The sequence below is a fragment of the Pelodiscus sinensis genome, chromosome 10 (assembly GCF_052426305.1).
Source record: "Pelodiscus sinensis isolate ZL-2025 chromosome 10, ASM5242630v1, whole genome shotgun sequence".
Taxonomy (NCBI): domain Eukaryota; kingdom Metazoa; phylum Chordata; order Testudines; family Trionychidae; genus Pelodiscus; species Pelodiscus sinensis.
In genome coordinates this window covers 6841735-6965457 of record NC_143061.1, presented here as the reverse complement: position 1 = coordinate 6965457, position 123723 = coordinate 6841735, and the positions used below count along the sequence as shown (strand labels likewise).

The 123723-nt window shown below is 46.9% G+C and overlaps 4 protein-coding genes and 1 long non-coding RNA gene across 13 annotated transcripts; 4 read left to right on the top strand and 1 right to left on the bottom strand.

Moving 5' to 3' along the window:
• The first annotated feature begins 3362 nt into the window (after positions 1 to 3362).
• Positions 3363 to 34049, top strand: RNPEPL1 (arginyl aminopeptidase like 1). Its single transcript, XM_006138520.3, is given in 12 exon segments — positions 3363 to 3558; positions 3561 to 4124; positions 14565 to 14705; positions 15278 to 15429; positions 17570 to 17686; positions 23732 to 23967; positions 25036 to 25149; positions 27260 to 27372; positions 28718 to 28826; positions 29870 to 30097; positions 30299 to 30441; positions 31209 to 34049. Coding segments are annotated over 12 exon segments (2277 nt in total). The 5' UTR covers positions 3363 to 3471; the 3' UTR covers positions 31482 to 34049.
• A 2799-nt stretch (positions 34050 to 36848) lies between these two features.
• CAPN10 (calpain 10) lies at positions 36849 to 62429 on the top strand. Of its 6 annotated transcripts, XM_075938133.2 has the most exons (15): positions 36849 to 36991; positions 38053 to 38129; positions 38218 to 38419; positions 40886 to 41017; positions 41652 to 41848; positions 44573 to 44790; positions 45360 to 45501; positions 48164 to 48330; positions 50954 to 51237; positions 53757 to 53959; positions 55647 to 55699; positions 55817 to 55902; positions 57500 to 57699; positions 59239 to 59284; positions 60995 to 61444. In XM_075938133.2, exons 3-15 carry the CDS (start codon positions 38276 to 38278, stop codon positions 61100 to 61102), a joined length of 1980 nt encoding a protein of 659 aa, XP_075794248.2. In that variant the 5' UTR covers positions 36849 to 36991; positions 38053 to 38129; positions 38218 to 38275; the 3' UTR covers positions 61103 to 61444. The 6 variants fall into 6 exon arrangements, with proteins under 6 accessions (XP_075794248.2, XP_006138506.3, XP_075794247.2 ...); XM_006138444.4 differs by lacking the exon at positions 60995 to 61444 and adding an exon at positions 61452 to 62429 and having other exon boundaries at positions 36851 to 36991; positions 55647 to 55902; XM_075938132.2 differs by lacking the exon at positions 60995 to 61444 and adding an exon at positions 61547 to 62429 and having other exon boundaries at positions 36851 to 36991; positions 55647 to 55902; positions 59239 to 59323.
• A 1376-nt stretch (positions 62430 to 63805) lies between these two features.
• Positions 63806 to 78561, bottom strand: LOC102451242 (cytochrome P450 2J2-like). Its single transcript, XM_089780723.1, has 9 exons — positions 78391 to 78561; positions 76344 to 76506; positions 75480 to 75629; positions 72565 to 72725; positions 70446 to 70622; positions 68811 to 68952; positions 67054 to 67241; positions 65827 to 65968; positions 63806 to 63984 (listed from the first exon to the last, which is right to left on the bottom strand). Exons 1-9 carry the CDS (start codon positions 78559 to 78561, stop codon positions 63806 to 63808), a joined length of 1473 nt encoding a protein of 490 aa, XP_089636849.1.
• Positions 68030 to 78420, top strand: LOC112543926 (uncharacterized). Its single transcript, XR_012906322.2, has 3 exons — positions 68030 to 74493; positions 75814 to 75989; positions 77235 to 78420. It is a non-coding gene; the product is annotated as an uncharacterized LOC112543926 (long non-coding RNA).
• An 11919-nt stretch (positions 78562 to 90480) lies between the features above and the next one.
• LOC102451003 (cytochrome P450 2J2-like) lies at positions 90481 to 120069 on the top strand. Of its 4 annotated transcripts, XM_075938135.2 has the most exons (11): positions 90481 to 90638; positions 93119 to 93246; positions 93434 to 95579; positions 104099 to 104261; positions 105506 to 105655; positions 109675 to 109835; positions 111401 to 111577; positions 112097 to 112238; positions 115461 to 115648; positions 118392 to 118533; positions 119830 to 120069. In XM_075938135.2, the coding sequence occupies exons 3-11, from the start codon at positions 95229 to 95231 to the stop codon at positions 120006 to 120008; spliced, it is 1653 nt and encodes a 550-aa protein (XP_075794250.2). In that variant the 5' UTR covers positions 90481 to 90638; positions 93119 to 93246; positions 93434 to 95228; the 3' UTR covers positions 120009 to 120069. The 4 variants fall into 4 exon arrangements, with proteins under 4 accessions (XP_075794250.2, XP_089636848.1, XP_075794252.2 ...); XM_089780722.1 differs by lacking the exons at positions 90481 to 90638; positions 93119 to 93246; positions 93434 to 95579 and adding an exon at positions 96652 to 97100; XM_075938137.2 differs by lacking the exons at positions 90481 to 90638; positions 93119 to 93246; positions 93434 to 95579 and adding an exon at positions 96654 to 96886.
• The last annotated feature ends 3654 nt before the right edge of the window (positions 120070 to 123723 follow it).

Below are 123723 nucleotides of genomic sequence, written 5' to 3'. Positions count from 1 at the left end.
TCAGGCAAACAGTCATGGTGTACCTGGTGGTCTGCAAGTTTGCAGCAGACTTCATTAGGCAACATTTAAGGACCAGTGTCCATACAGCATGGCTATTCACTGAGTAGCCACCCCTCACAATAGATGGGCGACACCTGCCACTGTCTCCCAGCCACGCACATTGAATCTACAAGTACAGAGCCAATACTATCACATATAAAAATCATACAGGTTTATGAGTAACATACACAGAACCAGCAAAGTCTGAGCTTTCAGTAGATACCTCCCGTGGCCCACTTTGCACAGATGTGGGTGCAACAATGATCTGCATATTCCAACTAAAATCCAATAATGCCACATCAGGGCTGGGCAGGGAAGGCTGTATGTGTGTGGGGAAGTTCAGGGCAGGGAACACTGGCTGTGGGGAGACTCAGGGCAGGGAAGGCTGTGGGAGGGGAGGAGCAGGGCAGGCTGTGTGTGTGTCTTTGGGGAGGGGGGAGGATCAGGGCAGGGAAGGCTGTGTAAGAGGGGAGGATCAGGACAGGGAAGGCTGTATGTGTGTGGGGGGGGGGGATCAGGGCAGGAGGCTGGGGGTGTGTGAGGGAGGTGCAGGAGTCAGGGCTGGAGGGTAGGAATGTATGTGGGGAAGGGATGTTAATGTGTATCTGTGAGCACAATTAACCAATAAGCCTAATTGGTTAACCCTCAGTTACATGCACCACCCCCACCGTTGCCTCTGTATCAGAGGCAGCGGAGCAGGGGCAGTCGGGAGTGGGGGTACTTGGGGAGCTGGCTCCTGTGAAACTGCCTGGCCCCCCCACACTGCTGCCTCCGAGAGATGCGGTGGGGGAGAGCCCATGCTCGCGGGGAGCCATCTTAAAAGCTGGCTCCCTGCATGCACCGGCAGCCGTGGAACCACCCCTGCGTATAAACTGCAACTGTTACATTCCGCTGTTATATATTTACACAAAACATGTTAACATCCTGTGGGAGGGAAGGGGTGTGGGAGTATGTGTGAGGAGGCTCAGGGCAGGAGAATAGGTGTGTGTGGGGGAGATGCAGGAGTCAAGGCAGGGAACTGGGGGGGGGCTAGGGCAGGACACTGGGGTGTGTGTGTTGGGGGGGGAGGGAAGGGGCTGGTGGCTGTCCCACTGCTCCTGTTCACTGCTATAAGGAAGCTGGGGGGGGAGTGGGGGAGGCACTTCTACCGCTCCTTCCCCCTGGCTTCTTCCCGTGGGCTGCAGGCACCAATGTGTGCCAGGGACTGCACATGCGCTGCCTGGCGGGAGGGGGCAGCAGGACAGGTGCAGACGCATCAGAAGCCCAGTTAGGAGCATGCCTGCAGGGCATGGGAGGAGGCAGGCCGCCAGAGCGCACCACAAGCTGTGCCACGCACCTCCACCTGCAGTGGAGTGCCCTAGCCCACTGCCTTACTGGCACCTAAGGCTGTGCGGCTGTTGTCTTCTTACACCAGGGAGAGGGGATCTCCCAGCAGTCCCATCTGCACAAAATGCAGGACAATGTAGCACTTTAAAGACTAACAAGATGGTTTATTAGATGATGAGCTTTCGTGGGCCAGACCCACTTCCTCAGATCAAAGTGGGTCTGGCCCATGAAAGCTCATCATCTAATAAACCATCTTGTTAGTCTTTAAAGTGCTACATTGTCCTGTATTTTGCTTCAGCTACCCCAGACTAACACGGCTACATCTCTATCACCATCTGCACAGGATGATAATACACCACCCAAAGAGGCGGGACCTAGGTCTACAGAAGAATTCTTCCATCAGCCTAACATGCCTACACTGGGGGTTAGGTCGGGATAGATACATCGCTCAGGGCTGTGGATTTTTCACATCCCTGAGTGACACAGCTAGGCCAACCTAAATTTTTAGTGCAGATCCGGGCTAAGAGTTTGAATTTTCTGTGTGGCATGAGGCTGAGGTAGATAATTGGGGAGGGAGAGCTAGGACATTGGGAGCTGAGCCATCAGTCGTTGGGGTAGCTGGGATGGAGAAATGGCTGGTAAGAAAAGGGGCAATTGGAAACGGGGGTGATAGCTGGGAGCCACAGATGGGGTTAGGACTGTCTGAGTTGGGGCAGCGGGGATGGTGACAGTTGGGCTATGTCTACACTTGCGGCTTCTTGCGCAAGTAATATGCAAATGAGGCTAAGCGTGGAATATCGCCGAGCCTCATTTGCATACCTAATGAGCCACCATTTTTTTCAGAAGAGGCTCTTGCACAAGAAGGAACGTCTACACTGCCCCTTCTTGCGCAAGAAAAACCCTCTTGCGCCATGCCGTTCTTCCTGAAAAGTAATAGGTGTAGACGGGGCAGTGTAGACGTTCCTTCTTGTGCAAGAGCCTCTTCTGGAAAAAAATGGTGGCTCATTAGGTATGCAAATGAGGCTCGGCGATATTCCACGCTTAGCCTCATTTGCATATTACTTGTGCGAGAAGCCGCGAGTGTAGACATAGCCTTGGAGTTTGGTTGTGGGGAGCTGTGGTCTGACTGGCAGTTGTTGTGAAGGACATTTTGAATGGGGTTTTGGGCAGATGAGGGGCCTGGGCAGCCCTCCTGGAGAAGGGAGCGATGTCTGTGCGGTGGGGGGAGGCCGGGTTCAGGCAGTCTCTGGAGAAAGGGGCTTCTGTGTCATGGGTGAACAGCAGGTCAGGGCCGTTCCCTGCAGGAGGGGCGTGTCTGTGTGGCAGGTGGACAGTGGGCCAGGGCTGCCCCCCAGAGCAGGGAGGTAGCTGAACCATGGGAGGGTGAGGAGCATGGGCTGCCCCTGTGGGAGGAAAGGTGACTGTGTGGTGGCTGGTCGCTGGGTCTGGGCTGCCTCCAGAGGAGGTGTCTGTGCCACGGCTGGAGGCTGGGTGTAGGAAGGGCCATCTATGGCAGGGGACGTGGGCAGGGGCTGCTCAGAGGAGGGAGCCTCTGTGCCACGGGTGCACCCAGGGAGGGGGTGTCTGTGTGGCCAGTGCACACTGGGGTGGCCTGACCCTGCAGGAGAGGGCATCTGTGCCGTGGGTGGGTGGGGGTGCAGGCTGCCCCTGGAAGAGCGAGGCGCCTGACATCCCTCCCCCAGCAGCCCAGCCCCTGACCGGGTTGCCAATTGGGGCTGGCCCCTTCCTGGAGGGGACGTGCTCCCCGATGCCCGGCTAACGCCAGCAGCCTCCAGGCCCACGCTGGAGGGTTGGCAACCCGGCCTGGCCACGCCGCCGGCAGGGGGCGCTGCCGCCCTCGCCTCCCCCGGCCCCGGGGCCACGCCCCCGTCCCGCGCGCCCCCTGGCGGCCGCCCGCGCCCTGCGGCGCCCCCTGGCGGGCCGCCGCCCGCCCCGCGCTGCCGGCCGGGTCCGGCGCTGCACCGGCTCCGAGCGGGGCCTGCGCGGGTCTCCTCCCCCGGGGCCCTGGGCCCGGGGCCTGCCTCCTCCCCCCCCCCCCGCCCATGGATTTCACAGAGCGGCCGCCGCCCCCGCCTCCTCCGCTCCATGGCGGCTCCGGCCGCGCCCGGCCTGTGCTGCTGCCGCAAGGGGCCCCCGCCCGGGCCCGAGCCGCCGCCCCCCCCGCCCGAGCCGCCCCCCCGGACGTGGCCTCGGCCGCCAGCGCGCCGCTCTTCCGCCTCCGCCACCTGCAGCTGGGGCTGGAGCTGCGGCCCGCGGCCCGCGCGCTGGCGGGCTGCCTGGTGCTGGAGCTGTGCGCCCTGCGGGCCCGGCCCCGCGCCCTGGTGCTGGACGCGCACCCGGCCCTGCGCGTCCTCTCGGCCGCCTACCGCCGCGCCGCGGGGCCCTGCGCCTTCGCCTTCCCGGGCCCGGAGCCCGCCAGCCCCCTGCTGCCCCGCGCCGCCGCCTCCGCCTCCTCCCTGTCCGCCCCGTCCACCGCCTCCACCCCGCTCTCCGCGCCCTCCACCCCGGAGCTGAGCCCTGGCCCCGAGCGCCTGCCTGAGCCTGAGCCCGACCTGCCGCCGCCTCCCTTCCCCACCTTCCCCGACCCGTCCGCAGCCTCCCACTCCTGCCCTCTCGTCTTCAGGGTAGACCCCTTCACTGACTACGGCTCCTCCCTCACCATCTCCCTGCCCGCTGCCCTGCAGCCTCACCAGCCCTTCCAGATCATCGTCCGCTACACCACCACGGACGGCCCAGCCGTAAGTAGCCGCCAGGCTGCGCCCCTTCTTCCAGGGGGGGCCTGGGTGCCCTGACTGGGAGCCTGGGTGGGAGGGACAGCCTTTGTGTCATCCCAGAGGTACAGGGACCAAGGCCTTGCTGCTCTTGCCAGGGTGCCCAGGTGGTGTGGCTTGAAATTGTCCTCTCTAGCCAGTGGTGCCTTGTCTTGTGGCTTTCTTTTGGGCTGCGGTCTGGGCCCAGCCCCAGTGGCCTTGTTGAGGCATTTGTTTCTGTGGATGGTAGCGGTGGGCGGTTTGATTACGTGGGAGTGACAGTGGATCTGGTTTCCCATTTTGGGGCTTGATGGCAATTCGCTGTCTTGTTATCTATGTGTTGTCATAAGTGTGGGTAGCTCTTGTGAACACACAATTCCAGTCTGAAGCACTGGCCCTCTAGGTTAGATGAGCCACAGGGAGAGATGACAGCAAACAAGTGGAGTGGCAGGAACGAGAGGGCATCTACCCTATGTGCTATCATGGCGGTACTTATTTTCCTAGTATCTCTTTTGAATTGTTACCTATAATTTGCTATCTGTTAAATTGGCACATATGTGTGTGAGAACTAGTACTTCACTGCTACCCCGTTAGCCTGCCATTTTTTCTGATTAGCAGATGGTCTGTGTGTAAACAGCAGCTTTTCCCTTCCTGCTCAGTTTGCTCCTTCTGGTTCAGCATTTGTGACATTTCTCTTCACTCCACAAGGACTTACCTCAGGATGTGACACTGAATAAACATCATCTAAGGCACCTCCTGGGATGGATGCAAAGGTGCTTTGCATCACCTGCACGGACGGAGCCACTTGCTCTTTCTATGACACCCCTGTTCATTGCCTCTCTGGGCATAAACAGCTCGGAGTTAAGCCCTTAACATAGCTGTTGGCAAGTAGTGTATGTTCAGACAGGTCTTCTTCACTAGAAGTGCTTTGCAGACATGGCCATATTGGTAGCCATACTGCCAAAGCATTTCTTCCTTATGGCTGGAATAACTGCATCTACACTACAGGCTTTTGCTGGCACATGTGTGTTGGACACACATAACCCCTCATGCCACCCCGACTGATGTAGCAATGCCAGCAAAAGCCTGTAATGTGGATCTGGCTGCTGTACGTTTCTTTTTTCTGCTTCGGTCAGAATGCCGCTGAGCAGGCCAGGTATCTGCTACGGGAACCTCTCCAGTCCGGCACTATCTGGTCTGGCAACATCTGTGATCTGGCATGATTTTAGTGAGCTGGATATCATGGGTGTGGCCAAGTTTCCCGTGGTCCCATAAAGTTTGTTTATAGCCACCAGTCCTGGCTTTCAGTGTTCTGTGCTGTTGTTTAGCTCTAATTTACCCTAAATGTCTTCTAAGATTCCAGCAAGCAGTGGAAGTGTTGGTAACGCTGCTAGACAATATTGACCTCCCGTGGTTCAGCAAATTCTCTTGTTCAGCACTGGTCAGGTCCCAAGGGCGCCAGACTAGAAAGGTTCAATCTGAGATAAGCCATGTGACAGTAGACTTGCCAAATGTTCACAAAAAATAGGCTTTATATACACAGTTGTTACATTTTGGTAAACAGTAGTGGGAAGCAGGAATTGTGGTGCTTGCATTAAGTACACAATTCAGGCATGAATAACAGGTGTACCAGTATTCTTTTGAGAAGACATTCTATAGGATATGTATGACTTTGGCAGTCTTTGATTGGGTTACAATACAGTTATGCTAAACAGGCTGGAGTAAAGAGAGATCTTTACAAATGTTGCTGCTCCTTTGGATTCCCATCTCTCTGTAACCACTTGGATGCTCAATTTTCTGTCAATACCCAGCTGATCTTGAAATACCAAGGAGTTAGGGAAATGAATGTATGTAAGCAACTACTGAACTTTATTAAATTAAGTTAAATTCAGCTCTCTTTATAGCTGAAAAGTTCATTATCTATTTTCTTTGTATTTGGCTATAATTTGAAGGAGTTTTGTTCACTTGGCTTCCATATGATCCTTTTCAAAATGTAATTGCATCTTATGAGGGTTTTGTGAGACTGACAAAGCTTTGATGATACTGTGCGAGGGACATGCTCTTTTTATCTGTGACCTACCTTTACCTATCTTAGCTTGTTTGTTGAATATAATGCTTTGTGTCTAGTTTGAGGGTCACAAAAGTAACAGGACTAGCACATCAAAAGCTTCAGAGGAGTAGCCGAGTTAGTCTGTAACTGGAAAAACTTAAAAAACAACGAATAGTCCAGCAGCACCTTAAAGGCTAACAAAACATGTAGATGGGCTTTTGTGGATATAACCCTCTTCTTCAGATGAATTGAGTTATTAAAGATCCAGTTCCAAAATAAATAGGGGAGGGAGGGAGGAGGGAGAAGGAAGGAAACAAGGGGGGAAAAAGTCAATTAGAGAAGGTGCAGATTGTTCTTAAGTACCCATTGTTTGGTTTTTTTAAGTCATTAGGATGTGGAAGTAGTGTGCTAGCCAGGTAATGTCTTTATTCATACCTGGACTAGCACATGTAATTGTTTGAATTGCAGAAAATTATTCAAACGAAAATCTAAGGGGGAAAAAACAGAAAAGTCCATTTATGGCAAAATAATTTAATAGACAACAGGTAGTCAGTCATACACCCTGCTGAAAAGAACAGATTTCCAGGTAGAAGTGGTTTACCAGAGTTTTCTGTCTTTCTCTATCTTAGGTACTTATCAGGTCCCCATTCACTGCTGTAGTACCTGAGCATGTTGCAGCCTGCACTGTCCGGTAGGACAGTGCTATTATCCCTAATGGACCAAAGGCCCAGAGAGCCTCAGTGACTTGCTCAGGTTCATGCAGGAAGCCTATGACAGAGTTGGATGTTGAACTTGGGTCTCACACTAGCACAGTAACCACGGGACCTTCCTTTCTGTATTCTTCTTTCTGGAGTGCTTCCCATCAAGTATCATCTTGATTTTAGAGCCTTTACCGGGTGTACGATAAAAACGTTTCTTGTTGACGTCCCCAGCTACTGGGTCAGGAATGATGGCCATCCTGGAAATGTCCCGAAAGAGTCACCTCTCTGCCTGATTTAGAGCATGTTGCAATGTTGCCACTTGAGAAGGTGGTTAAAATTCAGACTTCATAGAAATGATTCGAATTGCTGTGATTTCTGTCTCTATCAAGCCCAGATTGTCTGTTTGGCATTTCCCGCTGCTCACCATGCCATGAAATTGGTGACCCCCTAAGATAAGCATTCCCTTGAGATGTGTCATGTTGATATGATCAGATCGGTTTCATCCTGCCTGTGATGTTGCTTGATGTCTGATGGAATGGAATGTATTCAGCCAATTGCGCATTTGTGGTAGCAGAAGGTAGGGATGGGGATTCTCTCATGACAATGCCAGGCAATAGGGCATAAAAGTACCTAATCACACCATATTTCTAAAGCACTGTGAACACTGGCATCTAGGTCTTATCATGGATTATAACTCTGCAAACACATTCAGTGGTCTAAAATTATCCAGCTGCTTAAAAATGTGAGTGAACCATAGCAGTGAATTGCATATGCTATTTGCTACTTAGTGATGATTCCTTGTGTCCAAATGTGCTGATATTTCAAGTACAGTTCTGTCCTGAGAAGTCACAGTAAAAATTAACCCCACAACTCCATATCAATTTTTTTCAGCTTACAAGTAAGAAGGGAGTCTCACTAGCTGTCACCCCATGAACTGTATAACAATGTATATTCCGTCTTGGACGTTCTTATAGAGCTCCTTGCTGCAGCTTCTGTGTATTAAAAAGGTAAATTAGATCTACATGTGTGTTCTGGTAGCTGATTCCACAAGGCTGTTTTATCTTCGTGCTGGATTTTGCCGGCTGCATTGTTCCACAGGTGCACAATTGTCTTGTGTCGTGGATGGAGAAGTGGCCTCAGGCATAGCCGCATCCTGAGCCAAGAATGTTAGCATTAGACATGCACTGAAAATAAGGGGAGAACACAGAGTGCTTGGGTGATGTTCTCTTATTGTCTTATCCTGCTTACATGATCTGCCTTGTTCTGCATGAGCTTCTGCCTTTACCCTTGTAATAATCTACTGCAGAGATCACAAAGGCATGGATCCTTAATGGATCCTCATCAAGATCCTTAAGTCCCACCATCATGGGCCGTGTGTGAGGCGGCTTTATTCTTTTTCCTTGTGCTTTTCTCTTGCAGCCTTTTTGGTATCTTTCTGGTTGCGTGGGCTGATACTGTTGAACAAGAGCTATGAAGCCTGATGTCCTAAGGATGTTGTTGGCAGCAGAGCCTGTGGAGTATCCCTATGTCTTTGAGTTGTCTCACTCTTGCTATGCAAACTCAAAACCACATTTGTTTTCTGACTTGCACGTTGTGTTAAATACTTCGCTAGCCAAATTCTGCCTTCACATAACACCTGCTCAGCTCCATCATGTCTGAGATGCTGTCTGTTAACGTTGCTTCAGTGTTTGTGGCTTCAGAGCAATTGAATGATGGGGATGTGGTGCCATTTTTGACAATTGTTTTTAGTGAGTGCTGCACTTTAAGCATAAGTGACACTGTGTTCAAAGTAGGGATGTTAAATTTAATCAACTCATTGACTAGTTGATGGATTTTCCATTGACTACTCGATGAGTCAGTAAGCGGGGAGCCATAGCAGGGTTAGCTCCTGGCCCAGGAGTTAACCCTACTGTGGCTCTGCCTTTTAAATGTATTAAGAGCCTGCTGGCTCTTAATACATTTAAAAGGCTGGTGTGCAGATAGAGGCAGCAAGGGGGTGGGAAGCGACTAGTTGAGCGACTAGTTGACTATCCGATAAGCTTTTGCTTGTTTGATAGTTGACTAGTCGCTTACATGCCTAGTTCAGAGTCATTTATTTTCACTCTTTATAATTTGTCAGTATATTAGTAAATTCCTCACAAACTCTTTTCTCTTTGCAGGCTAAATAATTTTAGATTTTGAGACTTTGAGTGTTTTTGGGGGCAGGGACTATTTTCTGTGAGGCCCCCTAGAACATTTGTTGGTGATGTTATAAAATAATAAATTAATGTTTCTATCAGCAGGAGGGTAGCATGAGGGTGCAGGCAGGAGCCAGTGCTGGGGGGGAGCCAGCTTAAAAGGGGAAGTGCCCTTATCGCCTAGTCGATGCAAATTGCCACCTTCCTCTCACCCCCCCATGCTGCTGCCTTTATAGTAGAGAAGGCTGCTGCAAAGCAGCCTCTGTCTGTGGTGGCTCAGACTCGCCATGGACAGCGGCTGGTCCACACTGGCAACCCCTTTCTGTGGGAGGTCTGAGCTTAGGGTATCAGAGGCAGCAGCGCAGGGCAGCAGGCAGCTGGTCTACGTGGGGAGCAGGTTTTTAAACTGGCTCCCCCAGCAGACTGGCTCCCACCTGCCATGGGGTAGCAGGAGGCTCCCTGGGAGTGCACTGGTTTCTGGCTCCACCCCCGGGGGCTATTGAATAGTCGTGTAACCACTAAGATTTCATGCGGTTACACAACTATTCAATTACAAGATATTTAACATCCCTAGTTTCCAGTGGCTTGACTAATAATAAATACAGTATCAGCTGTAAAAACAAGTAGTCCTGTGGCACCTTAGAGACTAACAAAAATACATAGAGGTTTCAAAACTGTAGGAGGCACTGCTGTCAGCCTCGGGCACTCAGCGAATAGGTACAAACACTTATCTAGTTCAGTAAAATACGAAGCTTTGTGCTAGTTTCTTGTGATGTATCATCAGTGCCCCACTTCTTGTCTGGGCTAGGGATGAAAAATTTTGATTATTTGGATAATCGAATAATTGATGCAATTTGCATTCACTATTCGATTAGTTGATAAGGAAGCTTCCCCTTTTAAAGTCCCGAGGGCTGTTGCTAAATTTCAAAGGCGAAAACGCTGCGAGGAGCACGGGGCCAGTGTGGAACTCAAACGGTCCCCCACTGGCCATGTGTTCCCTGCGGCGTTTCAAAGCAGCTGTGCTGCATGGAGCCTAGGGTCAGCGCGGGAATCCCCTGCTGACCCTGGGCTCCACACTCCGCTGCCGCTTTGAAACGCTGTGTGAATACAGCTGGACTCCCAGCTGGCTGCAGGCTGCACATGGCACTTCAAACTGGCAGCGCCATGTGGAGCCTGGAGTCTGGCCCCAGGCTTCACGTGCCGCTGCCGCTTTGACCTCTCTTCCCGCCCCTTGCTGTCTCTTTCTGATAGAGGCAGCAAGCGGGGGGAAGCAACTAGCCGACTAGTCTTGTTCACATCCCTAGTCTGTGCATGTGCGGAGGGAGAGCCAGACTGCGGGAAACCATCTTTTTTTCAGTAGAGGGAATTGGGCAAAGCAGCCACTCTCTTGCTCCTGTAAGGGAGGGGAGGCTGGGTATTTCACATACATGGAAACATCTTGCAGGAGAAGCCATGGTTGGAGGTAAGGAAAGGTGCATTATGATGTGGCTTTGGGGAAGGGTGAGGTTTTTTCTATCTTGTGCAGGCGGCAGCACAAGGACATGGGTCTTTGTGGGGCTAATTAAGCTACCATTAACCTTGGTAATATCATGCAGCATAGAGGGATGTGATGGTTGGATAGAAGGGATATTTTTCTGAACAGGATTGGAGTGATCTGTGATAGGAGGATACATGCTGATTGTAAAATGATGTTGGTTTATGTAACTATATGAGGTGTCGCAAAGTTTATACTTTTTAACTATGTTGCAGCTAATATGTATGTAGCACTGAGTAATGTTGTAGCCTGTTCATGTTGCAGAATATTCAGATGGACCCCTGAAAAGGAAATAGGATTTTATAATTTGGTTGGTTTTACTTTGGCATGTGTTTGTGCAAATCTGAAGCTAAGAGGGTGCTATAAATTGGTTAGGGGTATTGAGTGAAGGACAAAGAGTTGTGTTGTAGTGAAAGTGGACTAGATCTTTTCACTGTTCTTCTGGGTTTTTTTTAAAGAGAATGTAATACAAGTTTTTGCGCATTAAGTGGACTCTACTGAAACACACATCTAGCTATATTTCTTTTTTAAGTTACTTTTAAAATTTGGGACATTCCTTTTTTAATGGAGCTGTTAGTTTAAATCATGTTGGTGCGGAAGGCCTATAAGAGAGGAATTCTGCTTCAGCAGAGCTTATGAGGTGCATCCAATCAGGGCTGCTTCCTTGCAGATCTTAGCAGTCCATCAGAGGGAGGTGTGTTTCGCTTGGGTAAGGAATGTGGGTATTGGAGAAGGGGAGTTTTTAATCTGTGTTGTAAGTTCTTTCCTTTACAACGTTTAAGAAAATGCTAAGAATTTTAACAAATTAAAATGCAAAGGCCCAGTTTCTTGTTCATCCTAATTCCTTGTACTCGCCCCCATACCTTCCCTGGTCAGTGCCCCCAGTCTAGGTCCCTACCTTGGGTACTATCCAGCACCTCTAGCAGCACAGCCTGGACTCAGTAACAGGTCTGTTTGCACAGTCTGAGTGGCCCAAAGAGATAGTGCTATCTCTTTATGTTCTGGTTGGAATGAATTGGGTTTGTCAGTATGACTCAGTAGTAGTATTCCTGAAGCTAATGTAAGGCAACAGAAGAGTCTCTCTTTGCATACAGTTCTTATCCTGCCTGTGTGCATTGGGGGTATTCCAGGTAAGACAGAGAAAAAACAGGTGCTGATTGGTTTTCTGGTTACTAAAGATCTCATTGCACATTCTGTTTTAAAAAAAAAAAGGCATTGTGTGGTGTCATTGGCCAACGTTTTTTACTTTCTGAATGCGATATGCACGCAGTGTATCACTGTTAGACCACTGTCCATTTCCCCCAGAGACAGCTGCATTTCAGTGGTGCTGCGGTTAGCAGGGCTGTTTTGGGAACCACTGATCATAGAAATGCAGGATTGGAAGCAACGTTGCCTCTAATTTTTTCCATCCATGAGTGGAATAAATTTAATGTGCACCACCAGTAGAAGTACATGCTGCTGGCAGTGGGCCCTCTGCTAATCAGCTGGGTGGCATTTGAATCACAGCAACCCAAGTGCTCAGGTTACGGGGAATACTGATTGCAAGGGATCTTGAAAGGGCATTTAGTCCATCCCCCTGTGTAGACCATTGCTGACAAGTGTTTGTTTAAGCTGCTCTTAAAAACCTGTATTGACAGGTATTCCACAGCATCCCTTGGTTCCAGTGCTTAACTATCCTTAGTGTTAGAAAGTTTTTCCTAATACCAGTGGCAGATATAAGGCAGGGTGAGCGGTGCGGCTGCCCCGGGCCCAGTGCTTCAATAGGCCCCACGCACGCGCTATTACCTGTCAGCTGTGGCCGTGGCACATGCGCAAAATTGTGCTGCCCTGAGCCCCGCGCTTCAATAGAGCCTGGGCCCTGCAAAACTCTCATCCGCCCCTGCCTAATATCTAACCTACATTTCTCTTGATGCAGATTAAGCCCATTACTAGTTGTCCTATATTCAGTGGGCTTGAAGAAGAATTGATCACTTTTCCCTTCATAACAGCCCTTAGCAGATTTGAAAACTCCAAACAGGCCCCCCTCAGTTGTCTTTTCTCAAGACTAAACATGCCCACGTTTTTTAACCCTTTCTCTTAGGTCAGGTTTTTGAAATCTTGTTATTTTTGTTGCTCTCCTCTGGTCTCTGTCCCATATGTCCACATTTTGCTGTAAGTGCACTGCCCCCAGCTGGTCACAGTATTCCAAGTGGGGCCTTGCTGTAGCCCAGTAGAGCAGAACAATGACTTGCTTCTCTATGTCAGACATGATATTTTTGGTAATCGACTCAAGAATATTCATTTGTTTGCAACTGTTGATTTGTATTCCATTTATGAGCTACTGTAACACTCAGAACCTTTTCTGCAATACTACTGCCTAGCCAGCTATTCTCAATTTATAGTTGTGCATTTTAGGGAAGTTACATTTAGATTAATTAACTAATCAATCGAATAGTCAATGGGATTTCCATCGACTATTCGATTAGTCTATAAGGGCGCCTCCGCTATTGAACTGTTGCAAGAGCCCTGCTGCACTCCCTGTGTGCCTCAGCCTTTGAAATGTACAAGAGCCCCAGTGGGCTCTTATACATTTCAAAAGGAAGCCTGGCAGAGAGCGCAGGACCAGCAGGGGACTCCCCTGCTAGCACTGTGCTCCCTGTGGTGCTTGAGCCTTTGAAATGTACAAGAGCCCCAGTGTCCCCAGTGGGTCTCTTGTACATTTCAAAAGCAGAATCACAGCAGAAGTGGCGCAAGTGGAGACTGCTGCCTCTATCAGAAAGAGGCAGCAAGGGGTGGGAAGAGGTAGAGGTACTTCAAAGCGGCAGTGCTGCTTGAAGCCTGGGGCCAGACCCCGGGCTCCACTCGGCGCTGCTGCTTTGAAACGCCGCATGCAGCCCGGGGCCAGCTGGGGTGTCCCCAGGCTGCATGCGGTGTTTCAAAGCATGGAGCCTGGGATCAGATGGGGACTCCCCTGATGATCCCATGGTGCACGTGGCGCTTTTGCTTTGAAACGCTGCAGGGAACCCGGCATCCGGCTGCATGCGGCTTTTCAAAGCGGCAGTGCCATCTGGAGTCCAGCATCAGCTGGAGTTCCCAGCTGATCTTGGGTTCCATGCAAAGCTTTTGTCTTTGAAGTGTAGGAAGAGCCCTATTCGATTAGTCAATTAGTTGCCAATTACCATCCTTACTCTCCCCAGCACTGGCTCCTGCTCTCTCCCCCTTCCCCCTCCGCCGCCTTGACTCTCTCTGATATCAGCAGCAAGGAGGGAAAGCGACTAGTCGCATCACTGGCTGACCAATCGCTTATATCCTTAGTGGGTGGTTCAAGCCCGTTGTGCCACAGGTGGGGGCTGCCTGGGCTAGGCTAGTCCAGGAGGCTGCTCCGGCTGGGCCTGCCACACTGCAACATGGATAGGGGCCTGCTCCCGCCAGGACTGCTGTGCTACAGGTGAGGGTCTGCTCCTTCCCCATGTCCAGCCACCAATTAACCGGTTGCCCATAAGCATCACTCAGTAAGGGTGATGCTTAGTGGGTAACCGATTAACCCTTACATCCCTAATTACTTACCACCCTATAATGATATTTACACTTTTGGAAGCCTGCATGACTGATCCGATAGGTTCTCACTTTTTTTTGAACATTGGCATTACATTTTACTCCAGGAGAGAGTTTTTGTAGGTTTGGGGGGCGGATTGCTCCCCAAGAAAATCCTTATTTCCAGTTATTGCAGGGCTTGAGCTGAGGAGGATTATGATTTGCTGGGCACTGCGCTGTGTAGAAAAATTACTCCATTTGGAGAGCGATGGCAAGTGTATGGTAGCTGGAAGGGACTTGGGAAATGGAAATACGCATTATCCCAGGCGTATAAATGAAGAATCGCTAAACTCCCTCGGATTCTTTCAGTATTATACCTTTTAATTCCTCCCTTCCCCTCCCCTGTTTCAGTTGTGTTCCTTTTGCTTACCTCTGCTCCCTCCGTTCCAACAGATCTGGTGGCTGGACCCAGACCTAACTTGTGGCAATACCAAGCCATTTGTCTTCACCCAGGGCCATTCAGTGTGTAATCGGTCCTTCTTCCCCTGCTTCGACACGCCGGCAGTGAAATGCACCTACTCAGCTACAGTCAAGGTAGGTAACTCCAGTGGCGTGAGCAGCCTTGGGCAGGAACAGCACAGTGCTCCCGTGAGCTGTCACTGGGATCTGGTAGGAGACACGAGACTTTGGGTTGTCCCCGAACAGAACCCGCATAGCCCTTCTGGAGCGAATCCCAAGCCTTGCACTCCCATAGCCGAGCTCCCCGGGACCATTCATTCTGCAGTGCACGTTCGGAAAGAGAATTAGATTGAGTGGTAGCTTCCAGCAAGGATGATTGGAGGGTAACGCTCTCCACCGGTGACGGGGAGGGCTCGGTTTTGAAAAAGCTGCACCAGGAATTGTGACCTTGTGGGTGGATGGAGCCTGTGGGCACTCCAGGAAGAGGAATAGCCGCGTGTGCGTTCTGCAGTTGGGTTAGTCAGGGTCACTTCCCATACTGCTCACCCAGATTTAATTCCCCCCCTCTCCCCCCACCTATCTGCCGTCATTCTGTCTTTCTCCCACCCATTGAATTACATCCTTCCAGGAAAAGTAAATTCTGCGAGTCTGGTCCCTTGGCCCCAGTCAGCTCAGCCGGCGTAAGCCGCTGTGTGTTGGTCTTTCAGGCCCCTGCAGGAATCCAGGTGCTGATGAGTGCCACCCAAAGTACCTATTCGGAGGAGGAGGGCGTATACCAGTTTTATATGGAATATCCGGTTCCTGCCTATCTCGTGGCTCTGGTGGCAGGGGACCTCATACCGGCAGACATTGGCCCCAGGTGAGATTAACAGCTGGCTGCTTCTGCTTTATGCGTTGTGTCCACGTGAAGCTGGGTTGGGCAGTCGTGTAGGTCAGAGTTAATGCCGCGAGGGGCTACCATGAGGGAGTGAGAGCTGTGACCCTTCAGCGAGCTGGAGGTCTACATGGGTGTAGAGACCCCACCGAGTTGGACTGCAGGAGCTGTATTTGGTGTGAGCTCGTAGGACTGTCTTTTTGTCCTGGGTTTACACAACACTTACACCAGAAGGGCCTGCTGGAGGAGGAGCAGCTCTGAGTGCTGCCCCCGTCGCTCCCGTTGGCTGGGAATCACAGTCAGTGGGAATGATGGGGGGCAGCGCCTACAGGGAGTGCTTCCTTGCAGCGTGCAGAGCTATGCAGAGACACCTGTGGGCCCCCAGGAGCTGTGCCAGGTAGATGCCCCAATCCCCTGTACTGTCCTGAACCCGCACCCTGCCCCGCTCCTGCACTACACCTCCTGCCCAGAATCCGCACCCCTACCCCGCTCCTGCACTGCACCTCCTGCCCAGAACCCGCACCTCTGCCCCGCTCCTGCACTGCACCTCCTGCCCAGAACCCGCAGCCTACCCCGCTCCTGCACTGCACCTCCTGCCCAGAAACCGCACCCCTGCCCCGCTCCTGCCCTGCACCTCCTGCCCAGAACCCGCACCCCTGCCCTGCTCCTGCACTGCACCTCCTGCCCAGAACCCGCACCCCTGCCCCGCTCCTGCACTGCACCTCCTGCCCAGAACCCGCACCCCTGCCCCGCTCCTGCACTGCACCTCCTGCCCAGAACCCGCACCCCTGCCCCGCTCCTGCACTGCACCTCCTGCCCAGAACCTGCACCCCTACCCGGCTCCTGCCCTGCACCTCCTGCCCAGAATCCGCACCCCTGCCCCGCTCCTGCACTGCACCTCCTGCCCAGAACCTGCACCCCTGCCCCGCTCCTGCCCTGCACCTCCTGCCCAGAACCCGCACCCCTGCCCCGCTCCTGCACTGCACTTCCTGCCCAGAACCCGCACCCCTGCCCCGCTCCTGCACTGCACCTCCTGCCCAGAATCCGCACCCCTACCTTGCTCCTGCACTGCACCTCCTGCCCAGAACCTGCACCCCTGCCCCGCTCCTGAACTCCCTTCCTTTCAGACCTCTCCTCCAACTCCTGCACCCTGCTTCTCACCCAGACCCTCACACCATCCTGCTCTTGCACCCTCCTTCCCTTCCAGACCCTGCACCCCAACCCCCATCCCTCTCCTGTACCCTCCCTCCCGCCCAGACCCCGCACCTCTTCTCCCAGCCTGCTCCCTGGCAGCACCTCCCGCACACTGAACCTCTCGTTTTTGGTCCCACCCCAGACCCTGGGGGACTCTACAAAATCTACTAGCCCCAGGCCAGCAGAAGAGTTCATTTGGCCCTGAAGGTCTGAGCCTTGGTGCTGCCTCCTCCTCCCCATCCTCCGTGGGGCTAGAGCTTGAGGGGAGGGGGTGTGTCTTTTTTTTTCCTGCTTCCCAGTTGGGGGGCCACATTGGTGAGGGGTTTTTTTCTCCTCACTTGGCAGCCACATCAATGAGCTTTTTTTCTTTGCTTTTCACTGGTGTGTGGCTCCCACCTGATTTTTCTGTGAGTTGGTGGCCCCCCACCCAAAAAAAGGTTCCCCACCCCTGACTTACGCCAAGGGGTCCGGGTCCAGCTGGGGGCTTGTAGGCACTGTGTCATGCATTAACATAGTATTAATTGGTATGGCTTTATTACTTGCCCTCATCAGATCTTCCAGGTTTCCTCCAATGATTACATCAACTTGGGTCTCAATAAATTGTGAGATCTTTGGGGCAGTGGCCTTCTTTTCCTGTGTGTAAAAACCCGTTTAGTTAACCGGTTAAACGGGGGCAAGCGGGAGGGCTGCAATGGACAGGCTGGAGTGCCCCCCTGCCTGCCGCGGACCCTGCTTGTTAACCAGGGAACCATTCACATCCCTAGTGCACGCAGTGCTTAGCACAGAAAGGCCCTGATCCTATCCCAAGACCCCTTCCTTCACTACTGGAATACAAATGTGACGAGGAAGCGTGGTGGAAAGAGGTTTTGTTCTGCCGGAGAGAGATTCCTTCTGTTTGAATGACGGGCTCCCATTTTCTGCCTTGTGACAGGAGCAGGGTGTGGGCAGAGCCTTGTCTGCTGCCAACAGCCATCAGCAAGCTGTCTGGCATGGTGGAGCGCTGGCTGAGTGCTGCAGAGAGCCTCTATGGCCCCTACATATGGGGAAGGTGAGTGCCATAGAATCCGTCTGGTTACCGACAGGAGAATGCAGGTGAAACACTGTGGAAGGGCACACGGTGATGGAGCTCTATCTGGCAGGCCTGATAGGCCTCTGAGGAATGTATGATGTGGAGTTAATAACTGACTGGAGAGTCTTGCTTCAGCTTTGGACCTGCTTTTGGCTGAGGTCAGTGCAGAGGCTCAGACGTTCTAGCTTGTTTTTCAGCTTAATTTTCCAAAAGGAAATGACTGGACCATCTGCTATCAACACGACATCTCTGTTCAGTTCACTTATAAAGCCCAGTGAAGCTCAGCTGGCTAGTCAGTCTTCAGCGAAAGCGTAAAGGATGCGGCACGGGGCAAAGCTCAGTGCCTTCCAGAAAGCTGCAGACTCTTTGGGCTAACTTGCCTGTGCCTAGCCCTAACCGGTTCTTCTAGCCGATATGCTGACTCAGTGCTCTTTTCTTTTGTGAGTAGTCTCCAATATCCTTGTTCACACCGCATGTCCCCAGGAAGCGTTGGAATTCCCAGCTGAGTGAGAAATGTTTCTGATGTCTACTAGGGAGGTAACCATGTAACCACTAAAATCTTAGCGTTACACACGCCTGGGAGCTCTGCGGTATATAGCGTAGCTTTGCTTTCCACTGCAGAACCTCGCGGGCTGTCAGGTCTGCCGGCTCCGCTTTTGTGGGGGAGGCTTTGCTGCCCAGAGGGGAGGTTATGGTATCGTGGTGAAGCTGCCTTCCCGGGAGTGTGGTCGGCTGGGACTGCCGGCCCCACTCCTGGGGAGCCACAGCATCTAACCTGGGCTGGGCCAGGCTCACCACAGACAGAGACTGTTCTGGCCAGCTGGAGCAGCCTCTGCCTGCAGTGGGCCCCACAGGGCTGGAACGGGCGGGCTCATGGTGTTGAGTGTTTGTAGGGTTGCCAGGTGCCCGGCATTTTCGCCTCCTGGCCAGGGAAAAATTCAGAGAATACCAGATATCTCAGGTGTCTGGTATTCTCTGAATTTTTTTTTACCTGACAGGAGGCGAAAATACCAGACTGTCCGGGTGAATACCGGACACCTGGCAACTCTAGTGGTATCTTCCCCTTTCTGCTGGGTCCTACACAGCTATGCAGCTCTGCTCTCATCCCCATCCACAGACACCACCCCTGCAGCTCCTATTGGCCACAGTGGTACTTGGGGCAGTGCACAGAGCCCTCTGGCTGCCTCTATGTATAGGAGCTGGAGTAGGGTCATGCTGCTGCTTCCGGGAGCCGCTCGGAGCAGGGCAAACCCCGCTCCTTAGCAGGTGCTTGAGAGTGGGAGTCAAACAGCTGATGGGCCAGATGCAGGCTGGAGTTTGCAGCCGGAACACTTCCCCCATTTCTTTCATTCCAGCCCTTTCCTTTTACTTTTGTATTACATCCTTGGGACAAGGTGGGTTTGAACCTCACCTAGCCAAGCACTTCGCTTGGCGCTCAGTCTTGCAAGGTGCAGAGAGCCTTTGGTGAGGTGCTAAACGCACTCGTCTCCTGTTGAAGTGAGAGTTGATGGCGCTCAGCACCATGCAAGGGAGGGCCCCACACCCTCTATCACCACTGGCTGGAGTTCAGTTTGGCTTTGATACTCTCGGATGAGTCTGTCGTATTTGAAGGAATTGCTTTTGTTCTTGGGTTAGCTATGTACACAGGGCTTCTGTATTTCTTTGTTAAGGAGAGGCAGGGGAAAGGTTTCCTACCCAGCAAAGCTAAATGCAGGGCTCTCTGGCTGATGCCCACTGGGCCTATGCTGATCAGTTGGTGGGGAGGTCAGTATTGCTGCAGTTTGACCTGGAATGCGTTGGCTAGAGGGCTTAAGTAGTGGGCTAGGAACATGGTCACCAACCTGTCAATTGCAACTGACTAGTTGATTGGGAGGGCTCGACCAGTTGATCGCAAGGTGTTTGGGTCCCTCCCATTTCTCCCCTCCCCCCCCCCAAGAAGCCCCACTACCTACCTCCAGCGACAACGGAGGTAGTGCCAGCTTCCTGCGGGGTGGAAGAAAGTCCAGAAGCTGCGTGCCACTTCCGGGGTTTCAGGAAGTGCCCTGACTGGTCCCCCTCCCCCAAACAGCCGGCGCGGTACCACAACCCAGGTCTGTGGCGCACTGGGGACTTGCTGCATGGGGGGGCAGGGGGTAGGAGTCCCCAGAGGAGGTGCGTGACAGAGCTTCCCTCCTCTGTGGGGGGGAGGGGGGAGGAGTCCCAGGAGGAGGCGCGTGCTGGGGCTTTCCTCCTCTGTGAGGTGGGGGAGGAGTCCTGGGAGGAGGCGTGTGCCAGGGCTTCACCCCTCGGTGGGGGGGTGGTAGGAGTCTCCAGAGGAGGCGTGCGCCAGGGCTTCCCTCCTCTGTGGGGGGCTAGGCGGGTAGGAGTCCTGAGGGGGGAGGCATGTGCTGGAGACTCCCTGTCACCACCAACACCCTGTCCCCGACCCCAGCCACAGAACCCTGCCCCCACTGGCACCCTGTCCCCTGCCCCAGCACCCACTAGCACCCTTCCCCAGCACCATGTCCCCTGCTCCCACCAGCACAGTTGGGGCCACATTAGTGAGGCTTGGGGGGAGGGGGGTTTGGAGGAGTTATTTTTTTGCATCTCACTTGTCGCCCCCAACTGACTTTTCTGTGGGTCAGTGACCCCGACTCAAAACAGGTTCCCTGCTCTTCTCAGAAATAAAGACAATGCTGAAACTTTTTGTGTTTGACATAGTATTTTATTTAAATATAAAGCCTGGCCAACAAACCCCCATCTGGCTGTAGCATCATAACACTCCTGCAACCCCCCTCCTTCCCCGACCCTAGATCTGAGCCTCACTGCTTACCCCTTTCTCCAGATCATTTATGAATAAGTTGAAAAGGATTGGTCCCTGGACTGACCCTTGGGAGACACCACTAGTTACCCCTCTCCAATCTGAAAATTTACCATTTATTCCTACCCTTTGTTTCCTGTCTTTTAACCAGTTCTCAATCCAAGAAAGGACCTTCCCTCTTATCCCATGGCTATGTAATTTACACAAGAGCCTTTGGTGAGGGACCTTGTCAAAGGCTTTCTGAAAATCCAAGTATACTATATCTACTGGATCCCCCTTGTCCGCATGTTTGTTAACCCCTTCAAAGAACTCTAATAGATTAGTAAGACAGGATTTCCCTTTACAGAAACCATGTTGACTTTTGTCCAACAAATTATGTTCCTCTACATGCCTCACAATTTTATTCTTTACTATTGTTTCGACTAATTTGCCCGGTACTGAAGTTAGACTTACCAGTTTGTAATTGCCAGGATCGCCTCTAGAGCCCTTTTTAAATATTGGTGTCACATTGGCTACCTTCCAGTCATTAGGTACGGAAGCCGATTTAAAGGATAGGTTACAAACCACAGATAATAGTTCAGCAATTTCTCATTTGAGTTCTTTTAGAACCCTTGGATGAATGCCATCCGGTCCCGGAGATTTGTTAACATTAAGTTTTTCTATTTGTTCCAAAACCTCCTCTTAATGACACTTCAATCCAGGACAGTTCCTCAAATTCATCACCCACAAAGGACGGTGCAGATTCGGGAATCTCCCCAACGTCCTCCGCCGTGAAGACTGAAGCAAAGAAATCATTTAGTTTCTCCGCAATGGCTTTATCATCCTTGATTGCTCCTTTTATAGTTCGATCATCTAGGGGACCCACAGGTTTTTTAGCATTCTTCCTGCTTCTAATGTACTTAAAAAACATTTTGTTATTTCTTTTTGAGTTTTTGGCTAGCTGTTCCTCAAAATCTTTTTTTGCTTTTCTTATTACATTTTTACACTTGATTTCACAGTGTTTATGTTCCTTTCTATTTCTCTCACTATGATGGGACTTCCACTTCTTAAAAGATGCCTTTTTGTCCCTCACTGCTTCTTTTACATGGTGGTTAAGCCATGGTGACTCTCTTTTAGGTCTCTTGCTATGTTTTCTAATTTGGAGTATACATTTAAGTTGGGCCTCTATTACGGCGTCTTTAAAAAGTTTCCGTGCAGCTTGCAGGGATTTGGCTCTAGTCATTGTGCCTTTTAATTTCCGTTTAACTAACCTCCTCATTTTTGTCTAATTCCCCTTTTTGAAATTAAATGCCAGAGTGCTGGACTGCTGAGGTGTTCTTCCCACCACAGGAATGGTGAATGTTATTATATTATGGTCACTATTCCCAAGCGGTCCTGTAACGGTTATCTCCTGGACCTGATCCTGTGCTCCACTCAGGACTAAATCGAGAATTGCCTCTCCCCTTGTGGGTTCCTGCACTAGCTGCTCCAAGAAGCAGTCATTTAAGCCATTGAGAGATTTTATCTCTGCTTCTCTTCCTGAGGTGACATGTACCCAGTCAATATGGGGGTAATTAAAATCCCCCATTATTATAGAGTTCTTTATTTTGGTAGCCTCTCTAATCTCCCTCAGCATTTCAATGTCAGTATCGCTGTCCTGGTCATGTGGTCGGTAATATATCCCTACTGCTAATTTCTTATTATTGGAGCATGGAATTACTATCCATATTGATTCTATTGAACATGTTGATTCATTTAATATTTTTATTTCATTTGATTCTACATTATCTTTCACATACAGTGCCGCTCCGCCACCACCCAGTGGGAGCGCGGTCTGCTCTGTAACCCGGGGTTCCCCTGCGCTGTAATGTGTGATTCCCACTGATTCACCCACATGTGTATTGGCCTGGACACCTAGTCCCAGCGTGAGCAGATAACAAGGCTCTTCCGAGGGAGAGGGAGAGGGAGAGGGAGAGGGAGACGGCCACCTGGCTGGGGGGGGCAGAGTCTGGGAGGGAGGCAGTTTCTGGCTGGGAAAGATGAAGGGAACAGACTAAGCTGAGAGTTGAGAGGGCGATGGATCCCCGCCTAACCCAAGGGGTCTGAGGCAGCCTGGCCCTGATGACTGTAACCACATCACATCTGTGCTGGGCTGTATCCTGGAGAAGCAATAAACCCCCTCTGTTCTACTGGCTGGTGGAGTCTGTTCTGGCTGCTATGGGGGTGTAGGATCGGGGGAACCCCGACATGCAGTTATAGGGTATGGCTAGACTTCAGGAGTTTTTCCGGGATTCCTGGAAAAACTCTACCGCATCTAGGGACATGTTGTTCTTCTGCTTTTTTTAGCGGAAGAGCAAACATGCTCTTTCGGTAACCCCTGTATTCCTCATTCTATGAGGAATAAGGGGGCTTCCAAAAGAAGGGGTTTTTCTGACATTTGACCCAGTCTAGACAGGCCAAATGTTGGAAAAACCTCTTCCTACAGAAGAATCGAAAAAAAAGTGGCAGTGTAGCTGTACCCGGGGGCTACGTCTACACTGGCCCCTCTTCCGGAAGGGGCATGTAAATTTCACGAGTCGTCGTAGGGAAATCCGCGGGGGATTTAAATATCCCCCGCGGCATTTAAATAAAAATGTCCGCCGCTTTTTTCCGGCTTTTAAAAAAGCCGGAAAAGAGCGTCTAGACTGGCCCCGATCCTCCGGAAAAAGTGCCCTTTTCCGGAGGGTCTTATTCCTACTTTGAAGGAAGTAGGAATAAGACCCTCCGGAAAAGGGCACTTTTTCCGGAGGATCGGGGCCAGTCTAGACGCTCTTTTCCGGCTTTTTTAAAAGCCGGAAAAAAGCGGCGGACATTTTTATTTAAATGCCGCGGGGGATATTTAAATCCCCCGCGGATTTCCCTACGACGACTCGTGAAATTTACATGCCCCTTCCGGAAGAGGGGCCAGTGTAGACGTAGCCTGAGAGTGTATAAGGGCTGGGGATAGCACGTGATGGAGAGGAGGAGAACAGAGAGGGCGGGGCTTCAAGGAAGAGGTGGGGTTTTGGGGGAAGGATGGGGAGGTAGATCTTGGCTTGTTCTTACATTTCAAAAGTGATCGTGAGTGTAAAAAGGTTAGAGACCACTGGGCTAGGGGGTGAAATGGGGAAAACCCAGTAGCCTTCAGATAAGCATTCCTTCAGCAAAGTTCTTGTGTAGTCTTGGATAAATTAATTCGGCTCCTGTCTCTTCTCTCTCCGTTCCAGATACGATATTGTTTTCCTTCCGCCATCCTTCCCCATTGTTGCCATGGAGAACCCATGCCTGACCTTCATCATCTCTTCCATTCTGGAGAGTGACGAGTTCCTCATCATCGACATCATTCATGAGGTTGCACACAGCTGGTTTGGCAATGCCGTCACCAATGCCACCTGGGAGGAGATGTGGCTGAGCGAGGGGCTGGCCACATATGCACAGCGCCGGATCACCACTGAGACCTGTGGTATAGTTGTAGCGATTGTTTTTGTTTGGCATGTGTAACCCACGCTGTTCTTCCCCCAGCTCGTGGGAAAAAGGTTGGTAGACGAAGAGGAAGGAGACACATGAAGATTTTCCTTTCAACCAGTTGGAGCTGAGAGCTGGGATTTCAGGGTTCTAATATAAAATATTAGAAGGCTTAGCTGGTGTGGGCTGGGGCTTGTCTGGGATGAGAGGTCATGCAGGCCACCTGCTGGCTTCTCTCTGAGGCCTGTGTAAACAATCCCATTCTTTTCAGTCTTGCTCAGCAGCCTTGCCAGGCTTCTCATCACTTTTGTTGTCCCCTTTTGCACTCCACCTCTATTGGGATGTTTTTGAGGCAGAGCTACCAGAATAGAACTCAGGAGAGGATGCCATCAATTTACACAAAGGAATCCATTATGTTTCATTGCATTTGTCAGTGTTGTTTGGATTCCATAGTATCCTTTTGTTCCCTTGTTTAACTGCCATTGTGCATTGACCACTCCACAGTGTTGCTCAGGTCTCTTTCCTGAGTGGTCACAATTACACTGGTGAAAGACAGCAAAAAATCAAGCACATCGAAATTGCTAATGAAGCTGGGATTTAAATATCCCGTGCCTCATTAGCATAAACATGGCTGCCGCTTTTTCTGAAACGGTGCTTTTTTTTAGGGGGGGAAAGGCAGTCTAGACGATATGTTTTGAAAATACAACCCTTTTTCGAGGGATAAGGGATCTTTCGAAAAAGGGCTGTATTTTCGAAAGATCGTGTCTAGACTGCCGTTTTTTCGAAAAAGCTCTGTTTCGAAAAAAGCGGCAGCCATTGTTTATGCTAATGAGGTGCCGGATATTTAAATCCTGGCTTCATTTGCACTTTCAAAGTGCTTGATTTGCATCCCTCTGTCGACAGAGGGATGCAGTCTAAACATAGCCCCTGTGAGTAAGTCTATGTGAATTTCTCCTGTTGTGACATTTGTCTTTCACTGTCAAGTAGCCTGTATCTTTTACATGTACTGGTGATGCAGTTATCTGCCTGACATTGGATAACGTGTATAATTTCTCTTGTGGGGCAGGTGCTGCCTTCACCTGCCTGGAGACTGCATTCCGTCTTGATGCCCTCCACAGACAGATGAAACTTCTTGGGGAGGACAACCCAGTTAGCAAGCTTCAGGTTAAGCTGGAGCCAGGTATGGCTGTTCCTGGAGATGCTGTTGGGAGAAACAGATCATATATTTAAATGCCTAAATATGTCCTCAGGAGCAATGTTCCCTGTCAGCTATGTGCTCGTGTGGCCACTTGGGAGAGATTCAAAGGCCACCCAGCTAGCAGAGCGCCCACAGCTAGGTTTTGTGTTTCTGCCGGTGGTGCACATTCACATGTGCCACAGTGCACATAAAATTATCCCACACGTAGATGGAAAAGATTAGAGGGACTGCTGCTCAGGAGTCTAAGTTTAGACGCCCAACTCTTGAAAATGTTGGCCTATATTTGCAATCTGTTAAATTTGAAGAACAATTTAAATCCATGGTGGGCAACCTGTGGCCCCTGGACTGTATGCGGCCCACTGGGGCTCCACCTGTGGCCCGCAGACCCCTTCTCTGTTCCCTTCTCTCATGCGCACTGGGGCACCGGAGCCTTGCACTTCCTACTCCTCCCCTTCCCTTCCAGCAACCCATAAATAGCCTGATTCACGCTCTGTCCCTGCTCCTCCCCCACCCTCCCAGAGCTGGAACACTGCGAATCAGCCGTGGAACCCCACTGCAGGTGGAACCTCACCAGGCCACAGGCCCCAGTGGCTCACTGAGGAAGGTGGTTCGCCCAGGCAGTCCACTCGCTGTTTTTGGTTGCCCATCGTTGACTTAAATATAAATGAAGGAACTTGCCTTTGGTGAGCATCTAATTCTCTGGCATTTTTCACTGTGGCCCTGTCTTTAAAAATAAATAGGGGTTTTTTAACGGTATTTTTAAAAAACTTTTTTTAAACTGAGATGTTTGGGGTTTTTTTTCTTCAGTTTCCAAAATAAATCTGGACCAAATGTGGAAAGTTTCTGCCCTGAAAACTGAATGCCTTTGAAAATTTTAACATGACAAAATAAGTTGTTCTAGTGGAAATGATTTGTTTAGCAACCTTGGTGAAAGTCTGCTCCGTTAGATGCTCTGTGCACATATATAATAATTATATACTTGTACTAGACCATTTACCCGGCGTGGCTCGGGTTTTTAACTTAAATACATTTTCTTTTTCTTCATTTAAATCATTGCTTTGGGGCGGGGCAGAGGATGAGGGGGTCAGTATGTGGGCTGCCCCCAGGAGAAAGGACAGCTTCAGGCCTCTCTCCCCACAGCAGCTTGGGGCCAAGTAAGAATTGGCTGTCCATGGCTGCTGCACTGGGTACTGATGGGAGAGGGATGCATGTCTCTCAGTTGGGGACAGACAGACACACAGACAAACTCTCTCAAATATAGTAGATAGCTGTCTCCTGCTGCCCCAGTAGGGTTATAGCTATCCCAGTCCCCATCAGTGGCCCCTTGCACACCCTGCTGTGATCATTCTGTAGTATAACTACCAGACACCTCCCTTTCTATTTTATCAGATACTATTGAATTCTATGCACATCCCATTGTCCTGGCACAACCAAACCCTTACCCCATTTTAAGTTATGATAAGAGGAAGCTGCATACCAAATTTGGTCCTAGCTCTTACCGTTTAGGAGGAGTTCTTAAATAGGCTCACAGACAGACACATATTTCTAAAATATATAGTAAGAAGATATACTTGTGCATAGATAGGAATATAGGCACAGATTAAAAAATCATGATTTGCTTTGCTGTTGATTCAGCTCTGCAATATTAGAGACTGGTCAGCTAAATGTATTTCTACACCCTTACTATGTGTTTTTCTTTGGTGCTGGTTTTCTGTCTTTGTACCTTGTTTATATATATTTTTTTCACAGTGCAAAGGGGATAGTGAGCACCAGACCATGAGGTACTCATACAGGCTACATGCTACATAGAAAAAAAAAATCATGTAAGATGTTAGTGGCAGACTGAAAAATACTGAAGGTTCCATCTGTTGGCATCTCAAGAGTCACTAATAAGGCAATTAGCAGCACTTTGTGTGTGCGGAAGGTTCTTAAAGTTTGCACTGAAGAATATGGGTCTGAGGAAAAGATCTGCTTCCAAAGGGAGGCCTTAGAGACTGGTCTGGAATTTGAAATGACTCAAGTCATAGGCATTTAGCTAATATCCCAGAGTATACAGCGCTCTACAATGCTGCTGTTTTTCTTTTACTTTCAGGTGTGAATCCCAGCAATCTGATGAACCTGTTCACCTACGAGAAAGGCTACTGTTTTGTTTACTACCTGTCCCAGCTTTGCGGAGACCCCAAACACTTTGACTCCTTCCTCAGAGTTAGTGTGAATACATACCTCATCCTGCGCACTTTTCCATTTGGGTTGCTGACTGCCGTGGCCTCAGGTTTTGTCACTGCAGCTAAGGCCATGTGCGCACTAGCAAGCGGACAGTGGCACAGCTGTACCGATGCCGCCGTGCTGCTAAAAGGTTGTTCGTGTAGCTCCTCTGTGCTAATGGGGGGGAGAGAACTTTTGTTGGCCTAATAAAGCCACCTGAATGAGCGGCAGAGCTGTGCAGGCAGGAGAGATTCTCACTGTGCTGTGCCCGTTAACACTTATGCTGGCGAAACGTATGTCCCTCAGGGAGTTGCTTTTTTTTCTTCACATCTCTGAGCCACATAAGTGATAGGGGAGGCGTGGCCTAAGTGATGAGGGGCAGAGAGGCAGTTAGATCTGAGACAGAAGAACAGTACTGCCGTTCCTTCTGCCAGACACCCAAAGAGGAAAAGAATCTCCCGGGTCATCTCCACATGGCCATGAACCAAACCATCTCCACCTGCAAGCTGCGAGGGTGTCATGAGATTGCCAATGGCTTAATTAACCGTGTTCTGACAACTAGTGTATCTTTGCAGCTCATTGTTTAGGGCTTCAAGTCAATGGGAAGCACCGCATGGAATAGGTTGGTTATTGATGGGATTCCCTTTAGTTTGCTACAGAGATGCCTTAGTTTGCTGTGGCTTTTGCATGCGTGGCTAGCAAATCCAACGATCAGGATTCCCTAGAGAGAGCACTTTTTATAATAGGTGGGAAAGCCTTGGTGTCTAATGGCACCATGGCAAATGCTGTATACATTGAGGTCTTTTACTGAATTTTGTATAAAAATTGACATCAAAGCTCATTTGCTCTTCTCTAACTTTTTTCTCCTTTCCTTTCACATTGCTGCCACCTCATTGTGCTCTTTCTCTTACTCTCTTCCCTTTAACTCATCTTATTTCTCTTCTTTAATCCATCAAGCATGTACAGAGACATTTGTATGTCTCCTGTAATCTGTATCCTGTTGGTGACTTGCTTGGTGGTCAATTGTGTCCTAATTCTCACAAGTGTGAATGTGCTGAAACCGTCCCCTCCTTCTGTGGACACTTCATGTGGCAGAACTCTTGATTTGTGCAGTTTGTATTGAATTTGGAACCTTTCCATGACTGCACCATTGTTCTCTTACCTTGAGTTTCACGAAAGCTCCTAGTACAGATCTTCCTTCCTCTTCACTGTCCTTTTGTACCAGAACCCCTTTCCAATAACTGTGCTCGCTCTACCATCTCTGTATTTTCACATAAGGCTCATGATTCTTCATCCAACTCTCACTGTCTTCCTAACCATAATTCACTCTTTCATTCTGTTTCAGGCATACATTGAGAAATACAAGTTCACCAGCGTTGTAGCCCAAGATCTTTTGGATTCCTTCCTGAATTTTTTTCCAGAACTGAAAGAGCAATGTGTTGACAACAAAGAAGGTGGGAAAGAGAGAGTTTCTTTGTTTAAGCAAAGAAAGTTTGAAAGGAACAAGGCTAGGCTTGGATTAGATGGTGTATAAGGAAATGCTGGATCTGAAGAAAATGGAAACTTCCTTACTTATTCATCTTTGGCATTCAGATCATTATAAATGTAATTCATGCCATTATCGCTCTGCTTATAATGCCAGTCATCAAAGCTAGAGAAAGAGGATAGAAGAGAAATATTTTCTGTAAGTAAAATAGAAATGGAATTTAGACGCACATTTCTGTCGCTATGAAGCTGCAGGCTGTATACTTCCCAAAAGTTCATCTCTAAATGCTTTTCTGTAATGGGCTCTCCTGCCATTGATTCTACAAGTGGGTTTGTAGGGCTCTGTGCATTATAGGAGATTATGTTGGTCTTTCTTTGGATCGTGGAAATAAATCTGAAATCACTTCCATTCCCACTATTGGGGCAGTAACTTGTCCCCTTTCTGTAGACCTGCCTCAATTGCTTACTTGAGTGTTTGTCAGAACTGAGGTCTTAGAATTGCTAAGAGTGACACACATGAAGGGGAGTGTGAAAGTTGAATAAAAAATGCCTCGTCTTCCTTTCTGTCTATCTCAACATTATCATCTTGGATATTTGAGTTACCATCACTATGGTGACTAAGTGCTAGTATTAGATAGAGATGTGTTATGGTTGGAAGGGAACCAGGTAACTGCTATACAGTCAATGCAGAAAAATAGCTAAGCCTGATAGGGTCATTGTTAGGATAAGAACATAGAAATGGCCATACTGGGTCAGAGTAAAGGTCCATCTAGCCCAGTATCCTGTCTGCTGGATGCCACAGAGAGAGGGAACACAACAGGTAATCATCACGTGATCCTTCTCTTGTCCAGACAAACAGAGGATATTACCCTGCTGTACTGCTACCATTAGAAGTTGATCCAGTTGTTGTTGTTAAAGCTACTTAACTATGCTAGAAGCAGTCCTGGGTCTTGAGAAAGTCAAGTCAGCTGCAGAGACTCCTGCTTCACCTTTTCGGTGCTCCTCATTCCAGGGCTGGAGTTTGAACGTTGGCTTAATGCTACAGGACCTCCATTAGTTGAGCCAGACTTATCTCAGGGATCCAGTCTGATCAGACCAGTGGAGACACTCTTCAAACTCTGGACCACAGAGCCTCTTGATGCCGTTGCTGCTGCCAGCAGCGTTGACATCACTAAATGGAGAACGTTCCAAACTGTGCTTTTTTTGGACAGATTGCTGGATGGGTCACCGCTGCCTCATGGTGAGTATTGCACCAATAATGCAGCAAGCCAAGTGTTCCTGGGCAAAGTGTGAAGGAAATAATGTTTTAGCTTACTTCGCTCACCTAACACATAGTCCCGCACCCTAACTTAATGCTTTTCATCCACTTTTACCTAATTGCTTTTAAACCTGGCAAAATACCTCCAGTAACAAACTCGCGCTCTCTCTGTGTTTTCTTCAGAGGTGATAAAAAAGCTTTCAGACTGTTACTCCTCTCAGCTAGACTCCATGAATGCAGAGATCCGTATCCGCTGGTTGCAGATCGTAGTCCGAAATGACTATCACCCAGATCTTTACAAAGTCCGACACTTCTTGGAATACCAGGTACTAACTGCTGGATTAAAAAACACTGCACCTCTCAGTGCATGAGACATGTGCATGAATCATGCGACGTGAAAGAGACCTTGGAACTTCTGCTTCCTGGCCAAGTATAGATCAGGTGTGTTGTGAAGGAGCTGAGTGGGGTTCACCTCCTCGTGGGTGGGGATGGCTGTCAGTGAGAGAACACAACATGGTCCTGACTTTATTTCTCTTTAGCACGGAAGGATTGGCGAGGATGTCCTGTGACTTTTCTATGCACAATCTGTACTCTTCTGCTCTGGCTCCCCGCCACAGCCCAGCTCTGCCCAAACCACCATCACTTTTGCCCTGCTTTTCTGGGCCTGTACAACAGAGACTGCAACCCATATTGATGTGTGTGATAGTTTTGTTGTCCAGTGGATAAATATCCATAGACTAGGAGCTCCATTTGTTAGTTACAGGATTGAGCAGAAGTGAAAAGTTAGGGCATGTGATCCCTGTGTCCTTTCTCTTTGGCCTGCTGGATGAGCTGTTTGTTGTGCATGAGTCATGGAATTAACTGTTCTCAGACAGACATTCAAAGAGAAGCCTTATTGTTTTACTGGTACCCGTCTCTTTCAGGTTGAGCTGACTTAATGTAATTTGATAAAAGTCTTAACAAAGAGTGAGTGTGAAGAAATACAGTGACTGCCTCTGATCTTGTTGTGAAGAACTGGCTGGTGCATTCTTTGCCCAGCTGAGTCGCTTACCCTTTGTATGCATTATGTTATCCAGCTTTATTTGTATTGTAGATGTCTCGAATGTACACAATTCCACTGTATGAGGACCTCTGCACTGGCACCCTGAAGTCCTTTGCCTTAGAAGTTTTCTACCAGACCCAGCACCAGCTGCACCCCAACTTGCGGAAAACCATTCAGCAGATCTTGACACAGGGCTTGAATCCGCTTCCCACCATAGACACTACAGCAGTTGCCATAGACACGCCAACTATGGTGCTTGAGGACAAGCCCTCAGAGGCCGCTAACAGTGCCATTTCACTCAGGGATGTTAACGTGTCTGCTTAGATCACCATCTCATACCAGGCAGGAAGCTTAAGGCAGCGGACAGGAACAGAGGAAAAATGCAGGACGCTGCCTCCTTTTTCTCAGCCTAACAGCTGCAGTCTTTTGTGACTGGATGTTTTAAAAATTCCCCAGACACACAGCAAATGTGCCTTCAAGTGCCCGACACAGCTGGGTTTCAGGGATCTCTTTCAGAAGTGAGCAGGAACTACAGTGGGATGGCTATTTTGATTCGTTGCATCATGGGCAGGGATTTCATGGCGTTTTCCCTCTGCAAGTGGACAGTTTTCTTCTTGGGGGCTCTTATGAACTGGTTTGTGTTGAGTAAACTGAGGCGACACGCAGTACCTGCTGTGTGTAGCATCAGGGTCAAAAAGCAGGATAAAGGGGATTAGGGCCAGAGCTCTGTAAAGAATAATCTTTTAAGATTTTAAAGTGGTAGCCAACATGTTTTCTGCTTGTGCTGTTTACTGAGACAGAAACGTGGGATTTGGGCAGTGGAGAACTAATCCTTACGTAAGGTGAGAATCTAGTTTAAAACAGCACTTGGGTTTCATCTAGATGGATACATATATATATATATATATATATATATATATATATATATATATATAGTTTCTGTATGGAGAGCATGGAAACAGCATGGAAGATTTAAAATCCTCCCCATTCACTCAACCCTACCATCTTTGTTCCCTTTGCACTGACTAGGACTGAGCAAACAGATTGGGATTCTCAAAAGGGCGCAATGGAGTTCCGTGTCCAAATGCAATTGAATTTCAATGGAAGTTGGAGACCTAAATCCCCTAAACTCCTTTGATAAGTCCAGCTTCAATTCTCATTAGTTCCCTGGCAAGGAGAGTGTCTGCATCCTCCAAATAACCCGTGTTTTTCCTGTTGACTCTCTTTCGAGAATAAGAAATGGGACCTTTATTTAATTTAGAAAAAATCACCTGCATGCACTGGACCTGCAAGACAACCATGAAGATGGTGACCATACTGATTCTGGTTTATATATTTTTTCCCCTTGGTCTGAATAACAGTCTGTTAGAGGAAAGATGAAGGAAGCAACCTTTCTCTGGATGCAAAGCGCTGGAGCCTAAACCCCACTGTACCCAAGCTTGCTCTCTGACTCCTAAGGGCAATGCAATGCCAAGGCACCGACCCAGGGTGCTTTCTCAGGATCGCTGGCAAGGCACACCTGACTGTTACTAACAGAGAGAGAGAGAGAGAACATCTCCACTGCCCATTCCCCGTGGGCAAAGCATGGTTTTAGTTGCTCATCAGAGATAAAACACACGGGGAGTCCTTTGGGAATTGCTAGTGCAACCCCAACAAATGACCCAACACGGACGATAGGTTCTAAAGAACCTTTTCGGGACTAAAATGTGGGCAGTTTCTAAGTGCCTCTCTGGGGGCTCCCTGCAGCTCTCTTGGAAATGATGTAGCATTGTAGCAAGTAAGCTAGCTGAAGCAAAGCATGAAAGCTTCGGAGTAGTCTCAGCTAAAGGAGAACTGAGTTGGAAGCAATCTTTTTGGGAAGAAACACTATGATTTTAAAATAAGTCTGCTTGTGTTTTCTGAGGGGGGCTTAAGTTCCTGTTTTTACCCACTCCTAGAGACATCCCCAGTGGTTTCCATGTAATGTTATTTGTTCTGGCATGTTTTAGGGCTGCTGTGAAAGACGTACATAGCACAGGCAAGGAAGAAAACTTGAGAGACATTACACCAAATGAAATCAATTTACACCCATGTACGGATGGGGATTTAGGTGCTGTTACTGAGCTGTTTTTCTGGCCTTAAATGACGTTGGATTTCACATTCGCCTTAGCATGGGCCAAGCTGGGATAAAGCAATAATAAACTCAGGCCTCCATAGTTCTACAGACACTTCCAAAATGTGCCATCAGCGTTCTGGGGCGTGGCATCTCCAAGCTGTGCTCTTTACTCTTTTATTGGGATTAACCTTTCCTCCCTCCCCTCACCCCTGCAATGGTGTTTTCCGTACAATTCTTTCCTTTCACTCCCTATTACCTTGTTACGCTGATTTATGCAAATTGACCTTTCCGCTTCCTTTATTGCCATTCTTGGCACTAAGTACCCTGGACACCACTGCCGGCAGTGACAGCCTGTGACCACTAGCCTCATTTGCAGCACCAGGCCTTGGTCTTACAGCATTTTATTTTGTGGGAGAATGTATATGACCCTGGTGGAAATTTTTTAAATTTACATTGATGCCTTATGATTAAATATCAAATTAAACTAAGCTTTGTGGTGTGTGAAGCCTTTCTGCCTGTCATTGTCCTGGCGAGCATTGTACTGTTGACTGGAGAGGGAACATGACAGAGGAGCATGGCTGGAAAGAGTAGTGGGGCATGGAGTGTGTGAGAGAGACACACAATTGTGTGGGGAGTGCTGGAATAGTCTTGGGGAAGAGACTGAACAACCATGACGATTCTGACCAGTTGAGCATTTTTCTTAATGTAAGGTGGCTATTCTTGTCCTTTGTGCCCATCCCAATGCTGTGCAATTTTAATGAAAATTGGTGGAATTTTATAAACAGATGGAAGAGCAAGCAACGTGTGTTGTCTTTTGTTTTGTTGTTGCGGAAGGTGTACCTGAATCTTAGAAGCTACATCAAGGCTGTCTGGCAAAAACATGACTGCCTCAGACAAAAGTCCCCAGTATAATGTAATTTATTTATTAATGCTATTTATTATTATTAATTATTATTTATTTATTACCGGATCTATTTGTTGTGTATGAACAATAATCCCCAGCTGATGAATTGACTCTTTGAGGTTTGACAGTTCCTAGACTAGTCCCAGGGTTAGAATTATGGTTAAATTGGAAACCCCAATTTAAGTTGCAACAATCACACTTAAAAATGTTCTGAGCTTTCATTAATTTTGTTAACATAGTAAGTACTCAGAAGTGCTGATCCAAACAAGAAGGTAACAGTAATGCAGTATTAATTTTATTTCTAGTCTTGTGCCAGAGGCATACTCTTTCAATCCTTGTGGAGATCAAAGGAGACCAGAGGTAACCTATGAGATCCTATCCTATCTCATCTAGGCCATGCTTAGCCCTACTATAGGGTCTAGTGATTGCCATGAATATTCATAAGTGTTTGGCTTCCTTTGCTCATAACTAATTTTCTTGTCCTAATAATGTTGCGAGGTCCTTATTCTATAGGTTAATATATTTACTATTTACTATTTAAAACATATTGACATATACATCCATTACTATTAGCAACCCTGTGGCTAAGCATCTGTTTATGTTTCTATTCTGAAATACCCAAACTGGCATCAACTGAATTCTTGTGGTTAGTTATGAGCATTTTATTCAGAATTTCAGGAGACGTGCGTATTACAGTTTATATCCTCTGTGGTCTTGTGACTTGGTCAACTTATTTATGCTAAAACCTAAGAGGCCTAACTTGTGCTAAATGCTTAAGCTAATGTCTTCTGTAGGCTTCTCGTATATCTGCCTTAAACTTATATCCCACTACTTGTACATTGGCTACAAAATCCAGCTGAGATAAGTGCATGGATGGGAAAGAAACACTCCTCAAAACCAATAGATGTTTTTCCTGAATAAAGAATTCAAGATTTGAGTTGGTGTTTTCACCCTGATCTCTGTAAAATCTCATGGAGAGATTGTTTTCATGAAAATTGTTCTCTAGCTCACCCAAAATCTCATGCTTAGGTTTTGGTAAAAATATTGTATGTTCCATTATCAAAGGGCTCAGAATCCCTCAATGAACTAGGGGTGCATTGCTATTACAGAGGGATAAAAAATGGAAGCGTGTTTGTGACTGGCAAAGCTTTCCTTTTGCTGATATAAAGTAAGAAAATTCTTTAGGCAGCCTCCTGCTCTGACATTTTAAACCCTTTATAAATCTAGTGATATTTGTTTTACCTGATTCTCTTATGTGTTTTGAGGCCAGGAAAAACCGTTATGGTCTAAGTGTGACATCCTACATTACATAGGCTGTAGAAGAAATGGCTGTATGAGGTTCTTCTGCTTGAACTATAGCATATCTTTTAAATGCTGGAGTGAATATCTTTCTAAAATCTCTTTGCCCTAGATAAATTGCTCCAATTGTTAATTAACCTTTGTTGCTTAAAAAAAGTGCCTAATTTTAGTCTAGCTTTGGATTCATACTGTGCCTTTTTCTGCCAAATGAAGGCGTTATTTGCTGTCAGCAGTCTCTTACCCATGCAGTGTTTGCAGGAGCAGCCTGAGACCATCATTGTATAAGTATCTGAGCACTTTCCAGTCATCTATTATGCAACATGACCAATCTCTGTCAGAGTGGTTCTCTCATCCTTTCCCTAAGGAGCAGGTGTGGGAAGTATGTGCACTGTAGTGTCTTTTTATAGGCTTTCTTTTTAAAAAAAAGTATGTATTGCTATGTATTTCTGAGAGAGAAAGTGGGTCAGAGAAACACGCCTGCACTGGGAGTAGAAAGTGGTGAGGTTTGTGGTGTCCCGAGGGAGGGGGGAGAAAGTCCTCTCCTGCACAGACAGGCCGGGCCCTTATTTTAGAGAATGCAAGTGGGTCAGAGGAGTAGAACTGTCATCTTGAAGCTTGAGGTGGGATGGGAGCAGTTCCAGGAGCTCCCTCTGCTCCTTGCTAGGCCAGCTAGTGCAGAGGGAAACAGGAGCAGCAAAACCCCTTATTCCATCCCTGTTGCGCACAGAGGGGAAAATGGAGGGGAAGGTCCCATCGTTCGTGGTCTCGCCTTAGCTTTCTGAAGAATGGCTTTGAGTGGCTGAGGAGAGAGGCTCCCAAGGGAAGCCGGGTTAGTCTGCCACTTTAAAAACAACCCAGACGCAGTACTACTCGTTCTTTAAAGATGTTTGTGAGGAGAGAGCTCTGCCTGCAGCAGCATCACTAGGTCCCAGCGGGTCGCTCATTAGAGAGCTGGGGTTTCTCCTGCCCAGGGGAAGCTGGCTTCAGGCCAGGCTTGAAATCACGTCCCTCCTGCAACAGGACCAGGCTCGAGTTTCCAGCGGGGCTGAGAGTGGAGGGGCTCGGAGGAGCTGCCCCCTGCCCTGGCTGGCGCTCTGGGCTGCCAAGCGGGCTCCCCTTAGTCGAACGCGGCCCCGCTGCCGCCTCCCAGCATTTGCGGGGCCGAGCCACCCGCCCGCAGCGCCCTGGGCTCCAGGCTGAAGTCCGGCGGGGCGCTCGGCTGCCTGTGCTGCTCCCCCGCGCAAGGGCTGGCTGGACACGTGCTGCAAGCGACAGCTGTAGAAATCCTCCCGGCTCCGCCGCCACGTGGGGAAAGCCCAGGAGCCAGGCACGCTGGGAGCTGTAGTCTTTCTGCTCCGCGGTGCATGCTGGGATCGGTAGTCCCCTGAGCCAGTGGCGGGGAGCTGGGATCGTAAGTCTGCCGGGAGGGGTTATAATTGGTGTTCCGGTGCCACGTGCTCCCGTGTTTGCCCCTGATTGGCTGATGGTCGAGTCGGCTGTCACTGGAGAGGGTAGAGCGGCCCGAATGTTGCCCAGGTAACGGGTCGGCAGCTGGTGGGTCCCGGCCGGGATGGCAGCTGGGGCCCGGCTCAGGGGGCTGGGAGGCTGTGGGGGCCACGGGCTGTATGGGGGAGGGGCTTGGGAGGGTGGGTGTCTGTGGGGGAGGGGGTGTGGGAAAGGGGCTGGGGGGGGGGTGTGGGAGGGGGGGAGGGTGTCTGTGGGGGAGGGGGTGTGGGAAAGGGGCGTGGGAGGGGGAGGGGGTGTGGGAAAGGGGCGTGGGAGGGGGGGAGGGGGGGTGTGGGGGAAAGGGGCGTGGGAGGGGGAGGGGGAGGGGGTGTGGGAAAGGGGCTGGGAGGGTGGGGGAGGGGTGTTTGTGGGGGAGGGGTGTGGGAAAGGGGCTGGGAGGGTGAGTGTGTGGGGGAGGGGGTGTGGGGGAGGGGTGTGGGAAAGGGGCTGGGAGGGTGGGTGTCTGTGGGAAAGGGGCTGGGAGGGGCTGAGGGGTGTGGGAAAGGGGCTGTGGGGGGGCTGTGTGGGGGAGGGGGCCATGGAGGGAGGAGGCAGGTGCGTTGGGAGGGGTCTAGGGAACGTTGAAAGGGGTGGGTCTGAGAGGGCAGGTGTCAGGGGAGTCCTGTGGGGAAAGGTTCTGGGAGGGCAGGTGAGGAGGAGTAAGGGGTGTGAGGAGGGGTTTGGCATGGCTGTGCCTGTGTGGGAAAGGGGGGAGCTGGGGACAGAGTTCTGTGTAAGAAAAATCTAGACAGATCTCTGGAGAATGTGTCTGGGGAGACTGGTTTGAGAGAGATCTATGAAGGTGGAGTCTGGGTTGGCATGTAGTTGGGGAAGGGTCTTGGAAGTTTTAGGAGAAGAACTTTAGGGAGATATCTGGCCAGGGATGTGCAGAGAAAGGCATTAACAAATACCTTTTGAGACCGTAGCCCGAGCAGTAGCAGGTGTCTGTACTCCCAATAAGGTTTATCTCTCTCTCATTCTTCTGTCTAGCTTGGCCTGTAAGTTCGTGAGGAGATTACTTAAATGAGAGGAAGGGTCAGGCTGCACTGGGACAACTACTCAGACTGATGTGTTTGTTTGGGTTTTTTTAGTATTGGATTCTACAGGGCCTGCAACTGAATTTAAGTACAATTTCAGCTAACATGGTTCAAACCCCTAAGTGGAAATGGTTAGTGACTTTTTACTTGTGAGTTTACCAGCCTTATTCACCCACTTCCAAAATTATGAGTCTTGGTTCATTTTAATTTGTATTGCAGATTTCAGTTGGAAACTTGAAGTCTTGGAAGTGTCGACAGAGCGTCAGTTGTGTTGAAAATGCTGGGAGATGGAGTGCCATCAGCTACAAAAGAAAATCTTTACAAAGACCCCACGTTTCCAGCAAGTGACACCTCTGTCTTTTTTAACTATTCCACCCCACTCTCACAATTCAGAGGGGAGATTTCCTGGCTGAGACCTCAGGTGAGTTTTTGAGATGTGATAGCTTAATGGTTTAGCAAAATTTGACTTTCCATTAATGAGTGAATGGCCTAGTGTTCAGTTATCGTTTCTAGTAGCTTCAGAGGGGTAGCCGATTTAGTCTGTAACTGAAAAAACTTAAAAAACAGTGAATAGTCTAGCAGCTATTAACAAAACAAGTAGATGGTATCATGAGCTTTTGTGGGTACAGTCCACTTCTGGGATGTTAGTGCATAACTGAATAGTCGTGTAACCACATCAAATTTTAGAGGTTACATGACTATTTGATAGTCCCTGCAGGTGGGGCTGGTAGCCAGTGTACTCTTGGTCCCACTCCCGGGGTGCCCCCTGCCACCCTGCATTGTGTCTCTGATACAGAGGCAGCAGCCCCTCTCTGTGGTGGGCCTAGTCTCCCCACAGACAGGAGCTGCGCCGGCATCCACAGAGCAACCTCTGTCTGTGGAGAGCCTGGGCCTGCCACGGACAGAGGTTGCTCCATGGCACCTCTCCTGCCCACCCTCCCTGCAATGTTGCCTCTGATAGGGGCAGCAGCATGGGAGGTGGGAGATGGGAGGAGGGAGCGAGGGCGAGCTGTAGCCAGTGTTCAGAAGGAGCCAGTTTAAAAAGCCATAAGCATCAGCCCCACCTGCTTCTGCCACTGCCTCTGTGGGAGGCAGTGGGAATGGGGCAGGCAGCTCTCTTGGTTTGCACATCGAGGCTATGTCTAAATCATGCCCGGTATTTCTGCACATCAGCTGAATTCTCATGCAGATTCTCATCATCTTAGATATTGATTGCAGAAATACTCTTGCCTTGATAAATGCTATTTGCCTCTCCCATATCCATTCAGAGCACTGCTGCAAAGATTATTCTTCTAGTTTGGCACTTCAGTGATGTCACCCCTCTCTTTGAATCCTTCCTCTAGCTCCCCCTTCCTTGTCTCATCAAACATAAGCTGCTTGTTTTCAGTTTCAAAGGCCTTCATACCTATCTCCCCTCAATCATCTCTCATTTGGTACTGAGATGTTGATGCCGATCTCCATAGCCCATTTGTTACATTTTCAAACTAACACCTTTGTCCTTTCTCCTGTGTTTCCCCTCATTCTTGGGAGCAGTGCACCATAAGGACTGCAAAACTACCTAATTACTTTCCTTTGCTGACAAATACCTGACAAGCTAGCTGCTCGTGTGCCAAGACCATTGTCTGCTGAGACTCATTGTTTCCTTGTACTCCCTTATTGTCTATATCTATCTGTTGTTTCTTGTTTTATATTTAGATTGTAAGCTCTTTATGGCAGCAACCCTCTCTTTGATCTTTGCTTATACAGCGTGTAGGACAGGGGAGTCATGGACCATCATGGTCCATGACTGGGGCTCCTACACCTTATGGTAAAATAAATAATAACTAATAAGCTTATTTCCCCGAGTGCAGTGTGGGGCTTAGCTAGCCAAGTTGAAAAGAAGCAAAGCAGCAGCTTAGGAGAGCTAATGCATTCATTTTTCTGCCCTCTGTAACATTTACAAGAAACGTGAAGGGAGACCCATTTCTTAATTTCGGCATATCAGACTAACTGGTTGTTTTGCAGTTTAGATCAGTAGCTTGCTTAACAATGTCAAAATGAGTTTTCCTTGTCCAGACAAAATGTTTTTTGTATTGGGATGCTGAATTCTTTCATAGCTTGTACTCCTACTAATTTATCTCAACCTTGCTTGTGAATTGTGACCTGCACAGCTACTAGGGAATAGGGGTGTGAGCATATAACCATGTAAACGGTTAACTGATAGGCCTGGGCTTATTGGGTAATGTTCATGGTTACACACAGGATCCCGTTCTGCTCCTGAGGAGCCAGCTGCCACCCTGTGCTGATGCATCTGTATCAGAGGCAGCAGCTGGCTCTCCAGGAGTGGGGCTCCAGACGGGAGCCGGTGCATGCTGGGAGAGGCTGCTGCCCTGCGCTACTGTCTCTGTATCAGAGGCAGCAGTGCAGGGCTGCAGGCGGGAGCTGGTGTCTTTCAGGGAGCTGGCTGGCACCCCACGTGGCTTTCTCTGATACAGAGGCAGTAGGCAGGCAGGAACCAGTGCACGCCAGGAGTTGGCTGCTGCTGCATGTAATTGTGTAACCACTTTTTAACATCCCTAATATAGAGTGGATTAATTTCTCTCTTTGTTCAGTCACTCCTTTGCGGAGATTGTAAAGCGTAATGTCTGTTAATGACGATGGACTCTTATCTACAAAAATCTGGACTGAGACCTGCTAAACTTATTTCACACAGGTCACCTACTGAATAGTCATACTGTAACAACTGTCAGTCAGTGCTTATCTGTGCTGGTTTCAAAAAGGAAGGAAAGGTGTAAGGCTCTTTATTGTGTTAACTATCTCCTGAGCCATTCAATCCCACAGTACAGACTTGTTTGGCTTCTCCTGCATGACAGTTGAAAAAATAAATCTTAATGCTTCTTTATTTTAGGAAATTTGTTCTACTCCTCGATTGTTTTCAGATAGTCCACAGGAGGTGCAAGTGAAGCAAGGGATTTTGGGAGACTGTTGGTTCCTGTGTGCCTGTGTTGCATTGCAGAAGAGCAAATACTTGCTAACTAAGGTATAGAAAAGTTTCTTGTAATGTTTTATGTCCTAGCAGAGTCTCCTGTATGCTCCATTAACATTTTTATTTTTCCCTATCCTCTTCCAACGCAGTGAGATTTCTAAGATGGTACTCTGATGCTCTGGCTTTAATTTTTGGTGTGTTATGACATACTTGTATCTATGCTAAGATGTAGAATAGCTAGAATTGACCTTGTTTTAAGTGGTGGCTTCCTGAAAAGAAAGTCTGTTTGTCTCGATTTTAGGAATGTTACATTTTGAATAATCAGCTAATCGAGTAGTCGATGGAGTTTCCATCGACTACTCGATTGGTCGATAAGGGGGAGGTAGGGCGCTTGCTATAGCTGCCCACGGCTCTTACTATATTTAAAAGGCAGAAGAGCAAGCGTGTTCCCACTGCAGTGCTTCAGCCTTTGAAATGTAGCAAGAGACCTACAAGGGCAGCAGTCGGAGTCTGACCTTTTAAGCCAGCTCCCCGCAGCTCCGGCTCCTCCCCTCCCGCACCTTGCTGAGGTGGGAGGGGAAGCGACTAGTTGAGTTACTACTTGATTATATGATGAGCTTATGCTTATTGGCTAGTGGACTAATCGCTTACATCCCTACTTGATTTTGCTAATATTGTCTTCTCCCAGGTAATCCCTCCAGGTCAGCCCAGTTGGACAGATGAGACGTACACAGGCTGTTTCACTTGTCAAATCTGGCAGTTTGGACATTGGGTGGAAGTAACCATTGATGATCGCCTGCCTTGCCTTGGGGGAAAACTCTGCTTCTCCCAGTGTCAGAGAGAAGATGTGTTTTGGCTTCCCTTACTGGAAAAGGTCTATGCCAAGTATGTAAACTTCTCTGGAGGAGGTGACTTAAATTGCAGTAATGAGGAGCATGTCTTCTACATAGTGTTTTGTTTGATTTGATTTCATTTCTGCCACGTAGGCTTCCAGATCCCTCTCTATGACTTGAGCTGTTTATGTTTTACTGAATAGAGACTGATAATTGCTAGGCTTTTTTCCTATATTAGATTCTGTAGAAGTCCAGTATTTTCCAGGATCACTCAGATACAGTTCTGCTGTCACATAGAGTGAGATTTTCTTACTGAAAGGAATTGTGAAATAATAAAAAAATAAGTGTTTTTAAATTAGGGATGTAAATATTCATTTAAAAAGTTAACTGGTTAAACAGTATAATTTTAATCGTTCAGTCAGTTAACCAGGGTCCGGACAGCCCCTTGAGGGCAGGGAGCTCTTCTGGCCCAGCTTTCGGTGGGTGGGAGGGGGCTGTTTTGACTGGGGCCCTGCTGCACTACAGGTGAAGAACTGTTCTGGTCTCGTAGGGTTCTGCTGGCTGGTCCTCAGCTCCTGCCCCCTCGGGTCTTCCAATTAACCGGTTACCGGGTAAGCATTGCTAGTAAGGCTAATGCTTACCAAGTAACTGGTTAATTGGTTAACCTTTTACAGCCCTAGTTTAAATGATCCTGCAACTGATAGACTGCAGTGATGCTCAGTTAGCTATTAGCTGCAGATTGCCTACTTTAGTCAGACAAAAGAAAGTTTTCCCTGTTGCATTATTTGAAAAGATTAAGGTAGACATCAAGGGTCAGATCGTGAGCTATTTTAAATATGTATTGCTCGTGGGAAATCATGAAGCTACGCCATTTTATGCTAACTGATGCTCAAGCCCTGAATATTTTTTTCTTTCTCTCATACTGTTGCCTAGCCATACCTGGCCACTTACTTGTTTGTTGGCTTTGTCAGGAGTTATGGACCTCGAAATATTCTTCTTCTTGTTATTTTATGTTTGACAGTAGGGCCATTGTTTTATAAAACAAAGCAGAAAAATACTATCTCAGCCCAGTCTATGATGCAGACCAACCAAACAGTTTAGAGACTAATTGCTTAGGATAAGATGGACACCAGACTGTTAGAACATCTTAGAGAAGGGTTTGTTTAGCCCCCAGCAAAGGACAAACACCTTTTTAGGTGAAGTTACTCTCATCTAGCTATAGATACGCAGAAGTTAAGGTACGTGTTTCTGCAAAGGCACCTTTGGCACATTAACTTTTCTTTTTACCGTGGATTTGCCAGGTCAATATTTTTTGACCATTTCATACAGAAATTGTATGAATCTGGCTTAATACTTTTTCTGTGTGTTCATGTACTCTGCTTTATAGTTACTGCAAATAATAACACATCCTCCCTGACCTCACAAAATAAAACAGCTGGGAAAAAAAGCTAGTTTGAGCATGCTTAGCAAACAATGAATATATTGAGGGGAAGTATGTTAGAAATGTTATTTTCAAAACATTATCAGCTATGTTGTGCATTGTGAAGGGCGATTAAAATCCGAAGATGATGAGATGCGAGTAACAAGCCGCGAGCAGTTTCTGTACAGAAAAGGATTGTACCAAGCTTTCCATAATGCAGTGGGATGTCATCTTTTTCTTCCTCTTCTCCTATCTAATCGGGATTGGCTAGCCTGTCAGTCTTTCCAGGTTGGCTGGGCCAACACTCACTCCATATCGACTCTATCCTCTCATACACAGTCTATCAACCATTTCCTTGGCTATCTTCTTGTTCTCAGCCAGTGTATTATAGTCCCAAATGCCCCCTTTAAAATATTCCCTTATTCATCTTTCAGACATGCCCACACCGTCTCAACTTCCTCTCTTGCAGCTTTAGATCTTGGTCTGACTCCTGATGTCATCCTTCCACACATGTTCCAGCAGTGTCTTCTCTCTCACTCCCTCAAACATCTCATTTCAATGGCTTCAGGTCATTTCAAGTGCCTCTGTTTGAAAAGTAATATACTAAGCACTGGTCCATGGTGGAGCCCAACCGTCACCTCAGAATGATCTGTTACACTGAAGTAACGGGGGGGAGCGTTTTTTTCCTCTTGTCATGAAACTATCATACAAAACCATCACCATCTGGACAGGGCCATCTGGTACCTCATAGAATCACAGCCCGGGGCACCAGCAGTCACCTAGACACTTTGTTGAATATGTGACGTGTCTGATGGCACTACATCAGGGGCCAGAGCATGTTCACAATCTGGCCCTGGAGATGGAGTGCCATCACCCCCACTCCGTTCCATGGCACTCCGTCCCCAGAGGGATGTGGTCATGGGGATTACCAGGGAGGTCTGGCGTGGGGCAGCAGTAGCAGTTGGGCCCCTTGCGCTCCTGCAACTGCAGGGAGTGCCGAGGGGCATGACCACTGCTATCACCCCCTGCCTGCCCCTCTGGTAATCCTTGGGTCTGCATCCCTCAAGATGGGGTGCCAAGGGCGTGGGGTCGAAGGGGCAGGGCTTTGGGGATGGGTTTGGACATGCCCCCTGGGCCACAGGGTTTCCCAGGCTGGATTACAAATATGCTCTGGCCTTTAATCCATGCGTTTGAGATCCCTGCCCTACATCTTCTATAGCCACAGTGGCACCTTTTATTTCATATTAACATTAGGCTCTCAGTGGGGACATGTGTCATTAAAATAAAGACAGAACAATATTCATTTTAGGAGTAAAGTTTGAAGTATGTGCCACTGTTTCTTTTTTGTTTTTATAGGGTGCATGGGTCTTATGAGCAGTTGTGGGCAGGGCAGGTGGCAGATGCTTTAGTTGACTTGACTGGAGGTCTAGCTGAGAGATGGACATTAACAGACCCTGGAAGAAGCATGGAAAGAGAGAGGACTGGTAGAGTTCTGGAGAAGATGGTATTTAGGAGACTGATGAACCTGAAGGAACGGTGCATGATAAGTTGCTCAGTCCTCAGCTCCAGGCAAGGTAATATGGACGTTCTAGAGATTCTTAAACACAGCAAAGCCAAGTAAACCATATGCTTCAGAAAACAAGGTAACCAGCAATTTTGTCCTATAATAATTCAGCTGCACTAATATTTTGTGACTTTAAATTCTGCCACTGGTGCTTCTTGATTTAATTGTTTTGAAGATTGGAGAAATGAAGACGTAAGAATGCTATTCAGGCTTAGGGTAGGGAAGCTAATTTATCATGACTGGCAAATCCATGAGGGAAAGCAGTGCTTCAGCACCGCTGCTCTGTGGATCCTCAAAACCAGCTCGTTTGTATGTTTTTAGGTATTTTGATGGTCCAGATTTTTTTTCTTCAATCTTCTCTTCATAGATACATGAATCAGAGACAAATAACTGCTTGCGTGCAGTGTGGGCTGCATGTTCATCCATTGTGTTTACAGACAGAGCAGTGGATTTGTAGCAGCTTTCTTGAGTAGAAAATGAATCTCTTTCACAACGGGTGGAGCATTTACTTCCTCTTGTCTTGAAAAGGAATGCTAGCTAGTTTTCTGCCTACTAACGATGGCTATCTTTCCTGCACAGGTGCCAGTGAACTGGGAGAATTTCATGCCTTTATTGTCATAGATATGCTTCATCTCTCCAGAGTCTCGGGCAAGGAAATCATCTTGCTACGGATACGAAACCCTTGGGGGAGGCGGTGTTGGAAAGGACACTGGAGAGAAGGGTAAAGGGCTTGTTTTCATTTAGAATATTCTTTTAAGGTACTTCCATGAAAATGTATTTACTGTTTCTGAGCACACAATGTAACACTAAAAGTAACATTCCTAATAGGCAACCACAGAGGAGAGTTTATGATAGTCTTGTGTTGTAAAACCTTTTTCTGAGTTCAGTATACAATAGGAATGTTATAGGATAACTGTTTACATGGTTAATTGATAAGCCTGGGCTTATCAATTACCATTAATGGTTACATGCAGGCTTCTGCCCTGGTCCCAGGAAGCCAGCTGCTGCCCCACATTGCTGGCTCTGTGTCTAGGAGCAGGAGCCGGGAGCTGGTATGCGCTGCTTCCCGGGGAGCTGGCTGCTGCTATGCGCTACAGGTGCATGTAATGGCTGAAATTTTTAGCTGTTACACAGTTACCCAATTACAGTAAACTTCCGGTGCCTGAGTATCAGATATGCCAGAGTACCGGAAGGGGGGGTCGGCGGGGAACTGCGCAGCATGAGAGAGGGCGGTGCTGCAGGACCAACCCTGCAGCATCCCAGCTGCTCTGCCCCCGGCTTCCCCCAAGTCAGCCGCTGGTCAGTTTCAGCAGCGCCGTTCAGGTGAGGGGCGGCACTAGGGGACCAACCCGGCAGCACTCCAGCTGCTCTGTCCCCGGCTTCCCCAAGTCCGCCGCCGGTCAGCAGTGGCAGACTTTGGGAAGCCGGGGGCAGAGCAGCTGGGGTGCTGCTGGGTTGGTCCCGCAGTGCTGCCCCTCACCTGAGCGATGCTGCGGGACCAACCCGACAGCACTCCAGCTGCTCTGCCCCCGGCTTCCCCAAGTCAGCTGCTGGTAAGTTTCAGCAGCAGCGGACTTGGGGAAGCTGGGGGCAGAGCAGCTGGGGTGCTCTGCCCCAGGGCTTCCCAGGTCCACCACTGCTGAAACTGACCAGCGGCAGATGTGGGAAAGCCGGGGGCAGAGCAGCTCCAATTGTCCGGCTGGCTAGAACACTTCCGGGTTCCAGACTATCAGGAGTGCCAGACCACTGGATGCCGGTCAATTGGAGTTTTCCTGTACCCGCTTTTTAATGTCCTTATTATACAACATCATGGTTCTTGTTGTCTTAATTTTTTGAGCCTTTGGGTCTGGGAATCTAGATTTCCAAATACATGCTATGTTGATAGGAAATGTGGTTTTTGGTGCTGGGGAGGAGGGATACATGGGTTATAGAGTATTGAAATAAGCCATAAATCCAATGTCTAGTCAGTCTATGATTTTTGGTATATAGAAAATGTATGAATTTGTGCTCTTAGGCTCATGATATGAAGGGATTGTGCAAGTTTGCTTTTGAGGCTGATGACTGAAAAGTGTTCACCCACAGGTGATATTGTGCTTGTCTTTTTATCATATTTCTGTATGGGTTCTGAGAGCATAATGGCTGTCTCATTTCTCCTACATCAGTGGTTTTCAACCTCTTTTTCATTTGCAGACCCCTAAAAAAATTTTGAGTGGCATTGTGGACTTTCTTTGGAAATTCAGCCTGTGGACTGCGGGCCCCTCCCATAGAAGTCTTAGATTGACTGAATGGAAGTAAATTATAGATGTTGCACATGCTCAACGTGGCATTTGATATAGCAGGGTGCTAACGGTGGACTTTTATGATGATGACAACATTTTCAGGTTTTGATCACTAGGTGGGGGTATTCATGTACCTTTGATCAGAAAAACAAAATGCCTTTTCTGGGATCTGAAATTTTATTTTCATAGTCACTTTTTCTGGACCTCTTAGACATAGTCCACAGATCACAGGTTGAAGACCACTAACCTAATATATATTTTGTGACTGGAAAGGTGTGTTAAATGAGTCACTTCTCCTTGAATTATGTATTCATTGGTTATGCTAAACAATCTGTTCCACCCTGTATTTAACAAAAACGAGGAAATCTTGGTTGCATAAAATATAAAGGAAGACACATGTCTTGCCTCCAAGGACTTAAAGTAGTGCCCTGTTCTATGAAGTGCAGAGTGTTTTTCAGTGTCAGTGAAGTTAATGGGAGTTGAAGGTGCCCAGCAATTAGAAGGACTATTAGTTGGTGAGGCAGATCTTCAACATTGTAGTAACTTGGTAGCCAGCGTGCTAAAAATATCTCACCCAACTGCTCTATGGAAATAGTATGTTGGTGATATAAGGGGCTACATAAGTGGCACCAAAAAACCCTTCTAAAACAGTCCTATTTGATGTTATTTGTTGAATCACTTGTTTGTGTTTGGAGTTCTGTTTTCCACTTCCTTTTTCCATCATGCAAAACTTCTAAAACCTGTGGGGGTTTTTTTAAAACAATAAACAAACATACAGGTACTTTGCACATTGTTCAATGTTCTTCATTGTAAGTAAATTAGCTATTTTACCTGGAGGCATGTTCCATAATCCCTCACTCTCTGATTTGGCTAGTTTCTGGTCTTCCTTTGCAAAGATTGCCTTTCTGTAATATCTGTTTCCAGTCCCAATTGATGAATAACTAGAGGAAGTGTTGTATGGATGAACACAACAGTAAAATGAAAATGAAAAAATGCCATGTTTTTTCTCATTAAACACCTCTTTTTCATTGAAGATTTTTGTTGGACTCTATTGGGAGTCTGAGCAAAAAGCCTAGATATAGACTTTTGTGCATTTTTTTGCAGTGGTCAAGGGTGGAGCCAATTGGATCCAGTAGTTGCTTCAGAATTGCTTTCCCAGATCCAGGAAGGAGAATTCTGGGTTGAGGAGGAAGAGTTTTTCAAGGAATTTGATGAGATTACCATTGGGTTTCCAGTCACTGAAGAGGGACAATTTCAGAGCCTCTATACAGGTATTATGCGGACTAATGTTCCCTCTAATTTTTTCTGTCTATGTGCAGAATAAATTTTATGGGCACTGTGGCATGTGTGAATGTGCACCTCCAGTAGAAACTCATGTAGCTGGCCATGGGCACTGCTAATTATCTGGGTGGCATTTGAATCTCTCCTGGGTGGCTGCCCAAGTGCTTAGTGTACAGGGAACACCTACTTGTGGACAAAGGAACTATTCTTAACAAATCAGATTGGTTTAATAGGAAAGTCTGATTTGAATTAAAAAGGGCCAACAGTAGATTTGTTTAGCATTAGGCCTTTGGGGTTTCCAATTTTTAATTTTTTTTTTTTTTTTAGTGAGTATACGTGTACACTGGGACTGGCCCCTTCTTGTTTGTTAAACTAAACTTACTAACTTTCTGCTTTCTCTATGTTTCTCTGATTGACAGGAAAAATCTGCTTCCTTATTTTCCAATGATTTTAAGAGTTGCAAAGCTGTGTTCCTTCCAATTTATGTGCATGTGCAGAATGAATTTTCTTATGCACCATTATAGAGATGATGCGTAACACATCACCTCCATATTGGTGCACATATCAGAATTCATTTTGCATATGCAGGGTGTGTGACAGGGTGGAGACGAGGAGTTTGGAGTGTGGAAGGGGGCTCAGGGTTGGAGTGGAGGGAAGTGAGGGCTCTGGGTGGGGGTGCAGGCACTGGGTTGGGGTTGGGGATGAGGGGTTCAGTATGCAAGTTATCCTGTTGAGAGAGGACTACTCTTGGCCCTCTCTCACTGCAACAGCTTGGGGCCGGGTGAGACCTCCACGGTCACAACAGGTCCATTCCTGGGTTGGGACTGGGATTCCTCTCCCCCAGCTGCAAGTCTATGGACAGGTCTATGCTGGGATTGTCAGGGAGAGGGGCCTTTCCTCTGCCAAAGCCTTGAGCCCCTACATGAGGCTTAATCAGCACCTGCATGGCTGCACAGCCTAGAGGAAACTTCGGTTGTAAGTGAATGTGGTTATGCCAGCCTCAGGAACTCATGTACTTTGAGGCTCTGCTGATCTCTCTGATGCAGAACTGTGCTCTGAAATCTCATCCATTTAACAAAACGTTTCTAACTCTTACAGTTACAGTGCATGCTCCATGCACCATTCAGTGCAGCCCAGGCATCAGGAGGTTTGCAAGTGGTAGCTGGAGCTCAGCTCACAGGCGGGAGGGGGCAAAACGGAAGTGTAAGCTGTCAAGCTAGTTGTCTGGAGAGCAGTGCAGTAGCTGAGGCCTGGGGAATTAAGTTGCTGATGCCACATGAGGGCTGTGTCCAGACTCAGGGGTTTTTTCGAAAAAAGTAGCCTTTTTTCGAAAAAACTTCACCTGCATCTAGATTGCAGCCGCGTTCTTTCGAAATTAAATTGAAAGAATGCGGCTTTTCTTTCAACGGTGGTAAACCTAATTCCACGAGGAAGAACACCTTCTTTCGAAAGTGCTCTTTCGAAAGAAGGCGTTCTTGAAAGCAAACAGGCTTTTTAGAAAGAGAGCATCCAGACTCACTGGGTGCTTTCTTTCGAAAAAGCGGCTTGCTTTTTCGAAAGTTCCACGTGCAGTCTAGACGCTCTCTTTCGAAAGAGGCTTGCAGTCTAGACATAGCCGAGGAGAGAGTCTGGTTCTGAATTGGGTTGTCTAAGCAGCACTAGAGGAACAGAAGCTTGGGGAATGGAGCCGGGTTTACTTAATCCTGCCTCTGTGTAGGAGACTGGACTTGATGACTCCTCAAGGTCTCTTCTGCCCTTCATTTCTATGGTTCTGTGCTTTCTCCAAGGAAAGACTAGTAATTAGCATTTTGATCTGATTTGGCAGAACATGTAAACACGTTTGTAAGTCAGTTCCAGTTCACCAAAGTATTAAATTATGTGCTAATATCTAAAATAGGCACTTAGGTGCTTTGAAGAATGTAGATTGTTTGTTGAATTAAGGTCATGTTAACTAAAATATTAGTTCTCCCCCTCCTCCATACTTCCAGTGGTGTAGGTGTCTCACTTACACATTCTTCCCACCTCAAGATGATGTATGGAATAGCAAACTGTAATTCTGACATATGCATCAGCCTATGTTTGCAGATTAGATGATCTGTATCTAGGTTATTTTATGGTTCTTGTTTCCTCCAGTAACTTTTATAAAGTATTTAAAAGCAGAAGTACCAGTATTTTACTCTCTTCCCTCGCAGCCTGTAAGTCTTTCTTGTGTCCCTTACTGCTAGGAGGAAAGAAGGAGATTGCACAGAAGTTTTTAAGCCTTTCATTTTAGGCTGAAGAATTGTGTGCTATGTCTGGCCCCTTGGTGCAGGGGGGGGGGGGGAGTAGTGCTTTCCTGAAGAAAATTGTATTGGGGAGCCCTGTATCCAAATGAGAGACAAGTTTGAGATTTCAGACTTGTAGAAATAGTTCTGTATATGACCTTTAATTTAAGGATAAAGTTCCTTAGTTTTCCACTCTGACTTGGATTTCAGATCTCTTGAGATACTATGGCCATGAACATTCACTCGCAGAAAGTGGCATTGCCACAGCAATGCTTTCAGTCTGGGGACTCAAGCCACAAAAATGAATTGTTTTCAATGGCTAATGCGTGGTACCTTTTTTCTTTATTAGAGCAAGTGCTGAGTCATACACAGCACCTGTGTGGATCCTGGGTGAAAGGCCAGTCTGCTGGTGGTTGCCGTAACAATAGCAGCTTCCCTATTAACCCCAAGTTCTGGCTGAGGATATGGGAGCAGAGTGAGGTCTACATTGCTCTTCTGCAGAAACCCCGGAAGTACAGTGCTGATTGGGCTGGAAGAATTCAGAATCTGACCCACTTAGCAGAGGAAGGCCCATCTCTGACTGAAGGCATTCAAGGGAAGAATTACCAGGCAGTGGGACTGCACGTCTGGAAGGTAATTGGGGGTAACTCCTCAAACTCCTAGCTGGGTCAAGAAGAAATGTTCCTGGAACCACAGGAAGATCTGCCATAATCATTCATTTGCTATAGCAATTCCATGAGTTAATTGTTCATAAAAGTCAGGGGTGTAAAAGACCTATTAGATGACTCTTCCCTTCTCACAGGGTCATTCCAGGATTGTTGCCTACAACACATCTATCAGTGCTTTATTCAGGGTATTTTAAACAGTCTAAACAAGGAAGCTTCCACTACTTCTCTTTGGAGACTGTTCCACTGTCAGTACATTGCAATATTAAAAAGTTTTTCCTGATAATCTGCCTAATTTTTCTTTTTCTTAATGTTGGTGCCTTTCTCATAGTTCAGCCTCTTGTACTAGCCTAAGAGGTTCCTCTCTTGTCTTGGTGTTTACACCCTTCACATGTTTGTATGCTGATCTATATCCTTCCCTTAATTATCACCTGAAAATCTTTGTTATTTTTTTCATAAGTCAGTCCTTTCACCACCCTACTTGTTTTTGTTACTTTTTACTTCATGCTTTTCTGTTTAATAATGTGTGTACACAGAATGCAACACAGTATGCAATAGGAAGAACACTAATTCTAGAAGTGTCAAGTGCAGCTAAAAATAATTCTGTTCACTTATATATGCAATGTTGTGCAACTCTGTTTTGCATACTCAGGCTGTCATTGAGGTGTTCAAAAACTTCACATATGTGTTTTTATGCAGGCAATTATGTACAGGCAGTCCCCAGGTTACGTACAAGATAGGGACTGTAGGTTTGTTCTTAAGTTGAATCTGTATGTAAGTCGGAACTGGCGTCCAGATTCAGCCACTGCTGAAACTGATCAGTTTCAACAGCGGCTGAATCTGGACGCCAGTTCTGACTTACATACAGATTCAACTTAAGAACCCCAGGCATCCCCAAGTCAGCTGCTGCTGAAACTGATCAGCGGCTGATTCCAGGAAGCCCGGGGCAGGGGCTTCCTGTAGTCAGCCACTGGTCAGTTTCAGCAGTGGCTGACTTGGGGACGCCTGGGGCAGAGCAGCTGGGGTGCTGCTGGGTTGGTCCAGTAGCGCCGCCGCTGGGCCAACCCAGCAGCACCCAAGCTGCTCTGCCCCAGGTGTCCTGATTCAGCCGCTGCTGAAACTGACCAGCAGTGGCTGAATCAGGACGCCTGGGGCAGAGCAGCTGGGGTGCTGCCGGGTTGGTCCAGTAGCGCCCAGAGCGGCACTACGGGACCAACCGGCAGCGCCCCAGCTGCTGTACCACAGGCGTCCGGAGCAAAGCCGCGGAGCACGGGGGCAGCGGACAGCCCAGACGCGTCTGGGCTGTCCGCTGCCCTCATGTTCTGCCGCTTTGCTTCCTCTCCCTGGTCTACTGGAGACCAGGGAGAGGACCCTGTTCGTAACTGCGGATCCGACATAAGTCGGATCCGCGTAACTCGGGGACTGCCTGTATTGATCAATGCCTCTTGCTTCATTAATATCACGTCACTTCCACATTTAGTTTGCTCTATGAAAATCTCTTCTAATAGTTTTTTCTTGACTTTTGTAAGCAAGAATATAATTAGTAGTGGATGAAAGCTTATTTTACTGATGGGGAGGCCAAACTCAAAATAGGAGTAGTATTTCTCTCTTAATTACCCATTAGTTCCCCAAAGATCTCAGTTACACTTTGTTACACCTAAAATGTTGCAAAAGAATTAAAATGTTTGCCCTTCACTGAAAATATTTCTTTTCAGCTGACATGTGGCAGACAGATTTCCAGCCTGGGTCTGAATTGCTCCAGTCTACTCAGTTCTTTTATTTTGAAGAGAGCAAATTAAAGCAAATTGTTTTCACTTTATTGTTTTAAAGAACAGTTAAAAGCACCTCACTTTACATGCTAGACTCTGAGCTTATTAGGTGTGTCTGAGTTTTGTGTTCCTGTGGGCCAATTTCTCCGGTGAGGGCTCTGAGGCATGCTGGATCTGCTTTGAATGGGGCCAGTTTGTATCTCATGCCCCCAAAAGCAATTCTACCTAGGACAGATTTCTTCCTGTGAACTCCGAGGATGAATATCCCAGAGTAATGCACTGTGACCTTTTGAGGTGATGGAAAGTGCTATGCCTGGTTTGCTGTGTCGGCTGATGCATGAGTGACATAGTGAACCATTTCCCTGCATTTACCTGACCCTTTTTTGCCTCCTTTCTGACATTAAGTTCCACAGGGAAGCTATGTGGCAGCAGGGACTACAGTCCCCAGTGAAATTCTGTCGAGTATCTGCTCAAGGGTGAGACAGATTTCATTCCCCCACCCCAGAATGCTCACCCTCCCAAGTGCTATCCTGATTTGGATCCTTTGAGACAGGGTTGGAAATAACTCTACAATGCGCATGATCTGCCAGGTGGCAAAGCACACACTCATAGTGCTATGGGCTTAGGGTTTGTTAACTGAATATATGATCCCATTTAATTTTGCTATAATTTTGTCAACTTTCCTATAATGCTATGCCATGTTATGTGTCTATTCTAGGTGGAGAAGAAGCGGTTTAATCTGCCCAAGACTCTTTCTGCTCCTCCAGTTGTAGGAACCATTTGCCATTCTTATGACAGAGAAGTACATGTGCGCTGTGACCTTGCCCCTGGTTATTACCTTATTGTCCCTAGCACCTTTCTGAAGGATGCAGAGAGAGACTTTCTGCTTCGTGTATTCTCAACAGGTCGAATCTGCCTCAGGTATGTTAAAAAAGGAAGAGACCTAGCAAACCCCCTGAAAACATTGCAAACAGTTTATGTAAAGAGTATGCCCTTGATGAGGGCTTGATGTGACCTGAACTACAGTTAAGGGAAGCCCATGTAAAAAGGGTGTTAATTCTTTTGAGAACAGGTAATTAGTGTGGCTGCTTAATGTGCACCTTTCCTAGCTTTATGAATGGGGGTCTCAAGCTGCTGAAATCCTTCCCTTAAAGTATCTGGGGGTGACGATCTAAATCTCTTTTTGACCTGAGAGAGAGAGAGTTTGGAAAAAGAGTACCCTTTTCAGAGGTGAACCGGTGTAGTTCTCTGTAGTGTGTAGTTTGTGGAGAACATACTTCATCCAGAGTCTGGTGTGTCTTATACAAGAATCACATTGCTGCACAATTACTTCAAGCATCAGTACATTTTGAATGTTACACAGTTCTGTGGAGTTCTCGCTTCATCCAGGGTAGATGTCTTTTGGAGCTCTGTGGGCAGTGGGGAAGGACTCTGGGAGCTACATTGTTTTTGTATTTTCCTCTTTTCTTTCTCCCCCTGATCTGTGAGGGGGAGGAGAGGAGAATTAGGGAAATTTAAATGCAAAAATATAAATTCATGGAAAATTAAGAAACTAAATGCATCATTGATAGGGAATTGAAAAGATAAATTTAATCAATTAGCGAATATAACCCGCGTCCATGTATTACCCGCAGTTTTTCTATTATATTCCCCAAAGATCTCAGATACACTTTGTTACACCTAAAATGTAAAATACATAAATAAATTAAATACAATTTTTAAAAAATTAGATTACCCACGGATGTAAATAACCCGCAGAGACTTCTGCTGCCTTCATAAAAGGTGATCTTTGATGCCGCGGTGGGAGATGTGGCCGGTGCAGCAGCTCTGGGCACTTAAGCAGCAGCACCGAGGTGAGGAGGTAGAGAGCAGACACAAGGTGACGGCCATCCTGCTGCCAGAGAGCTGGCTGGCCTGCGGGAGGGGAGCCGTGCTCACACCCAGGCCCACCCCGCGCAGCTGCAGCCAGGCGCCACCCACCCTCTTCCAGGCGAGGGGAATGGAGAGTGCAGTGCAGGCATGCTGGAAGCTCGTCAGACCCGCCCTGTCCCCCTGCAGCGGAGCTGACCCAGTTCTAATGGGGGGCTGGGAAGAGCCGCTTAGGGGAACTGATGTTCCCACAGGGACTCCAAGGAGTAAAAATCAACATGTAAAGATGCGGGCATGTATACCCCGCGGGGGCGGGGGGGGGGTTGTAAAAATGTGTATAACCCGTGGGTTATATTAGCTAATTTACAGTAACTAGTTCAGCGTGTTGTATTTTCTATTGCTATTGCTGAAATACATATTAATGTGTGTATGCTTTAAATTGACATTGTGCAATTTGGCCAGATTAAAGGTGCTGTCAGGATCTTAAGTTTTACTTTATTTTCTCTGTTCTGCAAATGTTCAGATTTTGCATTTAATGATATGTGATGATTAGATTGACTGTTACTGGGAATGCTTGACTGGCAAGCGTTTGCATTTTTTTGACATGTATTTTTCATTAATAGTATTTCCATGATTGCTCAGCTAGGATAGTGAATTGCATGGAGGGATGATGAATTGCAGTCATGGAAACCTTTCGCATTTCGTGCACTAGTTTTCCTTTCTGTCTTACATTTGACAGTGAGATAAAACCACCACCCGCTGATGCTGCCCTCTGTGAAGAGCTCTCACCAGGTGAATGGGAGACTGTGCAGCTACAAGGATGCTGGAAAAATGGCCAAAGTGCTGGAGGTAGCAGGAACTTCCACTCCTTCCATACCAATCCCTGCTTTCCCCTCTCCATCCCTTTAGAAACAGGAGAGCGCAACGTGAAAGTCACCCTCCGCCAGCACTGTCAAGATAGCAAGTTTCGTCCAATAGGGTTTCATATCTTCCAGGTATAATTTACCCCAGTCAATGCGATTGTTTCATTTACACGAATAAACAAAATTCATAATTTATTTAGGTGCCTTTTACCTTGGAGAATGGGAATGCAGCCTATAAATGATCCCTTTTGGGCCCACACAATTAGACATTTGAGCTAGATTATTTCACAGGTATAGTAGAGCTTAAGGTATAACAATGAATGATTTGATAGCATAGCAACCACATTTCTGATTCCACTGAACCAGGATATGACAAGGGTTCAGAAGTCATGCAGCAGTCAGTACTTTTAGATTTTCTGTTCATTTGAAGGGTTTTATTTAACACTAAGACTGTTGCTAGTTAACAATTAATGGTTCACAATCATGCTGGAAAGGCATAACAAGTGGGATACCGCAGGCATCTGTTTTGGGACTGGTTCTGTTCAATATCTTCATCAGTGATTTAGATGATGGCAAAGAGAGTACGCTTATTAAGTTTGCAGATGATACCAAGCTGGGAGGGGATGCAACTACTTTGGAGGATAGCGTCATAATTCAAAATGATCTGGAGAAATGGTCTGAGGTAAATAGGATGACGTTTAATAAGGACAAATGCAAAATACTCCACTTAGGAAGGAACAATCTGTTTCACATAGACAGAAAGGGAAGTGACTGTCTAGGAAGGAGTACTGCAGAAAGGGATCTAGAGGTCATAGTGGCCCACAAGCTAAATATGAGTCAACAGTGTGACGCTCTTGTAAAAAAAGCAAACATGATGCATTAACAGATGTGTTGTGAGCAAGACACGAGAAGTCATTCTTCCTCTCTACTCTGCGCTGATTAGCCCTCAGTTGGAGTATTGTGTTCAGTTCTGGGCACCACATATAAAGTAAGATGTGGAAAAATTGGAGAAGGTCCAGAGAAGAGCAACAAAAATGATTAAAGGTCTAGAAAACATGAGCTATGAGGGAAGAGTGTGAAAGAATTGGGCTTGTTTAGTTTGGAAAAGAGAAGACTGAGGGGACATGATAGCAGTTTTCAAGTATCTAAAAGGGTGTCACAAAGAGGAGGGGGAAAAATTGTTCTCTTTGGCCTCTGGTGATAGGACAAGAAGCAATGGGCTTAAACTGCAGCAAGGGAGGTTTAGGTTGGACGTTAGGAAAAACTTCCTAACTGTCAGGGTGGTTAAACACTGGAATAAGTTGCCTAGGGAGGTTGTGGAATCTATATCTCTGGAGATATTTAAGAAGACACCTGTCAGGGATAGTCTAGACGGTGCTTGGTCTTGCCATGAGGGCAGGGGACTGACTTGATGATATCTCAAGGTCCCTTCCAGTTCTAGTGTTCTATGATTCTATGTATGAAATTGCTCACTTTAAAAAAAGTGAGCGGGTTTTTTTCATTTGTGCACAGGTGCAAATAGTTCGAATATTTGGTGTCTGAAATCCAATCTTGGTGAATAGGTGTGAAACCCACCTTCTAAAATATTTTTTTCTTGTCAGTTAAGTGATCTTGAGCAAACAGGGTCATTATATGGAATAAGGTGTGTATTTGACTGGGTGGATTTTTTAATGGATCATACTGGTTTGTTTTAAAGGTGTGAGATCTGAAATTATTTTAATTTCTTCAGGTGCCTAATAGCAGTTGGAAATCACACACTTCTTCTTTTCTGCACTTGGAGCCACTTGTTAGCTGTGTTCCTCATTGCTACTCACAGGAAGTGAGCCAGCTCTGTAAACTCTCTGCAGGGAATTATGTAATTGTACCATCAACCTACTTGCCTAATACTGAAGGCAAATTTACAGTGATCATAACAACCAAAATAGACAGGTAAAAATATATAGCTATGTGTTTTTAGGTTTCTAAATTCATATGTAGAAAGCCATAGGACAACACTACATGATAATTCATAATAGTAATGTTTCCATTTTGATTATAACATCTTTATACCACTATCACAGATTGTCTGTCTCAAGGGATCTCTTCAGCCACATTTTGTGATTGCCATAAAGCCAGCTGAGTACGTTCTTTACCTCTCAGGGGTACATGCCCGTTCTCTCTTGGGACTATGGGTTGCCTACAACTACTTGTGACCGGGCCCTTTAAGGGAAATAGGGCTAACTTCATCTATGCCATAATTATCAGCCCCTCTTGTGAGGTATTAGCCTCATGAACACTTGGCCACAAAAAGTCTGAGGGTATGTCTAGACTACATGGCTCTGTCGCTAGAGCCATGTAGATTAGTTTACAGTACTAGACATACCCAAATGAAGGGGCGATTTAAATAATAGCCACTTCATTTAAATTTAAGTGGCTGCTGCGCTGTGCTGATCAGCTGTTTGGCGGCACAGCGCTGTAGTCTGGACGCTCCGCGGTCAACATCAAAGGCGTTTGTCGACCTCCCCAGTAAACCTCATCCCACGAGGCATAACGGGGAGGTCGACAAATGCCTTTGATGTCGACTATGGAGTGTCCAGACTACAGCGCTGTGCCGCCAAACAGCTGATCGGCACAGCGCAGCAGCCATTTAAATTTAAATGAAGCGGCTATTATTTAAATCGCCCCTTCATTTGGGTATGTCTAGTAAACTAATCTACATGGCTCTGGCAACAGAGCCATGTAGTCTATACATACCCTGAGAGAACTGAGAGAGAAAATCTGCAGGAAGTAGCAGGGGTGATTGGTGTGGGGGCAACTGTCACATACCTCCTTCCCACGATACCCTGGGAGAACTGGGACAGTGTCCCTTTTTCCCCAGGCCCCACCCCACCCCTTTCCCTTCCCCCAAGCTTTCTCCTCTGAATGACAGCTTGGAGGAGTAGAAGGGTGGGGGCTGGCAATGGCAGCAGGGGTCAGGCCCCCTCACACTCACTGGCAGTGGCAGGGGAAGCAAAGCTGCATGACTTCACTCCCCGGGCTCCTTCCTGTGTTGCAGTGCTTCCCATTGGTGAGTGCAAGGGGCAGTTCCTGTCCTCCCCCGAGTCACATGTCTGGGAGCTGGGGGGAGGAGGGGGGAAGTGGAGATGCATTGCTCCATTTCCATCCCTCGCTGCCAGTGAGTATGAGGGAATCTGACCCCTGCTGCCAGCGCCAGGCTCCCCCGTTAGTCCTCGGGCCACCCAGAGACTCTGGCCCCTTGCCCCTCCTGCCCACAGTGTTTTGGGGGAGCACATATCCCCTTTGCCCCCACCTCGTGCATCACCAGTGGGAAGTAGGTTAGGACTGTGAGGGGCTCTGATATAAGGTCTGTAGAAAGTAGGGAGGTTGGGTCTCGAAAACACAGGTAGAGTTTCCTGGGAGATGAGACAGTAGGAAATGAATAATGGTTTGCACTAAAGTAATTGTTTTCTTCTTTTTCTTTTCAAATAGGAAATGCATTCAGAGCCAGGAGACCCTTGGACAAGTATTGCAAGAAGTAGGTGGCATTGAATTTATCAGTGGCAGTCAGATTGAGGTACTTTGGAAGACAGAGAGGCAAACACACAAACTAGCTAATTTTTTTGTGCCAGAGACTGTGCAAGACAGGAATTTGAAAGTTCTGATTCCACTCTGAAGCTGACTGTTCGATCTTGGGCACATCAGTAAACTTGTCTGCATTTTTCTATCTGCAAAGAAACAAACATAATTAGGGCTGTTAGTGACTAGTTGACTATCCAATAAGTATAAGCTTATCAGATAGTTGACTAGTGATGCAACTAGTCACTCCGCCCCCCCCCCTTCCTGCCTCTATTAGAGGCAGCAGGGGGGGCACAGGAGCCAGTGCTGGGGGAGCCGTCTTAAAAATCAGTTCCCCCGACACCATCTCTGTGGGGGGCAGGGGAGGTAGAGACATTGCAGGAAACAGCGTGAGTGGTGACCAAAATAGTCTTCTCCCTTCATATGATCATCATCATTCTTACCTTTTTACTGCTATATGAAATACCTTTCCCCACCCTATTGGATGTTTAGGCATTACTGCAGTGTTTAGAAACTACTACTACTAGAAGTACTAGTACTATTAACAATACAAGAATAAATGGGGAAAAGAGAGGAGAAGACCTGGAGGTGATTGCCCTACACACCTTAAAAGGTCTACATTTGTGTTTGCTTTTACACACTATGGTATAATGATAATTCACCCTGGGCTATGAGCTGTTCTGGCCAAGTTAATGCAACATATTCAACATTTCACTTTTTTTTCTGCACATACTGTTGTTTCAGACTTTGGAATGAGTTCTCCGTTCCTGGCATTTATGATATTTTTATTTGAGGGTGAGAGAGCTCCAAAAATATTAATTTTTTGCAACCATTTAAAATAAAATCTTGTATTTTAGATCAGTGTGTGTTCTTGATAACAGTATTTACTTATTAGGCAAGACAGATACCAACCAGATACAATCTTGAAGATGGAAAGGGGCACACACTAAAAACAGGCAAACAAAAAACACCCACACATCACACCAGATATTAGTTGGCTCACTAATTTTCCTGCTCTAGGTTTTGTTGACCCATGACTATACTTTATCAGCAAAACCACACAAAAACCCAAATCAGGACTTTCTGTATTTCACAGAAATTGGAGCTGGAAAAGACATATATGTATGTTTATAATGGTAGTTATTACTTTAGAATCTAGGAACTATAAACTAATTAATATTAGCACTTCCATTCCTTGTTCATTATTCATTTCATTCTTGGGTAAGATTCTTGCCTGTCTCTGGCAAATGTTGTTACTGAGAGATGGGCCTATCTAGAGAGACAATTCTTACATTGCTTCCTAAGGGTAATAAGACTTGGGCCTACCCTACTGCCCAGTGGCAGAGTACACAGCCAGTGGCCATCCCCAGAGAATACCCTACTTCAAACCTCGGACAATTTCAGTTTGGAGGTGACAGCCCCAGTCACCTCATTGAGTGCAGCTATCAGGGTAAGATACTGGAAGAGATGATCTCTGAGGAGTTTAACAAGTCCTACCTGGGTGAAGATTACAAAGACTAGGACCTAGAAGCAGTTCAGGTATTTGAAGGACATCCAGTGGAGAGCATAGACCATTTTTGTGATGTGGTTTTGTTAGCCTGCCTCACCTAGAATATCAGCCGCTGTGTGTTAACTAAAGCTTTTGTGTGTCCTTCCTGCTCTGTGCCAGGTGGAGTGCACTGCTGTAGTTCAGCCTGACGGAGATGGAAACATGGCTTACTGTGCTGGCTCTCCATCCAAAAGAAAAGTTGTAGACTCCTTGTTAGTCGAATATTAAAGCATTTTTGGTTACAGCTGCTGTTTGGTTGAGTAGGAGCGGTGACAAGGCCACTAGCATCATGAGACCGTCCCCTTTCCTCTGAGCTCCACTGCTTTTCATTCAAGTAGTTGTGTGTCTCAGGCACTGGGACAAGTGGAAAATAGAACAAAGAGATCTGTAGAGCTGATGCCACTGGTGTACTGTATTGTGTATATTTATGGTTTCTATATAGTCTGGTTCCAGATTACACTGAAGTTACAGGGTTTGCATTACTGTCTTGAGGCCATGTAAATGTATCAATTTAACAAAAAGAGAATGTGTAATGATATTTGGCCTTAATTCCTGAAACTTTCTTTTCTCTGTCTAGCTAAGGCCAACCTTTCCCCCCCTGAGACTGTTAACACATTACAAAGCTACAGATTGTAACCTATGAAATAGCTTCAACTCAGCCTCTTCTTGTAGGTCTCCTTTACAGCTGTGATGAGAAGGTAATGTGGAATTCTTGCATCAACATCATAACAAACAGTGGAGAGACAAAAGTCTGATGTCTGGATAGTTTCAGTTTGAAATGAAGTAACCAGAAAGTATGCTGAGCCCAGTGGTTTTCCATTCCTCCTGACTGCCAGCCAGGTGATGTCTGCTCTGTAAAAATACCTCCTTAATAATGTTCTTCCTGATGAGCACTTGTCTTCCCTGTGTGTTTTACAACCAGCAACATACAACTGGACTTCTTGTTATACCTCAGTTCTCCAGAAATATGGACAAAGGATATGTGAGCATATAATTCAAGCTGCAGTTTTAAAATTAAAACAGTAAAAAATATGATCTGCATATACATAATGAAAGACTATTTGGTGAAAAATATCAAGTTTACAGATCAACCTCAGGAGACTAGAGGAGAAGAGGAGGAGTATATGGAAAAGAAACGTTGAAGTCCCCTTTTCAGGAAAGGAAGACCATAAGAGCCAACAAAGTACACTGGAATAGGGATAGACAAGGTCTGTAATCACTGCCAATCTTATTACTGAGCACTTTATCATGGGCCCTGCTACTATTTGTCATGAAACTGTAAGTTGGAAAAGAGGAATTTAGGTGAGTTTGTCTTGCACCATTTGAACATCTGGGTGGAAAGAGAACAATGACTTTTGCAAAGCTGCTAGTTTGATAATTCATACAAGACAGTATTTTTGTTACTGATACCCAGAATGTTTTCTGAGAGAGCTCCTCTTACTGTAGCATACCATGAGGTTAACAAACTCTTCTTAATTGCTGTTAAAACATTGGTTACTTAAGTGTGGGTTTTTTAGATATTGTATTTTCTGTAATAAAAGAAAGATGATATTAATGAGTTTACAGTGTTTTCTGTTAATGTAATTGATCATTTCAATCTCTTTAGGTTTCTTTAACCTTTATGGTGCAGCAAGCATTGCAATCTTATAGAGTCACCTGATTTCCATTAAGTGGGTGTTGAAAAGCAGATCTTGAGAATTTGATTCCCTTCTTACCTGATTTTACAGCAGATTCACATGCAGAATAATACTTTCAGTTTCAGTTTGCACTCCAGAATCTTACACTTTTTCCTATTGAACTTCAGAAACTGAAAAAACTAGGTTCCATGTACTGGAGCTGAAAACAACAAAACCTTTTCGGAAGTGGAATCGGTCAGGGGCTATGCATTTTGTTGAGCTCAATGGATTGGGTACCCAACAAAATATAGTATCAAATGCACCAAACTCATAATTTGCATAGAATGATGCCATATTTATGAGTGTCCCCTCCCAGCAAAATAGAGGTAATTTTATCTAATTTATCAAGTTCTCAACAGTTCAGTGACCTCCTTTGAAGTAACCAATAGAAGAATGATGTTCCACTCAAAAGAAAATGGAGTTGTAAGAGGAAATGAGGGATTTACAAAAACAAAAGCTAGTTCAAGATGCTATGATTGATATAATAAAACAGATGAATAAGCAGTTTTGAAGAGACAGTACACATCTCACAAGGAAAGAAGGCATATGAAAAGAATCTGACACTAAAGTTACATGTCACATTACCAAAACTAAAGGGATTTTCAAAAGAACAGCGATTTTGAGAGGAAATGAGAGGACCTAATATTTCAGGTGTACACATGCTTAACTTTATTACTGTGACTAGTTCCCCAAGAGAGAGTAAAAGGAAAGGTGCCAAAAGTGCATTGATAGTCCTTAGATTAAAAACATGTGCAATTAACTTTGAAAGAAAGAAGTACATGGAAGTTCAGTTAAAATTAAGCATTTTTATTGCATCTAGACAATTGTGCAGCAAAGGTGGGACTGAATCATCAGTTCATATAATGCCATTTCATGTTCTGCTGTTTTTGACATTTAAAATACAGTTCAACACCTTACTAGTACATTGAGCAGGCATCTCTAGTAAGCTTTGCATGGTAATGCGGACTTTCTAAAATACCTTAGCTAATTCACCCCTATCTTTACCATGTAGAAATAGTGTAGATAAATATTTTCAATAGATGTTACTTTCCACTTGTGTACAGTGAAGAGCTCTTGATTTTTGGCAAATGCATTTATTTTTTAAAAGTTAAAATTTTGCAGGTCTGTGTTCCTAAATAAAAACATCTCCGGCCATTGTCACAATATTGAATGATCAAATTCGTTTAATAAGATAAAGTATAGGATGGCTATTTTAAAAAGGAAGAATCACCTCCGCTTTATGGTTCATTTCAGACTAACGTGGAATAGCATGGAGCTTATATGGATGTGGTTGTAATATAACCCCTAAAATATAGTCCATATTGGCTTCCTTCACTCCTTCTGGAAGCTGGAATGTAAATGCCCGCAGCAGGGTGACAAAGAAGATGAAGAGCTCAGTTTTTGCCATCTGTTCCCCCAGACATACTCGGTGCCCTACAGAAGAAACAAGAGCAAGGAATTACTTCTACAAATGATTGCACAGAATGAGTCAAAATGAATTTCCAAACAAAATTCTGTTGAGTCTCATGAACTCTCTAAGGTGAGAAGCTGCCTCTGAGGGAAATAATTTGTATACAGGTTGCACCTCCTTAAACCAGACTCGGGTCAAGCAACATCTGTGATGCTAACTGTATATCTATGCTTCAAGCTCGGGATGTAACTCACAGGCAGGTTTTGAAGATGTGACTTAGCAGAGGCACTAAACTAAAATGTGGCTGCCCCGTGGGACTAGCAGGAATGGGTAGTTGCCCCATGTACGTAGCTAGCATCTGAGATGTGTACATATATGGAGCAGCTAACTCTTCCCATGTCACATCCCTTGTGCTGCTGCATCTACACTCTGCTTTTAGTACACCAGCTCGCTCAGAGCTAGTGTTATGTTGGCTTGAATTGGAAACAACACCTCAAAGTGTAGGCATAGCCTCGGTCAGTAGGTACTATATTCACAGTGATTGCATCCTGGCTCTTGCCTTTCCCTTCCTCTGATCTGTTCCAAGTCCAAGATGCTTCAGTGTAGGAGTTGAGGTATGAGGACCCTTATCTCCCGTAGACGTCACTTTGGAAAAAAATCGTGGCAACATTTTGAAGATGTGCATAGGAAAATAACCGTACAACTCTAGTTCATGTTGATAATTTATCAGGCCAATGTGATACTCCTTCTGCTTCACTCTAACCGGTGTAAACCATCCCTCCCCCATCGTGTCATACCCAATTTTTAAATGATTGCCTCAATTGTGTGTCTGCAGTTGTTCAAGTGCCTCGTTGTACATGACAGCAGGATCTGCACAGTTTCAGCAGCCACTTTCGGAAATTAGATTCACTCTTTTTAATCCGACTGCTGTATATACATCCCAGAATAGTGTTTGCTTTTATTGCCACAGCATGACACAGTAAATTCATAGTTAATCCGTCACCTACTTTGAACCCGCAGTCCTTTTTTACATTGCTGCTGGCTCAGTTAGCATTTTGTCTAGTGGCTGATTGCTCTGTCAGTATTTTTAAATTTATTTTTCCAATTAAATCTCCAATTACTGTGACCTATATGCTGCTTTATGCTGCCTTTGTTTCCAACCTGGTTGCCAGAGAATCTGGCGTGCATACTTGCAGTGTTAATTTTTGGTCAGCTGTCTATTCCTTAGTGCTTTTGTCTGTTTCTTTATGTAATCAAAAGTTAGATATTTGTTTCTCATGCCATGTAGTGTGTAACATTGCTGTATAAAGAGTCGGATTCTGACTGAAGATCTACCTAGTGAAATTCCACAGAAGAAATTAGAGTTCTGATTTTTTTTCTAGCTACCAGAGAGGAAAGTTTGTCGAGGGATTATAGTATTTCTCTAGGCTTTGGAAAACCCAGGTTCAGTTTCTTCTCCTTGGCAGACTTCCTGCATGTCCTGTAGACTCTTGTCACTCAGCTTGCCAATTGTAAAATGAGGATAATGACACTTCTGTACCTCACAGGGGTTGTGTGAGGATAAATGCATTAAAGATTGTGAAGTGTTGAGTTGCTATGGAAATGGGCCATGTAAGTACCTCAATAGACAGGTTTCTCCCTTGTTTTTCTGCATCTTCAACTTGATTATGTGTAGGTGTGAAATGCTAGACATGTGCACAACTTTTGTGTTTATTACATTAGAACACTGAATCTAAATCTCTGCAGTTTATTAGTCAGATAATTTTACCCGAGTCGTGCATATTTTTAACTCTTGGAACAGCTAATTTCCTTCGCTCTTACTTCAAGGTACACAAACCTGGCAGAGTTAGAAGTCAATGCATTACCTGCTGAAAAAGGAAAGAATGCTTCATTGTTTACAAAGTTGCCATCAGAATCAAGAAAGTGATTTGGGTTAAACTTCCCTGGGGTCTCCCAGTGTTCAGAATCGAATACAACAGAGTGTAAGTTTGGCAATACAATTGTGTTCTGAAAAAAAGCAAAACATAATTGTCTTCTCTTTGTGGTTTAGTTTTTGTTAGCAAAGTATAGAAAACAAGACCAGAGGAGAGTGTCACTTGGGGTAAATCAATGTAGCTTCAAAAGGCTATGTCCTTATGTAGCAGCTGTGTGGCTCATAGACTGTCTAACCCAGGGTGGGCAATAATTTTTGAAGGGGGGGGCACTTCAAAAATTTCCGAAATGGTTGTGGGCCGGAAGGGGCAGGGCCTCAGGCAAAAGGGGCGGAGACTTTGAATAGCAGGAGTTGAAGGGCTCGTGCCTCCTCTTTAGCTCCCAGGCAGCGTGTTAGCGGTAGGGCCGGGGGCTGTGAGCCCTTTCAGCTCCTTCTATTTAAAGGGTTCGTGCCTGAGCAGCCACCCGGAAGGTGCGAGCCCTTTAAATAGAAGCAGTTGAAAGGGCTCACAGCTCCTAGCCCTGCCTCTTACGTATTGCCTGGGAGCTGCCAGGGAGACACAATCCCTTTAAATAGCAGGAATTGAGGGCTCATGCCTCTGCAGCGACTCCCAGGTAACGCATTAGGGGGCAGGGCCGGGACTTGCCACAGGTGGGATGAAAGGGCTAAGCAGGCTGGATCTGGCCCACTGACAGCCTCTTGCCCAACCCTACTGTAAGCTGGGCCTAACATAGGTTGACTGCAAGTTGGCCTCACATAGGTTGACATTAGGGATGTGAAAGTGTAAACTTGTATATACATGGTTAGCCTTCATGATTACACTCAGGCCCTTGCCCCCCGCTACACCTCCTCCCCGCCCTCCCTGAACTGCTGCCTCTGATAGAGACAGCAACATGGGGCGGTGAGAGTGAGGTGGCTCCACAGGATCTGGCACGGGCAGGAAACCAGCTTAAAAGCTGGCTCCCCACATGAAGTGGCTCCTGAGGAGCTGCCTTTCCCCTCGTGTAAATGCGTAATCACTGACATTTTCAGCGGTGACACGTTTGCCTAAAAAAATGCATTTTACCATCCCTAGTTGATATAAGTCGGTAGTGTAGATGTGCTCTAAATAATGATGCAAAAGATGCAGGTGGTGTTAACCTGGCGTATACCATTGTACCTTTTCAATGGGAACCCCCAGCACTGCTGTATCCTTCACACATTGTCGAAAGGTCCCGACAGCAGTAATGTTGCTGTAACGCAAAGTCTCATGAATTACAGCATTTGTGTACGGCAGTTTATTCCGGTCCTCGTAGTAGATTAGCTGGGAAGGTTCCAGAACAGTTTCTAGCTCCTTCTGGACTTTCTCTGCAGAGAAATACTTGGTTTTACTTACAACTGAGGAACATTTTTCATCCCTTTTTCTGATTTTCTTTCCAATATACTCTTTACTAAGCTGTGTTAACATGCTGTGTCCCCCTTGACTGGACATACACAGTGCAGGGGCTTATAAAAATACGAATACTTTGCTATGAGATGCTTTGGACTATGGTTTGATCCTGGCATTGGTTTGAATTTGGTCCTTAGAGAGAGAGGCAGCGTGTCCTCGGAGCTCGAGACTATTTCTCAAATAGTAGTTCTCTTTTCAAAGTAATCTTTACAGAAGTGCTTGAATGCTCCCATCTCCAGAAATAGATGAAATGAGGGACTTTGACATATTTCCATTATATTCACCTTATCTTTTGTCAGGAAAGTTATAAATACATGTCAGCTTATGTAATTTTTAAAAAATATGCTGTTCACTGTTTCCAGTCGGTCAATGAGGAAAGTATTAGTAAGAAAAAAATAAACGGCTACGTCTACACTGGCCCCTTTTCCGGAAGGGGCATGTTAATTTCAGCTATCGTAGTAGGGAAATCCGCGGGGGATTTAAATATCACCCGCGGCATTTAAATAAAAATGTCCGCCGCTTTTTTCCGGCTTTTAGAAAAGCCGGAAAAAAGCGGCGGACATTTTTATTTAAATGCCGCGAGGGATATTTAAATCCCCCGCGGATTTCCCTACTACGATAGCTGAAATTAACATGCCCCTTCCGGAAAAGGGGCCAGTGTAGACGAGCCCAACATGTTTTACTCATGAAATTGTCCCTTTAGCCTGCTGTCTCCCCTTTCTATTGTCTTAGTAGGAAGGAGAGAGACTAATTAGCCTAAACACCTGGGCTGTGTCTAGACTGGCAAGTTTTTCCGCAAAATCATCTGCTTTTGTGGAAACACTTGCCAGCTGTCTACACTGGCCGCTTGAATTTCTGCAAGAACACTGACGATCTCATGTAAGATCGTCAGTGTTCTTGCGGAAATACTGTGCTGCTCCCATTGGGGCAAAAGCCCTCTTGCGCAAATGGGCCAGTGTAAACAGCACAGTAGTGTTTTCCGCAAAGAAGCCCCGATTGCGAAAATGGCGATCGGGGCTTTTTTGCGGAAAAGCGCTTCTAGGTTGGCCACGGACACTTTTCCGCAAAAAGTGCTTTTGCGGAAAAGCGTCCTGCCAATCTAGACACGCTTTTCCGAAAATGCTTTTAACGGAAAACTTTTCCGTTAAAAGCATTTCCGGAAAATCATGCCAGTGTAGACGTAGCCCTGCTGGTGTTGCATTTCAGGTAGCTGGAGCAGAGATAGCACACTTCCATTTCTTTTCATAATATTTCATAGAAATCTGAAATATTTCTTGCCCCGTTCACTCTCAAGGTCCTTTCCAGTTCTAGTATTCTGTGATTAAATTCTCCTCTCCGAGCTGCTGTTAGATATTAACAGCTGAGCACTGATTTTCGATGCTGGCAGGTCACTTTGTTTTACAATACACTGTTAGTCTGAGTTAATATTTGTTTAGTAACCATGTGCAAACTTTAATGGGTGTCCCTTTGATGCACATTTCACATACCTTGGATATCTGGGTATTGCAGCATATAGAGGAGAGCCCAGCACAGAGAGGTAGTTGTGGTTTCTGTCCCTCCCACCAAAAGATCAACCACACTCTGAACCATGTTATCTTCATTAAAGGTGGAGGTGGGGTCATCTTTGGTCTGTAGGTGACATTCACAAGATTTGAAAGCAGAAGGTTCTAGAGAGGTACTACTGACTATGTAGTAATTAACATTTTTCACAGGTTGGCTGGCCCTTTTAAAGGGAGGTTGGTCTTAGCCTACCTGTGATGCAGCTAATCCGCCTCTGGTGGAGACAATGAATCAAGTCATTAGGCAGGCATGTGACTAAGCTAGGCTCAGGGAATCTAAAGCCTGGGGGCCATATGTGGCCCCTGGCTTGCCGGGATCCAACCCCCAAGGCTCAGGGCTCCCCCCCCCAGCATTGGAGAGCCCACACTGGTGCTCCAGCCCCTCTATCATCCCACCATGAGGTTGGAGCACACAAAATCTACTAGCTTGGCCCTCATTAGGCTCTGGTGAATGAGGGGTATGTGGGATGTGTCTTTTTTTTTCCTTTTCAGTTGGGAACGGGTTGGTTTTTCTCTTTTGGTTCTCACCCCTGGCTGATTTTTCTATGGGCCAGTGGCACCTGACCCAAAAAGGTTCCCCGCCCCTGGACTAAACCCATACCTCTATGAGGGTAGAAAAACAGAGGCTGGTGGATGACCAAATGGTGGTTACAGAGTGAAGATGCAGGAAGAGTGTCTCCTGCAGTGGTTCCTGAGAAAAGGAGCTGGGGCTGGGTAGAAAGACTCATCTGAAAGTTTCTGGTGGGTTTTTTTTCCCCTCTTTTTGGCGAGACACCAAGATGGGGGCGAGGCTTTGCATCTCCTCCGGTGGTCAGAAGAAGAGGAAGCAATACCTCAGCAAAAAGGAGCTCTGCCTGGGTTAAGGCTGAATGGAAAAGTTTGTGGTTGTTTTGTAACTTTGGGATGTTAAAACCATCCCCAAGAAGTGCTGCTGTTGGATTTGTGAAAGCCTCTTTTGAAGTGACTGAGGAACCAAGAAGCTTTCACAAACTGAGGCTGCGTAATGCAGCACCTCCCCTAGCCCAAAAGGGGCACACAGGAGGCAGTTGACCCAGTTAGTGTTGCTGGATGAAAACTTCTCATGTCTATCAAATGTGGAGGGGAACCAAAACCACTTCAGAAGTCACCAGTTACAGGAAGATTTGAAATATCAATCTACAGGTTGAACATCTCTAGTCCCGCACCCTCGGAATCTGACCAAACCAGAAAAATTGTTGAACCACAGAAGGTTAATATCATCTAGCAGCATTGCCAACACTTCCACTGGTTACTGGGCTCTTAGAAGACATTTAGGAATAAATTAGAGTTAAATGACAGCACAGAACACTGAGAGCTAGGACTGGTGGCTGTCAACAAACTTTATGGGACGGCGGGAAAGTTGACCACACCCATGATAAGAGGCCATCCAGCTAACTAAAAGCATGCCGGACCATGGAAGTGACTGGACCAGAGAAAGCCTGACTAGAGCTTCAACCTGTGTAACACAATCCTTCAACAAAGTTTCTTTGCAGCGGACAGTGAGGCTAAGAAACAACTAGTATTAGACAGAGTACAGGTACTTACTTTTGCTATCTGGTCCAAGTAGAGGTCAATGAAATCCTGTGGATCATCTGCTTTCCATCTCTCCTCATGACTTCGGATCTCATTTCTAACTAAATTGTGCATAAAATCATTGTATGCAAACACTTTCTGGTGAGGTCCTGGGAGATAATGCATAACCCATGGGAACACATCATACAACTATGGGTAAAACATAGGGGAGATGATGTGAGTTCTTTGATATAATCAAGTGAACCTGAGTGAGTTTGAAGTATCATGATAACTTAAACTCATGAAAGGACTGGAGGGTTTTTAATTCTAGCAGGAATATGAAATTTTTAACCTCTACTTTAAGTGGTCACTTCTGAGCTGGGCTAAACTGATATTCTGTTCTATATTCATATACTCTGCTCATTCATGGTAGTAGCCGAGCGCTCTTTGGTGTTCATTAAACAATGTGTCCGCATACCTATCATGTTTGTTCTCTTATTCTGCCCCCCAAAGGGAGAAGCGTGTGCAGTGGAGTGTTTTCTTTCAGTAGGGTGTGTTTTTACATAAATATACTTGTTGTGGTGTGAGTCTAGGTAAGAGAAGGCAAGGTTAAAGAAATGCACTTTCAGGAGGTGCAGAAAGTACTTAGATCTGTCATGCTTTTTAGTGCCTGGGGAAATTTAATCCACAGTCTTGGACCACCTCCAGATGTTGAATGCTCCTGCATCATGGCTGACCACAGTCTTTATCCTGAAGCTTTGGTGGACTGTTTTTTAAGTTGTCTATACTGCAGTGAAACACCCTCGGCTGGCCCCTGTCAGCTAATTCGGGTGCCGGGGCTCAGGCTGGGCTCTGGGTCCCTCAACTCTTTGTACATCCAGTGCACAGAGAAGCTGGGTCAGTCCTTGCTCCATGGGTCTTTTAATAAGAGACTTCCCTGTGCTCTAAAATGCAGAGCGGCAGCTGGGGAGGTTATGCTGTGAATCGGCGTGAGCCAGACTGCACGTTGGAACTGCCCACCCTTATCAACTACTCGATTAGTAAATAATCGCATTTTAACATCCCTAATCCATATAAAAGACATGCAGTTTAGTTAAAATGTTAGACAAGTCCATGTTTAAACCTAAATTCTGTCAGATACTGTGGTATAGAACATCCAGTTAGGCTTTGAGGAGCCGATCTTGAGCAAGACTGATCAGAAATCTGCTCAAAATGGCAGGGCTTCAAAGTTTTGGATTTTATGAACTGTACTTTTATGTCTCAGTTTCCAAATACAAAATCTGCATTCCAAGAGTGAGTGTTTGCTAGGTTTAGTGCTAGCATTTAGAAATCTGGTTCATGGCACAGAAGTTTATGTAAACATCTCTTAGTTTTGGAACACACTCAATGGTTTGGAAATCGACTTCCAACTGAATTAATGATTTGTACTAATAACTCAAGTCTTGGGCTACATGATTTTCTGATGACAGGTTTCAGAGAGGTAGCCATGTCAGTCTATTTCAGCAAAACCAACAAGGAGTCCAGTGGCACTTTAAAGACTAACACATTTATTAGGGCATAAGCTTTCATGAGATGCAACTCACTTCTTCAGATGCTTGAAGAGAAAAGAAAAAAGGCAGGGAGACAGAGATGGGAATGTGACATAAGTGCTAGTTAAATCAGAATGGATGTGGTTCACCTCCCAGAGCAATAAGAAGATGAAAGAGAATATCTGAGGGGGAAATTATCTGTTGTAATGAGAGCCATCCACTCTGATTTAATTAGCTCTGAAGTCACACTAAGACTTGAGTTATTAGTACAAATCCTTAATTCTATTGGCAGTCGATTTCCAAACCATTGACTGTTTATGTAAACCAAGAGATGTTTACATAAACTTGTGTGCCTTGAACCAGATTTCTAATTTGTTTGTCTTTGAAGTGCCACCTGCCTCCTTGATGGTTTACTGATGGGGTTCTATAAATAAGACATGAGAATGAAGAAGTGCATATTTATTGCCTCAAAAGCCAAAATCCTGCACAATACTTTAAATTATGTCCTGTGGCAGATGTTGATCTCTGTGCTATGTTTATACGGTAACCATTAACACCTCTGGTATTCCCAGTTAACACAGATAAACTTACAGTGATAAGAATTAAAATAACCGAATGCTCACCCTGCCCCAGGTCGTGGCATTAAAGTACACCACAGAAGAGATGGCTTTGATGAGCCGGTTGAAAGAATCATCCTCGCTAGAGAAGCGATGACCAAAACTCACAGAGCAAATCACGTTTGCGATAGCGTGGATCATGTGGATATGGGGGTCAAAAAGTTTCCCTGCAAATACAGCTGATGTCAGTTAGAACCATTGAATGGACTACAGTGAGGAAAGTTAATTTGAGACATGAAGGAATCTGCACAATACTTCTAGCAGTTGTACAACATAAAGGAGATTGAATAACTTTTAGATAAGTGAGACATTTTACAAAGGAGTGAATTCTATTTAATGTAAACTAAACAGAGGAACTAGATCCTGGAGAGGGCTTCCTTTGGTTCTTTTGGAGTAAGATATTTTTTAAGAGATTCTTGGAATTTATTTTTGTTACTCCTTGTCCTTAACTAGGTTTGGAGGAAACAAACGTTGCATCTGCATTTCCCTATTTGGTCCATCATGTTTTGTAGAATGACTGCTTTTTTTTCCTCCTCTCTGAGCCATGGATTGAAATAAAAGCATAGTTTCTCAAGTTTCTAGACAGGAGTTTTTAATGTTTCCTTTTTACCGCCAAAGTTTTAGTTTCATCCAAGTTTTGAAATGACCCATCATTTGAAATGACCCACTTCAGGAGCTCTGGTGCCATTTTAAAATTTCTAGTTAATTTTTTCAGCGACAAATGTGGTTCAACACAAGGCTTACCTCGTGGGTCAAAAGCATGTTTGTAAAATGAAAAAGATTTGTTATATCGCTCCTCTCTTAGGGTCTGATCCAGCTCCCATTAGAGAAGATAGAAAAACTGATTGATTACAAGCTTCAGAGGGATAGCTGAGTTAGTCTGTAACAGGAAAAACTTAAAAACAACAAATAGTCTGGTAGCATCTTAAAGACTAACAAAACATGGAGATGGTATCATGAGCTTTCATGTCATCTGAAGAAATGGGTTGTGCTCACGAAAGCTCATGATACCATCAACATGTTTTGTTAATCTTTAAGGTTCTTCCACCAGATTATTTGTTGTTTTTGATTGATTATAGTGGGAGTTGGGATTGGGGCTTTAACAAACGATTTCTAAATATTCACGTTTCCAAAGCAGTAATTAAAATCTAAGGTAGATTATTCATTTCATATACTTGGATTCATTCTAAATTGATATTACATACTACAGTCTTAAATCTGGCATTTTCTATCTTTCAGGTGCTTGACTTTGCAACCTAAATAGTTGATTTTTATGTGGTTTTCTGTGTGTTCTTTCTGGAAGGCAGTTCCGAAGGAAAAGGGGAAAAAACAAGCCATCTATTGTGCGCTAGTAACAATTACAGCCCCTCTTCCCATACATCGTTGGGGTTTGTTTGTACCCTGAATCTGCATCGCTATACCAAAGACTGCTGCTTCTGGAGCTACAGGACATACAGCATGGGGTGCTGCTTCTGTGGTGGTGTGGATATGATTTTTTAGAATATTTATGTTCAGTTATTATTCTCTTGGTGTTCTGCCACAATGGTTACTGAAGAACACGAGTGAGGGACGTGGGATGATGATTTTCAGTGGTTTATATTTCATCCAGAACTGAATGAAATTTCATGGGAGAAAAGGAAAGGCATGTATAATGGTGTGGACTAGGCCCTGAGGCCCCCTGCTGGAGGCTTTTTGAACCTGCCATGCTCTGCCCTTGAAAAGAACAGTAGAGAAGTCCTCCCAGCTCGCTGGAGTGGCTGTGTGAGAAGCAACCAATCAGGGTCCAGCAAGCTAGTATAAAGAGAACTGCTGGGCCAGGGAGCCGGTCAGTTCCTTGCTTGAGCTGTAGGAGCGTGGACAGTATGGCTGGCTGGCTGGCTGGCTGGCAGAGCTGCAGAACCCCAGACAAGGTGGTACTGTCAGGTGCTGGAGAGAGTAAGTAGGAGCGCTGAGTTGGTTTCTAGGATTCTGTTTTGGACAAAGTCCTCAGGTGAGGGCAAAGAGAGTGCAGGGCCCTGAGAAAGTGGCCCAGGGAATTATAACAGTGGTGGAACTTGAATGAATGGACCCAGCAGACAGCTGCTATCTACAGGGTCCCTGGGCTAGGACCCCAGAGTAGTGGATGGGCCTGAGTCCACACTAAAGCCCCATTAGCCATTGGGGGGAAGAGGTCTGGACATTGAGGTACCCCAGGCTGTACCTACCAGTACACAAAATATTCAGCCTTATAGGGCATCACAAAATGTTGTGGTGCCCTAGGCATCTGCATGCTGCGTATGGGGTGGTGCCAACTCCAGTAATCAGTCCCATCCCAAAACCAGCTCCCCCATAGACTGTGCCCAGCAAGGTCATCTCTAGGGGCATGCAGAGCCTGGGACACCCCCAGCTCCACCTCCATCCTGCCTATGCTCCATCCACTTTCCGAAGCCCTTGCTCCTGCTCTGTCCCCGCCCTGCCTCTTTCTGCCCCTGCCCTGTTCCTATTCCACCCCTTTCTCCCAGCCCTTCCCCTGAATGATGTGGCTGGGAGCCAGGGGAGTGGAGCAGGCTAGGGCTGGGTTGCTCTGCTTCCTGAATCTCCTGGTGAGTGCAGGAGCAGGCCCATTACTTGCTGCCGCCCTACCCTGCCCCCCTTCAACTCTGGGCTGTTCCCTACAGCTCCTGCCCTTATGGCCCTGAATGCAGCTTTTCCCCCTGGTTTTGGCGTATTGGTTAAAAAAAAAAGGTAAAATGTCAATATGAACACTAAAACTTGAGCACTTTCCTAACGTGCTTCGTCCTCTTAGGCAATTAAGAAACCAGTATGAGGTACCATCTCTGCCTCGTTCTAGAACAGAAGTGTTTTTAGATCCATGATCACTCCCACAGCCTGCCTTACAGAAAGGGGAACAGCTCTACATTTCAATCTTTAAAAGAATTTACCTTTGTGACTTGCAAAGACCTCAACCATGTGTCTGGCCTCCTCTTGTATTCGGTGCTCCAGGGTTCTCTTACCCAGTGCCAGGCTCCTTAAAAATGTCATCACGAAGCGTCTCTGCTGCTTCCAGGTGTGACCACTTGTCAGGAAAATGCCTGAGAGCAACAGAAATACTGTTCTGCTCTTGCTAGGAAGGGAAATCCTTTTATATCAGAGATGAGTTTACATTAAGATGTATTTTTCTAGTAAGAGGAAACAATAACATACTTCATAGATTTTGAGCTGTGATTTGTTGTTTAGGTTTCTATCACCATTAATATAACTATATATCTTTTATAGTCATGTCACTGGAAGCTCCGTGGAGACAGCTTTTGGAGAGGATAGAATAACCAGAGCCCTGCGCGGATACAAAATTTGCATCTGCATCTGGAAATATGAGCTGTGGATTTTGATACCTGCAGATATAAAGCGGATATCTCCAGATTTGCAGGGCTGTAAGAATAACTCCTCTACTGGTGGGTGAGACTTGCTTAATTCTATAGGCACACCTTTGAGTATATGTAGGTTGTGGGTGAGTGGTATGTGGAGACATTGTCTCTTTAAAAATTAAGCCAAATTAAGGCCATATTGGTAGGCAAATCTTTTTCTGAATCCTATGGAATGAAAAGCGGCATAGTCAATGGTGTGTTATGTGAGTAAGTAATATAAGATTTGTCTTTTTTGTTTTATTTTTCTCTCTCTTAGTATTCCATTTATTCATGGCACCCTGCTATCCAGTTGTGCAAGACAGTCCGGGGAAGAACTCTCTTCCTTAGAATGCCACCTTCATACTTCATTATTATGCCATGCAAAAAAGCAGCATCTTTTACCTTTGTTTCCCATCATATCCCTATAGAAGGGGGAGAGAGGCCGTCCAGAAATCTCTTCTGAATGGGAGACAACACCATCTTTTACAGCTTGAAATCCATTCAGTATCACGATGGGGGTCTCTCCCATCCATACTGTGTAGATGTTGCCATAGATGTTGGTTAACTGGAGAGTCAAACACAGTAAGTCAGAAAAATTGAAAGCCGCCAGCAGATCTGTTAAAAGGCTTCTGCAGACCAGGGGGACGGGGAGCAAAGCAGAGCAAAGCCCCGGAGCACGCGGGCAGCGGACAGCCCAGACGCGTCTGGGCTGTCCGCTGCCCGCGTGTTCCGCTGCTTTGCTTCCTCTCCCTGGTCTGCTGGAGACCAGGGAGAGGACCCCATTCGTAACTGTGGATCCGACATAGGTCGGATCCGCGTAACTCGGGGACTGCCTGTATTTTGTATTTTTTCTTTTTCTTTTCATTTATTGTGAATTGTATTTGCCGCCATCGACACTGAGAGAAGCAAACAATTTTTGCACTTTACATTTCTTACTGCTTCCCTGCGATTTTTCTTATCTTTCTTCTCATTGACTTTTCTTGGAGTATACTTGTATTTTCTCCTGAAACAGTGTGAAGTGAATTTTTTACCACTGGAATTATTTAAACTGTTTCTCAAGAGAATGACACTTCAGCAAAGCAGGAATACAGCTTTTCCTGCTCTGTCTTAGAACCAGTGCTTTTTTTATTTAAAAAAAAAAAAGTGCTGGTATTCCAGGGGAAAAGTTGTTGAGCTCTGACTGGTACCGCTTGCAGGTACTGAGTTCCGGGCAGTACCATCACAAAAAAAACACTGCTTAGAACCACCTATCTAGGTTGCTGCAAATTTTGGTTTTGTTTTGTTTTGTTTTAGGTTGTACAATTGGTCATGGTATGGAGATCAAAGTTCTCACTGTCTGGAGACAGTGCTGCCTGCAAGAAAAGTCCTGTCATGAATGCCTTGTAAATTGAGATACCCACAATATAGATTTAGGTTGGACATTAGGAAAAACTTCCTAACTATTAGAGTGGCTAAACACTGGAATAAATTGCCCAGGGAGGTTGTGGAATCTCCATCTCTGGAGATATTTAAGAGCAGGTTAGATAAATGTCTGTCAGGGATGGTCTAGACCAGGAGTTCCCAACCTTTTTCAGTCCCCGTAGTCCCTTGGCTTTTACTAAACCTTCCCATACCCCCTATTCAATATGAAAGGAAATAAATTCCAGACTCTAGAATCCACAACTTTTTTCACTAACACTACTACTTTTGGAATATCTCAATTAGGATAATCTCGTTATTTATGAAATATTTCCAGTACCCCCTTGACAAGCTTCTTGTACCCCTTGAGGGTACGCGTACCCCAGGTTGGGAACCCCTGGTCTAGACAGTACTAGGTCCTGCCATGAGGGCAGGGGACTGGACTCGATGACCTCTCGAGGTCCCTTCCAGTCCTAGTATTCTGTGATTCTATGATTCTATATCACAGAGAGTGAGTCCCAACCATCTATAGAATATGAGTGATTTTTAGAAGAAGGCTGAATTTTCTGTATCTGTTACCCAGTGCTACTCTCAGTAAGAAAGAAATACAAGACAAGGGATGAGCGGTTCTGCCTTTGGCAAAACAGGATATCTACATTGTCTCAGAACCACTTTGGAAACCATAAGGCCTGATCTAAAATTCAACAAAGTCAATGGAAAGACTCCCATTATATCACTGGATTTTGGATTGGGCTCTCACTGCTATTTACACACTGGGCTTGTGATAATAGAGACTGTGCATTATAAATATACCTGTTGGGACATTCTTAGAACAGCAAGTGCAAAGAAAACAAATAGCAAATCGAAAGTGATGATTCTTTTTTTCCCTGTAATGCTGTTCCTCAACTGTCTTGTGTTTGAGTAATAATTAAGTTGGGTTGGAGAATACCCTATGATTAATTAGGAAACTCCTGTGCAGTACTAATTTTAAATCCAATCATTCCAAGCCCCTCTACTTTAGTCAAGTACAGAATTCTGCAAAAACAAATACCTTAACAAGATTATCTCGGTGAAGTTTGAAGTCCAGCAGCAATAAGTTGCCAATGATTGGTAGGGGAGTTGGTCCAGGAGGAAGCCGGCTACATCTCCATTGCAACTTCAGAAACTGCGCAATCAGAAGAAACACAATCAGACAGACTGAAACCTCAGTAATTCCCAGCATCTCACTGTGCTGCTTTATTAGTTTCCTTTCTCCCTGGAGCACTGTCTCTCTGAAAATTGTTCTGGAGTTGCATAGACTGGGCTCACTTTCGGGTAGGTTTTGTTCTTTGCTAAGAGCATTTGCCTTTTCCAGTCATCTCTTGCTCGCTCTATTGTTTCTTCTCTTTGATATACTCTACACTTGCCAAGCTAAGTGGTTTTTAGTAAACTTTGAAATATGTGATCCAGTTCAGTTCATCAAGCCACTCCCACCCCCTGTTTTGTGATCTTTTAGTGCGATCGGTCTTTCCTTTCAATGAGAATCTCTTCTAGTTAGAGTGGCTATCGACACTGCATGCTATTGGCTCTGTACTTGTGATTCATTGGTATCAGAGCTCTCATATAGTGGTGTATTAAAAACAACTAGGAATATGTTCCTTGTATCATGCTTTTCTATGAAGTGATTGCAGTAATTACAAAAAGGGGGAAGAAATACACAAGAAACTATAGAATTAATACCTTATTTAGCAAAGCAACCAACCCGAAACAAGATAATATAACTAATTATATAAGGAAATTAGTTTAAAGACAAAAAATAGGAAAACAGTTTGAAGATAAAATATATCCAAGTGAAGCCACTTTGAATGGAGCTGGTGAATAGTAAGAGTATAACATGATTCTTGTTACTGGGAATACCAAAACAGTGCAAATGGGCAAGGAAGAATTTGCTCTCTGTGCAGAAAGCCTGAAGATGGAAAAATTCACAGTTCAGATTTAAAAACAAACACCTCTTGAGGGCCTTCCATTTTGGGGGCAAAAATCAGAACTCCCATTGACTTGGCTGGGAACAGGATTTCAACCCTAGCGTCTTCCCTGTCCCCTTCTTGGTGGAGCAGCAAGACTGGTATTCTCTTGGCTGAAGGCAAGCCACTTGTGAACCTGATGGATCACTCTCTGAGCACCATAGCTGAGAGGGGCCAAAGCGAATGAATGCAGCTGGCACATGAGCTGATGCGACAAATGAGTGATGCTGGTTTGGTAAGAGATGTGGTCATAAGATCAAATATTAAGCAAAATCATATTATGGGATAAATAATAGGACAAAGGTCAAAAAAGAACATGGTGCTGTGTGCACAAGACACAAAGACTTGGACTCCTGGATAGACACTCTCCCCTCCCCCGCCCCCCCCCCCATTTGGGATTTGGAGGGTGGAATTTGAAGGGTTGTCTGCTAAGGGTTGCAGGAGAAGGATCTTACAGGGTGTTGGAAAGCTAGACTGCAGTTGTGAAAGGAAGCAGGGCTAGGTCCTTGTAAGAATAGGCTCTGGCTACTGGAATAAGAAGTAGGGAGGTTTCTGAACATATATTAGGTTGATGTTTATGTTTCGCCTGATTGATAAAACATCTGGGCTACAGCTAGACTGGCATGATTTTCCACAAATGCTTTTAACAGAAAAGTTTTCTGTTAAAAACATTTGCGGAAAGGAGCGTCTAGATTGGCACGGACGCTTTTCTGCAAAAGCACTTTTTGCGGAAAAGCGTCCGTGCCAATCTAGACGTGGTTTTGCGCAAGAAAGCCCCGATCGCCATTTTCGCCATCAGGGCTTTTTTGCACAAAACAGTTTTTAGCTGTCTACACTGGCCCTCTTGTGCAAAAACATTTCCGGAAAAGGGCTTTTGCCCGAACGGGAACGTCAAAGCATTTGTGCAAGAAGCACTGATTTCGGATAGTAGAACGTCAGTGCTTTTGCGCAAAATCAAGCGGCCAGTGTAGACAGTTGGCAAGTTTTTGCAGAAAAACTTGCCAATCTAGATGCAGTCCAGATGTTTATTTCATCCCAGCAGAAGCTGGAGGTGGAATCAGTTGATAGGTTTTAAAAAGTTTCTGCAGGCCCTCAAAATAAAGTTAGGAGAAATAGCCAGGAACACTCTATGGACAGGCAAGCATCCTGAGAGGATGATTGGGGTAAAAAGCTTTCCTGGGGACTCAAAGAGACACTAGTGTTGAACAAGGTGTGTGCTCAGGAAGGCTCAGATCATGGCAGCTGGCTAGGATATCAAATTTGCTAACAGACTTGGCATGGGCCACTTGGGTTGTGTGTTTTGGGCCACTCCCAGATATGCAACACTTCTTAGAATTATTTGTTTGTGGTGTGTACATTTCTTCACAATTGGACCTTTAGTACAGTCTTTTCACTCCCTTTCTGTTACTGGCCTTTCTTTCCCTGTTGACTGCCTGCGGAAGATCAAATCTTCCAATGTATGTAGCTTCTGGATAAGCTGCTTTGTGTATTTGATTTTTGACACCTTTGAAAGTAAATAATTAATGTTTCTTCAGCACCTGAGGAATGAATCTGTGTAGAAGTCAACTCAAAGGAGCTCTAGTAAACTGCCCACTAATAAGCAAGTGTCATATCATATTTAAGCAGTTGTTTCAGTGTGCCAGCTTCAGTTTCCAGACTAATATCTCCTCAGCAGACTCCAGGTTACTGAATCAGACTTTGGACACATTGTGAATCTGCGCTCAGAGCCAACAATTTAGTGCCAATACTTCGTTAAGGCAGGCAACAGTATGAACTCCACTGAATTCATCTGAACACCAAACAGGTGTCTGAGTGACAGGGGTGATTATGCCTGACAGCTGTAGGCTTTTGTTTTGTTGTGTTCACTTTGCAGGTGGAGTGAGAGGAAATTAGAGTGCCAAATATAGAGCATGTTCCATCCTTCAGTCTTGAATTATGTCCCATTATTTCTATCTGGGGAACATCTGATTAATTAATTTCAAACCTCTGAGGGATTTTTCCCCCTCCCTCTGATGTGAATAAAGCTGTTGCAATTTGAAGCTGTTGCAGTCAGTATATAAATCACAGTATCCCTTTGTGCCTTCTTTACTAGCTCCAGACTAATCTTCAGCTCAATTTGGGAGGCAATCTACTACTTAGGGCCCCAGATAACACGCTCCTTTTACGGTGGAGATGCTCCATAACCCTTGATGAAGTCCCTCTGCAGACAGCCTCCGCTTAACTCTGTTGATGGGCTACTGTCATGGGATGCCCCCATGCTTGATGAAAATTGGCTTATGGATGTGAATATGCATAACTTGAAGCTGCTTTATGGTCATATAACGTACCAGCTTTACAGTCACAATCTGCTGAATCTGTGCATCCTATTTTTGTGCATGGATCATTCCTGTCTGTGAAGTTAGAAATATAAAGTGTGAATCTGCTTTTAATTCTAAATGTGCTAACGAGGGCCATTACTGATGCTTCTGACACAGCAACTCAGTACTCAAACCAACAATCTCTGAATGATTGTTTTTGTCCGATAAGCCAAAACTGTGGCTGGTCTTTGAAAGACATGTGACCATGCCACCTGGTACTGGAATCCATCTTGAACCTGGTAACTTTCCATGGAGATGGGGGAAAGTCTATTTAAGCAATGGGGAGATGTCCTTTGTCTTCAGCTGGCCTTTGAAACTGCCTGGCCCACCCTCAGAGAATAAAAAAAACTTTGAAGAAAGTGTGGACCCAGGCCAAAGAAAAGATCAACTCTGACTTAAAGCTTTTTGCCTGAGATGAGAACAGCAATTTAGGGCATGAATTTGCATGTAGCAAGTTTCTTAGTGTATTAGAACTAGCTAGCATTTTTGTTCATAAAAATTTAGTGACTTTGATCTATTTACACTTGTAACTACTTACATTCTACTTTTTATACTTCATAAAACACTTGTTTATTGTCAAGCCCAATATAAATATTTGTTAAGGGGCAGCAACCACTGTGCATATCTCTCTTTCATTGATAAAGAGGGTCAGCCTGACCTGATGAGCTTTCTCTGTATAAAACTTTTACACAGAGTAAGATGGATTTATGTAGGGTTTTGGTCCCTTTGGGGGATTGGTTTTCTGGCTGCTGAGAACTTGTAGCTGAGCCCTCCCTGAGCTGAACTGATTCAGCATCTGTGTTGCTCTGCAAGGGGGTGCTTTGTCTGGGGGAGACCAAAAGTTCTGGCCCAGCAGGACAGGGTGAAGGGAGCCCCAGGGCACTGGAAGGTGGGCGTAGTCATGTGATCATCTCACTGGGGAATAAACCAAGGGGATTTCTGTGGTCTAACCCATCATAGACCACCCAGAAATTTTGCCCCAGAATTTTGCACATGTACATACCTTACTATACACACACAATCTGGGAACAGAAGAGCCATTAGAAGATGGTGCTCAAAGGAGAACAGTCTGCCAGTGTGTTTCCTTCTCTCCATTAATATCCTAGGGAAATGAAACTCGGGGATGTGTTAGGAGGGCAAAGAAGAAGGAAAGACAGAGTGGGTTGAAAGCAGAAAAGCCTTTGCTACCCAGCACTGTTTAAAAACTTCTCTCCTTTTGCATCTGGGGAGCTAAAAGAGAGGGCATAGTGTAGATAACCACCGCTTCCCCCCCCCCCCCTTTCTGATGGTTTCAGCACTCACTGCTATCAGTTCCAGAATAACTCTGTGCCAGGGTCCAAAGGTTACAATAACTTTGAGCTAAGTGATTGATCCTCTGAATGGAAAGTCATGGGGGGGTAGTGATATTGGAATTTCCAGGTAAAACTAGTCCCTATGCCTTTGAACCCTGACAAATCTCTCAAAGGCTTTGCTCACACGATGATTGTGCCCTGCTGTGTGAATGAATGTGTTTTGTTTACATACACAGAACTTAGAAGCTTGTTCAAGAACCATGGTTTGCTAATTGCATGGACACAAACACGGGGTTAGCCTATATACTGCAGTAGGCTCAAGTAATGGCCTGAGATACTGCAGCTAATAGCATCATTGCTGTGTTTGGGATCACTGCTGCAGAGGACTTATTGTAGCATCTTTTAAAATAAGAGTGTTGTGAAGGCTGCGCTCCAGTGGAGAGGGAGTTGGAAGACCTTGGTTCTGTTTCCAGCTATGCTCCTGATATGTTGTGTGATCTGAACTCACTTAACTTCTCTGAGCTAAGCGGATGATGTGAGTAATAACCCATATCTGTGGGGGAGAGAGGAAAATCCATCAGCTAGCTCTCTTTTCTGGGTTGGACAAGTGAGTCTCGTATCCATTTAGATTGTACATTTTTCAGGGCACAGAGATATGATGTCTACTTGTGCCATCTTTTACAACAGCTGACCATGCTGTTGATGCTTGAAGAAGTTTTGCTCACAGTATGATATACTAAGCATCACAAACATGGTGGAATGAGGACAGTCAGTGGGACACAGTCATGCCAGGGTACAAAATATATGTCATGAATCTATCTAGCTCTTTTTAAAACCCTGTTAATGTCCTAGTCTTCACCACACCCTCTGGCAAGGAGTTCCACAGGTTGACTGTGCACTGAGTGAAGAAAAACTTCCTTTTGTTTGTTTTAAACCTGCTGCCTATTAATTTCATTTGGTGACTCCCTAGTTCTTATATTGTGGCCTTGGAAAGGGTTCAGAAAAGGGGGTATGTCTACACTACCCCCCTAGTTCGAACTGGGGGGGGGGTAATGTAGTCATACGGAGTTGCAAATGAAGCCCGGGATTTTGAATTTCCCGGGCTTCATTTGCATAAAGCCGCCCGGCGCCATTTTTAAATGCCGGCTAGTTCGGACCCCGTGCCGCGCGGCTACACGCGGCACGGACTAGCTAGTTCGGATTAGGCTTCCTAATCCGAACTAGCTGTACACCTCGTTCCTCGTTCCATGAGGCGTACAGCTAGTTCGGATTAGGAAGCCTAATCCAAGCTAGCTAGTCCGTGCCGCGTGTAGCCACGTGGCTCAGGGTCCGAACTAGCCGGCATTTAAAAATGGCGCCGGCCGGCTTTATGCAAATGAAGCCCGGGAAATTCAAATCCCGGGCTTCATTTGCAACTCCGTATGACTACATTACCCCCCCCCCCCCCAGTTCGAACTAGGGGGTAGTGTAGACATACCTAGGGCAACTAAAATGATTAGGCGTTTGGAACGGGTCCCATATGAGGAGAGGTTAAAGCAACTGGGACTTTTCAGTTTAGAAAAGAGGAGACTGAGGGGGGATATGATAGAGGTCTATAAAATCATGAATGGTGTGGAGAGGGCCGATAAAGAAAAGTTATTTATTAGTTCCCTAAATAGAAGAACTAGAGGACACCAAATGAAATTAATGGGTAGCAGGTTTAAAACTAGTAAAAGAAAGTTCTTCTTCACACCACGCATAGTCAACCTGTGGAACTCCTTGCCAGAGGAGGCTGTGAAGGCTAGGACTATAATAGAGTTTAAAGAGAAGCTAGATAATTTCATGGAGGTTAGGTCCATAAAAGGCTATTAGCCAGGGGATAAAATAGTGTCCTTGGCCTCTGTTTGTCAGAGGCTGGAGAGGGATGGCAGGAGACAAATCGCTTGATCATTGTCTTCAATCCACCCTCTCTGGGGCACTTGGTGCTGGCCACTGTCAGTAGACAGGATACTGGGCTAGATGGACCTTTGGTCTGACCCAGTACGGCCGTTCTTATGTGAGAATAAGTAAACTTTTCCTTATTCACTTTTTCCATAGCAGTCGTGATTGTATTAGACCTCTATCATACCCCTTCTTAGTCTCCTCTTTTCTAAGCAGAAAAGCCCAAGTCTTTTTAATCTCTCTTCATGTGTTACCCATTCCAAATGCCTAATCATTTTTGTTGCCCTTTTTGGAACCTTTTCCAATGCCAATATAACTTTTTTGAGGTGAGGGGACCACACCTGTATGCAGTATTCAAGATGTGAGCGTACCATGGTTTTATATCGAGGCAATAAGATATTCTCTGTCTTATTCTCTATCCCTTTTTTAATGACTCCTAACATTCTATTTGCTTTTTTGACTGCAGCTGCACATTGAGTGGGGGTTTGCAGAGAACTATCCACAATGACTCCAAGATCTCTCTCTCTTGAGTAGTTGTAGCTAAATTAGTCCCCATCTTTAAAGATATACATATCTTCACATATCCCAATATATATTGGTCAAACTGGACGTTCTCTACGTGAAAGAATCAATGGACACAAATGGGATATACGTAAAGAAAATACTCAGAAGCCAGTGGCAGAACATTTCTGTTTATCTAACCATAATCTCACAGATCTGAAGGTGGCAGTCTTGTCACTGGCCAGTTCCTCGAGCCAAATCCACAGGGAAAGCTTGTCAAGTATCAGAGGGGTAGCTGTGTTAGTCTGAATCTGCAAAAGCGGCGAGGAGTCCTGTGGCACCTTATAGACTAACTGAAGTGTAGGAGCATAAGCTTTCTTTCGTGGGCAAAGACATGCATCTGACGAAGTGGGTCTTTGCCCACGAAAGCTTATGCTCCTACACTTCAGTTAGTCTATAAGGTGCCATAGGACTCCTCGCCGCTTTTAGGGAAAGCTTGGAATCACAGTACATATGCAAATCCAATTCAATTAATTATGGACTTAAGATATGGGGTGGTGGAACTTTTATCAATGAAGGTGCTAGCTACTTTCTGAATGGTATCCTTCCTGCCTTATCCATCCATTGACTTTGATCTTTATCCACCCAGGTTTAGCACCCTTTCTCCTGATACTTTATGCATAGAGGTAGGGGGGTGGGCGACAGAACATCTTTCTTTCGCCCCCTTCCCTTCTCCTATTTATTTTAAGTTTCCTTGTCCTCTAATCATAACTCCGGTCATCTGAAGAAGTGGGCTGTACCCACGAAAGCTCATGATCCCATCTACATGTTTTGTTAGTCTATAAAGTGCTACCAGACCATTCGCTTGCTGTTTTTTTTCCTGTAACAGACTAACTCGGCTACCCCCTGAAGCTCTTGAATAGTTTGGTATCTGCAAAATTTACCACCTCACCATTTACCCCTTTCTCCAGGTCATTTATAAACAAGTTGAATAGGACTGGTTCCAGGACAGACCCTTGGGGGATCCCACTAGTTACCTTTCTCCACTCGGAAAACTGACCATTTATTCCTACCCTTTGTTTTCTGTCTTTTAACCAGTTATCAGTGTATGAGAGGACCTTCCCTCTTATCCTATGACAACTTACTTTACTTAAGAGTCTTTGATGAGGGACCTTGTTAAAGGCTTTCTAGAAATCTAAGTACACTATATCCACTGGATCCCCCTTGTTCACATGTTTGTTGACCCCCTCAAAGAACTCTAGTATATTAGTAAGGCATGAATCTCCTTTAGAGAAAATGGGAAAGGTTTTCTTTTTCTGTAGTGCTCTTTCCTAGACAGTCACTTCCCATTCTGTATGTGTGAAACTGATTGTTCTCTTCCCCAAAGTAGCTTCTGTTTCCTAAGCTACATTTTCGACAGTGACCTCTGTCTGCAGATGTTTTTACTGCTGCGTTATCATATACTTGTATTTTTACAGCAAACATGCACAGTGAACATTTTTAATGACATAATAGCATGTCGTTAATTGAAAGCAGTAGTGGGCAATCTGTGGCCGGTGGGCTTCATGTGACCCCTAGGGGCTCTACCTGTGGCCCATAAACTCCCTCCCGCTCCCCTCCCTCACATGCCTCTTGCGCACCAGGGCACCAGAGCCCCACACTTCCTGCTCTTCTCCTTCCCTACCAGCATGGAGGAGCCATGGACAGCTGATCTGTGGCGCTCCAGCTCTGGCGGGGAGGGGGAGAAGTGGGGATGGAGCACGAATCCACCAAGCATCTTGGTTATGATAATATTGCCACCCACAGAGATGAAGGAGGCTACTTACGCAGCCCATTCACTAGCCTAAGTTGCCCCTCATTGCTGTAGGGGGCTCTTGTATTGTTAGAACTTTGTTATTTTTGCAAAATGTACAACTGCAGCCTGGGTGTGATGAAAATGTCAAGATATGCCGCAAGGTTCCACATTGTAGCATATGAGAGACCCTTTTTGCTACTTAAAAATCCAAACACTGATATTTTAATGGCAATCATTATATTGGAAATTCAGGAAATAATGGGTTCTAAATTGTATGTTACCAATCAAGAAAGAGGTCTTGGGAGTCCTCATGGACAGTTCTTTGAAAACATTTGCTCCGCATGAAGCAGCACTCAATAAAGCTAATGGAATGTTAGGAACCATTTGAAAAGAGGGAGATAATAAAACAGAAAATATCATAATGCCGCTGTATAACTCCATGGTACACCCACCTTGAATACTGTGTGCCGATCTCATCATTCTGTCTCAAAAAAAGATCCATTAGAATTGGAAAAGGTGCTGAGAAGGGCCACAAAAATGATTAGGAGTATGAAATAGCTTCCATAGGAGGAGAAATTAAAAAGACCGGGACTTTTCAGCTGGGAACGGAGATGACTCCGGGGCATGATAAAGGTCTATAAAATCATGACTGGGGTGGAGAAAGTGAACAGGGAAGTGTCAGTTACACTTTCATATGAGACAAAGAACTGAGGTCATGCAATGAAAGCAATTGCTGCAGGTTTAAAAAGGAGTGCTTCATCACACAGTGCAGTTAACCTGTGGAACTTACTGCCAGGAGATGATGAGAAGACCAAAAGTATAACTTGGTTCAAAAATAGAATTAAAAATAATGTATGGAAGATGGGTCCATCATTAGCTATTTGCCAAGATGGTCAGTATGCAACCCCAGGCTTCAGGCTCTGATTGCCAAAAGATGAGATGGATCACTCAATAATTGGCCTGTTCTGGTCATTCCCTCTGTCTTTGGCCACTGTCAGAAGACAAGATACGGGATTAGATGGACCGCTGGTGTGACCCAGTGTGGCTACTTTTTTGTTCTTATTCATACTAAAATAATAATCGTCAAAATAAAGGAAGATATATTCTGAGATTGATTTTAATGGTCCGTTCACTTGCTAATTTGGAAAAGTAATGAATATGCATTGGCCCTCCCATTTGTTAGTACAAATAATTCTGTTGTATTTAGAATTCAGAAGGCAATAACTATTATCATCCACGGTAGAGTAGCTGTTACATGGAAAGTGACTGCATCTTTCCTACATGGTCACATGTTTCAGAGAACAGAACTGACTGTGCCGCATGTGCCTAGGTCTATCCTCAGACCCCAATAAATCCAGATGCACTAATTGACTGACTTCACTTGAAGCAGGTGGTATTTTTCTTCCACCAGTGAGAAGTAGGTTGAGCTTGGACTTAAGAATTAGAACACATTCAGTCCAATTGTAATTCATTTTTTCAAATGGAACCGCCTTCCCTGCATTTCCCCATCTTAACTACTGTCCCTCTGCTCTTGCAGGACACTGTGTGCGTTTGGGGGAGCAGCTGGTAAAGCCTGAGATCTTCATCTTCCCCAGCTTGCTATGGGCGTTCATGTCCAGCCTGCCGGAGGGAGTGAAGGAAATCGACACCAGGTCCATTCCGGAGGGTCTGTTCAAGCCCCACCCCTATAAAATCTGTGCTTCCATTTGCTGGGCTGCACCTCCCCACAAAGCACTGGAAGAGCCATTAGGCTGGCAGGCATGTGCTTGTGAATTTTCACCTTCTCTTCTTACGTCCCACTTTGATGGTTGTGTCAGTTCAGGTGTGTGGAGTCCATGTCTCGATCTATTAGACCTGGGACAATTCATCTGTAGCCCATTGCCACTTCATTACTGATCACTGCCCAGGCTTCCTCCTGCACAGAGCAGAGAAAGAAAATGTGAAACAAGGCATTAGAGAGTCAGGCTTTAGTTAGGGTGGACCAGGAATTTGTTAGCTGTCTCACTGAAGTTGGAGGTGTAGCAGCAGAAAGAAAGGGTTAACCTGCAGCCCTGCGAGGCTCAATGGGTCAGAAACAGAATGGCAAAGCTCTGACAGACCCTGTCAGGAAGGGCAGTGACTCTTTCATCCTGGCTAGTGCAGCACCCTCAGGCCTATGCACAGATAGGAGCAAAGGGGCAGAACACTTGCATAGCCAGTCAGGTTAAAGCTCACTGCTAGTTTTACTCTTCCACATGCTGCTTGAAGCGCTTGGCTGCTTGTATTCCATGCTGATAGAGGAGGTATCTGAGCCTCTAGCTATCATCTTTGGAAAATCATGGAAGACAGGAGAGATTCCAGAAGACTGGAAAAGGGCAAATATAGTGCCCTCTATAAAAAGGGAAATAAGAACAACCCAGGAAACTATAGACCAGTTAGTTTAACTTCTGTGCCAGGGAAGATAATGGTGCAAGTAATTAAGGAAATCATCTGCAAACACCTGGAAGGTGGTAAAGTGATAGGGAACAGCCAGCATGGATTTGTAAAGAACAAATCATGTCAAACCAATCTGATAGCTTTCTTTGACAGGATAATGAGTCTTGTGGATAAGGGAGAAGTGGTGGATGTGGTATACCTAGACTTTAGTAAGGCATTTGATACGGTCTTGCATGATATTTTTATCAATAAACTAGGCAAATACAACTTAGATGGGGATACTATAAAGTGGGTACATAACTGGCTGGATAACTGTACTCAGAGAGTAGTTATTAATGGTTCTCAATCCTGCTGGAAAGGTATAACAAGTGGGATTCCGTAAGGGTCTGTTTTGGGACTGGCTCTATTCAATATCTTCATCAACGATTTAGATATTGGCATTGAAAGTACACTTATTAAGTTTGCAGATGATTGTAGCCAGACAGGAACCCCCCCTTGTAACATCCATTTTTGCTTGCCTGGAGCATACAGGGCACACACAGCAGAAGGCCCAGGCTGCTGTGACCATGAATGGCTGTAAACAGAGATACGCCAATTGCTGACCAAGAGGCTGCCAAGGAGTGCCCTTGACTCAAACCCATATTGATACGAACACACATCCATCCGCGGGGGGAGGAATCTCTCGCCCAGTAAAAAAATGTCTAGTACTCACAATTTAGTTATCTCTCTTGCAAGTGTAAATTAATTTGAAACTTGCTTGTAAGAACTGGCACCACAAAACGGACCAGTAGAATTTGGCCTCTTAGATAAGAAAGAGGATACGGGCCCCCAGGGGTATATAGATGGGTCCAGCAGCACATTTTCTCTGAGTGTCAATCTACCATCTATCTGCTGGTTGGGTTAGGTGTTTGATCTCCCGAGGTTCCAGAGGGGACGCCCACCTCGTATTCGTCTTTCCTAGGAATTGAGAGACCGGCCCTGGCCTGACACGCTGGAGTCGAGAGGCACAGAAAGGGGTAAAAATTGTACCTGGATGTGGTCCTTTGCTTAAGTGTGTATATATATATATATATATATATATATATATATACACACATAGTGTTAGAGCTCTTAAAGATTAAGCTGTCATTTGGTACCATTATTTCTATTTTCTATCTTTACCTTTTTCCTGTGATCATTTTTAAGACATATATATATATTTGCTAGCATTTAAGAAATAGAGCAATAGCCATTGTAACCATATACTTTTATAAGTCTTTTAATAAACCTGTAACTGTTTAAGCTTTAACCTGACTCCTTCAGTTGCTGTAACAGAACCAAGCACAATTTAAAAGAACTTCAGCCGGTCATAAAGGGACAGACATAGGGAAAGCTTGGGCGTTTGGATCTGTGTCACTCCCAGGTGACAAGATCCGTTGGGGCACCTTTTCAGCCTTTCCTAGGCTGCCTGCTGCGAAGGAACCCCTGTGTTCTAGCAGCTAAAATCTAAGGTGTAATAAGCTCTTCCTATATAACGGGGCGTCTGTTGGCCTGCTGGCTACCCTCTGCGATGGGACCCCGGTCCTAGCAGTAAAGACACGGACGTTAAACCTTTTCTCAGAAGCATACACACACACACTGCCCTGACCGTCGGCTGACAGAATTGGCGTAGTCGGCAGGATTGTGTTATTGGTTCATATACAGCAACGTGAAGCCTGTCACGATTGACATGGATTTTAGCTGTATAGAAAAGGAGTTTGCCCGAGAGGGATGGGGCAACCCTAAATGGGATAAAGAGATTTTAGAGAAAGGCGCTTGCATCTGGCTGTTAAAGGGTGTGTGGCAAGCAGCCTGTACTAGCTACTGGAAGTTAGAAACAGAGCTTATCAGAGTGCAGAGAGAGAGATACGAACTCTGGGAGCAATGCCAGAACCTGGATACCCGGGTGCGAACCCTAAATAAGGACATGGAGCACCTACAGGAACGGCTCCTCCTGAGGGTAAAAAGGGGAAGGAGAAAGTAATTAATAGAGAAAAATGAGCTTTTGGAGCTGGCTTTAAAACGTTGCTGGCTCAAACCCCCGCTCTCCCGCCTTTCACTGTAACCAAGATAAAACAGTACAGCATTCCAGCCGAAGCTATGGCTCCGGTCTGTAAACTAATTAAAGATTTAGAAAAACAGGGAATCTTAATTTGTACCTACTCCCAGTATAATTTGCTCAGGAAGCATGCTCGCTGGGAATGAGCCCCCCCCCCCCCCCATGAGGAAGCTCTGAGAGACAGCTGATAACAAGATATGCACTTATCAGTCTATGGGTCTGATTTACCCTAATGCCCCATTTCATTTGTACCTCACTGTGGGAAACACAGGGATGTCCTATGCCTTATGGCAAGGAGAAACTGTACCCCGCCGCCCCATACAGTTTGGCTCGAAGTTATGGCAAGGGTCACAGTTAAATTACACGCTTTATGAAAAGTGCTTTTGACAGCCTACACAGCACTAAGGGAAACAGAGGAGCTAATCCAAACTCAAGCCATAACACTTCACACTCCTCTCCCAAGCATTAAGCCCATATTAGAGGGAAAAGAGTTGCCACCGGGAATAGCCCAAAAGAAAATGACTGTCCAAAGATGAGCACTCTATTTACACCACCGACTCTGCTGCAGCATGGATGTTATGAAAACCCTATACTGAGAAGTTTAAAATTAGTAATAGCTGACTGCAATAACACACAGTCAGATTTACCTACTGAAAGGAATCAGGAGGTGTGTGTGGAGCTAATTGGAAAGCCCACCCTCCTTACCAAATTGATACTGAACAAACCTGTGTCATTGAGAAAAGTCATTTAGCAGAAATCAGGATGTATCCTAAGAGGAAAAAGCATGTGAAGGTAAAAAAGTGAACTCCGAGGGAGTGTAGAAAGAATTAACCGATTGTTGTAATATGTGAAGGGAAACCTGCTTTAAAAATGACACCTCGTTTCTTTGCAGCCTCTTTCTTAAGCACTGTGCAAACCACCTAGGCAAAGAAACAATCAAATGTAAACATTTGTCTACAGACACTTTGTTAAATCTGCAAAAGGAAAATTAAGGATTCTACTGAAACTTAATTGGTTAACTGCATAAAAGAATGAGCTCTATATATTGTAACTTTATTTTGTGGGTTTCAAATTAACTAGTTTTATTTTGTTTTGGATAATGTCCTCTTGCTTAAAATTGGAAACAGACAAAGCACAAATTGGTTAGTGCTTGTGTTGGGCATTCAACTTTTAAGGTTAAATTTGCTCTCTAAGAAAACCAAGTTATTGTTTTAAGAATCCAAACTCTGAAACTTCACTGTGTCTATGGTCAAGGCTGAGTTGATAACACTTTTAGCTTGCTCTCAGATCCAAGGTTGTAAGTAAGTGCAGACTGCCTTTCTGTTCTGAAGAGGTGTGAAACTAACTGTCCCTCATAAGTAAGCCTGTAACATTGTACATATGATTCTTTTTAGGAAAATAAAATCTTTTTGCTTGCAGGAACAGTAACTGGCCAACCAACACCTCGTGCTAAAGAAAAGCATTATAGCCTCACACATTAATCCTAATCTGTGGTACAAGAGGGAAACTGAGGCATGCCACTGTTGGGGAAGGCTAGCAACTCAAAGGTAATTCGAGGGAGTGGAAGGTCATGAGTACCGATAAAGCACCCTTGTTCTAGGAAAGTTGTAGCTCACTCGCCCATAGAAGTGTTAAGGAACTAGCTGTAACAGGTTCCCCTAACAGATCTTAGGCAGTATTTTAAGTTATAATAGGCCACCCCGATGGGAGTAGAAATGTTTTCTTGTCTTTCAGATCATCAGAAAGTGCTGGTGCCAGCTGAAGAAAAACAACAAACAACAACAACAAAAACCATGGTTCTGTGTCATGACACAATAAGTTTGTGTTCTGTCCAAGTTTGTCTTGTGTGTCTTAATTGTAATACGAATTGCAAATATTGTTGTGTGTAAGATATTGTTTTAATGAAAGGATACTTTGAGTAAAGCAGAAGCATGAATTTAAACCAACAAAATTAATAATTGGGCCCAATCAATTGGCAACTTTAAACTTTAGTGAAGGGATGATAGTTTAGTAATTGTTTAGGCTAGGAGAATGTTAACAATGTCTCCACAGGTAAATAAAGAAGAAACTGGAAGGAAGCAAAGAGTGCATCACGTGAACAGAGGACTGGGAATGGGGTACCAGCCCTCTCCCCCACCAGATTGGTTTTGTTTTAATGGCCACACAAATGAAATATTTAGCTTCTGTAAATTTGCACACTAACCATAAAAGTGGTTTAGCCAGAGATAATAAGAAATCTATAAGTAACAACACGGGTAAGTAAGACATCAGCATATTTAAGTAAAGATGCCCACAACAATGAGGAAACTAGTAACCTCACCATTGCAACAACAGCTACTTGCCCTGCTACTCATTGGTGCCTGATGCCTTAAAAGGCCTCAAGAATTATGGAATTGCATGGGTTAACAATTAAACATCTGTGAACCATGCTTGGTCCTATAAGAGAAACAGCGACTCTAATCAACGTAACCTCCTTCAAGTCACATACATAGGAAAAATACACGCTAATCGCAATGAGAATACACGGCCTTGGGCCTCCCCTCATTCACACAGAATTATTTTGTTTATTGTAACAACATGAACACTACGAGGACAAAGACTACACAGTCCTCTGAGTTAAAGTTTGTATGGAATATTGTGGGAAAGAAGCTAAACACTAACATTAGGCCACTGGAGTTGGACCTACTGACTCCCACTGGGGCTTACCACTTAAAGCCCAGACAAAGGTAACCCCTGAGGCATGGCTGTCATTTGTTAAACAATGGCCATTGCTAACTTGCCATATTATTAACCAGGTCCTTGAGGACAAAATAGAGCCTCCCAATTGTGCATCATGCCCTGAACATACCCCTGTCCCAGAACCAGGACAACTGTCACTGGTTCTTACCTTAGTGATGTTCCACACTGGTATAGACCAGCTGTGTGCTAGACTGGCTAATCAAATTGGCAAGTGCCTAATTAGGCAACGACAGGGCTTAACAGATACCATCGCAGATTGGTTTAGGCCTGGAAACTCTGTCAGCAACACTTATGTCATAGTCCAGAAATTGTATGAGAATCCAGGCTGGTAAATGCAGTAATATCCAGTGCCTGTAAAGGCCTAGACACCAGCCAAGCTAACCGACTGATCCTGAATAGTTTGAAGGATTTGTCCAGCTCTGTGTCCACTTCACTAGACCTAACCAGATATTTAGACCAGAGACTAATTAGATTGTTAATTAATGGAACTAAATTAAATTAGAAGGCCAGTATTGAAGAATAGGATAGCTTTGACCAACCAGCCCTTATGGTAGTGAATCTCCATCTCCCCCGTGCCTACCCATGGGAGTGGGGAAGTAAAGAATCCATGAGGACCCAAATGGCAAATGAGAAAACAGATTAAATACTATAGAGCAAACCCCTACGGGCAGTCCGATCAGTAAGAGATTTCTTCCTTACAGGGAGAACCTCTCCTAGCCACACTGTGCCACTCAAAGATTCTAAATATGCACCTGAAGACACTGTGGTAATCAAACACCCCAGTTTGGGAATGCAAACCCGCGTACTGCACTCCTACAAGGGAAAAGGAGTCTGGACCACTGCAGACGCTGGGCTAACACCAATAACCATTACTGAGGCTTGGATTGTATCCAAGACCGGCAAACTTTTTGTTTTATTACAGGAAACTGAGGCAATGGCCCTGAACAGTGTTCCAGTGGGATGTATCCCTCCCAGCGCTGGTGTGGATCCGGGAAACCATCATGAACTTTTTGTATTTATACCACTTGCTGTTGCAGCGCTTGCAATCGCTGTTGCTGGTTATAGACTGAACTATGGAAAGAAACCTAAGCTGAAGCAAGACATGGTACTCCAACTCACCATAGTCTTCTTCTGGTCTGAGGTAAACAGGATGGGGTGCGTCTAGACTGGCAAGATTTTGCGCAAAAGCGAGTGCTTTTGTGCAAAAACTTGCCAGCTGTCTACACTGACCGCTTGAATTTGCACAAGAGCACTGACTTTGTAATGTACAAAATCAGTGCTTCTTGCGCAAATACTTTCACGCTCCGGCTCGGGAAAAAACCCTCTTGCACAAGAATACTTGCGCAAGAGGGCCAGTGTAGACAGGGAAGAACTGTTTTGTGCAAAAAAGTCCTGATGGCTAAAATGGTGATTGGGGCTTTCTTGAGCAAAATCGCGTCTAGTCGGGCCACGGATGCTTTTGCACAAAAGCACTTTTTGCACAAAAGCATCTGTGCCAATCTAGATGCTCTTTTGTGGAAATACTTTTAACGGAAAAAGTATTTCCTCAAAATCAAGCCAGTCTAGATGCAGCCGATGAAGTTTAATAAAGACAAATGCAAAGTGCTCCACTTAGGAAGGAACAATCCGTTTCACACGTACAGAATGGAAAGCGACTGTCTGGGAAGGAGTACGGCAGAAAGGGATCTAGAGGTTATAGTGGACTACAAGCTGAATATGAGTCAGTAGTGTGATGCTGTTGCAAAAAAAGTAAACATGATTCTGGGATGCATTAACAGGTGTGTTGTGAGCAAGACACGAGAAGTCATTCTTCCGCTCTACTCTGCGCTGGTTAGGCCTCAGTTGGAGTATTGTGTTCAGTTCTGGGCACCACATTTCAAGAAAGATGTGGAGAAATTGGAGAGGGTCCAGAAAAGAGCAACAAAAATGATTAAAGGTCTAGAGAACAGGTGCAGCCGGGAAACACAATTATAAACAGTCACACAGCAGCAAGTTTTACCCGGAGCTTAAGAGAGCTTCCGCCTCAGAAGCTTTGAGGGGGGTTGGGTTAAAATCAGAACCCATTGATTTCTGGGAGAGCTTCACCTTCAGCAAATGAAATCTCATGCCTAGATGTAGCTGTTATGCAATAACATTTTCAAATAACTTTACACATAATTTTCACTCAGCGAGCTCCCAAATCCACACTTTTTCCCAATGCCAAGGAGACTGCCATGGTTGGGAACTCAAAGGTTAAGGTCTCGTGGGAGTGGTTTGGCTGGTGAGGACAAAGTATGTGGTATAAAAGTTTGCTCAGATAAACTTGAGCCTGGCTTGTCTCCAGACTCCAGTCCAATGTGCGTCTACAGGAAGAGAAACAAAACAGGAAGTAGGACTCACAGGAGGGGTGAAAGCTCTCTGGGAACGAGTCAGATTCCAGCAAAGCGAGAACTTAGCCTGCTTGCTCTAGTAGGTTTGTCCAGAGCCAGATGCTAAAGGCAAGAGCGAGAAGATGTTGGGGATCAGTGAGTTTTTAGTGGCTCTGGTTGCATTTCTCTTGATTGTGCAGTTTCTGAAACTGCAATGGGCAGGGAGGCAGCTTCCCCCTGGACCAACTCCCCTCCCCTTCATTGGGAACTTGTGGTTGTTGGGATTTAAACTTCATCCTGAGACTCTGGAGAAGGTAATTATTGTTGTGTATTTAATTAACATCCTTCTCACATGCTCCCCAGGCAGCAACTGAGATCAGCAGAGGCATTTCAGACAGGGGACGCTGGTAGATCATTCTCTGATGGGCCCCAACCTTTGAGATGTGCTCCTTTCCTGGTCTGAAATCTGCCCCATTTTGCTGACCGACTGTTCGACTGGGCTGTGCTTTCAGACGGTGTTCGCTGTGCTCACTGAAGAGTGCAGCTGGTGATGATGCAGGAGAGGAAATGTCTGTTGATCTGCAGATTTGTAATACAGGCAGTCCCCGGGTTACGTACAAGATAGGGACCGTAGGTTTGTTCTTAGTTGAATTTGTATGTAAGTCGGAACTGGCGTCCAGATTCAGCTGCTGTTGAAACTGACCAGCAGCGGCTGAATCAGACACGCCTGGGGCAGAGCAGCTGGAGTACTGCTGGGTTGGTCTGGTAGCGCCGACCCTTGGCGCGGCGGGACCAACCCGGAAGCACCCCAGCTGCTCTTGGGGATGCCTGGGGCAGAGCAGCTGGGGTGCTGCTGGGTTGGTCCTGCAGTGCCGCTCCTCGGCGCTACTGGACCAACCCAGCTGCTCTACCCCAGGCGTCAGTGAGAAAAGCCTGGTCTGCTGGGGGGGAGGTGGCGCACTAGCTGCAGCGCCCCCCCCCCCCCCAGCAGACCAGGGAGATGCGGAGCGGCTTTTCTCGCCGCGGAGGCGGGACCACCGAGACGCGCCGCGGTCCCGCCGCCCGCATCCTCCACGGCAAGAAAAGCCTGGTCTGCTGGGGGGGGAGGGGCACACTAGCTGCGCCCCCACCCCCCCCAGCAGACCAGGGAGACGTGGAGCAGCTTTTCTCGCCGCGGAGGACGCGGGCAGCGGGACCGCGGGGCGTCTCAGCGGTTCCGCTGCCCGCGTCCTCTGTGGCAAGAAAAGCCACTCCCAGTCTCCCTGGTCTGCTGGGGGAGTGGGGGCGCTAGCTCCATGTCTCCCTGGTCTGCTGGGGGGAAGTGCCCCCCGCGCTGCCGGAGGCAGCGACAGTGGGGGAGGCACCCCGCACTAGCTGGGCCCCCCCCCAGTTCGTAACTAGGGGTCTGACTTAAGTCAGACTGACGTAACCCGGGGACTGCCTATATAGTGGTACTGGTGATAGAAAGCACACCGGACTTAGAAGACATGGGTTCTGTTCCTGGCTCTGCTACTAGACCACAGGTAACTTTAGAAAAGTCACTTTACCTCCTTGCGTGTCAGAAACGTGGTGTTAATGATGCTGACCTACTGTTGAATAGAGGTGTATATTTAGTAGCAGTACCAGAACTCTTAATAGTAGCTTTATGTCTCTTTTAGCAAATGTGCACATTGAAAACCCAGTGAAGAGAAAAAATTAACTTCTTATCCCAGCCTCCTTGCACATCAAAACCTAATTTTTCCCTTCACATTTTCCATTCCAGTCTCAAAGCCCAGCCATGCCCATTCCTTGTCTCCCTAGTTCCTTGTGTGCAGTATTCTTGCCCAGCGAATCCTATTCCCTTCCTCCTGGCTCCTAATCTTATTTGTCTCCCTCCTGTCACTTGGCTTCCAGTCATCCCTCCCCTCCACACTCATTCCTTGTCCCCATTAGCTTACAGTCCCACATTCGCTCCCCAGATTGGCTCATTGTCCCAGACTGTTTGCCCAGCCGGTCCCAGGCTCCTCCATCTCCTCATCCAGTCTCAGTTCTTCTCTTTCCCCCATTTCCTTCTGTGGTCCCCCAGCCTGGTATCCTGGCCCACTAGTCTAAATCTCCTCTTCCAGCCAGTCTCAGTCTGCCCCATCTCCCAAACCCTGTCTTTTCGCCCACCCAGTCCCAGTCTTCCTCTCCAGCTCCAGGTCTCTCTCTTCACCCCAACAACCAGTTCCAATTTCCCCCTCAACCCCACATCCTCCAAGTCATGCACTTTCCCTCCCACAGGCTCCTTGCTCCAATGTAATTCCCTGCACACACAGCCTCAAGTCTGGCTCATGCCTCTTCAGCATTTGAATCAGGGAGCTTGTTCCTCCATGCTGCCTGGATCCAGCAAAGGGGTCACTGAGTGCTCAAAAGACATAGATCCTTGCTTTCAGTTCTGGTACTTGATCCCAGCCAGACCTGACCAAAGGAGTCTACAGATGCAATTGCAGGGAAAGCCTGCTCACATCTGGGCTGGAATATGCCCAATGTGGATGCAAGTTTTAGGCAAGTCAGCTGTTAAAATCTACGAAGTTTCTAATGGTGATGGTTGAATGGTGATTTTTCAAACAGTCAGAATTTGGCCAAATTCAGGCATATTTTTATAGGAATGGCAAAAGGTACATCTCTGACATTAAGGCCACCCCTTGCCAAATTTCTAACAGAGTGGCACCAGAGTGGTTCAAAGAAAAGATTACCATACATTTTTTAATATGGGCAAAACAACATATATTCTCCAAGACACATTCTTAGACATGGCTGAAACATTTTGGCTTACATTTTCTCAAACAATTTCTGCTTGGAGGATACCTTTGTGTGGAAAATTTCAACCCAAACAATTAAAGTTTGGCAAAGTTACAAGCAACTAAAACAGAGTCTTATAATGCAAAATATTGGACAATCTTAAAAATAGTGGGCAGTCTCAATCCTGCACATTATACAGTTTCACGCATGAAGAGACCAATTAATCCAGAGGGCATGTGGCTGTAGAACTGACCTATATCATCTGATGCAAAATTTGCTGTAGGAAAAAGCTTAATAAATAAACAAATCAGACTTGAAAAACTGAACTAGATTTGTTCCTCTTCAGCTGGTGATTATGGTCTTGCATTTTCAGAAAATGTCAGTACTTCTTAAATACTATTCTTTCTTCCTCTAGGATCATCCATTATTTTACCTTCATTCCTGTCCTTAATAATAATTTAATTGGAGAAAACATTCTCCTTTTAGATGTACAAAACAGATCTGAAGTAAAGTATTCTGCTCCCTCTATGAGCACAAAATCCATCCAATTTGAAATAACAATAAATAATACATAAAATAAATAATAATGTGCAGTTCCACAACTTTCAACCAAGGAAACTGACCAGCAGCGGCTGAATCAGGACTCCTGGGGCAGAGCAGCTGGGGTGCTGCCGGGTTGGTCCGGAGCGGCGCTGCGGGACCAACCCGGCAGCCCCCAGCTGCTCTACCCCAGGGGTAGGCAAGAAAAGCCTGGTCTGCTGGGGGGGGGCACTAGCTGCACCCCTCCCCCAGCAGACCAGGGAGACGGGGGTGGCGGGACGCCCAAGTCCTCCACGGCTTTGCTCCGTCTCCCTGATCTGCTGACCTGGGAGACGCGGAGCAAAGCCGCAGAGCACGCGGGCAGCGGGACAGTCCAGGCGCGCCGCAGCTGTCCCACTGCTGGCATGCTGCGAGGCTTTGCTCCCCATCTCTCTGGTCTCTGGTCAGACCAGGGAGACAGGGAGCAAAGCCTTGGAGCACGCCCACAGTGGGACAGCCCAGGCGCGCCTGGGCTTTCCTGCCACCGGCTTCCCCCGAGGCTTTGCAAAGCCACGGAGGGGCTGGGGCTTCACCTTCAGCAAATGAAATCTCATGCCTAGATGTAGCTGTTATGTAATAACATTTTCAAATAACTTTACACATAATTTTCACTCAGCGAGCTCCCAAATCCACACTTTTTCCCAATGCCAAGGAGACTGCCATGGTTGGGAACTCAAAGGTTAAGGTCTCGTGGGAGTGGTTTGGCTGGTGAGGACAAAGTTTGCTCAGATAAACTTGAGCCTGGCTTGTCTCCAGACTCCAGTCCAATGTGCGTCTACAGGAAGAGAAACAAAACAGGAAGTAGGACTCACAGGAGGGGTGAAAGCTCTCTGGAAACTAGTCAGATTCCAGCAAAGCGAGAACTTAGCCTGCTTGCTCCAATAGGTTTGTCCAGAGCCAGATGTTAAAGGCAAGAGCGAGAAGATGTTCGGGATCAGTGAGTTTTTAGTGGCTCTAGTTGCATTTCTCTTGATTGTGCAGTTTCTGAAACTGCAATGGGCAGGGAGGCAGCTTCCCCCTGGACCAACTCCCCTCCCCTTCATTGGGAACTTGTGGTTGTTGGGATTTAAACTTCATCCTGAGACTCTGGAGAAGGTAATTATTGTTATGTACTTAATTAACTTCCTTCTCACATGCTCCCCAGGCAGCAACTGAGATCAGCAGAGGCATTTCAGACAGGGGACGCTGGTAGATCATTCTCTGATGGGCCCCAACCTTTGAGATGTGCTCCTTTCCTGGTCTGAAATCTGCCCCATTTTGCTGACTGACTGTTCGACTGGACTGTGCTTTCAGACGGTGTTCGCTCTGCTCAGTGAAGAGTGCAGCTGGTGATGATGCAGGAGAGGAAATGTCTGTTGATTTGCAGATTTGTAATACTCCTTTTGTACTGTGTTTTTCATTTACATGACAGGCACTGGGATCCCCCTGATGGGTAGAGCCCTGTGCGGATACAAAACTTTGAATCGGCATCTGCATCTCTAGTCACAAAAATGAGCTGCGGATGTCAACATAAGAACGGCCATACTGGGTCAGACCAAAGGTCCATCTAGCTTAGTATCCTCTCTGCCGACAGTGGCCAATGCCCCAGAGGGAGGGAACACAACAGGTAAACATCATGTGAGCCCTCTGCATCCACCCATGGATATACTCATAACTTCAAAATTTCCAAAAATGATACATGCTTACAAATAACAATCATATTTAGCAAATTGTAACTTTTTTTGTAGTCACTTTACTTGACATGCTTCATATAAAATTGGTTGCACTTATGTAACAGTGGTAGCAACAATGGTCTACATGGTTATATTTTAATCAGATAAGAACACAGAGTTTTAAGAAAAACCTTCCTCTACTGGTAGGCACATGTCCGCTCTGGGATTGCTTGTGTCTTTTTCAGAAGCTTCTGGCCATCCTCAGAGACAAGCCGCTAGACTAGATGAACCCTGAGTCTGACCCAGTTCCTATGTTCTGGCTTCGTTTCTTGCACCATGGCATAAGGTCTCAGTGAGAAAGTGCTACAGAGCCAGGGACTTCTCCATCACAGAGCCTCTGAGGGGCAGTCTAAAGAGAGTTGGGCCACTGCTTTGTGTAATGTTCCCATCGAAGACCTAGGGCCGTGAGAAATTTCACTACTACCTGCCCTTAGCATGAATGAGTCTCGACTGTGCTTGCTGTCAGTTTCCTGAAACCCACAGCCTCTATCAACATGAGCTCGGCCTGCTATGTCCCTGCAGACTGGGCTGAGTAGGTATACATAGCGACAGTATACCTCGCCCACCCTGAATTCTTGGAGCACTCCAGACGTTCCAGTCCCTTCCCTGCTGAACACCCACAGAATTACCACGTCTGTGTTCACAGGCACTGATTCTGTGGGTACTCGGGGGGCTGGAGCACTCACAGAAAAAAAAAGTGGGTGTTCAGCGCCCACCAGAAGACCCTGCCAATCAGCTTCTCTGCCTCCCACCAGGTGTCTCACACCTGCTGTAGATCAGCTGATCAGTGGCAGACAGGAAGTGCTGGGAGGAGGGGGGCACAGCAGGGACGGGAAGAGATGGGGGAGGTGGAATGGGAAGAGATGGAGCAAGGGCAGGGTCTTAGGAAGAGGTGGGGTGGGGATGGGCAGGCCCCCTGATGGGGGGGAAGAGGATAGTGGCAGCATCTGCTGCTTTGGGCTCTCTAAATCACTCCTGGAGGCCTATTCCATGTGCTCTGTGCCACACTAAGGAAGGGGGGTACCACGCTCTGGGTGACACTGAGGTCTGGCTGCCCTGGACCCACCTTTTCCATCTGAGGCCCCACCCCTTCTGGGAGCAGAGAGCTGAGCTCCCCCCACCTTGCCCTGGGGCCCGAGCAGGCTGTCGACTCTCCTGGGGCTGGGGCTTGGAGTGGAGTAGGGGTCAAGTGCCGCTGGGAAATGAGAACATTGGCACCTGTGTCTGCTCTGCCCAAAGGCACATGCCAGCTTGTGAGAGTCAGCTCGGGAGCAGCATGTTGCTTAACACCATAGCACTTAGATACGTTTCTACTGAAAACAAGAATATGTTTGTCAGCAGAGATTCAAGTCGTAGAGGGCAAGGAGAGTGGGAACCAAACACCATCGTAGCCTGCCTTCTAAAGATGAAACTTTTCTAAGAGGTCCTGCCTAAACCAGTTTGATCTCACCTGACGTTCTCTTCCGTTTTTTCAACCATGGCTGGTGGAGACCTCTAGTTCATTGAGTAATAAGCTCTGTCTTCTTCAGTGAAGGCTGCCAGGATGACTTCTTTGTCTTGTAGAAGTACCTGCAAAGTTCGCTGTCTTTACTCAGAGACAGGACAACTCCTCGGTGGCTTGTGTTTTTCTTCTGTGCTCCTTTCCTGTTGATTTCACATCCTCTGGCTTTGTGTGTAAATGGCTAATCATTGTGTTAGCTTAAGTTGTGTGCAATTTACATCCTGACACCCACTTAGGTGAATGAACAACTCTGACAGAAAAGTTTGTTTTTCACCTCTGATGGTGACTAATGCTTTCATACAGACTTAAGAATCTATGTTGAGTTGAGGTATACATAACTCCTTCTATAATATCCGTACATGCTTTTCACCCAGATGTTAATAACTAGTGTGACACCCGCTTTCCTGTAAGACTTCACGTGACATTTTTGGGTGAACCACGATGGACATGCCAGCCTACATGTCAGCTCTGTGGGTGCTCCATCCACCAGCTATCAGCTGATCAGCCCCCCACCAATCAGCTGTTTGACTGTGGGCAGGGAGGAGGGGGAGGAGCATGGATGCAAAGAAGTGGAGAGACAGCGGGCAGGGCCTCAGGACTGAGTGGAGGGGGAACACCCACCCAGAATCTTGCTTGCTTGCTACCCCCTAACACCAGAATCAGGACATCCCTGTGGGCATCAAGAGGTTCTGGGGTCACAGTTTATTGTATGCAGTTTTTCAGGCATGTGCTTTCCTAACATTGATCGTGTCTCTAGCTGGCACAGATTCATGGGAATATTTTCACCCTGTGGCTGGGACAGAGCCCCGTGATTGTACTGCATGGATTCCAAGCAGTGAAGGACGGTCTGACCAACAACCCAGAAGATGTTTCCGGTCGGCCAACAACACCTTTCTTCAACGAAAAGGCCAGTGACAAGGGTAACGTTTTCTATCTACAGACACTGTGCAGAAAACCAGGGTGCCCATTGTAAGTGGAGGTTCCATTATTCCATAGTTACCTCCCCATGGAGCTGTGTCTCCAAACTTCAACAATACCTACCTGAATCGCTGGTCTGGGGACGAGTAATGGGGCAAGCAGTCACTGAAGGGGCCAAATCCTGAATGTGAAGGAACGTGTTTGAACCTTTCACGGTCTCTCGGGGCTAGATCTTCAAAATCAGTGGGAGTTAGGCATCTAAATAATGCACAGGCCTTTAGTTAGTCATTGTCCTGTGAGCAGCACTGTTGTTGGCAGGCTTTCATCTTGGAGCATGAGCATCATTCAGTGTCCCACTAGACCAGTGGTGGGCAACCTGCAGCCCATTGGGGTTCTACGTGCGGCCTGCGAGACATTTTGTTTACTCTTGCCCCCGTGCAGGGTTGCCAGATTCCACTGGTTTCTGTCCACGTTTCTTTCCTAATGGTATTACCCACACGTGAAGGGAGGTGCATGCTGACTGCACACAACACTGACTGAGAGAGCCATGAGCTCCCTCATATCCAATCACAGCGCTGCTACAGTTCAGTCGGCACACCCTGCACATTCTAGGCACGCAAGCGCAGTGAGCAAAACGACTCTCTCCCGGGAGACGGTCTTGGTGACGACAACCTTGCGGCCCACTGAGATGGAGGGCCACTCACGCAGCCCACTCACTAGCCTAGGTGGCCAATTGCTGCACTAGACGGGACTTTGCTACAACACTCATTTTGGGATATTCATAGTGTGAAGGTTTTTGGAACGTGGACAGGATCTTCCTACTTGATGGGCTACAAATCAGAGCCCTGCGCTGTCATTCAAACAAAACCATCAGTTATTTTTTTTATCCACGTTCTGCACTGAAACCGTCTCACCCCACATCTGGGAAGTAACCCCCCTCCCCGATCTCTCTGTGTATGTCCCCAGCTGCAAAGTGAACCTCACATTTTCAGGGCACCCATGAATTATGAACACTGTATCCTGTGTGTTTGAAGCTCTGCTTTCTGTTCAAAAAGCCACAAACCCCTCCAAATAGGAGAGGAGCGGTCACAATCTGTTCCGTGCCCAAAGCCTCAGCTAAAGAAATTAACCAAGTGCTCATTCATTTAGATTTTGGTCTCATGTTAGAACATATATTATCTAATTTGAACTCGAACGAGGGGAATGATTTTGCTATATGCACATCACTGATTCTCAATGGCCTCAGGTATTATTCTGACGAGCGGTCACACCTGGAAGCAACAGAGACGTTTTGGGCTGATGACCCTGCGGAACTTGGGGATGGGCAAGAAAGGCCTGGAGCAGCTAATCCAAGAGGAGGCCCGTTACCTGGTGGAGTACTTAACGAGTGAGAGAGGTACATCATTGCCAGCATGTTTGGGGCTTTTCACTTCCCAGCAGCGGCGGATTTAGGGCAGGGCAAGCGGGGCGGCTGCCCCGGGCCCCGCGCTTCCCGAGGCCCCGCGCATGCGCCTTGGCACCACGGCGCATGCGCTGTGTCAAAGGGGGGGGGCACGAAATTTTGCTGCCTAGGGCCCCGCGGCGCTGCCCTGGGCCCCACGGCACCTCATCCGCCCCTGCTTCCCAGAACCCTATTTTCCTGTCAGACCCACAGGAAGAGTGAAGTCTGGAGGGGAGGCCTTCTCACAGAGGTCACTTGGCTTCTAAACCTCAGAGGGTTTAATATCAGACAAGGCATTTGGGTTAATATTCCCCATCTCAACTGTCAGAAGCCGGTCACTACGGTAGCTAGTAGCCAAACCACCGAGGGCTTTCTAGGTCAAAACCAACACCTTGACTCACATCCGGACATGAACTGGAAACCAGTGCTGGCTACAGAGCCAGGGGGTAGTGAATTTTCTGTAGGAACAACCGCCAAGAAAGTGGTCAGCTTGCACTGTGCGCTAGCTGACATTTCAGCATCGTCTTCAGAGGCAGCCCCCATGTAGGATATTTCACTAATCCGTTCCCGAGGCAACAAAGGCTTGATGTCCACTTCACACAAGCCACAGAAGGGTTAAGGTGCCAGGTAGGTCACTTAACGGCCTAGGTTACACCTGGAGGAGGAGCCAAGGAGCAGGGAATTGATTAGACATAGCTCGGCTGGGCAGGAACTGGAGGCTAGTCACTGCCTGGGTGAAGGGAGGTGTGTTGGGCCGACAGAGAATAGACCACAGTTACTCCCTGGGAGCAGGGAGTTCGGAGAGCAGGGAAGCCAGGAATGCAGGGGAAAGCTCAGAGGAAAAGTAACCAGGAATTGAAGTGCTTTGGCAGCTGATCAGAGGGTCCCTGAGCATGAACCCAGAGCAGAGGACGGGCCCAGCCAGTGAAGAAGGGGTGTGTTCAGAGCAGTGAAGCAAAGGCTGCCATTTTGTATGGCGTCAAGTATCGGAGGGGTAGTCTGAATCTGCAGACTCGACGAGGAGTCCTGTGGCATGTTACAAACCAACAGATTTATTGGAGCATAAGCTTTCATGGGCAAGGACCGGCATACATCTGAGGAAGTGGGTCTCTGCCCATGAAAGCTTATGCTCCAATCAATCTGTTAGTCTATAACGTGCCACAGGACTCCTCGCCAATTTTGCATGGCGCCATTTTGATACCCCTCCGGTAGGGGGAACTATGTAGTGAACTGGCGGGAGGGCCAAGTCATGGAGAAGAGGCTGCAGTTCCTTCAGCAAGAGGGGTCTGCAAAGCAAGAGGACGATGGGAAAGACACCTCCAGATTTGGATAACCGGTGTCTGTTACCCACAGGTCTAGGCACCGCTGCTCAGAGAGCTGCACTGGGAAAAGGGGGTCTGCTGCCTCTGGGTAGAATTGAAGGTGTTTGCTTTGACCTACAAAGCTTGGACGGCCTCTCTGTTCCACCCTGTTCCACGCTGCCACCGTTACAGTCAGCAGTGTCCTGGTGAGCTGGACAGCCCTTGACTTACTGCAAGGGGCGCTGTTAGATCGTTTCCGTGGAGGGCCCTCAGCTCTGGAAAAGGTTCCCCCCCGGGTCCGAAATAGCCTGGTACTGTTGACCTTCATCCCTTTCGCCTGAGTGTTTGGAGGAGCCTCATGGAGGTTTTTGGCCGTAGGGGATGCAAGTTTGGCACAGCACAGACCTTTGACTCTGTCAAGCTGGGGCCTGAGTTTTCCACGGACATTGCCATTGGTTTTAGTTGTGTTGTCCCTTCTGATGTGATGACAGAGGCCCCCGGAGTAATAGATTAACAAACAGAAGGTGGGCAGTTTTGTGTGCCTAAAAAGTAAGAACTATGGCAAGGCCCCCATGTGAGAGGAAAATCACAATCTCTTTCCCACACCTAGGTGACAATACTCTCTTGGCTGTTGCTTTTCTAGCATCCAAAACAGCAGGGAAGCCAGAAACACCCTTAGCCCTCCTACAGAAGGGCGATGGAACCTCTTCTATCAGAGATGATAGCAACTCCGCCATCCCCTCTGTTTCTCCCAATCCCCCTGCTTGTCTACATAGCTAATTTCTGTTACATCATCTCCACTCCATGCTATGTTCCATCTTGTCTGGGTTAAGACCTCTAGCCTTCATCCAGGCCCCAATGTTGCAAAGCCCCAGCTCTCTCTGAGATCAAGCCTATGGGGCCAATTTCCACCCTGCCGTTAACATGAGTGCAGTTGCTCAGGTGCCATGGACGATGACTTAGGACAGAAGTAACCCCACAGCCTTAGCCCAGTGCTATGTGAGATCACCAACAACTAAATCCCAGTACTGTATCCATACTATCACTGGGTCTAACTGGAGTGATGGGTCCTGGAAATGAATGTAAAATGGATGCCAGTGTCTGTAATGATTGGGGGAGTGAGCATAGCAACTAGCTTGGAAATAGCAAAGGGGGCTTTGGTGACACGTACGATGGACCCATAGTCAAGGTGTCCCACAGCCACAGTTCCCTCTAAGCTGTGCGGGCAGCCCAGCTTCACAGGTGATTAATCAGCCCCGCCCAGTCCGTCCATGAAGCCCTGAGTCTCTGACTTGGGCAGGGCTGATTAATCACCTGTGAAGCTGTGCTGCCTGCCTACCTTAAAGGATACTCTGCTCACAGCTTATTACAAAACAATGGAACATATTTACCACCTTGTTCTACTTCTTTTGGCCTGCTGGAGTGGTGTAGCCCTGGTCTGCACTGGCACTTTTTGTTGCCAAAAAATTACCTTTGGCAACAAAACAGTTAGAGCGTTTACACTGCCGTATGACTTTTGCCAGGAAAAATACTCAGTTTTGGTGACAAAAACTTCCACCCCTGGAACTTTAGTCTTTTCCCCTCCCTTTATTGTCAACACTGAGCCAATGTGGACTCTGCTGTTTGTTTTGTCGAGAGACCTGGCTTCCGCCAGTATCCCACAATTCCAGCCCTGATGGCTCTGCTCAGTGTTTTGTGATCTCTGCTGCCCTGCAGGCAGGTGTCCCTCCCCTTTCAAAGCTCTGGGAAGTATTTGACAGCTAAGTGAGCTGCTCCCTTTGGGGAACAAAGAACAAATCATGGGAATGCTCCTGTTCTGCCCTGCTAGGAACACAGCGGGAGGCCGACTGCTGCTGCAGGGGGAGGGCTGGAGAGACGGCTGTGCTGCTTTGATATTCCTCAGCACGGAGAGCGCCCAGAGCTACAAGGGAAGCCCAAGAAGTTCAGGGATCAGCTCTGCCCTGTGGGATGCTTACCCACAATGCTTTGCTCTGTCTGTCGAAAGGGGAGCTAGCCATGTGGTCATGAAATGTCGACAATGGGAGGCAGAAAAACCAGTTTGACTGGTTTTCACATTTGCCAGCTTTTGCATGTCGACGGGACTTTCGTCACCAAACTTTCCCCTTGTAGACACAGCCTTAGAGAAAGAGCCAAGCAGAGAATCCAGGAGCTGTAACCAGCTCCCTGATACTCCACATCCTCCTATCTGCTGCACCAAGCACATCTCAGCCACTGCAGAAAATCTGGTCTCGTGAGTTTAGTGGGAGTTCACAGGGGCTGGGGAGGAAATTGTAACAAGCCAAGCAGTCTCTCTCACGCCACCCAGGATTGGAGACCCTGTTGGCACATGAGGGGTGTTACCGGCCAGGAGCCGTGCTCACTTCACCGAGTTACCAGTGATGTACTGCCACTGTGTGGACAGCTGCAGAGATGGGCAGGGTCCCTTTAACGCACTGAACCATTGGCACTGAGTTGATTTGTGTCCAGTTCAAGTTTTCTTTGATTGGCTTTTTAAATGTTTATCGGTGAATGATGCTGGATCCTGCAATCACAGACTCAGATATGTTCACGACTGACAAGTCCTGTTCAGTCCCAGGCTCCAGGACTTGAGTCTTATCCCAGCAGGAGAAACCCGGTAGCAGGCGACATTAATGCTGATAACTGTGTTTGCAGGACAGCCCTTGGACCCTAGTGTCTCCTTCAGCCAAGCCTTCTCCAACGTCATTTGTGCTGTGGTTTTGGGACATCGCTTCTCCACTGACGATGAGACCTTGCAGCAGTTGCTTGAAGCCAATGACTGTTTGCTCAAATCCGGGGGCTCCCTCAGCGAGAGAGTGAGTTCACCATCTGTCCCTCTTATTTCTTTTGGCCCCGCCCCCAAATCTGTGCCAGTCCCCTCCCTAAATAGAAGATGGTTGCCCAGAGTTGCCAGCTGAATTAGGACTATGGCTATGATTCTGACACAGGTAAAAAGCATGGACAGGGCAAACTTTATATTGTGGGAATGTACATAGGGCCAGCAAGCAGGGCAATTATCCCATGCCACAGGGGGCTCCAAGAAGCCATGTTATGGGCCACAGGGCCCATAACTTAGATTTGCAAAGCTCCTGGGTAATTGTGCTCCTTGTTGCCCCTTAACAGCAGCCCTGGCACCCATGGGGCAAAAACACAGACCTCTCTTAAAACCACTGAGACTGTGAGCTCCGTGACCGACTCACACCCAGAGAGGTGGCTTAATGAGGGTAAACTAAAACACGGGGATCACCTCACCCCCCTGGTGACTGACCCAGAGCAAACGCAGGGTCTGATACCCATTACACTGTCATTTGCTATGCTGACATTTAATAACGTCCGGCTGTCGGAGCCCCGAAACCCCCCAATACCTTCATCTTAAAATGAGAGAAATTCAGGTCTGAAAAGACCTGTCAGGGCCCCCGGGCCGCCATCTTACTCAGTCTGAAAATACTTCCCAGGGCGCCTGAGTTACACAAAATCCCTTTGGTGTAAAGCCCACCCAGCCAGCCTGCTTAGGTCAAAGTCCCCCCAGCGGCTTGTCCAGTCTCACACCATCTGCTCTTTGGAGACACCTGGATCACTAAACCCTTCTCGATGTCATTGGCGCCTTGTTTTTGCTGTTGTTGTGGTTGAACACAGCACGTTCGGGGCTACCTGAGGACACAGGCCCTGCTCCAAATTGCCATTTAATTTGCAGCATGATGCAGTGGGTGAGTGGGAGCAATGGGATGCAGGGAGACAGGCTAAGGGGGACAAGTCTCTGTGGAAGAGACAGGCCCCTGGAGGGTCACAGGCTCATAGAGGGTCACAGCTGGAGTCCTTGGCAGGGTGGCAAGCTGGGGAGGGGAGAAACATAAGAGCAGGAAGGGGCAGGGTTATATTTCTCCTGTTGACTTCCCTCACTCCTTACGATCTGGTGGAGTACCGGGGTCGATGAAGAGGCGATCGATTTAGCAGGTCCTTTCTAAACCTGCTAAATTGAACATCAGAAGATCGATCTCTTAAGCATTGATCTTGGGATCAGGATAGACAAGCCTTCAGGAGGCCTTTATTCTCCACCTATTCCATGATTCTAAGCCCAGAAGAAAAAGACGTAACAAGGGGAACCTGGCACATCTCCCTCCCTCCCTCTGTCTATCCAAACGACTGTCCTTTCTGGACACTGGAAACTCTTTCTAAAGAGTTTTAACCATCGGTATCTATAATTAATGTTAATTGGCATTTATAGGCGGAATCCCCATACGCGATACTGAAAATGTGTCCTTCAAAGCAATTGATCTCGTAGCAAAATTCCCCACACTGGGCACTTGGGTCTTTGGAGAGCTCCATCAGGAACTTGGTAATGGCAAAGAATGAAACCAGCTTCTTTGTGTCTTTCCTTCAGCTGTACAATACTTTCCCCTGGCTCATGGACCACCTTCCAGGGCCTCACAAGAAGATGGTGTCATCCCACGAGTTTATGTATCGTTTTGCAAAGGAAGAGATCAGGTGCCACAGAGAGAGAGGGGTACCAGATGAGCCGCAGGACTTCATTGACTTCTACCTGGCCCAGATGGTCAAAGTACGTTTCTGCGCCGGATGCGGCTCTAACTCCTCTGCGAGGCCGTTGCACCCCTCCAGCACATACTGCTGCAGAGTAAAACAGAAAACCAGCAGCTTGTGGAGGGATCTGTGTGGCCCCTCAGGTGTGCAGATGGGTGGGAGAGTGGCAGGGTCAGAAATCTAGAAGGCTCCCGCTTAGGCAGGCAGAGGATTAAAGACAGGTCAGTGTCAATTGCAGCTCATTAGTCTCCAGAAAACCCAGCTATACAGAGGCAGGATCCTTTGTCCAAAGGGCACAGCCCAAGCAGCATCTGAAGGGTGTTGCGACGGACCCCAGAGCAGAACTAGAATTGAAGGAGGTGATGGGAAGTGACAAAAACAAGAACCCGACAAGCATCGGACAAAACATTTGTTCTGTTCTTTGAGATTCTCTGAAATCAAATGTAGGCTAGCAGGGGGTCACAAGAATGAGCGAGTTACGCCACTTGGACTCTCCTCCGCCACAGCCCTAATTTATCCCTCTGACTCTCACCCGCAGTGCAGAGATGACCCCACCTCGACGTTTGACGAAGACAGCCTGATTCACACCATCTTGGACCTCTTCATAGCTGGTACAGAGAGCACCGCCACGACCCTGCGCTGGGCACTGATCAGCCTGGTCCTCCATCCCGATGTCCAAGGTGAGCGAAAGGCCAAAGAGGGGACACACCTGGATGCCTGGCACGTGGGAAGTGACCCGGTTCTGCCCCTTTTTATTAGACAAATGTGAGTTCTAAGACTGCCCATTGACGGCTGCTGAATCAGTTGAGCTGCAGCCAGAAATGCAGTCAGATCACTGGTCCTACAGCGAACTGTAGACATTAGAAATAGAGAGGCTCTCTGGAGATGCTAGGCCACCCGTTTCCCTCACCATCCCCACTGCAGGATTGGTCCTTGCAGTAAAGCTCAGAGACCTTACGGTGGGAAATCCAGGCCTAGCCGAGCTCTGCTCTTCCTCTCCCTGTCCTGCGTTCATCCTGCCCCGAACTGCCCCTTCCCTCTCCATGTGGGGGGTGGTGTCTGGCCCCACCCCCAGCCTCAGCCCCTGGCCATGGCTCCATTCCCAGCTGTGGCCCTGGCTCCTAACGTCATTGTTAGCTCTACCTTGATACAGACTGTAGGACCATATTTTCAGTGCACACATATACTTCCTCAGGCTTGGCCTACAGTGCAGAATCAGGGTGACCGCAACAGCCTTGCTCTCACCAATGTAAGTGCCGTGCTACACTGACACAACAACTCCTCCACGAGAGGCAAAGCGCTTCCGTTGGTGTAGTTAGGGTGACACAGTGTGTGGGGACCAGCTGTTCTCAGCCGGCAGGCCACATGCAGCCCAATGAACACACAGTTGTGGCTCCGCTGGCTGCTAAAAAAACTAAATTTGTTCTGGGCTGGCTGAGGGGGAGACAGCGTTTGGCAGCCTGCAGGAACAGGGCTAATGAGTGCTGCTGGGGAGCAGGGTGGTCCCTGGGCAGGTTTGGGGAGGCTCTGGGCAGTGAGGGAATTAGGGGTTTGCTGCACCCCCAGGTTGTAGGTGGGGCTCCACTTCTGGCCCTGTGTCTGGGGTCCCATCTTCACGGTGCCAGCAGGGTCTAGGACCCAGCTGCCCAGCCCCAGGTAGTGGGATCCAGATTCCAGCTGTCAGCTGCCTGGCTCCAGGCGGTGGGTCAATGGATCTGGCTGCCCAGCCCTGTGTGGCAGGGTTTGGCCCCACACAGTGGGATTCGGAGTGGGGGGTGGCCCTATGCTGAGAAAGGTCTAGGTTGTGAGGTCCTGCTGTCTGGCCCTGTATTGCGGGGCTGGGACCCAGCTACGAGCCCCGTGCCCCGGGCTCTGCTCAGTGGAGGGATTTCTAGGTGCGGGGCACTGTGAGTCTCAACCTATGACCAACAATGATAAATGGGTTAAGAACCACTGAGAGCAATGTTCCCTCTAATCTTTTCCATCCATGTGCGGAATAAAATTGTATGTGCACCAAAGCGTGTGCACCACCCGTAGAAACAAAACCTAGCGGTGGGCACTCTGCTAATCAGCTGGGTGGCATCTGAATCTCTTCTGAGCAGCTGCACAAGCACCCAGCATACAGGGAACACTGGTATAGACCCTGTGTTCCTTACATCAGCTCTTGACTGTCATTCTTGCCCATTTCAATTACTGTGGGGGTTGTACGTTGACCTGACATAAGCTGACTTATATTTCCCATATAGATATACCATAGGAATGGCCACACTGGGTCAGACCAAAGGTCCATCTAGCCCACGATCCCGTCTGCCAACAGTGACCAATGCCAGGTGCCCCAGAGGGCATGGACAGAACAGGGAATTGCAAGTGATCCATCCCCTGTCATCCATTCCCAGCTTCTGACAAACAGAGGTTAGGGACACCATTCCTATCCATCCTGGCTAACAGCCACTGGTGGACTTAGCCTCCATGAATTTATCTAGCTCTGTTTTGAATCGAATATGCCCTCGGCACGACACAGACACAGACACTTCACAGCACTAGCAATGACCAGCATGGTGCTGGTTTTCATTTAAGATGTCCCATGACGTCCTTTGGGGAACCCAAATGCCCAGAGCAGTATCAGAATAATCTTATTCCCCCTTTATCCATTGGCGTGGAGGGGTTCTTAGGGTCACGCTCAGCGGCCCTTACAAAACAGCGACGGCTATTTGAGCATGGCAAGAGGGCAGCTGCCCCCAGCTCAGTCATACACGTGAGCCTGCTGCCCTAGGGGGAACCCGATTTCGGCTCACCGACAGCGCTTTTCTCTTGGGTGGACTTTGCTAAGAAGAGCGGGGTACCAGACAAATACCAGGTGATTCCTGTTTGCCTTGGAAGGGTTTTGTGCTCAGGCTATTTGGTCACTTTCAGGTTAAGGAACCGTGACAAATATACTTGCCTGCTATAAACATATTCATCGGCCATTGTTCTGTGCCTGGCTAACTCCTGAACAGCGGAGACTTTTGGTGCCCCATTCCACCCCTCCATCTGCAGTTCCAGCTCCCTGAGCCAGCAGGGCTTATGGTACCAGACACGAGGATTTGCATCAGGCTGCTGATCAGCTGCTGGGCGCATTAGACAAGTAGGGGGGTTTAACAAGGGAATGAAGTGAGGAGAATCTTCCACAGCACTGCTGGCTTTTTGGGATGCTGCTGCTGCAGCTTGCCTTGGTGCCCTGGCACAGTCAACCTGTGGAACTCCTTGCCACAGGATGTGGTGAAGGCTAGGACTTTCACAGGGTTCAAAAAAGAGCTAGATAGATTCATAGAGGTTAGGTCCATTAATGGTTATTAGCCAGGATGGGTAGGAATGGTGTCCCTAGTCTCTGTTTCTCCGGAAGTGGGTGACAGGGGAGGGATCACGTGAGGATTACCGGTTGTGTCCCCTCCCTCTGGGGCATCTGGCATTGGCCACTGTTGGCAGACAGGATACGGGTCTGGGTGAACCATTGGTCTGACCCAGTGTGGCCGTTCTCATGTTCTCGGTATCTGCAGAAGCGTTTACTGCTGTCAAAAGCTGGTTTGACATGCCAACAAGCCATAGTTCCCTCTCGCAGCAAAGCAAGGGGCAGCGGGGTTCTGAACTTGGCCCTGTCACCGAGTTTCAACCAGCAGCTGCGAGTCTGCAGGGAAAGCGCAGGTCCCGCTTAGAGGTGAAGTTGGAGGAATAACCAGCATGGCTGATGCCCTTGGAGTGGCCCATTGCAGTTAACAGCATTGAAAGAGTAAGTTCTCCTTCAGCCTAAGGGAATTCTGCAGGGAAATGACGGAGCCCCAGAATAGGCATCCCCATCCCTGGCATGCACTCGCTGCCCAAATACGTCCCCTTCCATTTGCATCAAGCAGAATGTCTCCCCTCAGAGAAAGTCCAGAAGGAGCTGGATGTCGTGCTGGGTTCCTCCCAATTAATCTGCTATGAGGATCGGAAGAACCTGCCCTACACCAACGCCGTCATCCATGAGATCCAGCGCTACCACTGCATTGCCCCGGTCGGGGTCCCCAGACAGTGTGTGAAGGACACGACGCTCCTGGGGTCACCTGTCCCAAAGGTACAGAGACACTCTCCATGCTTACACCCTCCCCTCCCATCACAGGGGTCACTAGGAATCTCACATTCCTCTCCTGGGACCCTCTGAAGTCATCGGCACGAGGGCAACGTGCGACAGCAACGTGCACCTCCTTTGCACACGTGCCTGTAACGTGATGCAAAGTACAAGATTGGGGCTCATCAGATGCAGTGTTTCTTTCTCCATATGTCATGCTGGTTCTAATTTGCAAATTATTTTTCAGCCTGTGACGGGGAGGGTGCCTGCAGGTGAGGCAGACACAGATAATTAGGGCCCAGCTGGGGCTGTATATATAAGGGCTCCTAGAGGGAAGGAGCACACACACACTCTGGTTCTCACTGCGGAGCAGGAGGGACCTGGCTGCCAGGGAAGCTACAGACGGAGCCTGAAACTATCAGGACCGGGGAAAGGCAGGCAGAGCTGGGGAGCCGGAGCTGCTGGGCCCGAGGCAAGCCTTGTGAGTACAAGGCCTGCAGGGAGACAGCCAGGATAGGCAAAGGCAGCAGGTCCACACTCCCTTGCCAATGATGAGTAGCCAAGGTGGGTCTAGGGGAATTGGGGGTTCCCTGGGAGGGGAGGACCCCAAAGTGCAGGGACAATTTCCTAGGACAGTGTGAGGAGGAAAGGGCACTGTGGCCAGGAAGGGACACGGAGCTGAACCAGCAGAGGACCTGTGCCAGAGGCTGGGGCACTGACCAGCAGAGAGCGCTCTGAGGTGGGAGCGCTGATTCCCCGAGGGACCAGCAGGAGGCAGCGTGGGGGGTGAGTGCCCACCTTTACACACTCACTGGATTTGCAGCTTTGACAGATGAATATTACTTTGTTAATCTGAAGCATTTAAGATTCAAAGTCTTAACATTTTACGTGATAGAAATGTAGCCGTGTTAGTCTGGGGTAGCTGAAGCAAAATACAGGACTATGTAGCACTTTAAAGACTAACAAGATGGTTTATTAGATGATGAGCTTTCGTGGGCCAGACACACTTCCTCAGATCAAAATAGTGGAAGAAAATAGTCACAACCATATATACCAAAGGATACAATTAAAAAAATGAACACATATGAAAAGGACAAATCAAATTTCGTAACAGAAGGGAGATGCGGGGGGGGGGGGGAGGTAAATGTCTGTGAGCTAATGATATTAGAGGTGATAATTGGGGAAGCTATCTTTGTAATGGGTAAGATAACTAGAGTCTTTGTTAAGACCCACGTGCAAAGTGTCGAATTTTAGCATGAATAACAGTTCAGAGGATTCCCTTTCAAGTGCAGTTTTAAAAGGCTTTTGAAGCAGGTTGCAGGTAATTAAGTCGTTGAGACAGTGTCCTTTCTGGTTGAAATGGCAAGAAACTGTTTTTTCTTTGTGATTGAATGCCCACAAAACAGATATTAGACAGGATCACAAAGAAAAAACAGTTTCTTGCCATTTCAACCATTTCATATGTGTTCTTTTTTTTAATTGTATACAGGCAGTCCCTGACTTACGTGGATCCGACTTATGTCGGATCTGCACTTACGAACGGGGCTTTTCTCGTCCCAGAGCTCGCGGGCGGCGGGACCGCCCAGAGTGCAGCGGTCCCGCCACCGCGTCCTCCGGGGCGAGAAAAGCTGCTCCGGGTCTCCCTGGTGTGCTGGGGGGGACTCCCCAGCACAGCAGGGAGACCCAAGCAAAGCCGCACAGGCGGCGGGACCCCGCTGCCCGTGCGGCTTTGCACGTTTGCCCCGGAGCAAAGCCGCACAGGCGGTGGGGTCCCCCGTCTCTGCAGCTTTGCTCCTGTGCGGCTTTGCTCGGGTCTCCCTGCTGTGCTGGGGGGAACTCCCCCAGCAGAGCAGGGAGACAGGAGCAAAGCCACAGAGGCGGGGGAACCCGCCGCCTGTGTGGCTTTGCTCCGGGGCAAAGGAGCAAAGCCGCACGGGCAGCGGGGTCCCGCCGCCTGTGTGGCTTTGCTCGGGTCTCCCTGCTGTGCTGGGGGGGAGGGGGCGCAGCTAGTGCACCCCCCCCCCAGCAGACCAGGCTTTTGTTGCGGGACACCTGGGGTAGAGCAGCTGGGGTGCTGCCGGGTTGGTCCTGCGGGGACCTACCCGGCAGTGCCCCAGCTCTTCTGTCCCAGGAGTCCAGATTCAGCCGCTGTTGAAACTGATCAGCGGCTGATTCCAGGAAGCCGGGGGCAGAGCAACTCTTCCTACGGCTTCCTGTAGTCAGCAGCTGATCAGTTTCAGCAGCTGCTGAATCTGGAGCCAGTTCCGACTTACATACAAATTCAACTTAAGAACAAACCTACAGTCCCTATCTTGTACGTAACCCGGGGACTGCCTGTATATGGTTGTGACTTTGGTATATATGGTTGTGACTATTTTCTTCCACTGTTTGATCTGAGGAAGTGGGTCTGGCCCACGAAAGCTCCTCATCTAATAAACCATCTTGTTAGTCTTTAAAGTGCTACATTGTCCTGTATTTTCCTTAACATTTTACAGCATTCCCCAGTATTAAAGCAGGGAGAATGCTGGGGAACTGCCTCTTCTCTTGGGCTCCGTGTGGCCAGCTGCCTGGCCACTGCTAGCAGGTGACTCAGAAATAAAAAGGTGGCACCCAGTAATCTTCCAGTTGGCTCCATGAGACAGCTTTCTCCCCAGGGGCCATGCTGTGCACAGCAATACACAAGACTGAAAACCGCCTCTTTAACCACCTCTCTGAGGGCGAGAACTCAGCCAGATGCTCTTCCTTGCAGGGCACCGTCATCTTGCCAAATATTTGTTCTGTCTTGGCTGATCCTGAGCAGTGGGAGACGCCTCGTCAGTTCAACCCAGCTCACTTCTTGGACAAGGAGGGAAACTTCATGAGCAGAGATGCTTTCTTACCGTTCTCAGCGGGTAAAGGCACCGGCAGCGGAACCATTTTTCATGGGGCAGGGGTACCTGTGGGGAGAGGGTTGCAGGGAGGGGACAAGGGGGCACCCCATTTAGCAATTACAGTTTTGGTAGGGCCATAGGGAGATGGTGCACCCCCAGGGACCACTACAAGTGGGATGGTCAGACCATGCTGGGTCCTGCCATGAGGGCAGGGGACTGGACTCGATGACCTTTCGAGGTCCCTTCCAGTTCTAGTGCGCTATGATTCTAAGTCACCTATGACAGACAGGTATAGTTAAAGCTTGCTAATACTTTGTCCTTGGGATGGCAAACTCCCCTCAGGATGCTGCGGCGGACTCTTCTCCTGCACAATTGCATTATTTGTCCGCAAATCACAGCCCACAGCATTGCAATGGCAACCCGTACTGCCGCTAGTTGCCACAGCGTGGCCGCTGAGAGACGGGCTTCCCCTCTGTTAACATGCTTTAACATTCAGATATCGACTTTTTAATGGCAACTGCTGGAGAGACTCATAGACTGTAAGGTCAGGAGGGAGAATCGTGCACGTTGCCGGCCACAGCCCCTCCCTCCTGTACCAGGATGGTTCTGGGCGCCGCCACGGGCCCTGCACTTTTGGGGGTCCTGTGGCAGCTGCCCAAACTGTCTTATGGATGGGAGGGACCTAGGGGTATATGGGGACTTCACATGGGGCAACAGTAGGGGTGATCCTCCCCACACTCACCGTGTGGGTGGCGGGATCCAGAGCAGCCTGGCAGCCTCCCGGTCTGCTGCACTCAGCTTCTCTGTGGCAGGAGCAGGGATGGGGCAGGGCCTGTGGTGGGGGGGGTTGTCCTGGGCCCCATGCCTGGGGCACTGGAGGGGGAGTTGCCCTGGGTCTCGTGCTTCCCTCGGGACAGCCCTGCCTGTAACAGACCCTCAGTCTCAGGCTGAGCTAGGGAAGTCCTCACGTCATGGTTTAAAGAGGTCAAGTTACAGAAAATTCACATTGACATTAGTTTAAATTTGTACGTGACCCTTGCTGCAGAGGAGGATGAAACCCCCCCCGAGTCTCTGCCAATCTGACCCAGGGCAGAATTCCTTCCAGACCCCAAATATAGTGATCAGTTGGATGCTTTGACTTCACAGGTAAAATGTGATTTTGCTCTTTAAACAGTTCTCATTTTTCCTTCCTCCCTAAGGACTAGAATCCGGCCACACCTGAAATTTCTCAGTCTCACATTTGAGAGTTACACAGGCAATAGAAAGGAAACAGGTTTTTTTAAATTCACTAACTGCCCGTCCCCTCTCCCCCGGCAGGGCACCGTGTGTGTTTGGGGGAGCGCCTGGCACGGACTGAGCTCTTCATCTTCTTCACCAACCTGCTACGGGCCTTCACGTTCAGCCTGCCGGAGGGAGTGACTGAAATTAACACAGAGCGGATTTTGGGTGGCCTATTGCAGCCTCACCACTATAAGATCTGTGCTATTCCTCGCTAGGTGGCAGGAAAGCCGATAGCCGGGGTGTCTCTTGTAGCGAATAAACAAACGACAAAACAAAGAGTGCTAGCACCTGGTGTTATTTATGGCTGGCCAGGAAGCTGAGTGCTGGCAGGGAGACTCTAGGGAGTATTTTTTTATATATATATGTAGAAACAAGGGCTGGAAGGGAGCTGCATCAGGTGATGTGCCTGCCCCATGACAATGGGTTTTTCCCACTCCTCCTCCTTGAAAGTCACTGACCCTGCCAGTCCCTTCTAAACCTGATTCTGTGACCCAACATTTCCAGAAATCCTCATACACATCCCTGAATTCTTCTCCCCCAAACCCAGGGGCTCTGACAGCCTCTGCAGGCCCCTGGACGGGGTGTGTGGGGGGGTGGGCAGCTCTGTGCTTCTGAAAGGGGCAGAGCCTCAGGCAGAAGGGCAGGGACGGCCAGCCCTGAGCGTGGCCTGGAGTGCAGCGTGCCTCCCACAGCCCTTAGTGCTGCCCAGAGTGTACGGAGCAGTGCTCTCTCAGCCAGTGGTACGAGTACCCTTAGGGGGACACGAGAGACGTCTGGGCGGTACGTCAGCACAACTGAAATTTGGAGAAAACTGAATTTTTGTTGTAAGTTTTACAGCGCTTTATTATTTGTGTACTTTTTACACCCCAACATTTCATCGCCCACCCGGCTACGATTAAGTTGTTTAAACAAACGTGTTGCAATGGTAGAAAAAAATTGTGTCTGAAAACTGTAGGTACTGGGGGTACTTTTTTATATATATATATATAGACACAGGACTCGACAAAGTATTGTATCTACTCACCTGTGGCGAGTAGATTTCAGCCTGGTGCCCCGTTTGCTGGCGGCGCGCGCATGCTCAATGCGGGGCATGCGCATGTGCAGTGTGGGTCTGGCGAGTGGCTTTTGCTGGGATCGTCGAGCCGTGTGTGTGTGTGTGTGTGTGTGTGTGTGTGTGTGTGTGTGTGTGTATATATATATATATATATATATATATATTTAAAAAGGGGTACTTTATAAAAAAAGGTTGAAACTGCTCTAGCACAGTTTAAAAAGCAGCCACTGATTTGAACCGTCTCAGACTTTGGGAGCCCAGCTTGACACACTTAAGGGAGCAGCAGTACTTGCAGAGGCTCTGTGTCTCTCAGAAGCACCAAGAACCCAAAATGTCAGCAGAAGTCTGGGCATTCAGGGGTGCTTTTCAAAATATGCGACCAAGACAGCACAAGGAGAGCTGGGCAACAGCTGCGGATATAAGGCAGGGCGAGCGGTACGGCTGCCCTGGGCCCTGCGCTTCAATAGGCCCCGTGCATGCGTTACTACCTGTTGGCAAAATTGTGCTGCCTTGGGTCCCGTGCTTCAATAGGTCCCGTGCTGTGGGCCCCGCAAAACTCTCATCCACCCCTGCTGGGCAAAATCATTCCCATTACAAAATCTTTTTCCATTGCAAACTGAAGATTTGGGCGGATGAACACAAATTGCAGATCTGGGTCTAGAACAGCTCATTGTTTTTGTCAGAATTAAAACAAAATCTGGAGGTCAAAAGAGTTTGTTCAGCATTTAAAAAAAATGTGTTGACTTTTTGTTTTGGAAAGGTGTTTTGCTTTGGCAATTCCCTCCATTTTATTTTATTTTTTTTAATTTAAAATAGGCCTGAAAATTGAAATAAAAAAAAATTCATTTTGGTCGATGTGAAACAAAACTTTTTTTAGACATTGCAGCTTGTCAAAAATTCCACATTTTCATTTCAGCTTACCCTGAAACAAAATTCTGTTCCTGATTATTTTTCCTCCCAGATCTGCCACCAAACCAAACCAAATTAGTGTTTTACACAACCCTAATTTCATCAGAGCTACCCCAAACCCAGGGCTGCTCTTAAAAGGCTTCTCAGAGAGACTGCTTCTCAGAGAGACAAGGTGGGTAAGGTAAAATATATGATTGGACCAATTTCTGCTGGTGAATGGAACATCTCTGAACTGCACATTACTCCAGATAGGCAGTTATAATAGTCAGTGTAATTGCAAGCCAATGTCGCCATCTAATGGCCATGGTTGTTCATTAAAAATAAGATTTAAAAAAATATATTTTCTTGACTCATTAGATTACACACCCATTAAATAAAATGGAATTTGGAAAGAAAAACAAAGATAATCTTTATTATCTAGCAGAGTTCATCTGGCTGTTGGATAATTCAAGTGAAGAGGTTGAGAAAATCATGCTTAAGTGTTTCTGGCCTGAGTTGTAATAGAGATGTAGCCGTGTTAGTCTGATCTTGCTGAAACAAGAGAAAGAACTATGCAGCACTTTAAGACTAACAAGATGGTGTTTTAGGTGCCCACAAAAGCTCATCACCTAATAAACCATCTTGTTAGTCTTTAAAGTGCTGCATAGTCCTGTCTTTTGTTCTGGCCTGAGTTGTTATGCTAGCAAACATTGTAACCATATAGAAGCCTGACGTGGGGCCAGTGTCAGCCTGAAGGCAGCAGGCATTTGCTCCCCAGGAGCAGAAATTTAAGCCCCTCAATAAGTGATCTGATATTTTCTGGTGTTGAACCCAACTTCCAAGAAGGGCTTCCAGGGCTGAGAGGGGGAAGAGAGATTAGAAGTGAACAGGCATGTAGGGCAGCACCATGTGGTTGGAGTGCCTGCTTCAGGTCTTTGAACATTTAGGTCTGTCTTTTTCAATGCCAGCCCTCAAGGGCAGGAAGAGAACATGAGCCAGGTGCAGCTACACTAGTCCAACTGCCCAGGGGCCCGTACTGCAGCCAGGTAATATAGGCTGATTTGCATCCTAAAACAGGGAGCCTAATTATAGCTAGAACAAATTAATTGCTTCTCAATCTGGGGAGGACCCCAGGGCCTGAAAAGAGAACAGATGCGGGTCGGAGAGGACAGAAGTGAAAGTCAAAGATTCAAAATAAGGGAAGCAAAGAGGGATCCTGAGCAGAGAACCCTGGAGAGCACCCACTGCTGCGCGAAGGAGTCAGGAGAGACCACCTGCATAGCAGTAAGGAACAGCGATGCATGCCCCAGTAGCAAAGAACCTCTGAGCTGCACTTCCTGCTCCTGGTTTGGTAAATGGGTATTTTAGCCAACCCAAGAAGGGCTCCCTGCAGCCCCACAGATAGGATGGGCATAGCTGAAGAAATGCGGGGGAAATAGGGTTGCCAGGTGTCCGGTATTTTCACCTCCTATCTGGTAGAAAAAAATGTCAGAAAATACCGGACACCTAAAAATGTCTGGTATTTTGTTTTTTTCCCCTGCCAGGAGGCAAAAATACCGGACACCTGACAACCCTACGACACACTTGGCAACTGGGCCCAGTTTTTTTGGTGGGAAGAGGGGGGGATTCGGTATTTTTGGTTAAACCATCTGGCAACCCTAGGGGGAAAGTGAGACCACAACCTCAGCAGGAGCCTAAAGAGAGGCTCCAACTCATCACCCTCCAGGCATACGTGTTCCAGGGTCGCCCTGGAACTGCAGAATGGCCAGGTGTTGGGGCTATGGTGAACCAGGCCCATAACCCTGGCTCCGCGAAGCCCCAGCTACCCCTGGAGCAAACATGAAACACAGTGGTCTGTCAGGGACCCTTCACCCTCTACAGATGGTAAAAGTCCTGCCACTTTGTATCAGGGCCAGACACAAGGGTGTGGAAGTAGATTAAGGTGTGTGTTAGCATTCTACTGACAAGTCCTGCCCACAGGGTTGTGG

Excerpts from the sequence above, each read along its gene's own strand:
- LOC102451003 (XM_075938135.2), top strand. The coding sequence starts at position 95,229 with ATGCAAACCCGCGTACTGCACTCCTACAAGGGAAAAGGAGTCTGGACC. Across the intron at positions 104,262-105,505 it reads CGAAAAGGCCAGTGACAAGG|GTATTATTCTGACGAGCGGT; the intron begins GTAACGTTTTCT and ends CAATGGCCTCAG. Across the intron at positions 118,534-119,829 it reads TTTCTTACCGTTCTCAGCGG|GGCACCGTGTGTGTTTGGGG; the intron begins GTAAAGGCACCG and ends CTCCCCCGGCAG.
- LOC102451242 (XM_089780723.1), bottom strand. The coding sequence starts at position 78,561 with ATGCTGGGAATTACTGAGGTTTCAGTCTGTCTGATTGTGTTTCTTCTG. Across the intron at positions 76,507-78,390 it reads ACCGAGATAATCTTGTTAAG|TTAACCAACATCTATGGCAA; the intron begins GTATTTGTTTTT and ends TTGACTCTCCAG. Across the intron at positions 68,953-70,445 it reads ACTTGGACCAGATAGCAAAA|ACCAAAGATGACCCCACCTC; the intron begins GTAAGTACCTGT and ends TGTCACCTACAG.
- CAPN10 (XM_075938129.2), top strand. The coding sequence starts at position 38,276 with ATGCTGGGAGATGGAGTGCCATCAGCTACAAAAGAAAATCTTTACAAA. Across the intron at positions 41,018-41,651 it reads GCAAATACTTGCTAACTAAG|GTAATCCCTCCAGGTCAGCC; the intron begins GTATAGAAAAGT and ends GTCTTCTCCCAG. Across the intron at positions 45,502-48,163 it reads AAAGGACACTGGAGAGAAGG|TGGTCAAGGGTGGAGCCAAT; the intron begins GTAAAGGGCTTG and ends ATTTTTTTGCAG.